Source organism: Orcinus orca, chromosome 2, assembly GCF_937001465.1.
Source record: "Orcinus orca chromosome 2, mOrcOrc1.1, whole genome shotgun sequence".
Lineage (NCBI taxonomy): Eukaryota > Metazoa > Chordata > Mammalia > Artiodactyla > Delphinidae > Orcinus > Orcinus orca.
In genome coordinates, this window is record NC_064560.1 from 12,042,425 (window position 1) to 12,186,603 (window position 144,179).

The following is a 144,179-nucleotide window of genomic DNA, read 5'->3' on the forward strand; positions in this document are numbered from 1 at the left end:
GGGGGTGGTATAGCTGCAGACCTCTGGATCAGGAGTGCCAGCCCTGATGGCTACACAGTCTGTGATTTGCCTGCATATTTGTATAACGAGGATGAAATTCAGTTTGTATTTAATTATTGTTTTCATAATCTGGTGGTTTTAAATCATTTGCCAATGGTATTTTAAAATTCCTTTTCCTTTGATTTTATCTTTCCTCTTAATGTGGCTATTAAATACCACTGATTAAGGCTCACAAATGGAAAAAATTAGCAATGCTCATAAAAAAAAAAAAATTGTAGGAAATGGTACAATGGACGTAACAGCTCCTTCTCTCGGAAGATGCCCAGCGATGAAGGAAACTTGAGAAAGCAAAAAAAGAGGAGCATTTAGGAATTTCACAAGCTGAACGTCAGGATGCAAGGGCCCCAAAGAGAAGCTGGAGGGTAGAACCAGAAGGGGAGGGACGCTTTATGCTTGAGACCCGGGGACATTAAGGATGAAGCGGGTAGAGAGCAGCGGGGGATGATATGGAGGCAGCAGTCTTGACAGCTGCCCCCCCGGGCCTCCATCATGCCCCAGTAAATGCTGTCAGGATCACAGGATCCAACAAGATCCATCAAAGTTCATAACAAAGATTGAAGGAGAGTCTGGCCATTAGACTATCTGGGAAAATGTTGGGAAGGTTCCTTCCAGAACAGGTGAAACTTTGAGTTCTAGTAGATTTTCAGTCTAAAGAGACTCCTTACGCAGGTCATGCAGGGCCAGGAAGGCTGCTGTGAACGGTCATCATGTTTCCTTGCAGAACAGAGATTAGTCAAGGATGGGATCCTTCCTTCTTTGGAGTTCTTCTGGGCAACTTCCTCTTCCATTTCTGCTTCTTTTTGACAAGAGTGTCCACAGTACACACATTTTGCCTACCCTGTGTTTTTCATTCATTTTTTTTTAGTAAACACTGAGTGCCTCGTATGTACCAGGCACTGTACCATCCCCTGTGGAGTGAAGATGAATGATCCGTCCACTCCTCCCTAGGCCCTCACAGCTCAGCAGAGAGGACAGCCAGTAAGGCCAGGCATTAAATGATATACAGGAGACACAGGGGAGGGTTTAACTCTGAATGTGGCAGGGAAGAAGGAACAGTGAGCAATGGACATAATTAATTGAGAATTTATAGTAGAGAATTTATAGATGAGGGCATTTTGAGCTGGGTCTTGCAGGTAAAAAAGTTTCTCAGGGAGACAAGGAGGGGTTAGATTAATTAAGCAGCAAAGGCGGAGTTGAAAGGGAAAGTCTGAAAGTTTTAAGATCTATGATTTCCCTCCTGTTCTAAAAAATAGATGTTTTAAAACTCAGATGGGGGCTTCCCTGGTGGCGTAGAGGTTAAGAACCTGCCTGCCAATGCAGGTACACGGTTTCGAGCCCTGGTCCGGGAAGATCCCACATGCCACGGAGCAACTAAGCCTGTGCACCACAACTACTGAGCCTGCACTCTAGAGCCCGCGAGCCACAACTACTGAGCCCGTGTGCCACAACTACTGAAGCCCGTGCACCTAGAACCCGTGCTCCACAACAAGAGAGGCCACTGCAGTGAGAAGCCCACGCACCACAACAAACAGTATCCCCCGCTCGCCACAACTAGAGAAAGCCCGTGCACAGCAACAAAGACCCAATGCAACCAAAAATAATAAATAAACTTAAAAAGTAAAAAAAACTCAGATGGGTTGGAACATCAAAAGCTCCTAATGATTTTTCATTGATTGACTGTTGAGATTAGTGTGGATCTGAGACGAATAGTATTTTCAATCATTAAAAAAGATTAATTGGTTTATTATGGAATAGACTCCCATTCTGTTCTGTTCTCCAACATTCTTCCAGAAACTGGAAGTCTAGATAATGCTTGCTTCAATCAGAAGATTCCTGTTTCCACATGTTTTCAGAATACATTACAGAGAGCTGGGTCAACTGAGCCACATGCAAGTTGCCAAGCTCCAATTCCAATTCCTAGCTTGCATCCTGAATTTTCTAAAATTATCATGGTTACTTCAATCAAGAAGTGGGTGACTATTTGACCTTTGATTATATTCACAAGCAAAATGTACAGATGAAGCAGGCATAACAGAAACAGCATCTTACAGTACAGAGCTCTCAAATTATTTCTATTAACAATTGTGAGCTTAGTGGTCATGCTTCTTGGGGTACAAATGGTCTCCTAACCCTTGTATTGAGGATGCTATCTTTCCATTCTATAAGGCTTCCAGGGTGTCCTCATGGACATTCCAACTCTAACCAGAGCCACTGGTGTTACCTAGTTTTTCCTCTATTATTGTTTGATATCTACTTCACTGGCTCCACTGTCTATCAAATCTAGAATCTTTTTCAACTAAGCACAAAATACTTTCTATGTAAAGACTGAAACCTCATAAAAAAAAATAAGAGGCATTAGATTGGACAATCGACGTGCAGAGCATCTATCTAATTTCAAAGATCTACAATCCCAAATCCACCAATTACTATTTATGAGGACCAGGGTTAGGTACTTAACTTTGTGCCTCAGCTTCCTTCTATGTGAAACTGTAAATACTAATACTTTGTAGGGCTCTTGTATAGTTTAATTCAATAACACATAGCTTAGTGCAGACCTGACCCAGAGAAGGCACTCAGTAAATGCCTATTTACTTTGGCTCATGGTAGAAATTTTTTAAGCCAACAATCTAAAGACATGGAATAAAATCTAACGGTAGGAGTTAATAAAAATATCTTTCCTTTATGCTTACATTCATTACTGACAAGTCATAACTAATGCTTTTGATACAAGAGAAAAAACATTTCAAAATAAACGTAATCAAACATAAAATACCTATGGGAAATAGAGAAAGTGCAAGATTGCATGAATAGTGGAAAATTATATTTATAACATACTTCTTAATTCTGAGTTAATGAAAATAAAAGTGAATGTCACATGTGGTTATTTTAATGGGCGCCTACATCAAAGTGGATAAAAATAGTCAAATTTTCAGAAACACTTCTTCTGCATTCAATTAACATTTGCATCAAAGTACAATTTTTTCCCATGCAATTCAAAGCAATAAAATCAACCTATCTTTGGAGCAAACAAATATTTTGTTCACTGACTTCCACTCTAAAAAAGGCTTGCTTAAGCCCACAGCTAAAGAGTAAATAAAATGTGAAGGTCTTAGGAACCCAAAGAAGGGGAGACAAAGTTAATACTATTTCAATTCATTAAATCACTCCTGACACATAACAATTCCAACTGCTAATTAACGACATTCTGAGATTCTAGGAATTGATGAAAATGTTCCCAGTGCAAATCAATCTGTTTCTTTATGAAAACTATTTTGGGCTTCACATGCACCACAGGATAACTGAACAAGTATAGAAACTGGCGTCCAACTGGTTCTACCATGGGCTCACAAACACCCACAAACTGCCTCTAGTCTTCCCTCTAACCTGAGGGTGGGTTTCGAGAAATGTGAGATACGGAATCCGCTGTCAGGAGCGAAACAAATAATAACACACCAGACCACTCTGCGCCTCTAAAAACAATTTTTCCAGAAAATTTATTTTAAAAGTAGACATCATGAAAGATGTTGGCTGATATGCCCTCACCCCAACATTTTTCAAAACCTGTACCTGACCTGTCTCTCTTCCAGGTTCAATTGCCCATAATTAGTCACAAATATTTTCAAGACACACAATCTAACAAGGAGCCCCTGGAGATGTCTCAGAATATAGAAAAGGAAGCCAGGAGGTTAAAACTTTCTCTTCACACTTTTCTTCCATCAGGTCGGCTATGAAAGGGAACTATTTTCATTTGCGAGACCATTAGCCACACAAACAAACTGATTTCATCCATCATGGTAAAATGGGGTGAAATTGAATATTTTTTCATACTGAAAGTAAATTCCAGGCCACCAGGGAAGAGATGGAGAAATGAGATCCTAACATCCAAAGGACATCTTAGCTCCTCTAAGGACATCGTGACTCATAATGCGGGGAAGTGAAAAGTAGGAGACCCATGTTCAGCATATATCTCAAAATGCTTCAGCACACGTAACTCTCATTGGTTTCGATTATTAAAATCGGCGAATGAATAAGCCTCCCAAACGCATCCATTCCTGTGCACAGGATGCCTCACACATTACTGGAGAGAGAGTTCAGCCTATTATGAGTAGGAATGACAAGATGCATACTTGCTGATGGACTATGAAACTTCACCTCTAAGTTAAGAAAAGACTTGGGGCTTCCCTGGTGGTCCAGTGGTTAAGACTCCATGCTTCCACTGCAGGGGGTGCAGGTTCAATCCCTGGTCAGGGAGGTTCCACGTGCCATGCAGTGTGGCCAAAAAACAAGAAAAAAGAAAGAAAGGACTTGAATACATCAATGATACCATAAGACAGGACCAACAACTTCATTCAGCCAAGATGCTGATACTGGAAGTCTCCTGCATTTATGCCAGCCTTAGTAACAGCCTCTCATTCAAGCTCTTAAATTATTCATTTATTAACTCAGCAAGTATACTGTGAGACCAGCACTGTCCTGGGCTGTGGGGAAGTGAACCGTAAACATGATTTGAGTGCCTGCAGTCAAGGAGCGTTCTGTCTAGTGACGGAAACAAAAGAAGTAAACAGGCAAATACGACACGCAGGCGCAATGCAGTGAAAGCAGAAGCAGCACCAGGGCCACCAAGAGGGGGAGAGCACGTAAGCAGAACCAAGAAGAGGTGGTTGGAAGAGCGGCAAAAGGAAGGCTGCTTTCAGGCAACTGAAACAGAGGGGAATGAAAGAACGGCCCATGCTCACATCCTCAGGGCTGCTAACCGTTCAGCAGGGCTGTAAGTTAGGGCTGAGTTGAGAGAGGAACGGCAAGAACCAAAGCAGAAGAGGTCAGCGTGGCTTAGGCTTCTGAAGGGTTGCATATGCCATGCCAAAAAGTTTAGACTTTTCTTAAGGGCAACGCAGAGAAATTGAAGGGTTTTAAGCAGGAGAATGACGTGAGCAGATTTTTATTTTAGAAAGATGACAGTTTGGATCTGAAATTGGATGGAGTTCGGAGTGGATAGCTGGAAAGAACGACTGCAATAACCCAGGCAATCAATGACAATGGCCAGAAGAAGGCTGTGGCAGTGGAGGTGGGGAGAATGAAACAGAGTCAAGATACATGAGGAAGGGTACAAAACAAAATAAAAGAAATACAGGGGACAAAGCAAATTTGGAGAGATGGTTAGGATACCGCATGTTCCATTCATAACAGGCTGGATTTGAGGTCAATATTAATCCCTCATGTACAATTAATCAGTGCACAGCAGTAAGGTACCTACCTGAACCCCAAAGCTGGTTTGAGGTGGGTCTAAAGTTGGAAGAATCTCTAAGGCAAATGATTATTCAAGGGGTGGCAGAGACAGCACTGGTAGAAAGCACAGAGTTAAGAGAAAAAGAGCAGAAGAAAAAAGACTAAGGAACAACAACAATTTAGAAATGGGCGTCAGTGGAGGAGCATAAAGAGGGATGGCTAAGAAGAGACAGGAAGAACCTAAGAGAGGATGAGGAAGCCAAGGACAAACATTTCAAGAAGGCAGGCTTCCCTGGTGGCACAGTGGTTGAGAGTCTGCCTGCCGATGCAGGGGACACGGGTTTGTGCCCCGGTCCGGGAAGATCCCACATGCCGCAGAGCGGCTGGGCCCGTGAGCCATGGCCGCTGAGCCTGCACGTCCGGAGCCTGTGCTCCGCAACGGGAGAGGCCACAGCAGTGAGAGGCCCGCGTACCGCAAAAAAAAAAGAAGGCAGTCATCGTCACAATCAGCAAATGCTGCCAAGCTATTAACTGAAATTAAGACGGGGAAATGCAGTGGGTTTAATAAAAAAGAGGTGGATGACAGACAAGGGGGGGCCTGGTTGTACAAATGCGTGGTTGGACTCAGTCAGGATGCATATCTAGGAAGTGAAGAATTGGAGATGAGAGTGTAAAGACCATTTTCATGAACTCTGAAGGTCCGCTTCTGGAAACTGAGGCCCATGGAAATAAAAATGTCGGACATGGCATCACTCCAAGTGGCGACGAGCTCCAGGATGAAGTCAGGAGGTTGGACGGTTGCAGAGAAGTGAAGGTGAGGGTCACTGGTATTGACAAGGTCAAGGAACCAAAAAGCTAGAATGCTGAGTGCATCATCTTAGCTGCCACTTAAGTTCCTCCAGATTCAGTGTAGCAGAGAGGATGGAGCCAGAGAGCAAAGCCGTTATGAAGAGGGGGATAGAAGTGAGGACAGCTGCTGAGGATGTTTCTTCCAATAATGCTAACGTTTAAATGGCTGGGCTGAGAGGGGACCTTCAAGATGGGGGAGGAGTAAGATGTGGAGATCACCTTCCTCCCCACAAATACATCAGAAATACACCTACACGTGGAACAACTCCTACAGAACACCTCCTGAACGCTGGCAGAAGACCTCAGACTTCCCAAAAGGCAAGAAACTCCCCACGTACCTGGAGAGGGCAAAAGAAAAAAGAATAAACAGAGACAAAAGGATAGGGACGGTACCTGCACATCGGGGAGGGAGGTGTGAAGGAGGAAAAGTTTCCACACACTAGGAAGCCCCTTCGCGGGCGGAGACTGTGGGTGGCGGAGGGGGTAAGCTTCGGAGCCACGGAGGAGAGCACAGCAACAGGGGTGCAGAGGGCAAAGCAGAGAGATTCCTGCACAGAGGATCGGTGCCGACCGGCACTCACCAGCCCGAGAGGCTTGTCTGCTCCCCCGCCGGGGTGGGCAGGGCTGGGAGCTAAGGCTCGGGCTTCGGTCGGAGCACCGGGAGAGGACTGGGGTTGGCGGCGTGAACACAGCCTGAAGGGGGCTAGTGCACCACAGCTAGCCGGGAGGGAGTCTGGGAAAAAGTATGGAGCTGCCGAAGAGGCAAGAGACCATTGTTTCAGGGTGCACGAGGAGACAGGTTTCCTTCCCCGTCTGCCCACACAAGGCAGAGCACCACCTAAGGGAGCTCCAGAGATGGGCATGAGACACTAAGGCTGCTGCTGCTGCCACAAAGAATCCTGTGTGCAAGCACAGGTTACTACCCACAGCCTGCAGCCCGCTACTGCCAGGGTCCCGAGATGTGGGCACAACATCCCTAGGAGAACGCACAGCGCACCTCAGGCTGATGCTGGCCTCTGCCACTGCAGGCTCGCCCCTCCCTCTCCCCAGCCTGAGAAAGCAAGAGAGCCCTAATCAGTCACTGCTTTAACCCCATCCTCTCTGGGTGGGGAACAGATGCCTGAGGGTGACCTACACGCAGAGGCAGGTCCAAATCCAATGCTGAACCCCAGGAGCTGTGCAAACAAGGAAGAGAAAGGGAAATCTCTCCCAGCAGCCTCAGGAGCAGCGGATTAAATCCCAACAGCCAACTTGATGAACCCTACATCTGTGGAATACCTGAATAGACAATGAATGTTTGCAAAATTCAGGCAGTGTGTAAAGCAATTATACTCCAATAAAGATGTAAAAAAAAAACAATGAGGCAGTGGACTTTGGGAGCAACTGTAGACTTGTGGTTTGCTGTCTGTAACTGATTTGTTTCTGACTTTTATGTTTCTCTTAGTATAGTTTTTAGCACTTGTTATCATTGGTGGATTGTTTAATGGTTTGGTTGTTCTCTTTTTAAATTTTTTATTTTTTTTTATTTTATTATTATATTTCTTATTTTATTTTCTTCTTCTTTTTTTTTCTTCCTTTTTTTCTGAGCTGTGTGGCTTGACAGTGTCTTGGTGCTCTGGCCGAGTGTCAGGCCTGAACCTCCGAGGTGGGAGAGCCGAGTCCAGGACATTGGATGACCAGAGACCTCCTGGCCGCATGTAATATCAATCGGCAAGAGCTCTCCCAGAGATCCCCGTCTGAACACTAAGATGCAGCCCCACCCAACAGCCAGCAAGCTCCCATGCTGAATGCCCCAGGCCAAACAACTAGCAAGACAGGAACACAACCCCAGCTATTAGCAGAGAGTCTCCCTAAAATCATACTAAGTTTGCAGACACCCCAAAACACACCACTGAACATGGTCCTCCCCAGCAGAAAGACAAGATCCTACACAGCAGAAACAGGCACCAGGCCCCTGCACCAGGAAGGCTACATAAGCCACTGAACCAACCTAATCCACTGGGGGCAGACACGAAAAAAAATGGGAACTATGAACCTGCAGCCTACGAAAAGGAGACCCCAAACACTAAGTTAAACAAAATGAGAAGACAGAGAAATACGCAGCAGTTGAAGGAGCAAGGTAAAAACCCACCAGACCAAACAAATGAAAAGGAAATAGGCAGTCTACCTGAAAAAGAATTCAGAGTGACAATAGTAAAGATGATCCAAAATCTTGGAAATAGAATGGAGAAAATACAAGAAACGTTTAACAAGGACCTAGAAGAACTAAAGAGCAAACAAACAATGATGATCAACACAATAAATGAAATTAAAAATTCTCTAGAAGGAATCAATAGCAGAATAACTGAGGCAGAAGAACGGACAAGTCACCTGGAAGATAAAATAATGGAAATAACTGCCTAAGAGTAGAATGAAGAAAAAAAAGAATGAAAAGAATTGAGGACAGTGTCAGAGACCTCTGGGACAACACTGAACGCACCAACATTCGAATTACAGGGGTCTCAGAAGAAGAAGAGTAAAAGAAAGGGTCTGAAAAATATTTGAAGGGATTATAGTTGAAAACTTCCCTAACATGGGAAAGGAAATAGTGAATCAAGCCAAGGAAGTGCAAAGAATCCCATACAGGATAAATCCAAGGAGAAACACACCAAGACACATATTAATCAAACTATCAAAATTTAAATACAATCAAAAAATATTAAAAGCAGCAATGGAAAAGCAGCAAATAACATACCGATAAGGTTAACAGCTAATCTTTCAGCAGAAACTCTGCAAGCCAGAAGACAGTGGCAGGACAAATTTAAAATGATGAAAGGGAAAACCCTACAACCAAGATTACTCTACCCAGCAAGGATCTCATTCAGATTTGACGGAGAAATGAAAACCATTACAGACAAGCAAAAGTTAAGAGAATCTAGCACCACCAAACCAGCTTTACAACAAATGTTAAAGGAACTTCTCTAAACAGGAAAAACAACAGAAGGAAAAGACGTACAAAAACAAACCTAAATCAATTAAGAAAATAGTAATAGAAACATACATATCGATAACTACCTTAAATGTAAAAGGATTAAATGCTCCACCCAAAAGACACAGGCTTGCTGAATGGATACAAAAACAAGACCCATATATATGCTGTCTACAAGCAATTCACTTCAGACCTAGGGACACACACAGACTGAAAGAGAGGGAATGGAAAAAGATATTCCATGCAAATGGAAATCAAAAGAAAGCTGGAGTACAATTCTCATATAAGACAAAATAGACTTTAAAATAAACACTATTACAAGAGACAAAGAAGGACACTACATAATGATCAAGATCAATCCAAGTAGAAGATATAACAATTGTAAATATTTATGCACCTAACATAGGAGCACCTCAATACATAAGGCAAATACTAACAGCCATAAAAGGGGAAATCGACAGTAACACAATCATGGTAGTGGACTTTAACACCCCACTTTCACCAATGGACAGATCATCCAAAATGAAAATAAATAAGGAAACACAAGCTTTAAAGGACACATCAGACCAGAAGGAATTAATTGATATTTATAGGACATTCCATCCAAAAACAACACAATACACTTTCTTCTCAAGTACTCATGGAACATTCTCCAGGATAGATCATATCTTGGGTTACAAATCAATCCTTGGTAAATTTAAGAAAATTGAAATCGTATCAAGTATCTTTTCCGACCACAATGCTGTGAGACTAGATATCAATTACAGGAAAAAATCTGTAAAAAATACAAATACATGGAGGCTAAACAATACACTACTAAATAAGCAAGAGATCACTGAAGAAATCAACGAGGAAATAAAAGAATATCTAGAAACAAATCACAATGAAAATACAATGACCCAAAACCTATGGGATGCAGCAAAAGCAGTGTTAAGAGGGAAGTTTATAGCAATACAATCCTACCTCAAGAAACAAGAAACATCTCAAATAAACAACCTAACTCTACACCTAAAGCAATTAGAGAAAGAAGAACAAAAAATCCCTAAAGTTAACAGAAGGAAAGAAATCACAAAGATCAGATCACAAATAAATGAAAAAGAAATGAAGAAAACAAGAGTAAAGATCAATAAAACTTAAATCTGGTTCTTTGAGAAAATAAACAAAATTGATAAACCATTAGCAACTCATCAAGAAAAAAAGGGAGAGGACTCAAATCAACAGAATTAGAAATGAAAAAGGAGAAGTAACAACTGACACTGCAGAAATACGAAGGATCATGAGAGATTACTACAAGCAACTATATGCCAATAAAATGGACAACCTAGAAGAAATGAACAAATTCTTACAAAAGCACAACCTTCTGAGACTGAACCAGGAAGAAGCAGAAAATATGAACAGACCAAACACAAGCACTGAAATTGAAACTGTGATTAAAAATCTTCCAACAAACAAAAGCCCAGGGCCAGATGGCTTCACAGACAAATTCTATCAAACACTTACAGAAGAGTTAACACCTATCCTCAAGCTCTTCCAAAATATAGCAGAGGGAGGAACACTCCTGAACTCATTCTACGAGCCCACCATCACCCTGATACCAAAACCAGACAAAGATGTCACAAAGAAAGAAAACTACAGGCCAATATCACTGATGAACATAGATGCAAAAATCCTCAACAAAATACTAGCAAACAGAACCCAACAGCACATTACAAGGATCATAGAGGAGGAGCTTCAAGATGGCAGAAGAGTAAGATGTGGAGATCACCTTCCTCCCCACAAACAAATCAGAAATTCATCTACATGTGGAACAACCCCTACAGAGCACCTACTGAACGTTGGCAGAAGACCTCAGAACTCCCAAAGGGTAAGAAACTCCCCACATACCTGGGTAGGGCAAAAGAAAAAACAGAGACAAAAGAATACGGACAGGACTTGCACCAGCGGGAGGGAGCCATGGAGGAGAAAAGGTTTCCACACACTAGGAGCCCTTTCGTGGGCAGAGACTGCGGGTGGCAGAGGAGGGAAGCTTCGGAGCCAGAGAGGAGAGCGCAGCAAGAGGGGTGCAGAGGGCAAAGCGGAGAGATTCCCGCACAGAGGATCGGTGCCGACCAGCACTCACCAGACCGACAGGCATGTCTGCTCCCCAGCCAGGGCGGGCAGGGGCTGGGAGCTGAGCTCGGGCTTCAGAGGTCAGATCCCAGGGAAAGGACCCTGGTTGGTTGCATGAATACAGCCTGAAGGGGGCTAGTGCACCACGGCTAGCCAGGGGGAAGTCCGGGAAAAAGTCTGGAGCTACCAAAGCGGTAAGAGACTTTTCTTGCCTCTTTGTTCCCTGGTGCGCGAGAAGAGGGCATTAAGAGCGCCGCTTAAAGGAGCTCCAGAGATGGGCGCAAGCCACGGCTATCAGAGCTGACCCCAGAGATGGGCATGAGACACTAAGGCTGCTGCTGCAGCCACCAAGAAACCTGTGTGCAAGCACACGTCACTAACCACACCCCCCCAACTGGGAGCCTGTGCAGCCCGCCACTGCCAGGGTCCCGTGATCCAGGGACAACTTCCCCGGGAGAACGCATGGTGCACCTCAGACTGGTGCAACATCACGCCGGCCTCTGCCGCCGCAGGCTCGCCCTGAACCCCGTACCCCTCCCTCCCCCCGGCCTGAGTGAGCCAGAGCCCCCAAATCAGCTGCTCCTTTAATCCAGTCCTATCTGAGCAAAGAACAGATGCCCTCAGGTGACCTACATGCAGAGGCGGGGCCAAATCCAAAGCTGAACCCCGGGCTGTGCGAACAAAGAATAGAAAGGGAAATATCTCCCAGCAGCCTCAGGAGCAGCGGATTAAACCTCCACAATCAACTTGATGTACCTGCATCTGTGGAATACCTGAATAGACAACGAATCATCCCAAATTGAGGAGGTGGACTTTGGGAGCAATGATATAAATATTTTTGTCCCTTTTTCTTTCTTTGTGAGTGTGTATGTGTATGCTTCTGTGTGTGATTTTGTCTGTATAGCTTTGCTTTTACCATTTGTCCTAGGGCTCTGTCTGTCCCGTTTTTTGAGGGGGAGTTTTTTGTTGCTTTTTTTTTAGTATAGTTTTTAGTGCTTGTTATCATTGGTGGATTTGGTTTTTGGTTTGCTTGCTCTCTTCTTTCTTTTTTTTTATTACTTTATAAATTTTTCTTTTTAATAATTAATTTTTATAACTTTAGTTTATTTTATCTTCTTTCTTTCCTTTTTTTTTCCTTTTATTCTGAGCCATGAGGATGACAGGCTCTTGGTACTCCATCCAGGTGTCAGGGCTGTGCCTCTGAGGTGGGAGAGCCACCTTCAGGACACTGGTCCACAAGAGACTTCCCAGCTCCACGTACTATCAAATGGTGAAAATCTCCCAGAGATCTCCATCTCAACGCCAAGACCAAGCTCCACTCAACGACCAACAAGCTCCACTGCTGGACACCCTGTCTCAAACAACTAGCAAGACAGGAACAAAACCCCACCCATTAGTAGAGAGGCTGCCTGAAATCATAATAAGGCCACAGACACCCCAAAACACACCACCAGATATGGAAATGCCCACCAGAAAGACAAGATCCAGCCTCATCCACCAGGAGACAGGCACTAGTCCCCTCCACCAGGAAGCCTACACAACCCACTGAACCAACCTTAGCCACTGGGGGCAGACACCAAAAAAAAACGGGAATTACGAAACTGCAGCCTGCAAAAAGGAAACCCCAAACACAGTAAGTTAAGCAAAATGAGAAGACAGAGAAACACACAGCAGATGAAGGAGCAAGGTAAAAACACACCACACCTAACAAATGAAGAGGAAGTAGGCAGTCTACCTAAAAAAGAATTCAGAATAATGATAGTAAAGATGATCCAAAATCTTGGAAACAGAATGGAGAAAATACAAGAAACGTTTAACAAGGACGTAGAAGAACTAAAGAGCAAACAAACAGTGATGAACAACTCAATAAAATGAAATTTTAAATTCTCTATATGGGATCAATAGCAGAATAACAGGCAGAAGAACAGATAAGTGACCTGGAAGATAATCTAGTGGAAATAACTACTGCAGAGCAGAATAAAGGAAAAAAATGAAATGAATTGAGGACAGAGACCTCTGGGACAACATTAAACACACCAACATTCGAATTACAGGGGTCCCAGAAGAAGAAGAGAAAAAGAAATGGACAGAGAAAATATCTGAAGAGATTATAATGGAAAACTTCCCTAATATGAGAAAGGAAATAGTTAATCAAGTCCAGGAAGCACAGAGAGTCCCATACAGGATAAATCCAAGGAGAAACATGCCAAAACACATATTAATCAAACTATCAGAAATTAAATATAAACAAAAAATATTAAAACCAGCAAGGGAAAAACAACAAATAACATACAAGGGAAACCCCATAAGGTTAACAGCTGATCTTTCAGCAGAAACTCTGCAAGCCAGAAGGGACTGGCAGGACATATTTAAAGTGATGAAGGGGAAAAACCTACAACAAAGATTACTCTACCCAGCAAGGATCTCATTCAGATTTGATGGAGAAATTAAAACCTTTACAGACAAGCAAAAGCTAAGAAAATTCAGCACCACCAAACCAGCTTTACAACAAATGCTAAAGGAACTTCTCTAGGCAAGAAACACAAGAAAAGGAAAAGACCTATAATAACAAACCCAAAATAATTAAGAAAATGGTAATAAGGACATACATATCGATAATTACCTTAAATCTAAACGGACTAAATGCTCCAACCAAAAGACACAGACTGGCTGAATGGATACAAAAACAAGACCCATATATATGCTGTCTACAAGAGACCCATTTCACACCTAGGGACACATACAGACTGAAAGGGAGGGGATGGAAAAAGATATTCCATGCAAATGGAAACCAAAAGAAAGCTGGAGTAGCAATTCTCATATCAGACAAAATAGACTTTAAAACAAAGACTATTACAAGAGACAAAGAAGGACACTACATAATGATCAAGGGATCAATCCAAGTAGAAGATATAACAATTGTAAATATTTATGCACCCAACACAGGAGCACCTCAATACATAAGGCAAATGCTAACAGCCATAAAAGGGAAATTGACATTAACACAATCATAGTAGGGGACTTTAACACCCCACTTTCACCAATGGACAGAGCACCCAAAATGAAAATAAATAAGGAAACATAAGTTTTAAATGATACATTAAACAAGACGGACTTAATTAATATTTATAGGACATTCCATCCAAAAACAACAGAATACACTTTCTTCTCAAGTGCTCATTGAACATTCTCCAGGAGAGATCATATCTTGGGTCACAAATCAACCCTTGGTAAATTTAAGAAAATTGAAATCATATCAAGTATCTTTTCCGACCACAATCCTGTAATTGATTTCCTAGATATCAATTACAGGAAAAATGTATAAAAAATACAAACACATGTAGGCTAAAAAATACACTACTTAATAACCAAGAGATCACTGAAGAAATCAAAGAGGAAATCAAAAAATACCTTAAAAAAATCACAATGAAAACATGACGACCCAAAATGTATGGGATGCAGCAAAAGCAGTGCTAAGAGGGAAGTTTATAGCAATACAATCCTACCTCAAGAAACAAGAAACATCTCAAATAAACTACCTAACCTTACACCTAAAGCAATTAGAGAAAAAAGAACAAAAAACCCCAAAGTTAGCAGAAGGAAAGAACTCATAAAAATCAGATCAGAAATAAATGAAAAAGAAATGAAGGAAACAACAGCAAAGATCAATAAAACTAAAAGCTGGTTCTTTGAGAAGATAAACTAAATTGATAAACCATTAGCCAGACTCATCAAGAAAAAAAGGGAGAGGACTCAAATCAATAGAATTAGAAATGAAAAAGGAGAAGTAACAACTGACACTGCAGAAATACAAAGGATCATGAGAGATTACTACAAGCAACTATGTGCCAATAAAATGGACAACCTGGAAGAAATGGACAAATTCTTAGAAATGCACAACCCTCTGAGACTGAACCAGGAAGAAATAGAAAATATGAACAGACCAATCACAAGCACTGAAATTGAAACTGTGATTAAAAATCTTCCAACAAACAAGCCCAGGACCAGATGGCTTCACAGGCAAATTCTATCAAATATTTAGAGAAGAGCTAACACCTATCCTTCTCAAACTCTTCCTAAATACAGCAGAGGGAGGAACACTCCTGAACTCATTCTACGAGCCCACCATCACCCTGATACCAAAACCAGACAAAGATGTCACAAAGAAAGAAAACTACAGAAAACTAAACATAGATGCAAAAATCCTCAATAAAATACTGGCAAACAGAATCCAACAGCACATTAAAAGCATCATACACCATGATCAAGTGGGGTTTATCCCAGGAATGCAAGGATTCTTCAATATACGCAAATCAATCAACGTGATACATCACATTAACAAATTGAAGAAGAAAAACCATATGATCATCTCAATAGATGCAAAGAAAGCTTTTGACAAAATTCATTACCCATTTATGATAAAAACTCTCCAGAAAGTGGGCATAGAGGGAACCTACCTCAACATAATAAAGGCCATATATGAAAAAACCCACAGCCAACATCGTCCTCAATGGTGAAAAACTGAAACCATTTCCACTAAGATCAGGAACAAGACAAGGTTGCCCACTCTCACCACTATTATTCAACAAAGTTTTGGAAGTTTTAGTCACAGCAGACAGAGAAGAAAAAGAAATAAAAGGAATCCAAATCAGAAAAGAAGAAGTAAAGCTGTCACTGTTTGCAGATGACATGACACTATACATAGAGAATCCTAAAGATGTTACCACAAAACTACTAGAGCTAATCAATGAATTTGGTGAAGTAGCAGGATACAAAATTAATGCACAGAAATCTCTTGCATTCCTATACACCAATGATGAAAAATCTGAAAGTGAAATTAAGAAAACACTCCTATTTACCATTGCAACAGAAAGAATAAAATATCTAGGAATAAACCTACCTAAGGAGACAAAAGACCTGTATGAGGAAAATTACAAGACACTGATGAAAAACATTAGAGATGATACAAATAGATGGAGAGATATACCATGTTCTTGGATTGGAAGAATCAACACTGTGAAAATGGCTCTACTACCCAAAGCAATCTACAGATTCAGTGCAATCCCTATCAAACTACCACTGGCATTTTTCACAGAACTAGAACAAAATATCTCACAATTTGTATGGAAACACAAAAGACCCCAAATAGCCAAAGCAATCTTGAGAAGGAAAAACGGAGCTGGAGGAATCAGGCTCCCTGACTTCAGACTATACTACAAAGCTACTGTAATCAACATAGTATGGTACTGTCACAAAAACAGAAATATAGATCAATGGAACAGGATAGAAAGACCAGAGATAAACCTACGAACATATGTTCACCTTATCTTTGATAAAGGAGGCAAGAATATACAGTGGAGAAAAGACAGCCTCTTCAATAAGTGGTGCTCGGAAAACTGGACAGCTACATGTAAAAGAATGAAATTAGAACACTCCCTGACACCATACACAAAAATAAACTCAAAATGGATTAAAGACCTAAATGTAAGGCCAGACACTATCAAACTTGAGAGGGAAACATAGGCAGAACACTCTATGACATAAATCCCAGCAAGATCCTTTTTGACACACCTCCTAAAGAAATGGAAATAAAAATAAACAAATGGGACCTAATGAAACTTAAAAGCTTTTGCACAGCAAAGGAAACCATGAACAAGATGAAAAGAAAACCCTCAGAATGGAAGAAAATATTTGCAAATGGAGCAACTGACAAAGGATTAATCTCCAAAATTTACAAGTAGCTCATGCAGCTCAATATCAAAAAAACAAACAACCCAATCCAAAAATGGGCAGAAGACCTAAAAGGACATTTCTCTAAAGAAGATATACAGATTGCCAACAAATACATGAAAAGATGCTGAACATCGCTAATCATTGGAGAAGTGCAAATCAAAACCACAATGAGGTATCGCCTCATACCTGTCAGAATGGCCATCATCAAAAAATCTACAAACAATAAATGCTGGAGAGGGTGTGGAGAAAAGGGAACCCTGTTGCACTGCTGGTGGGAATGTAAATTAATAAAGCCACTATGGAGAACAGTATGGTAGTCCCTTATGAAACTAAAAATAGAACTACCACATGACCCAGAAATACTACTACTGGGCATATACCCTGAGAAAACCGTAATTCAAAAAGAGACAGGCCCCACAATATTCATTGCAGCACTATTTACAATAGCCAGGACATGGAAGCAACCTAAGTGTCCTTCACCAGATGAATGGATAAAGAAGATGTGGCACATATATACAATGGAATATTACTCATCCATGAAAAGAAACTAAACTGAGTTATCTGTAGTGAGGTGGATATACCTACAGTCAGTCATACAGAGTGAAGTAAGTCAGAAAGAGAAAAACACATCCTGTATGCTAACACATATATATGGAATCTAAAAAAAAAAATGGTTCTGATGAACCTAGGGGCAGGACAGGAATAAAGATGCAGACGTAAAGAATGGACTTGAGGACATGGGGAGGGGGAAGGGTAAGCTGAGACAAAGTGAGAGAGCGTTGACATATATACACTACCAACTGTAAAATATGTAGCTAGTGGGAAGCAGCTGCATAGGACAGAGCGATCTGCTCAGTGCTTTGTGACCACCTAGAGGGGTGGGATAGGGAGGCGCAAGACGGAGGGCATATATGTATACATATAACTGATTCACTTTGTTATACAGCAGAAACTAACACAACACTGTAAAGCAATTTTACTCCAGTAAAAATATTTTTTTTAAAAAAAGCACAAAAAAAAAATTGCTTGGCTTTGAGGAAAGCAGATTACCCTCCATAATATGGGTGGGCCTTACCCAATCAATTGAACTTCTTAATAGAACAATGCCCCACCTCCCCTGGGCAAGAAGAAATTCTGCCTGTAGATAGCCTTTAGACTTGAACTGCACTATGGCTCTTCCCTAGGTCTCCAGCCTGATATCCCTCCTTGTATGTATGTACTATATATATAAACATATATATATATGTATATATACACACACACACAGAGAGAGAGAGAGAGAGAGTACCACATGATGGACTCAGGGTGTGGCCCCATGTGTGTTAACAGTATCAAGGAAAGCCTACTCTTTTGAAGTCCCACGTTTGGCACCCTCCCCTGGCATCCCCTCAACGTCACTCGTTCTGGTTTGTTCTCTGAGAAATCACCCAGTTCAGCTGGCTTTAGAGGTCACCTGTGAACCTCCCCAAGATCAAAAGTCAATCTTCAGATTGGAGCAACACCAGTTCGGATCTTCTGCTGGGGTCATGCTCATGTCAAAAGCAGCAAGAAAGTGCCACCGTAAGAAATGGCAGCCAACTGGTGGGAATGTAAACAGGTGCAGCCACTATGTAAAACAGCATGGTGACTCCTCAAAAAACTAAAAACAGAACTACCATATGGTCCAGCAATCCCACTCCTGGGCATATATCTGGACAAAACTTTAGTTTAAAAGGAGTCATGCACCCCTGTGTTCATAGCAGCACTATTCACAGTAGCCAAGACAAGGAAACAATCTAAATGTCCATCAACAGATGAATGGATAAAGAAAATGTGGTTTACATATACAATGGAATACTACTCAGCCATAAAAAGAATGAAATAATGCCATTTGCAGCAACACGGATGGACCTAGAGATTATCATATTGGTACTAAGTGAAGTAAGTCAGTAAGAGAAAGACAAATACCATATGATATCACTTATATGCGGAATCTAAAATATGACACAAATGAACTTATCTATGAAACAGACACAGACTCACAGACATAGAGAAAAGTCTTGTGGCTGCCAAGGGGGGAAGGGGTTGGGAGAGGGATAGACTGGGAGTTTGGGATTAGTAGATGAAAACTATAGTAATAGGCTGGATAAACAATAAGGTCCTACTGTATAGAACAGGGAACTATATTCAATATCCTGTGATAAACCATAATGGAAAAGAATATGAAAAAGAATGTGTGTGTGTATGTGTGTGTATATATATATTTAACTAAATCACTTTGCTGTATAGCAGAAATTAACACAACACTGTAAATCAAGTATACTTCAATAAAATAAATTTTTTAAAAAAGAAAGAAATGGAAGTCACACCGCCTCAGGGACAGCAGGCCACCTAGTTGCTCATGCACTTGCTAACTGGAAACTTCTGACACCAAAAAGTCCTGCTCCTGTTTTTAAAGTCCTGCTCCTTAATTCCAAGGCCATCCTCTTCCCATTGGACTCAGCCTGGACCCAAGCATGTCAGGCAATTCCGCTTGGTCTTGCCTTTGCTCATGCTTTCCCTCTACATGGAATGCTTTCTTCCCTTCTTCTACCAGAAAACTATTCATCCTTCCAACCTTGCCTCAAATGTTACATTTTTGTCCAGTCTTTCCTGACCCCAGCCAGAAAGAAATTAATTACTCCTTTAACTGTGTTCCCAGAAGCATCTGTATTTCTTCTGAAGATTAAAAAGGACACAAAAAACATGGTCATATTAGCCAAACATTCAAACGCCAGCCCAATGAAAGTTGTTCTGGAAAACTAGTATAAATATGAGAAGGTGCAAGTTTTACTGGTTCTATTCTATTCTGCTTTCAGTTCCAGTCTTTATACATGCAATTTGTAAACAGAGGTTCACAGCACTGAATAACTCCAAATGATACGATGCTTTTTAGAGATTAGTTAGCTCCTAAATCAGACATAACCCTTAAATACAAGAAATCCCAGTTAGAAAAACTTATGATGCAGTGTTGGTGTGGTGGGTACTGGTCATTTTTCTCAAAACAGCAGGGTGTGAACTCCATGATTATAATAGTTTATATTATAACCAACTTAATTACCTCTATGCTTTAGAGCCTTCATCCACGAAAGTGAGTGGAATTGTACTGTCTTGAAAATAGTTCAAGCAACTATCCATTTATTCCAGTGGAATGTCTGAATAAAATGTCCCCTCTTGCTGGGAATTTTCAAAACTAACACAGGTCAGATCCATTTAGATGTCAGAGAAGTTGTTCTCCCTCAGGCTGATTGTAGCACATATCACGTGCTCAACTTAAGAGGTGATCTGCACACGAAATCATAAAACTGAGCTCCTCATGGAAAGAGATGTCCGATGGGATTAACAACGGACTGTGGTAAGAACTACCATAAACACTGATTTTTGCCAAGTTCATCTCTCGCCTGGAGCCCCCAGGGGACAGTAATAACAATAACACAGATAACATCTGTGCAATAACACAGATGATTCATAGAAATATCACACTGCAGAAGAAGTAGCAAGTTATGTAGAGTAGGAAACAATTTAAATTATTTTAAAAAGCAAAATTGATCAAAATATTGCTCAGGAATACAAACATGAAAGCTTTTAAAATAACTTCAAAGAGAATGATAAATCCCAAAGTAAGACTAGTGCTTACCAAAGAAGGAAGGGCTAGGAGTTGCACACAAGTGGAGGGACTGTTTGGGGTTAGATTCTATTAGGTTAGGTGCACATATTCTGGTTAAGCTGGGTTCCAGTTAAGTTGCCTGGTTCCAGTTAAGGAGGTAATATAAGAATATAGGGCTTCCCTGGTGGCGCAGTGGTTGAGAGTCCGCCTGCCGATGCAGGGGACATGGGTTCATGCCCCGGTCCGGGAAGATCCCACATGCCGCGGAGCGGCTGGGCCCGTGAGCCATGGCCGCTGAGCCTGCGCGTCCGGAGCCTGTGCTCCGCAACGCGAGAGGCCACAACAGTGAGAGGCCCGCGTACCTCAAAAGAAAAAAGAATATACATTTATTTTTATAACTTACATGTCTGCTTCCATATTCTGTATGTATCAAATGCTACAAGATAAAAACATTTGAAAGAAAAATGTTATACTTCTTAGCATGATAAGGAGCAGTCCATTATATACAAATATACAAGGAAAATATTAGAAATGCAGCAGATAAATTGTCAGGTAACAAAGAACAATTTACAAAAGACAAAATGCAACTGGAAAATAAACATGGAAAAAGATTTGATCTTAACTAACAACCAAATAATTGCCAATTAAAGCCAATTAACACCTTTAAAAACATTCAGTATCAGCTATTGTATAGTTTAATTTGTATCACTTAAAATCCTGGAAGTACCTCATGCTGGGATACTTTTGAAAAGTGAATTATCAAAACATTTTAGCAGTCTAAAAACACACGGCTGAGTTTTGAATAATGCAGAGGTTAGGGGACCAACCATCCAGGCAGCTGAAAATCAGCATATAACCTATGGTCCTCCATATCCATGGTTCCTCCATATCTGGGGTTCCAGATCCACAGATTCAACCAACCTTGGATTGTGTAGCACTGTAGTATTTAACACTGAAAAAAAAATCCACATATAAGTGGACCCATGCAGCTCAAACCCATGTTGTTCAAGGGTCAACTGTATTTAATCTCAATATCCTACCCTGAATAATCCTTATTTTTGTAGTTTATTTACAATAGTGAAAAGTAATGTTCAATGATATAAAAAATATTGTAAATCATCATATGTCTCCTCAAAGGAATGTTTACAGGCATTAAAGCTGATAGTTTTGAAGATTATATAACAACAAAAACACAATGTTAATAAACATTAGGTGAAAAAGAATACTAAGATGTGTGTATATCATGATGACAGCTATATTTTTTAAAAAAAAAACAAGCCTGGGCTTCCCTGCTGGCGCAGTGGTTGAGAGTCCGCCTAACGATGCAGAGGACACGGGTTCGTGCCCCGGTCCGGGAAGATCCCACATGCCGCGGAGCGGCTGGGCCCGTGAGCCATGGCCACTGAGCCTGCGCGTCCGGAGCCTGCGCTCCGTAACCGGGGAGGCCACAACAGCGAGAGGCCCGCATACCGCAAAAAAAAAAAAAAAAGAAAAAAAAGAAACAAGCCTATAAAAAGGAATGGAATTAAATACAGCGGCCCTCCATAACCAACAACTGAATTTTACTGATCTAGTTGGTTGAATCCATGGAAGTGAAACCAAGGATACAGAGGACCAATGGTACCATGCACTTTAGGGATCTGAGCATCTGCAGAGTTTCATATGAGCATAGGAGAGCTGGGGCAGGGTGGGGTGGGGGTCCTGGAACTAATCCCACAGGGATACCGAGGGACAACTGTACTCCAAAATTATAATAGTAGCTTTGTTGTGTTGATAAGACTACAAGTAACTCTTTACTTTTCTCTATATGCCAACATTATCACATGTGAATTATATTTCTTTTATAACTTAAGGAAGTCAACAGGAAAATGAAAAACTAATGCTCAAATATTAAGCTTACCTTTTCCAAACAAATTAGTTTTCCCTTCCCCTCAAAGTCCTAGGAACATTACCCAGGTTAGTACTAAAGAAAAGCAAGCATCATGAAAAAATAAAGTGAATTTAAAACCCCGTAAGAATTTAAAAAGAGAGAAAGCTACATTTAGCTGAAACTGTGGATAAAATTTCTAGAGAAATATTTCCCTGAATTCAAATAAAAGGACAATATGAAGAAAAAAATTGCAAAACATTTTCTCCCCACACAGATTGGTTCATTTTTTTTTTTTTTTTGGAGAAAAGAACACCAAATCCTAAGGCACATTTTCCATACGAGAAATTACATCAATTTGAACTTGACTTTTGAGGTACAGACATTTTAAAACAACAGGACACAAAGGTAGGGAGTTGGTGTGCTTATCTATTAGCAGACAGCTGCTTATAATTTTGGCTTAGAGCTGGAACACTATTCTTGGAAAAACCAATTGCATTCAATTTATAACAGATGTAACCAAGTGTTTATTACAGTAAAATGCTAGTTTCCATAAGTCAAAAGTTCAATGAATAAACAAGCCCTGTATGTAAGCAGAATGACATTTATTGTTCCGAACCAAAGAATTCACTCTAATCAGTGGTGGACGTTAATTATTCCATTGACTACAGTGTTCTGCTTTTACTCTACTTGGAAGAAACCGGTGGTGGGGACAACTAGCTCCTTTGCTATGTTATATTTAATTATGTCTTATTCACATAGATCCCAAACATGATTGCAATCAAAAAGTTAAACGTGGGAAAATACGTAAACATGTCACTTCAATCAACATTTCACCCACGTAACAGTCTTTAAAGAGGCAAAAAGGTAGAATTCAAGACCTAGTTCATGGTTTCTGTAGTCTTTACCTTGAACATCAAATCGTGCCAGCCTTCCTGCCAAAATGGCTTTCTATGTGCCTTTAATGGATGTCCCTAGCTCTGCGGTTCTCCACCTAAACCCTTTTCACAGACCACTCTCAGAGCAAGTTTCCACAAAGACTAGACTATCAGCCACACTAGAGGCTCCTCAGAAAACTAAAACTAGAGTTGCCATATGATCCAGCAATCCCACTCCTGGGCATATACCCAGACAAAACCATAATTTGAAAAGATACATGCACCCCTGTGTTCACAGCAGCACTATTTACAATAGCCAAGACATGGAAATAACCTAAATGTCCATCGACAGATGAATGGATAAGGAAGATGTTGTTTATATATACAATGGAATACTACTCAACCGTAAAAAAGAATGAAATAATGTCATTTGCAGCAACATGGATGGACCTAGAGATTATCATTTTGGTGCTAAGTGAAGTAAGTCAGAAAGGGAAAGACAGATACCATATGATATCACTTATATGTGGAATCTAAAATGGACACAAATGAACTTATCTATGAAACAGAAACAGACTCACAGACATAGAGAACAGACTTGTGGTTGCCAAGCGGGAGGGGTCTGGGGGAGGGATGGAGTGGGAGTTTGGGATAAGCAGATACAAACTATTATATATATGTATAACTGGATCACTTTGCTGTACACCAGAAACTAACACAACATTGTAAATCAACAGTGCTTCAATAAAATAAATTTTAAAACACATCTTCAGTTTTCAGTCTCACTCCACGGAATACGATGAACCAGGGTGCTGATGGCAGGATAGCAAGAGTCCAAATTCAGTTTTGAAAGGAAGAAAAATGCCAGAAACATAGAAGCGGTATAGTTGAAGCCATAAGAGTGAAGGAAACCTGTGAGGTCAGCAGCACTGTGGAAGAAAGACTTTTGTAAAATACTGGGTGTATGGAGGCTCCCATGGTATAGCACTGAGGCAGACCCAATGGCTTCAAGTGCTGGAAGAATGAACTTGGAGAGCTTCACTTGCACAAGGTTATGGTCAGATATGCAAGTCCTGGGTGTGGAACAGACTGAAGGCAAAAGTCATCAGATAAACATGGCATATCTTCCTGGTGCATCAATTAACTCCATGACAAGCAATCAAAGCATAACTCATATTACAAATAATTACACACATTATGGTGGGGAATACAAAATTTACATAAAGTTTTAAATCGCAACACAAAAGCTTTGATGGGCTTTTTGGAACCATTTAGGGCTGATAACCACACAAGTTATGGCATTATGCCTTCATTCTCTTCAACCTTTAGGGATACTTAGGGATAAAATTTGAGACAATCTGCTAGGTTATCTAGTCTGGCAACAGAGATCTTCCACAATCAGCTCCTTGTTCACCTTCTGACCTCATCTTCCACTACTGATAAATCAAGTATCACCGTGAAAAATAGCTTGGATAGCATCTTAAGAACGCTAAAAATTCTAATTCTACTAATTTCATAATAGTTTTGAAAAACATAGAAGTATGATATAGTCTTCTGTATAACTTCAAATATTCACAACTAGAAGCCAGTCTCAACAACTGAGAAACCTGAGAAGGAGTAAATGTGCAAAAACAAATCTCAACAACAAAAAGTGATGATACAAGTTGCATGCATTAAAGCTCCTGCTTTTTTTTTCCCTTGGTGGACAGACCACCATGCCATTACTATTAGTCTCTCTTTAAATTTTTATATAAAAGCCTAATAAAGTAATATTGTTTCATTTCCCCAGGTCACAGCAGCTAGGAAGCAGATAATCAAATAATCCGAGGAGGAATGGGCATACTGCTGGGAGGAAACACACTAACAGAAACTGGAAGTAGCAGTTTACGGGGTCAGCTAGGGTTAGAAACTGTAATAGGCCAGATACAATCATGCAGGAAGCACAGAAGCACAGGGCCGTTCAGTGCAGAAGCAGATGGAAAACATTAAAAGCCCTAAGGAAGTGGCATGGGACATGAGAATCAGACAGGCTAAAACAGCCACTTGACCCCACATTATAATTTAAATTCATCATTTTCTGCTGGCGAGTCTAAGAATGGGCATGTGAACCAATCCAGGCCAACGAGGTGTGTGCTGAAGTCTACTGAAGGGCTGTCTGGTGACATTCAAGAATTCCTTTCACCACTTGCCACCAGTCTGAGAATGGGGCCAACACACTGTACAGGGCAGAATTAAGGGAGGAACAGAGGAACAGCTAGATCCAAGATTCAAGACCCAAAACCTGCCCATTAGGAACTGGAATATATGAACTATATTATGGAAGCCAATTTCCATTGGGATTTCTGTTACATGCAGTCAGTCCAAAGCTTCTTATTACACAGACTAAGCTCAATTCCCAGCTTTGGCATGGGGTGATCTGGAGTAAGGCACTTAATTTCTTTGAGCCTCGGTTTCCTCATTAATAATTGTGAGGATTTAACGAGAAAACAGAGCTAAAGCATACTGCATCACTTGCGGTCTGTGACTCCAAACGATGGCTCACCATGAAAACCAAGACTATAAATAGACTATATTTAAGAACCTAGATACATCTGGAAAATATTTTTATCCAGAATTATTTGAATTTTAAAATAATTAATTAAAAAATACTGGCAAAATGTTTTTCTTTAGCATGACAATGAGCATTTATTCTAATCCAAGAGCTAATGATTGGCTTCATGGAAAAGTGCTAACACCATTTACATATGCATATATATATATATATATATATATACACACACACACACATATATACAATTTTAATTGTAAAATACATATAAAATTTCCGATTTTAACCATTTTTAAGTGTACAGTTCCGTGGCATTAAGTACATTCACATTGTTATGCAACCACTACCAACAACCATCTCCAGAACTTTTCATCTTTCCCATCTGAAATTCTGTGCCCATTGAACACTAACTCCCCACTCCCCCTGCCCCCCAGCCCATGGCATCCACCATTCTACTTCTGTCCGTATGAATTTGACTACTTTAAGTACCTCACATAAGTGGAATCACACAGTATTCGCTTTTTTGTAACTGGCATCTTTCACCTTAGCACAGTGTCCTCAAGGTTCATGCATGTTGTAGTACGTATCAGAATTTCCTTCTTTTTAAACACTGAGTAATATTCCATTGCATATATATATGTATAGATGTGTGTGTGTGTACACACACACACACACCACATTTTATTTATCTATTCCTCTGTTCACTGGAATTTGGGTTGCAACAGCAAAATATTTTTAAGGCATAAAAGGTAAATCTGAATAGAAACAAGAATAATAAAAGAAGACAAAATATAGGAAACCTTCTGTGCCTGATTTCATGGAAAAGCAAAATTTCAAAATTTTATTAGAAGCACCCACTACATGTGCTAGGGTTGATTTCTTTTAAACTCCAACAGGTGGGTTTATGCTAATTTCTTGTATTGTCTCAGAAGGCAGGTAGTCTAATTTCTAAATGAGGGAAATTTTTCTGGAAAATTTGAACAACTTACTTATACTGAAGGTAAACATACTCAGAGAACATTTTTAATTACCTCCGTTAGTTCAAACTGGTTTAGGTAACCAAGAACATGGATTATTTATTTACTTATACTTTTATACACACTGAAAAGGAATAGCTTACACCAGCAGTGAAAGCAATAGCAGTAGTTCATCACATGTTTTTTTAAAAAGGAATAAAAGATGTTATTTATAACAGTAACCCTAACTCCTACAGATGATAACGCTTTACCTATTATTTTACCCACATGCTGTGCAATGCATGGGGTTTGTCACAGCCAGTCGGGTGAAAGGTGACAGCTCTAAGATATTAAATTAAAATAATCCTGGGGACAGGAAGCTCTAACCCACTTTCCAACTTGCCTAGTGCTTGCACTTTTTGGGCAGAGCGGTCAGAATGGGATGATGGCAATTTGGAATTCCCAGAGTCACTTTGGAAATTCCACCTGACTTTTCAAGGGTACTCTCTCAGGGAAACTGGCTAATTTCCCAGGTGTTTTACAAAGTTCTCACATATTTCATTCTAAAAATGATTTTTTAGGGGGCCTAGAAAAACAGTAAAGATGACAAATGCCTATACAAAATTGGGTGCACAGAAGCTATTAATGCCCTGAATCCAAAAATATTCTTAGGTTCTTCGATACATTAAAAAGGTGTCAGTAGGATTCATACCTTTCATTTTAATTTTCTAAGCAAAACCTAGACTCACAGATTTTTTTATCCCTTAGAGAACATGAGCCATTTCTTTTTTTTTTTTTTTTTTTTTTTTTCCGGTACGCGGGCCTCTCACTGCTGTGGCCTCTCCCATTGCGGAGCAGAGGCTCCGGACGCGCAGGCTCAGCGGCCATGGCTCACGGGCCCAGCCGCTCCGCGGAATGTGGGATCTTCGCCGACCGGGGAACGAACCCGCGTCCCCTGCATCGGCAGGCGGACTCTCAACCACTGCGCCACCAGGGAAGCCCTTGAGCCATTTCTATATGGATGTCCTATGCATGTTCGTGGAATAATTCTAGGCTTAAAGTAGTTAATATACTTACATTGAATTTTTATCTGTGAAATTTAGGAGGGATTTTCCTACCCCAGAACAGAATATTCTTACAGTAGTTCCAAGATGTAGCTGTGAGATTCCAATATCCTTTTTTTTATTTAACCAAACAGAAAATTGAAAGCAAAGGAAGTGTTTAGAGCAAGTGAAAAACAAAATAGAGAGGAAGTAACCAACTTCTGAATTCCTGGTACCTCCACATCCACCTCTGGGTAAGTTCTTTCTACGATGCTCCAGTACTTCAGCTCAGTCCCTCTGCATGTCTCACCTCGTTGTCCCCCGCCCACCCCCGCCAATTCATTTTATTAATCTAGTCACCTCAGCCTCAAAGTCCAGCTCAAAACTCATTTCCACAGAGATTTCTTTAAATAACCTTCAATATTCTAAAGGGGTTTTACTCAATATTTCTCCAGGATTTAAACTAACACAACACTGTAAATCAACTATATTTCAAAAAAAAAATTTTTTAACTTCTCCAGGATTTAGATATTTCATTATTATTTACTGTATATTATTATAAAATCTTGGTAAGCGAACACTTTTTAAAATTTTAAAATTAATTTCATCAAGTGACACACATAGTTTAGCAAGTTAAATGCTATTGCAAAGTTTAAAACAAAAATACTATGACACTGTCCAACCTCTCCACAAACCCCCATTCCTCTGTCCTGGAGGCAAACACTTCTGAATTTTTTGACTGTTTAATCTGGCATGTATGTATTTCTTTATTCCCACATAATATGTAAATATGGCTATTTCCTAATCTATTGAGGTGAAATTCACATAGCATTAAGTTAACCATTTTAAAGTGAATAATTTATTGGCATTCAGTACATTTACAATGGTGTGCAACCATCACCTCTAGTTGCAAAACATTTCCATCATCCCATCACGCCTACCCATTACACAGTTGCTCCCCCTTCATCCTTCCCCCTGGTCCCTAGCAAACACCAACCTGAATTTGGTCGCTGTGGATTTACCTATTCTGAATATTTCACTGAAACGGAAACACATAATATGTAACCTTTGGGGTCTGACTTGTTTCACACACCATAACGTGCTCTGCAGGTTCATCCATGTTGTAGCATGCATCACTACCGCACGCCTAATTATGGCTGAATAACATTCTACGGTATATATATACCACGATTGTGTAACCATGCATCCACTGATGGACATTTGGGTTGTTTCCACCTTTTGCCTATTGTAAATAATACTGCTGTGAATGTGTGTACATATATTTGTTTGAACCCCTGTTTTCAGTTCTTTTGGGTATATACCAAGGAGTGGAACTACAGGGTCATATGGTAATTCTATGTTCAATTTTTTGAGGAGCCATCAAACACAAACAACTATTTTGCATGCACATTCTAACTAAATAAGTTTCTTGAAGGGGAGGAAATCCTTGTCTTTAATTATGTTTGTATTTTGCTTTCTTTCTTTCCATCCTTCCCTCTCTCTCTTTCTGTATCTCTCTCCCCAAGTTATATGGCTCCTGGTTTTTTAAAAAAAAAAAAAAAGGTATAGATAGGAACTTTCCATCTCTGTAAATTTATTTCAAATCAGACCAGTCTTGATGTTTCTCCATCCACATACTCTTCTCCCCAGATAAAGGATTTATCAGTAAGTAAAAAATAATGCAATTTAAAAACTATTTTAAGCTTGTGATGAATAACAAAGCAAACAAAAAATTATTTAAACATGGAAAAAAACTTGCGACAAATCCTGAATCACAGAACATTTCCCTGTGATGCAAAACTTGCTTATAAACAAGTGACCCCTCAGAATATTTCTGCTATCCTGTAAACCACGTTTAAATAGTTTGAAAAAGAAAAATGAGAAATGAAACTATTCTTATAAGGACTAAGATATTTAATACATGAAAGGCCATGTCAAAGGCAGTCACTGATTTTAACTACTGGCACCACAATTTGTAGTGAGTATATAATAAGGTGGGAGGAAGTGAAAACTCACATTTATTCTGCCCCTACTGAATCATTCACTAGTAGGCTAAAACGGAAAGAAAGAGGATTTAGGATAACCAGTAGGGAAGCCCCATCATAATGGCTTTGGACACTAAAACACAGCTCCAGAAAGCCAGAAAACCCATATGAAAAACTTTTTGAAAAGATACACATATTTTAAGGGGATTTATATGTAATTCTCTGTGATCATTGCTATGAGGGTCTGGGTCTCATTATCAGGATAACTGCACTTTTCCTGTTTTCAGATTGTAGACGCAGTGAATGACATCACCGATGACATGTTCACCTTTGCATTGGCTGCAAGTGAGTTCAGGGCCCGATTTTCTGATCCACATCTCCAAGGGTAGAGGATTTCGTAGCATACATTTTGTATACTGATCTCATCATAAGTTCACTTTTTTTCTTATCCCTATTTCTACTCTCATTGTATGTATCTTCTTTGCTCTGACTTAGAATCTATTAGGAACAATGTAACAATAAAGAAATCAGCCTCTCTAGCCATTCCACTCCCAAGTGGACTTTGATTCTAGGACTCTAACCTTAATTGGCACATTTCCAGCAATCTGTAATTATTCAATAGGTTTGGGTGATCTTAGGGTAACCTGTATTATCATGCTTGAGAGCATGGGCACAACTTACTGTGCCTCATTTCGCTTAGTTATCAGTGGACAAAATTCTTACCTCCTCATGTGGTTGTGAAGCATAACTTACCATAATTCATGTGAAGAGCTTAGCACATGGCCTGGATGATAAAAAGTGCTCAATAAAAATCAGCTCTTATTGGCTATTGTGTCCTCCTGTGAGCTTAATTTAGAACAAACATTTGTATATACATAATTCAAACTACTTCATTTTAAAATGCACTAGCACAGGGGTAACCAAGTATTTCTTAATACCAAGAAGCATTTTAAGTTCACCAACCTAGAGGTAAAAATAAGGTGAAGAAGTAAAGATAATGAGTGCAGAGAACTCTTCCAAAAAGTCAGGTTGTGAAGAGAAGGGGCAAACTAGGTGGGAGGTTTTAGTATTGAAGGAGAATTTAACTGTATATATTGAATTAATTTATAATTTATAATCCAAAATTTTTACATATTGCATAGATTTAGCACAAGGGATGCTTATCACAAAAGGATGATGAGTTTACCTATTTAGAACTACTACAAAATGTGTGCATAAGAATCCAATACCAAAGGGATTCAATGATCCAAAACTAAGCCTTATATTGTAAATCAGAGTTTTGTTTCAGATGGATTTAAAGAAAGGTATTGCTCATTTATTTCATAAGAAGGTTTCCAAATGCCCTGAGCAAATTTTGTTTCATTTTGTGTGCACAGAGTCTATATTTCCTATATTTTAATGACATATCCTCATCTAATGGAAATGTGAGCGTAAGTTTCCTATATACAGCATTAGTCAGAATGCTTCCATAAAAGCTATTTAAGGCATAAAAAGAACAATAATGTCTTTCAAAATTGAAACATACATTTATATCATTTGTGTCACAGTTTCTGCTTTCTCATCACTTGCAAATTGGGGCAAAGTGTTCCCCTTTAAAACAAAACCCTTTCTTTTTTAAAGATCATGAATTTCAGAGGTCATTTTGGCAGACTGAGTAATGACATTTATCTTTTAAATGAAGTGTTGTAAAAGTTAAAGCTTTGCCTTTTTCTTTCACAGGCAGGTTTAATTGTTAAAATTTGGGTAATGTGACTACTTCCTTTAGAATCAGTTCTACCTTATTTTTAAGAAGATAATATTTATAGATGAGACAAAGTAAATATATATGTTTTGACACTGAAATTCCCAAAGTTACATGTTAGCCCTATGCTTAATGCTCATTTTAAATCTCTCTGGTATATATTTGAAACTTCACATTGTGAGCCACAAAATACTAAAGGTAAACTCTTAGAAGCTACACTGAAGAGACTCTAAAATTGATACAACTTTTACCATTCTGTCACATAATACTCAATAGTAAAGAGGAAGTAAGATAAAAAAGGAATCTCCTTGTTAAGAAATCATCAACGTTTTTTAAAAAATAAAATTTTAAAAGCTTCTGAGCCACAGAATTTAAAAAATGAACAAAATTAGAATCTAAGGCTTATATTTTTCAAATGAACATTTGGAAACAGTGGTTAATTATTCTGGAAATAGAGTCAATTTTAAAAAACAGATCCTTTAATAGTAATTATATCAAGAAATTTGGGGACCTATAGGAGGGGGATCAAGATAGCAGAGTAAGGGCTGCCCTGGTGGCGCAGTGGTTGAGAGTCCGCCTGCCGATGCAGGGGAGACGGGTTCGTGCCCCGGTCCGGGAAGATCCCACATGCCGCAGAGCGGCTGGGCCCGTGAGCCATGGCCCCTGAGCCTGCGCGTCCGGAGCCTGTGCTCCGCAACGGGAGAGGCCACAACTGTGAGAGGTCCGCGTACCACAAAAAAAAAAAATGATAGCAGAGTAAGACGACATGGAGCTCACCTCCCCGGACCAAAAAAAAGAGAAAATAAGAATAGCAGGCTTGGGCTTCCCTGGTGGCACAGTGGTTGAGAGTCCTCCTGCCGATGCAGGGGGCGCGGGTTCGTGCCCCAGTCTGGGAGGATCCCACATGCCGCGGAGCGGCTGGGCCCGTGAGCCATGGCCGCTGAGCCTGCGCGTCCGGAGCCTGTGCTCCGCAACGGGAGAGGCCACAACAGTGACAGGCTCGCGTACCGCAAAAAAAAAAAAAAAAGAATAGCTGGCTCAATAACATAAATTATTTAGGACATAATATGGACAAAATCTGGTCACAGTACTTTCATCCAATTTAGTTACTCTTTCACTCACTTCACTGACTTAACAAATTTAGGGCTAGCCACCAAAGGGATAAAATGAAGTCTCTCTCCTCTACCATCAAACGGGAGAGACAGTCATGCAGATAGAAGCTGTAATACAATAAAATAACTGTTATAATCGAAGTGGGAACCTAGTGCTAGGGGAGCATAGGGAAAAAAAGGTAGCTTGGGGTAAGAGGAACCACCCAAGCCTGAACTGACAGGTCTTTGCAACTAATTGCATATGGAGGTGAAGTTAAAGAAGAAATCGAAGAAAAGTTTAGGTAGCTGACTGGGACAATCTCTTAAGTAAGGATATATAGAAAGGGGAGCAGATCCGGAAGAGTGCAGATCTGGAGGGATGATGATTTCAGATTGGTACGGATTAAGCGTGAGGTGCCTATGAAACAGCTGGGTGGGGTACCTAACAATCAGCATAGATACAAGTCTGCATTTAGAAGGAAGTTCTGAGCTGAACAGATTTGAGAGTAGGTTTGAAGTCAAGGATATAAATAAAATTGCCTAGAGGTACCAAAAAATAGGAGATCATGAGGCATTAATTTTGCTGGGGAATAGAGTAAACTAAATGGACTAATTTTTAGAATGCCTTCAAGTCCAGAATCACATCACATATTCCAGTGCGAATTAAAGCTAAACTTTATTAGAGATACTAAAGAGTTTTAGTGGGTGTCTTGTGAAAGAATAACTACTACTGATAACAAGAATAATGATAATAACTGCAGCATGCAAATCAACACAGGTTCCTAGACAGAGAAATTAGGCAGAACCTTAAAAATGGAATTACATAGGGAATTCCCTGGCACTCCAGAGGTTAAGACTCAGCGCTTTCACTGCAATCCCTGGTCGGGGAACTAAGGTCCCAGCAAGCTGTGCCGTGCAGCCAAAAAAAAGAAAAAAAAGGGACTACATTAGAGCAAAACTTCCGTATTAACTGAAAACATGATTTGCACAATGGTTACTACTATTGACACCGTCATTCCTATGAGGCTGGTAAACATGCAAAGGACTTTTAAAATGTTTGCTGACTGATGCATGTTTAGAGAAGAACAGTACTTAGACCTACGTCTGTTCAATGATAGTCTGCCTGAGTAGGCGTCAGACTAATCTGTTGCAAGTACAAAAACAAAATCTCAAATGATAAAATAACACTGAAACCATCAGTGACTGTAAACGGAAACTAATAGCTCTTGATATGGGCCTTGAGGTCTTAGAAATGGAGAAATAATGCAAAGAGCCAAATGAACACAGGTTTACAGACCAGAACATGTGCTAGATGGGCTTGCAAGAGCCACCTGGGTACCTGAGCAGGTAAACGCAACCCAAAGTATGATAACTTCAAACTGTTCAAACATTCAGTGATGCTCTAGCAACTTGCTCCCTGCCCTAACTCCTGCTACCTCAGTTAATCCATGACACATCCCTCCCTTGCTATTTTCCAAACACTTAGTTCATGGTTAGAAACCTCTCCACTCAATTTACAGACATTCCTACTGACCCCCTGGTGTTAACTTCGGCTGTCCCCGACCTTCATCCTCTGAGAGCACATACAGAACCAAATATTCCGGCTACTACACTCCACCCTAACCACTGCATCCTCTTTGCTGCTTCTGGCAGAACATAAGCAATTCTATACTCTTAAGAGGCAATTAAAGATTGAACTAATAGGTGACATGCAAATCGTCTAAAAACACCTGACTGAGAGCAAAAGAAATAAGGCATGCTGGCTGAGTTGATTCCTGCATTATTTAGTTAAATGGTATTTACAACTATTAATAATTACATAACAGTTACCTGCGCAACTTCATCAAATTTTAAAAAGTAGAAATCATGGCATGATAACATTTTATCTCTCCCAGTAAACACAGAAGTTCAAAGGCCCTATGAAAATAAAATTCAACTGCTTCTGACATTTGCAATGAATATTAATTTCGCTTAAATTATTTGTCAAAAGCTTCAAAGACAAATGTCCTTGAAATAATGTAGGTTCAAAATAGATACCTGGTAAATTGTAGTTAAGTAGTAACACAATCATTTTAAATTTATCCATTAATATTCAATTCCACATCCATCTCCAATCTCTTGGGTACCAAGTTCACTGAACAACTGTGCAGTGACTTAAAGAGTTTGCCAGTATGTCCACTGACTGGGCCCATAATGGTGGCTACAGCCCCAAGGTCAAGAGAACAAAGGGACTGGGGGTTGTAGGGAGGAATGTTTATGTTCCTCTCCCCACGTTCCTCCCTCAAACTAGAGAGAAGCAAACTTCTGTCATCGTTTCCTCTTCACCCTCTGTGCCAGATACTGTTGGTACCCTGTATACTTTAGCCTGGAGCTTCGGAGGAGTCTAGAAACTACCTTTCTCCCTTGCCTGCAGGGTCCCTCTGAGAGTCTATCACTGAGAGGGCCTCCAATGAGATTTGGAAGGTGAAAGTTTTTGGGTTTCTTTTTGCCTTTTTTTTGGAGCAGAGGAAAGTTTATTGCAGGGCCATGCAAGGAGACGCGGTGGTTCATGCTCTAATAAAACCCCCGAGCTCCCCGAACTGTTTCCACAAAGCATTTTTAAAAGCCAGGTGAGGGAGGGGGGTCGCAAGGTATGTGATCGGCTCGCGCACAGTTCTCTGATTGGCTGATGGTGAGGAACAGGGCATTGTCACAGGAGCTAACGTTATCAGTCCTTAGGCTCCAGGAACCCTGGGGGGCTCGGTGCTCATGGCCATCAAGTACTTAACATCTGCCATTTGGCGGGGACAGGTTTCACATCTGTTAAACAACTCGGGAAATGGGCAGAAAGTTATTTTTTGTGTTGGCGGCTGCAGGCAGACAGCAGAAGGGAGGAATGCCCTATAGAACGGCACCCTTCTGAGAGTTCTGCTTCCAGATTTCCTAAGAGTGGTCACCGTGTGCTTGGCTCTCCCATCTTGCCATGGCTGTGTAAGTCTCGAATTCTCGGAGTTAAACTTCTTCCCACTGAAACACTTTAATTAGTTTCTGTTTTCCCTCACTCACTCTTTCCCAAAAGAGGGGAGTAGTTGGTTTGATCTGCTGAAGTTTGCCATTAACTGGACAATAGCTTACTAGCGGGCAGGGTTACTTCATCTTTCACTTTCTGGGATGGGACCCAGAGGGCTGTGCTTTGTTTCTTGTTCCCTTCTGGTAAACACATCTGAGCAGGTCCCCAAACCTTCTGTATTCGTTTCTTAGGGCTGCTGTAAAAAAATCACAGACGGAGTGGCTTAAAGCACCACAACTTTATTAAGAGTTCTGTTGGTCAGAAGTCTCACTGGGTCAAAATCAAACTGTCAGCAGGGCTGCAATCCTTCTGGAGGCTCTAGGGGAAAATCAATTTCCTTGCCTTTTCCAACTTCTGTAGACTGTCCACATTCCTTGGTGCGTGGCCCTACATCACTTCAACCTCTGCTTCTGTCATCACATCTCCTTCTGTGACCCTCCTGCCTCACTCATATGAAGACCATCATGATAATATTGTGTCCACCCGGAGAATAATACCCAAAATAATAATAAAACCCAAGATAATCTCCCCATCTCAAGATCCTTAACACAATCGAAGCCACAAAGTCCCTTTTGCCTTGTAAGTTAAAATATTCCCAGTTTGGGGGAATTAGGATGTAGACAGTTTCGGGGGTGAGGTGGCCATTATTCCACTTATGACACTTTCTTTCTGGAAGCAGCCTGCCAGCCTCATCCATATTCAAGCAAGTGGTCTTGGAGTCTGTCTGAAGAGCTGGTCCCTCTCTCCCTCTGCAAGCACACCTGAGCTTGTAGGGTCCAATTCTAAATAACGAGTAGAAGTAAAAAGTCCCACTTTGGATGAGCCTAAAGCATATATTCTAATACAGATTTCACAAACCTCTGCACTGAGGATTCTACAGACAAGCAAAATCACTGTTTATATTTTCCATCAGGCTCGCACTCTTGCTTGGCTGGTTTGCTTTATCGATCAGAACCTTTGAGAATGAAAAGGGTAGAGGGTGACCCGGTCCCCTAGACTCATTATACCCACTCCGTAGACATTTGATGAACTACCTGACGGTTTTTTTTTTTTTTTTTTTTTTTGCAGTACACGGGCCTCTCACTGTTGTGGCCTCTCCCGTTGCAGAGCACAGGCTCCGGACGCGCAGGCTCAGCGGCCATGGCTCACGGGCCCAGCCGCTCCGCGGCATGTGGGATCTTCCCGGACCGGGGCACGAACCCACGTCCCCTACATCGGCAGGCAGACTCTCAACCACTGCGCCACCAGGGAAGCCCCTGACGGTTCTTTTGTAACAGACTTTGCACTGTATATATTCCGCAATTCGAATTTTATACAACAAATTTTTCAAAACCAAGGCACACCTGCGTAAATCTACATTTGAGTAAAAGTTCAATGTAACTTGAATCATCTGCAAAATATAAAGAATTTTTCAGAAATACCCTCACCAACTGAGTTATTTGTAGTGGGGTGGACGGACCTAGAGACTGTCATGCAAAGTGAAGTAAGTCAGAAAGAGAAAAACAAATACCGTATACTAACACATATATATGGAATCTAAAAAAAAAAAAAAAAAAGTTGTTGTGAAGAACCTAAGGGCAGGACAGGAATAAAGACGCAGACATAGAGAATGGACTTGAGGACACGGGGAGGGGGAAGGGTAAGCTGGGACGAAGGGAGAGAGTGGCATGGAGATATACACACTACCAAATGTAAAACAGATAGCTAATGGGAAGCAGCCACATAGCACAGGGAGATCAGCTCAGTGCTTTGTGTCCACCTAGAGGGGTGGGATAGGGAGGGTGCGAGGGAGGGAGACGCAAGAGGGAGGAGATATGGGGATATATGTATATGTATAGCTGATTCACTTTGTTATAAAGCAGAAACTAACACACCATTGTAAAGCAATTATACTACAATAAAGATGTTAAAAAAAAATACCCTCACCACTGGACACTAAAATACCGTAAAATCATAGCACCCAGTAAGTTTCAACTTCATATCAGCACAGAATGAAAAGCCTGTGAAGGCTCATCAAGGAGGCTACTCTACTCTTTCACATTGGATTAACCAGCATACACCGTACTGTTCACACCGCTGATTTCCTCAGCCAATACAATCCTCCTTAGCTATAAATAAAGCCGTCTCCATCACATTCATAATTGAATATTTAAATCAATATCAGATGCAGAAATGTCCTTGGTGACAGCAGAGCAACTGTGTTTAAAGAGCATAATACCTGCCAGCGCAGGAGCTTCATCATCTTTTTAACTGAGAATAGCATTATTTGATTAGAACACATCGAAGGATTAATGGAAATTTTAAAATCGTACGATGGCAAAGCTAGAAATTACACTGGCCTGAATTATAATGCAGCTCAGGGAGTCTCTGGCCTAGAAAAATGCTGCCTGCATAAGGTGACAGAAAGCCTACCCCACTCCTGCCACTGCATTTTCTTAGTCCTTCAGCCATCCATTCGTTCACTCACGTTCATTCATACCTTCATTCACTCATTCTGCATCTATCACGTACCCAACACTGGGGATATGAAAATAAACAATACACAGACCCTGCCTTCAATTTGCTCACTCTCTACCAGAGGAGAAAAACATTCAATTCACTCTCTGCACAATATAAAAAGAGCTATAACAGAGGTCACGAGAAGCAAGAGGAGGGGTCAGGAATTCTGCCCAGAGAGTTCCCAGCAAGAGGCAGCACAGCCTCATATCGCCATGTGCCAAACAGAGATACGACAGCACTTGAGGCAGAATAAGGGCTATCTAGAAATAAGGGCTAGAGAGACATAATAAGTTTCACAGAAGAGGTAATATTTGACACCTGCTTTGAAGAATAGGTAAGCACATGTCCATCAGGAAAGAAGAAAGCGCATTTCAGGTGGAAGGAAGTTTCTTTTTCTCCATGAATTTTCACCCACTACTGGTGGGTGAGGCAGCATCTGGTCAAAACACCTGGAGAACAAGTCATGAACACCTTAACCTAAAACTTTGCACTTCTCAGTACATCTGTTTCCAGAATAACCCATCTCCCTTGGAGGGGATCCACATGACCCTCCTTCTCTAGTCTAAACACACCCAACTTCCTCTTGGAATTCCCACCAATGCCTTAAAGGTCACATCTGCAAGTCCTGTCGATTCTAACTCCAAACCAAATCTCTAGTCTGTCCGCCTTTCCTCACCCATCTCACCTCTGCAGAGTCACACCTGGATGCTCCACCTCGACCCCACTTAATCTCTCCAAAAGTAGCACGTCATCTTCGTAACACACAAATCTTTTTGAGTTGCTCCCCTCCTGAAAACTGTTCACACTGCACTTGGAATAAATCCACACTCCTTGCCAGCCCCCAGGACTCTGTGATGAAGCCCCACCCAACTCTTCCACCTCGGTTCTCACTGTCTTCTCACTCATTGCTCCAACCAGAGCTGCCATCTTTGAAGCCTCCAAACAAGCTCTCTCCTACCCCAAGGCCTCTGTATATCAGGCGTCCTCTACCTGAAACCTCCTTCCCCTCATTCTTTACTTGACCAGAAACTCCTTATCCTTTAGAGCTCAGCTTGAGGGATAGTGCTGACCAGTGGAAAGAGCACCCAAAAGGGAGGTGGGCAGGTCTGCCTTGTGTACTGGCCCTGACGTCTCAGGCTACGTGAGAAGGAAGTCGTCCCGTGTTTCTGGGCCTGTGTGTCCACTAGAAAATTAGGGGATGGGACCAAATGCGTGCTCATGTTTCTCCCATCCCCATTCTTCTTTTTCTACTGTTCAACTTAATCTTGTTGCCTTCTTACTCCCTTCTCCCCATCACCAGCCTAAAACCATTTTTCCTTCCCTCACTCTACTCCATTTCCCTCTCATCTCCACTTTGAGTTTCATAAAATGAAAGAGCTAAAATGGAAAGAGCAGAAATAATGAGTGATAGCACAACAGACACGGAAAAAGTGCTTCACAAAATCCAATACCATTTTATGATACAAACACTCAACAACCAGGAAGGGAAATGGAACTTCCTCAACCTGATCAAAGGCACCTTCAAAAAACTCACAGTTAACATTATACTTGATGGTGAAAGACTGAATACCTTCCCCCTAAGATCAAGGACAAGACAGGGATGCCTACTCTCATCCCTTCAATTTAAACTTGAACTACAGGTTCTAGACAGAGCAAAAAGGAAGGAAGCAAGCAAGCATCCAGATTGAAAAGGAAGAAACACTAAAGAATAATTTTTTAAAATATATGCAACACTTATACCCTTAAAATTACAAAACATTGTTCAAAATATTAAGGAAGACCTCAATAAATAGACAGCCATGTCATGTTCATGTATCAGAAGAATTAATATTGTTAAGATGGCATTACTCTCTAAATTGATCGACAGATTTAACACAATTCCTACCAAAATCCCAGCTGGATTTTTTTAGCAGAATTTGACAAACAAATCCTAAAATTAATATGGAAATTTAAGGGAGCCAGATAGCCAAAACAATCTCAAAAACTAAGAACCAAACTGGAGGACTCACACTTTCCAATTTAAAAACTTACTACAAAGCCACAGCAGTCAAGGCAATGCATAAGAACAGACACTTAGATAGATCAATGTAATAAAATTGAGAGTCAAGAAATAAATCCCACATTATAGTCAATTAATTTCAGCAAGGGTGCCAAGATAACTCAACCCTTTTCAACAAATGATGCCGGAACAATTGAATATCCACATACAAAAGAATAAAATTGGACACCTTCCTCACACTATGCACAAAAATTAACTCAAAATGGATTAGACCTAAATTAAGCAAGAGCTAAAATTACAAAACACTTAGAAGAAAACGTAAGAATAAATCTTAATGAATTTGAATTTGTTGCACAAGTGATGAAAGAAAAAACAGATAGATTATACCTCCTCAAAATGTCAAAACTTCTGTGCTGCAAACTAAACCATCAGAAAAGTGAAAAGACAACCCACGTAAAGGGAGAAAATATTTGCAAATCATATATCTGACAAGGGACTTGTATTTAGACAATTTACAAACCAATAATAAAACGACAAATGACTTTAAAAATTGACAGTATATTTGCATAGACTTTACTTCTCCAAAGAATATATACAAATGCTCGATAAGCATATGAAAAGATGCTCAACGTCATTAGTCAATAAGGAAATGTAAAATCAAAACCATGATGAGATACCACTTCACATCATTAGGATGGCTATAATCAAAAAAAGAGACAAGTGTTGGTGAGGATGTGGAGAAAATAGAACCGTCATATACTGCTGGTGGGAATGTAAAATGATGCAGGCCCTCTGAAAACCAGTTTGGCAGTTCTGCAAAATGCTAAACATAAGAGTTATCATATCACACAATAACTCCACTCCTAGATATTTACCCAAGTGAAATTAAAACACATATACATATAAAGACTTGTGTGTGACTTTTCTTAACAGTGTTACTCATGTTAGCCAAAAACGGGAAACAACCCAGATATCCATCAACTGATGGATGGACAAATAAAATGCGGTATATCCGTACAATGCACCAGGAGATGAAGTACTGATACGTGCTACAACATGGATGAGCCCTGAAAACAGTATGCTAAATGAAAGCAGCCATTCACAAAGGCTATACATTATATGACTCCATTTATATGAAATGTCCAGAATAAGTAAATCCATAGAGACAGAAAGTAGGTTAGTGGCTTCCAGGGGCTGGAAGGTAGAGGGGGAATGGTAATTGTCTGGTAAAGGTACGGGAATTTCTTTTAGGGGAGATGGAAATGTTCTAAAATTTGAATGTGACAACTGTTGCACAATCCTATGAATACACTAAAAAAAACTGAACTGTATACTTTAAATGGATGTATTTTAAAATACATTAAATTATATATCAACAAAACTGTTTTTTAAAAAAGGAAGGAAGAAAAAAGATGCCGAGACCATGCTTCTCCTTAGTCATCGCTGAGATCACCATTCGCGGTGTCCTCACCTCCTCCCACCCCAACCCCCAAAGCCCTCATTCTTCCAACAGAGACCCAAGCTTGGCTCCTATGCTGAAATGCTCAGGATAACCTCACTCAGTCTGGGCTTTTCCTTTGAAATGTATGTGTGTATATATATATATACATACATATATGTATGTGTATATCACACGATTTATGTTATATACAGAAATTCTAAATTATAAATTTATAAATTTCAAATTTCTAAAGTTCATATTTCCAAAGGCATACCCTGATCATCTATTCCAGGGGTCAGCAGACCCAGAGGCACAATCTAACCCTCAGCTTGTGTTTTGTTTTTTGTACTGCCCTTTAGTTAAGGATAGTTTTTACATTTTCAAATGGTTGTTTAAGAAAAAAAAAAGAATACGTGACAAAAACCAAGCATGGATTGCAAAGTCTAAAGTATTTATTTACTATCTGGGCCTCTGTAGAACAGATTTGCTGACTCCAGAATGTATACATTTTTTTTCTACTATTCACAGAGTTAAAAAGAAGAGGGATGTTTATAGTTTCCTTTGCTGTGCAAAAAGCTTTTAAGTTTAATTAGGTCCCATTCACTTATTTTTGTTTTTATTGTAATTACTCTAGGAGGTGGGTCATAAAAGATCTTGCTGTGATTTATGTCAAAGAGTGTTTTGCCTATGTTTTCCTCTAAGAGTTTATAGTGTCTGGTCTTACATTTAAGTCTTTAATCCATTTTGAGTTTATTTTTGTCTATGGTGTTAGGGAGTGTTCTAATTTCATTCTTTTACATGTAGTTGTCCAGTTTTCCCAGCACCATTTATTGAAGAGGATGTCTTATCTCCATTGTATACTCTTGCCTCTTTTGTCATAGATTAGGTGACCACAGGTGCATGGGTTTATCTCTGGGCTTTCTATCCTGTACCATTGATCTATATTTCTGGTTTTGTACCAGTACCATACTGTTTTGATTACTGTAGCTTTGTAGTATAGTCTGAAGTCAGAGAGCCTCATTCCTCCAGCTCCATTTTAATGAAATATTACTCAGCCACAAAAAGAAATGAAATTGTGTCATTTGTAGAGATGTGGATGGACCTAGAGTCTATCATATAGAGTGAAGTAAGTCAGAAAGAGAAAAACTAATATTGTATATTAATGCATATATGTGGAATCCAGAAAATTGGTACAGATGAACCTATTTGCAGGGCAGGAATAGAAATGCAGATGTAGAGAATGGATGTGTGGACATGGGGGGGAAGGGGAGGGTGGGATGAACTGGGAGATTAGATTTGACATAAATACTCTACCATGTGTAAAACAGATAGCTAGTGGGAACCTTCTGTATAGCACAGGGAGCTCAGCTCGGTGCTCTGTGAAGACCTAGATGGGTGGGATGGAGGGGGAGGGAGGTCCAAGAGGGAGGGGATATACGTATACATATAGCTGATTCACTTCACTGTACAGCAGAAACTAACACAACATTGTACAGCAATTATACTTCAATAAAAAATAAATAATTAAATAAAATTAAAAATTTTTAAAAAGGAGAGAGATGGGGGTGTGTAAGACAAAGGACAAGAGGAAAACTTGTATCTTTTCTTTTACATCATTGTTTGCAATAAGAAGAGTAGAATACAGATGACAGCTTGTACAGATTTCATTAGAGTCAATTGTTAAATTTTGAAGGGTTCTGAGAGCCAGTTGACGTCATGCTGAAATAAGCTATGGCAGAAATATTTACAACACAGGAGTCAACAAGTGCAACAACTCAGAGCTTTTTGCTTCTCCAGGAAGCCAGCACACCTCTAAATGAAAACCTTCTGTAAATGTTCTCACCTCTCTACTTTTCAGAAATCAAAGGGTAGGGAAGAAGCTTTGAATCTGCTTTTGGGTCTACAGGGAATGCGTTCATGCAACACCATGGAACAAAGCTAGAAATGGGTAAGGAAGTACTCAGAGCAAGGTACGAGGTCCTCCAAAGAAAAGAAACCTCAGAATCTCACAGTGACTGTCTCTCATCCCCCTTCTCCCTGTCCCTACTGTGCTGCGACCCCCATTCTCTGCATGAGTGACCAGGACAGTCTCCACTCCCAGGTCTCTGCAGACTGTTGTGAGGGGAAGGGCCAGCTAACTGCCCGGACTGTAGGTAAAACCAGCTCCTGGCATTAACCAAGGCAATGGGTTGCCAAGAGAGTAGAGCTTAAATGTTCTCACCACAGAAAAGAAATGGCAAATATGTGACACGATGGAGGCGTTAGCTAATTCTATGGTGATAATCATTTTTCAATATATGTGTATCAATGGACTGTCAGTAGAGTAGAGCTTAAATGTTCTCACCACCAAAAAAAAAAAAAAAGAAAGAAAAGAAAGAAAAAGGCAATTATGTGATGTGATGGAGGTGTTAACTAATGCTATGGTGGTAATCATTTGTCAATATATAAGTGTATCAAATCAACACACTGTATACCTTAAATGTACACAATGTTATATGTCAATTATCTCAATAAAGCTGGGGAAAAAGGCAACAGAGAAGATTTCCTGATCACCACTAGAGGCAGCACGGGTCACACTCTGTGTAAAGGCATTTGAGAGACCTGAACGCTGGGGTTTAACCATAGAATGAGGCCAAAAGGAAGGAGAGGCGATGAAGACTGTAGGAAGGAGAGAAGGAGGACGAAGTAGGAAGGAAAGGATCATTGTTTTGTTACTTCTACAAAGGGAGTGCCAGATGCCAGCATCCAATATTAGGGATCTGGTGAGCAAAGGACACAGGTATGTTTGAGAAAGGTGGGATCAGGACTCTCAGCAAGTTTCCAGCAAGCTAAGCACCCTTCTCCTCTGCAGAACAGGGCCACAGCAGAGGCCTCACGGTGGGAGACTAGGAGAGCACCTTATTCCTTCCAAAACCATGAGTGCCACTGATGGGTGGATATAGCAACACTGAGATTTGCCTTGTGTGCGTCTTAATTCTCAAGGATGTCTACATACTTAATGTTGATTATATACTTTTATTTATGCTTTATTAATTTAACATGAGTTTATAAATTGATCTGTAAAAGTTGGTAAACACAGGTGATCCAACATTATCTATTTAATAGAATAACTATATATATTTATTATATGTATATATAATATACAGTATGTATGATTTTAATATATAGTATAATTATATACTATAATACATATATTATAGCATATGTATTACATTATACTATGTATTTTACATATAATATATATACTACATATTATATGTATAATTAATATATATAATCTCTTGGTCTGTTGACTATACCAATGAAGAGTCAAGGAAGAGATTACTTGCAAATTGCCTGCCTAGATCTTTTGGCTGTAACACGATGGAAATTAGAATTTTATTAACTAGAAATTAATACTCATTTTCTCATATGAAGAAACAAACTATAGTATCATTTTTTAATGCTCAGCAATGAATTAAATAGGCTTTTCCCAAGGCAGCTGGGAACCTAAATTCCACATGTAACATTGTCTCTAGGAGAAAAAAATTTCCAAACAACCTACTTATTAAAAACATTTAGAACAAAGTGTGTTTGTAAAACAGGCACAAAAAAATTGTGTACACAGTTGTTTGGAAAGCTAAAAGTCACCCCCTCTTTCCTTTCAGTGTTACGATAGTTTGGGTTTCTATCCTAGAGTCCCCAACACACACTCACAGTCTCTTGAAAAGTTGCTCTGGCTGCATGTCTCACAGTTGTAAGAAAATGGATTTCTCACGGCTCTACTTCAAGGTTCTTGGCCCCATTTTTGCTTCTTTGGTAACTTTTCCTGGCTCCAGAAAAGCTACTCTAAAGTAATGCAAATTGGACAAGGTCACAGAGCATGCTAAGAACAGATCTGGTAACCCGCAAGTACTAAACCCAAGGTGTTCCTTCTATTTCTAGAGCAAAACATGGGCACAACATAACGTTATTTTTCTGTTAAGGCAAAACCATTATGAACACTCAGGATTACAAATACTATCTGTTGAGTAAACTCGTAAAGTGTGACTGCTCTGAGCTAGCAGGAATTATGAGCTATAGGGCCTAGTATGGTAATTTTACAGAAATATAATAGTGTACCCAACTTTAACACACAGGCACAATATCTGCTCACAATGTCCTGGTAGAACCGTAAAAAACATCCTATCAGCTCAGCCAACAGTGCATTTAAACAGGCACAGCCTATTCTTAAGCTGTGTTTTTATAATTGAGGAGTGGTATTTAGCACACAGGCAATTCTAAGCCCTGGGGATAGCTTTACTGGGGTCCATTTTAATTAATTATTATTTTTTCATGTAGTACCTCATTGGTTAATTGATATGGCCTCATAACTCGTCCTCAGCTAAAATTCGTTGGGCCAGGAGGCAACCAATGAGAACAGTCGTGTTAAGACAAGCAAGAAGCAAACCCAGCATTAAGAGACAAGAAAAGTAGTTAAAACTCAACCTCGGTGGCCAACTAGTGACCTACACAGTCTCTCTCTGTCCCTTCTCATGTTTCTGCTCTCGGTTCTGACTTCATCAGATGACTCCATTAAGAAAGAATGTTCCAGAAACAGCTGTGTTGTCCAGTTTGGCCCTGATCTCCACTTTTGGCCCCCAGAATACTACTCTTCCTATCCTCCCACTGCCACTGCCATTTAAGAACTACAATGTCGTCCCTTAGGGGAAGAAGATCCCCGCCCCACTCCAGAAGGGACCGCATGGAGTTCGGGATAGACTGTGATGCTCTCACCCTGAAGATGGAGCTTACAGCAGCCGCCTTCCAGAAGCCCCAGGACAGAGGGTATGTCACGGAAAGAATTATGCCATATCTTAGAGAGTTAACAGCATTTATTTCCTAATTATTTCCAGCAGCACATATAAACAACCCCTGGGGCTCCGTCAAGGTCATTTCTAAAAATAACAGCTAAAGATCCTGGGAGAGCAGGGCTTCTGACCACAGTCTGGGTTAAAGGAGGGACAAAAAGTCCAGGAGACCAGAAATGACAACATAACAATCACGTCTGATACTAATTAAGCATGTACCACGTGCCAGGCGCTGTGATTAGAACTCAACATGCATTTTTATTTAATCTTAACAAGACCCTACGCTACAGGAACTATTTTCTCCTCAATTTATTTACTTGACAAACATTTACTGAACACCTACTATGTGCCACACATTGTTCTAGGCACTAGGAATACAGAACTGAACAAAGCAGACAAAATCTTTACCTTCATGGAGCTTGCCTTCTAGCGGGGGAAACACAAGACAGAAGCAGGTAGAATTTATGGTCATAATAGTCACAAGAGCTAAAAGGAAATTAGTGTAGAAAAGGGGGATAAAACCTTATAGGGGTGTCATCTCAAATACGGTAGCCAGGAGAGGCCTCAGTGAGAAGGGGAATTTGAGAAAAGAGGGAGGGAAGGAGTGAGTCAAGCAGGTGACTGGGAAAGAACATTCCAGAAAAAGGGTACAGCAAGTTCAAAGTTGCTTAGAAGAGAGCATATGTGGTGCGTTGTAGGAACAGGAAGGTGGTCAGTGTGATGGAAGTACAGTTATGGGGGGGCGGGGAGTACAAGAAGCCAGAGAGTTAGAAGGGGCCAGACAGTGTAGAGCCTTACTCATTTAATGTACTGGAAGGACTTTTTCTTTTCCTCAGAGAAGAGATGGGAAGACATGGGAAAAGATAAGCAGAGGAGTAGTATGACGTGACTCATGTGCTCACAGTACAGCTCTGGCTGTGTGTGGAACCTAGACTTTGAGGCGGGGCCAAGATGGAAGCCAAGAGAGAAGCTAGGAGACCACCGCAGTAACCCAGCTGGGAAATGGTGGAGGCCCAGTCCAGGCTGGTGGCAAGGGAGACAGTAAGAACTGGTCAGATTTGGAATGTATCATGAAGGCACAGCTACAGGATTTGTAAATGAATTCGATGCTGACTGTAAAGAAGAGGCGTGAAGGACGACTCCAAGGCTTTTGGCCCAAGCAACCAGAAAAATGGAGCTGCCCCTTGCGGAAAGGAGTAAATGCGAGAAGCAGGTCTGGGGAAGGGGCACACCAGGGGCTCATCCATCCAGAAAGGGACACTGGCAAAGGGAGCAGTATTTTAGGTTTAGAATCTCTAAAAGGATACGGCTCTCATATTAAGAATTCCAATTCTACCTAAGTGACGCCTCCTTCACTCAATCATTATTATACTCACTTGCTCATTCATTCATTCCTTTATTCAACAAATGTTTATTGAGTGTCCACTCTGTACCCAACAGTGTGCTAAGTCTCAGACATGCAGTCAGCAAGAAATATTCCACTCTTTTTCTTACAAAACTTATAGTCTAAAGGGGAAACAATAAACAAATAATTATGCAAATACATCTATACCCATATGTAGGTAATTACCTATAAACAAAAGTCTAATAATAAATAAAAAGTAACTTGCCCAGGGGCTTCCCTGGTGGCGCAGTGGTTAAGAATCTGCCTGCCAGTGCAGGGGACACGGGTTCGAATCCTGGTTGAGGAAGACCCCACATGCCGCAGAGCAACTAAGCCCATGAGCCACAAGTACTGAGCCTGCGCTCTAGAGCCCGTGAGCCACAACTGCTGAGCCCGCATGCTGCAACTACTGAAGCCTGCGCGCCTAGAGCCAGTGCTCCACAAGAGAAGCCACCGCAATGAGAAGCCTGCCCACCGCAACAAAGAGTAGCCCCCGCTCGCCGCAACTAGAGAAAGCCCATGCACAGCAATGAAGACCCAGTGCAGCCAAAAATAAACAATTAATTAATTTTAAAAAAAAAGAAAGTAACTTGCCCATGTAGCTGGGGAGAGACAGGGTTGGAATATAAGCACAAGTTGTCTTCCGCCAGAGCCCACACGCAATAATCCAGCTGGGAAATAATGGAAGTTCAGTCCAGGCTGGTGGCAAGGGATCGACCTCCAGCCAGAGGCGCTCAGTGGAGACAGAACACAAGCAGCCAAGGAGAATCAAACTCAATTCCTGAAGTCCTTACCCTACAGTATCACTGTCACAGAGCCCTTTCTGGAGTGGAGTTCCCTCCTCTTTAAAATGATCTATACAGAGACCAGAAGATCTCTAAAGCCCCTTCCAGCTCCAAACTATGATTCTGGGACACGCATTTGTGTCAAAATGTAGGAAACGAGATATGGCGAGCACCCAGTGGAAACTTATTTCACAATTCTGCCGAGGCACAGACCCGTGTGTGGGGCTGGGAGGCACGGAACCCTGAGCAATTCCTTTGCTGCTCTGTCCTGTGAAAGACCTGGAAAGGCAGCAGGAACAGTGAGAGTTGGGGGCTGGCAGGTCGGATTCCTCTCAGAGATGGAGCCAGGAGGAGAGTGTGACCTGGAGAGAATAAGAGGAAAGAGGAAATCCAAGGATAGCAGCAGATCTATTAATTTGCCCCTGTGTTTAAGTGCCTTGAGGGCGTGCTTTCCTTTCAAGCCTGGAAGGGACGATATGTGGGACTCTTGTGCATCTGAATGGGATCCTGGGAAATTCAGAACCTTAACCGTTTTAGCTCCTCATTTTCTCATCTGCAGAAATGGGGCTAGATAATTTCCAAGCTCAGTAATCTATGACCCCACACTCCTAACTCTCAGCATTTCTGTACCCTGACTACATTTCTAAAATAAAGGTTCTGCCCTCTAGAATGTACTCCTTGTTCACCTGTAAGATTCCTTCAGTCATTCAAGCTAACAGTATGATTATGGTAATAATCCAAATTAAACAAGCACAACAGAAGAAACTGCAGTGTTCGGTTAAAGAATCCCAAACTTTAGCTACTTTTTTAGTATTTACTTACATTTACTTCTAAACATAATTTTAATCACCATGCATTGTCCACAATCACAATACTCTTTCTAGCACTCTGACAATGTCCTAAAACATCTACAAAATACCTAATAATGGAAAATACAGATTTTTTTCTATTCGTTAACTACAAATTGCTCGTTGGTGCACTAAATTAATGACATCAACTACAGAATACAATGCCCAAAATAAAATAGAACTCTACATTGACATATTCTGATTTTAAATGCCTAATTAAATCATTCAAGTAAAATAATCTTATTTTGTAAGTAGAAAAAGTGAGGTTTACAAAAATTTTAGAGTGGCTCCAAATCACATTTCACTGAGAAGGTTCTAAATCCGGGATTACTGCCTGTAAACTCATGACTCAAATCACTGAATTGTTATTACCATTAATAAATACTGATTTTTAAAAAGTAAGTAGTAGTTCTGTTGTACATGTAAAAGAATATATGACGCTGGTAAATATAATAAAATTAAATTAATGGGAAAAAAAGTCTTTATCACTCATCTTGGAATCTGAGTGCACCATGAGTTACTTTACAGTCTGTTACCACCTTCTACCTGAGTGCAATGGTAACCTCCGTTCAAATAATTAAACCAAGGACAGTCTTGCATATATATGCTTAATCTTCATTGGTAAAATCTATGTATAAATATTTTAATCAAGTTTAAATTAAATATGGTTAAAGCACAGGGGTAGAAATGTGCACATGAAGCAGCAAAATATTATGAGATGTTTGAAGGAATGATCTGGGTAATTCCGAAGTATTTTTTCACCAACCTGTCCCACTATCCTAGACATATCCAAATCACCATATTATCAACATATTCACATGAGCATGGCATTATGACCTCCATGGTAAATTAACAGAGACCCTGCTATAAAAAAGTTATAATCTAAATAAATATCCAAAGAAATGTGTGTATTTCATAGAAAGAGAAACTGAGTTGGGTGATGCTAATTTCCATTGTGTAAAAATGGGAAACAAAACCTGTTTGTTAAAGAATATATACTTTCAAATGTTTATGAACCCTAGCTTCTTTTCTTTCTTGCCCTCTCCAGCTCTATTTCTCCTCCTTCCAAGTCATTCTTTTTCTTCTTTACATGTTCCCCCAATTCTTTTTCTTCTTTACATGTTCCCCCAATAATACTTTTCACTATTTATAATTCATCCATTCATCCATCCATTTAATGGATCTTATTGATGACCTACTATGTGCCTGGCAAAGGGTTGTCCTCTGGCCATCAAAGATGAATAACAACGGCCCTGACTTCAGGGAAGTCGAAATCTAGCAGATGTTGGACCCCATGGTTAAGGAGCTGGAAGTGAGTCATTATGAAAATCAGATATCACCTGCCCTTACCTGTAGAACTTGTATTTTTTCCATCTTCTTTCGAGACCACATCTCTTACAGACTGTAAGCTCCCTGAGTACTGGGACCATACATCAATCACTTCTATTACCCCAGCATCTAACACAATGCCTGGCACATAGTGGGTCTCATAAATTATTTTGCATTATTAAACGAAAGAATCTGAGTAAATGAAAATGGATAAACACTATGCATCATGAATGACCTCAAAACACTGGAATTTAATTAACTACCTCCCTCTCCCCACAAAGTGCATCCTTGGTACCAGAAGCTGAGTGGGATTCTGGTTTCTTAAGCACAGACGGTCCTAGTCTGGAAAATGATGCCTTCGTTGCCTTCCCAGAATAATCGCATGCCATTAAATATAAAATTCCCTGAGAACCTTCCCCAGTTGAGAAGAGGGTGGGCAATGTGCCCGCACCGCCCTCCTCTGCCCTCCTCAGGGCTCTGCTCCAGGGAGGAGCGCAGCTTCCACGAACTTTTCTCCCCGTTCGAAGTTTAGTCAGTTAAAGAATAAAAGCTCCTTCAGGAGGCCGGTTAGAGAAGACAAGAGCTGAACGTACACCGAAAACAAGTGAACAGAACGCCGAGGGTGTCTTTTGAGTACACCGGGTCTCCCCGGCCCTCGCGGCTGCTGGGAACAGCCTGACGACTGCGGGGACGCGCGGCAGCGCGGGCGGGGGGCGCAGCTGGGAGGCCCGAGCGCTCTCGCCCTCGGAGAAGCCGCCTAATTACAATTAGCCACCGAGACTCCAAAAGCACCCAACAGCTGCTGTAGGGGCCCGGAGCGTCACACCCGCCTTCTCCCTGGACCGCTGTCTCCCCCGTCGAGGCTGGGGCATCTCAGAAGACCCCAACTTCCCACTCCGAGCCCCTGGATCCGGACTCCCTGGCGCCCCGGCGTCCCGACCCTTCAGCGTCGCTGCCTGGGGCCGGGTTCTGCCTCCTCCTGCCCTCGTCTTCCAGCATCCGGCAGCGATGCTCCTCGCGCAGCCCCGAGCGAGAAGCCACGCCATCTCCGAGGCGCACCCGTTTCCAACCTCTGAGAAGCCCCTGGCTCGCCACTCCAGGGGGGCACGCCACTCCAGGGGGGCATGCCAAGGTCACCAGCGTAGGTGTGACAACCAACCTCCACCTTCACTCTCTCCAAATCCCTCCCTTTCCGAGATCTCCAGGGCCAGGTTCCTTTCGCGTCCCTCCCCGCAGCTGGGGGTCTCCTCCTCTGACACCCCCTCGCCCCACAGGGATCCCACCCTGCCTTGGCCCTCCGGGTCCTCGCCCGTCCGGTGACGCTCACCTTCTCTCCCGGGCGAGGCTCCCCTGTAAGTCCGCTATCCTCAGCGAGCTAGGGTAGGAGATAAACCTCCCACTCGCTCCAGGGAGCGGCGGGGAAACCGACGCAAACTTCTGCTGCACTTACTTCGGGCCGAGGCTGCCGCCCCCTCGCCTCTCCTCGCTCTCCCACAGGCAGCTGCTCCACGGCGGTGACCTGGAGCTGACGCGCTCGCATTCCCCGTACCAGCGCCGCCGCGAAATGCTCAGGGCTGGGGGGGGGGGGGGTCTCTCCCGGGCGAGCGCGCCCGGAGCCGGAGTCCTGGTGCCAAGGTCCGGCCGCCGCGCCGGGCGGCGAGCTGAGCGGCTGCCGCCGCCAGCCGCTCAGGGAGGCTGCGCACGGCGCCGCGCGCACGGCTCCTCGGCTGGGTCGTTTCTGTCCGAGTTGCAGTTTCAGTGCCTGCCAGGACTGCAGCACCCTCTCCGTCCTCCCCCGGAAACGACTTTCAATTCACCTGGCGGCTCGCGAGGCTCCCCCGCGAGCTAGCAGCGCGACAGCGGGTGCAGAGGAGAGGGAGGTGCGCAGCAGTGGCGGCCGCCCCAGTGCGCCTCCAGCCTCCAGGGCGAGGAGCGCGCGGCCCTCTTTAGCCGCTCTCCTTGGGACTGCAGTCCTGACGTCACCCCACCCCCACCCCCCGCCCGGCGGAGAAGCGGCGCAGAGGGTGGGGTGCGCTGAGCGAGGACGCGGGAGTGTGAGTGCGTGTGTGCGCCCGCGCACGTGTGCCTCGCCAGCCCGGGGCCGGTCGGAACCGCGGCTGAATCCTATAACGAGCCAGAAACCGAGCTCCCTGCAAACAGGAGCCGAAGGGCGGCCGTGAGCAGCCGGGGGCGCTCGCTTCCAGGTTGGGGCGGGGATACTACGGACGCCGAGTTTGGATGCGACCGAAGGAACTGGATTAACGCGAAAGGGGCGTCGGGAGAGCGGGAGTTGGGCACTGTCTTTCCCCAAAGTTGGTGGATGCACGAGACGCATTTAAAAAGCTGCGCTAGAGGTTTGTGAGGAGGAGGGGAGTAGACCGGGAGGGAGAGCTGATTTTCACGCTCCAGTAGGAAGGAGGTGGGGTAGGGAGCTCTCAGAGTACTCCTGGCCCCCACTGCCGCCGCAGGGCCCTAGAAGGGAGCCCGCTTTGGTGCGCTCTCCTCTTCGGAGCACACCTCCAGCCCGCTGCCGCTGTGCACTGAGAAGTTGCTGCCCAGGGATCAAAGGGGCCGGGCCTTCTCCACTTAATTCCCCGCCCCGCGTGACCCTGGGGGAGTTTCCGCCAGAAGCTGGGCCAAAGCACCCGGAACCAGAGAAAGGGGTCAGGCCAAGGCCGGGCTCCGGATGCCCCACACCCTGCCCTTGGGTGTTGGGTCTGAAGCCACGGTGGCTAGAACACCGAGCCGAGTTCCTCGAGATCATCAGGGTGAGTCTTTGCCACCCTCCAGGAACTTACTCACGAACGGGGCCTGAGTAGCCACCTAACTTCGCTCGTTCTCTCACGGTATCCTGGGCCCAAAATGGAAGAGACTTTCTGCGGAGGCGCCAAATGAAGGGTCTTTAAGAGGTTCTAGGATAGCTAAAGATTGTCCCTGGAGAGTTTGTCCTCAGCAGCGACCCAGCCGTCTCATGGAGCAGAGTGCGCAGCTCTGTGCGCCCACGGCGCTCTGTACTCTGCGGCGGTGCCCAGCCTGGGGCCGCCTGTAGCCTCGGGGCAGGAGGAAAATGTGCAGGAGCTCCTGCCCGGGCCGGATCCGCTATCAGCAGCGAGGCGTCAGACACGCATTGCAGTGACCAAGAGAGCAGCCAGCAATTTTGCTCCGGTCTAGTGGCAGTGGTTTTTAACAGCAAGCGTCTTCCTTCCTGAATCCAGAACACTGATCGCCGAGATGCCTCGTTCATGAAAATACTTGTTTAAAATGGAAAAGGTGAGGGTAGGAAGCGGGAAGTAAACAGAATGGGTGAAAAAGATCCCCGGTCCACAAACACACTTTTAACTTCAACTTCTCAAAGTTACTAAAAGTAATATAAGACCTGGTTGAAGCAGCTGAAAGTTTCATTGCAATCTTGAATCTCAAAGGAAGTTGAACAAAATAGACGGAAGCGTGGGATCTTGGTCTACTGCCTTACGTTTAATAATCTTAGGAATTCCCACATTTGAAAATTAGAATTCTAGCTAATTAGGCAATGTTATGGATACCCTTAACTACAGGTTGGAGTCAACAAAGATACAGCATTGTTCCTAATTAGAACACAGAACAAGGGAATTTCAGAGAAGGACGTCGGGTACCAGCCTCCAAGTCCTCTTGCAACCGACCTATTTTTTAATATATAAATTTAAAAACACCCTGTCACCATGAAGGAATTACATAACCAAGTCCTAGTGATGGATGTTTCAGAAACAGCAATTCCTCAGTGGGAATCACTGTTCCTGAAAATGTTAATTCAGATTAATAGTGTGGGAATAAGCAAGTCATTGGCCAAAAAAAAAAAAAAAAAGGTTTGAAAACAAGATGGTGAACTGGCAGCTATGCTGGTACATATGAACTTTCTAATTTGGGCCGCAAGTTTGTTTCTAAGTGTTCAATGTCAACAGCTAATTAGTGATGCTGTATTAGCAGTTCCAGCAACCTGGCAGACATAGCCACAGTAAGTAATGGCTATTTGATGTGGCAGGCCTAAGTACTCCTTCCTCTGCAGGGTAAACTTTTTTCACATTCTAATGTGACTGGTTGTTTGCATATCTGTCTTGCTTCTAAATTTATAGTCTTCAGGGCAGTAATTTTGTCTTCCTTTCCATGGGACCCAGTGCAGTGCCTGGTAAATGACAGGCACTTAATAAATGCATGTTGATTTAATTAATTGTTTTTTAAAGAGTATAAAATAACTACATTTAAAAAATGTTTAAACTGACTCATACATATAATATACATATTTATATATGAAATAGAAAGGAGAGGAGCAAGAAGGGGAGGGGAGAAGAGGAAAAATAACTCTCAAAAGAATAACTGTCATAGCTGAGTGGGCGTTTAAATTATCCATAGAAATATCACCTGCTGCTCTTATTCTATGAGAATTCTTTCATGTTTGTCTATTGACATGTACATTTAAAAGTTTTGTGTCTGGAGAGTGAAGTAAGTCAGAAAGAGAAAGACAAATACCGTATGCTAACACATATATATGGAATTTAAGAAAAAAATGTCATGAAGAACCTAGGGGTAAGACAGGAATAAAGACACAGACCTACTAGAGCATGGACTTGAGGATGCGGGGAGGGGGAAGGGTGAGCTGTGACAAAGCGAGAGAGAGGCATGGACATATATACACTACCAAACGTGAGGTGGATAGCTAGTGGGAAGCAGCCGCATAGCACAGGGAGATCAGCTCGGTGCTTTGTGACCGCCTGGAGGGGTGGGATAGGGAGGGTGGGAGGGAGGGAGATGCAAGAGGGAAGAGATATGGGAACATATGTATATGTATAACTGATTCACTTTGTTATAAAGCAGAAACTAACACACCATTGTAAAGCAATTATACCCCAATAAAGATGTTAAAAAAAAAAAAAAAAAGTTTTGTGTTTGAAACTCAGAAGTGCTGTCCAAAGTGCATTACAAATATTATCCTATTCTTCAGAATGCAGCATATCCTTTATGTTGGGTGTATGCATTTCTGATAAGGTAAGAAACATTGTTAGCTCAACTCACCCTGGACTTTGCCTTAATCAATGTGGTAGTTCACAAAAGTTCATGCACTGCCAATATGGGCCAATAGGCTGCAGACCAAAGTTTGTATGACGTGCCCCCAAATAGAGGCACTATAGCTGACAAGGCAATTCAACTATCAGGCACATTTCAGAGACCAGGTGGAAAATTAGCCACACACACACACACGCATGCACGCACACACACCAATCCATAGCTACCATAGAGCCAGAACATCAAGTTTACAAAGAAGGAATAGCTCTATTGGGAGTAGGGGTGGTGGTGTTCCAGGGGAGGGACACTATTTTAATATAGCAGTGGCTTTTCATAACATACTCTGTAACGATTAATGTCTCTAAATCAAACCCTCTAGCAAATACATGTTGGCAAAGCTATGGAGACCCATAATTCTGGCCTTCCAGAAGCTATCTCCTGAGCAAAACAAGCTCAATACACCTTCTCACTTTCTGCCCCCCGCAAAAAGAAATGGCAAGAATAAGGATAAAAATTATTTCACATAAGACTTACCTAAAAACCAGTTAACACATATATCTTAAATATACTGTTATCTATATATCTCAGTTATAGATTATGGTCAAAATGATTTTAATAAATCTGTTCAATTATGTAATACATTTTCTAGAGAAACATTTAAAAAGAGCCTAAATAGCTCATGATAAAGAGAACATTATCAAAAATTTTAAACACTGTCTTTAGAACATAGCAAATTTGGTATTAAACACTGGAATTTTCCCACAACTTCTCTCAAGACTTGGATTTGCTCTCAATATTTCATGCTTCATGATATATTAATAGCTTTGTATTTGAACTTCTTGTGTAGTGCCCTCTAATCTTAATAGAGTTAACCCCAAAGACAAAATCTAAGTGGCTGATTTCTTTTAAGAAGTTGAAGTCCTAAACTGATAACTTCAAATTTCAAAACTGTCACAACCAAAACAGGTAGTTGTCATGTAATTACATTAATTTATAGCAAATACTCCTAAAGTATTATTACAGATTAGCAATAAGTTTGTGATGAAAGTTGGATTTTTGGCTGGTATTATTATATTAAAAAATAATGACATTTTCCTTATACATGTGTTCATATAGTGTAATTATACTTCACCATAGATTTCTAAATAGCACATAGAGCATTCCCTAGGGATGTTTTTTCATGAATTATGGAGTACTCATCCTAAATGGGCTGTATTGGCACCAAAGAACACTTTGGTCACATTATAAAGCCTAAAGAGCAATAGTAAAGAGACAATTTGTTGTTGTTTTCAGTTCACATTTGAAGGAGGGCTTTCACAGGGGTAGGTTTCTTATAGCGTAGATTTTTATAAGGGGCACTCCTGTATGTGGATTTGCTTATATGTGAAAACAGTGCTGCTAGTTACAAAGGCTTCATTTTTCCCATCACAGGTATCAAGGCAAGAAAAATCCTAGCCAAGAGAATGGATGTAGAAGGTCAAGTGCCTATTAGACTTCATTCCTGCCTTCAAACAGCCTGCAATCTGGTATCTTTCTATTTTTCTGCTTTCTTTGTGAAGCCCCTAGGAGCGGTGCTTTGGGATCTAGGAATCCATACAGCTAGACCTGGGCCAGTCGGGTACAGCTGAATTTACAGAAACCAATTGAATTTATTAACAGGTTTCAGGAAGTATCTCTAAGTGGATTTAGTTACAGTATTTGATTCTCCCTGGACTGTTAAGAGCAATTTCAGCCTAAGTCTAGAAGGACACGCACTTTTTATCCTTTGGTCCTTCAAGAACACTTATTTCGTTAACCCCATTTTCTGCCTGGCCCCCTTCCACTTTTGCACAGAGTAGCTTTTTTTCATTTACATTGTCTTAGTCAGGCAGTTAGAACTGAGGCACCTCTGGGCCGAGCCCTTGTCTGCCTGCATGTTTATCAAGCATTATATACACTTACTGCACTCTATAAATAATAATAACAGTAATCACCTTCTATGCAAAATTAGAATGTGAGCATATTCATCCAGTCTAGTATGCTGATTTGCTTTAGTGCATCATAATTACCTCATGAAACCAATGGTATAATGGGCACTACATTACACAACCTTCCAAAAATATGTTACTATATATTCTGGCAGGGAGATGCACCTGCGGGTTTTTCTCCACCCACCTCTAAGATACAGAAAAGACAGGGTGATACTTAAGTTGTATTCATGTTGCAAAGTATTCAAAGTAATCTCCTTTTCAGCCTTTTCCATCCAAAGAGCCAGCGAGTACTAAGTATGGTTAAGATGTATTTGTCCAGGAGGAGTAAGTTGAACAGGAAGATGGGAATGTATAATTTGTCCCACATAAAGGACATGAGAATTATAGATTGCCATGCACTTATTGCAGGAAACGTAGGGCCTGGGGGCATTTATATAAGTGTCAACCATTGATAACTGCCAATGGCCACCATTGTAAGCTGGTTGAACTTTCATTGTTCGATTAAACAGCAATCAGAAAATTAGCCTTGACTTCACTGTAAAAACAGGGAACTTCCTCCCATGTTCAAACTCAGAGGAAAGAGCAAAGAAATTGCTGGAAACATTGTCAAAAATACTTCCTGGTTTGTAATATGCAGAGCTGCCACCTCTTCCTGCAACAAACTTACCAGGCTGAGGCAATTAAGCTGGAACTGCAGCTTAAATCATTAAGCAGACAGGTCATACGCCCAAAATGCCTGTGACATTTGAAAATATATAGTGTTGAAAGAGCTGTACTGCATAAAATTGAAAAACACACACGATTTTACTACCTAAGAAGAGGAAGCTCCCTTGCTTTTTGCCCAGAGGTTTTCTTCTGATGCAATAATGTTATTTTAATGTGTCAGGATGGAAACCTTGGTCAGAGACTTCTGCAGTCACAGATTCCAGTGTCTCCGGCTGTATTTTTAGTCTTCTGAATTAATTGGATATAGCACCATATAGTAAGAAATCCCTTTGACACTGCTGCAGAAATATACATAAGGCGTAGTTCCCAGAAAGAGCCGCTGGCTGGCCATGGAGCAGAGAGACGGGCAAAGGCACCAAATCTGCACAAACCCGGCTCTTTCTCTCCAGCAGAGCAAAACCCATTGATTTTTACAGTACATGGAGCTGACTTGGGAGGATGTTATCATTTGAAACATTATCTAGTCCACCATAGTAATCATTAGGTTTGTATGTCTTCACTCAAAACTGCTTAAAAAAAAAAAAAAAAAAAAAGATGCTTGACCTAGTCTTCAGATTTGTGTGTAAAAGACCATGGCAAATGAGAAATGCAAGTCAAACTGTCTCCAGGACATTCCCATTATTTACAATAGCCCGGAGATGGAGGCAACCTAAGTGTCCATCATCGGATGAGTGGATAAAGAAGATGTGGCACATATATGCAATGGAATATTAGCCATAAAAAGAAACGGGGTTGAGCTGTTTGCAATGAAGTGGATAGACCTAGAGTCTGTCATACAGAGTGAAGTAAGTCGGAAAGAGAGGGACAGATACCGTATGCTATCACATATATATGGAATTTAAGAAAAAAAATATGTCACGAAGAACCTAGGGGTAAGACAGGAATAAAGACACAGACCTCCTAGAGAATGGACTTGAGGATATGGGGAGGGGGAAGGGTGAGCTGTGACAGAGCGAGAGAGAGGCATGGACATATATACACTGCCAAGCGTGAGGTAGATAGCTAGTGGGAAGCAGCCGCATAGCACAGGGAGATCAGCTTGGTGCTTTGTGACCGCCTGGAGGGGTGGGATAGGGAGGGTGGGAGGGAGGGAGATGTAAGAGGGAGGAGATATGGCAACATATGTATATGTATGACTGATTCACTTTGTTGTAAAGCAGAAGCTAACACACCATTGTAAAGCAATGATATAAGGAGAAATGTATAGTACCCGTTCTCTAGCAACTACTTATGAAGTTCGAAATTAGACATCTTAGTTAAGACACCATCAGAAGATATGTCCTTCTCAATGCTCCGCATCAAGGGGGAAATATTTATAGCCGGGGGGATGGGTGAGGTTAAGGTGAGAGAGGACATTTCGGGCTTGTGTGTAAGCTTATATCCCAGAGGTCTATTGGCAAGAGGGGTGTATCAGTCAAGGTTCAGGATAGGGAACAGAAATTACTCTGGGTATTTTAAGGAAGCCATGATTCAATGTCTAGAATTTGGTACCCAAAAAATCATTGGAAGATCCATTGGAAAAAGTTCTGATGGGAGGCTTGAGACTCCAGAAATGACATGCAAAAAAATACAAACTGAATTCCCAAGCCAGCCGTGATCTCTGAGACTGCCACTGGAGCTATGAGTTCAAAAATAAGTACTTCTGGGCTTCCCTGGTGGCGCAGTGGTTGACAGTCCCCCTGCCGATGCAGGGGACACGGGTTCGTGCCCCGGACTGGGAGGATCCCGCGTGCCGCAGAGCGGCTGGGCCCGTGAGCTATGGCCGCTGGGCCTGCGCGTCCGGAGCCTGTGCTCCGCAACGGGAGAGGCCACAACAGTGGGAGGCCCGCGTACCACAAATAAATAAATAAATAAAAATAAGTACTTCTGGGACTTCCCTGGTGGCGCAGTGGTTAAGAATCTGCCTGCCAATGCAGGGCACATGGGTTCGAGCCCTGGTCTGGGAAGATCCCACATGCTGCGGAGCAACTAAGCCCGTGCACCACAACTACCGAGCCTGCGCTCTAGATCCCAGAGCCACAACTACTGAAGCCCACCCGCCTAGAGCCGGTGCTTTACAACAAAGAGAAGCCACAGCAATGAGAAGCATGCGCACCGCAAGGAAGAGTAGCCCCCGCTCGCCACAGCTAGAGAAAGCCTGCGCGCAGTAACGAAGACCCAGTGCAGCCAAAAGTAAATAAATAAATTTATTTAAAAAACAAAAAGTACTTCTGCTGCGCTGCTGTGCAGCTGTTTCTGGACATTTGGAAAGAGGCCTCTGAATAGAGGTGCCTGGGCTATTGGAATGCAGATATGTGGGTGAGGGTGGCTGGCCTTGGGGGCCCTGAGTCCTTGACTGCAACTCCCTCTAGAAAACTGCAATGACGTGGTTGTGCACCAAGGCTGGTGTGATGAGGACAGATTGCCCCATGGGGCCGACCAGGCAAAGCCTTTGTAATTAGCTGGCCCTGAACAATCCCATGTAGGGTTTTGGTCTGGAGCTAGACTCCTCAGGGGCATGTAAAGAATGCTCTGTAGGTGGAGGATTAAAGCCCTATAACAGAGTTTGGGTCGGAGTGCAGGGGCGGGGGGGTTATATAAATACTACAGGTATATGTATGTGTTCCTTTGTTTGTGCGTGCACTTGTGTGTGTGTATATGTCATTAACTCCCTGCTCTTGTGGTGGCCTGGAGAAACAGATTACGTATTTTTAGACTACATCCACATAAAGCTATAGAAAAAGGTATTTTTAAAAAAAAAACTCCAAGATACCCACGAAGAAAGGGTATTCTTTCAAAGTTTACTTGCTGATTTGTTCTCCAAGACTCCAGGAATGCCTTAAAGCAGCAGTCCCCAACCTTTTTGGCACCAGGGACCAGTTTCGAGGAAGACAGTTTTTCCATGGACCGGGGCAGAGGGGTATGGTTTCCAGATGATTCAAGCGCGTTACATTTATTGTGCACTTTATTTCTATTATTATTACATTGTACTGTATAATGAAATAATTATACAAGTCACCATAATGCAGACAGGAGGCGGAGCTCAGGCAGTAATGTGAGCAATGCAGAGTGACTGTAAATACAGGTGAAGCTTCGCTAGTCCGCCGCTCACCTCCTGCTGTGCGGCCCGGTTCCTAACAGGCCACAGACCGGTACCAGTCCATGGTCCGGGGGTTGGGGACCCCCGCCTTAATGTATAACAGCAATGTTAACAATGACCCTGGTGTATGGATTTTTTTCTGGAACTTCTGAATCTTTTGAAAACAGCAAAAGGAAACCAGGTGAGGGAAAAGCCCCAAGACCCAAGCATTAACTCTTCTTGAAACACTTCAGAGGTGGTCCATGTCTGCTCATGTGCTAATCACATTTGGCCCCCTTTCTCCATTTTCTCTATGACTCTCTGGAAAAAGATGCAGTTTGGACAAAGGGAAATAGGTCATTTCTTCTCAAACTTTTGATGGAGACTTTCTGCATCCCTTAAGCTATTTTTTGTTTTTGTATCTTGTCTTCCTGAATGCCACCTACGTACACATTTTTGAAACTAAAGTGAATCAGAGGGACATGGAGATGGATGTATATCCTAGATTAAAACACAGGCCTTTCTTGTCTTGAGGACTAACAAAAGGATTCTTATACATCTAATTTAGGGAGTTTCTTTTAAAATATAGCTGAAGCCCAATTATTTTATGTTGAATATTTTTAGTATTTGGCCTATATATGGGACATGTTTCTGGCTGCCTAACACTTTTGAAAACCCTTCTAATTTTGGGAAATGTTCCATTTTGTAAGTTCCACCTTTTCAGGATTAAAAAAGTGGATGTCTCACTGCCTCAACCTCCTTTGCAGCTAGAACACAGGCAGTTAACTTGGCACCAGTAGTCCTTTACACCCACAGGAGACTTCAGTTCAGAAGTGAGCTGTGTGAGAAATAACCTCTGGCTGAAGTGTCCATATTACTGGAGAGAGTGATGGAGAAGACTTTCAGCTTTTAGCAGAAGCTGTGATTGCAAGGCAAAGTATAAGAGGAATCCCTTTTGGCAGCAGGAGCAGTTGAAGCCAAGAGGAGTTGCTGGCAGCCTTGCAAAGCCCAGTATACCTAATGCAGTGGCAACTGTGGCCATAATTTCTCCTAAAACCAATTCTATGGCGTGGTTTAGAAGTTTTAGTAGAACGTTAGCCCTGGGCTTACTTTTCTATATTAGAATTATGTTGAATCTGTTTGATCAATTTGGAAAGAATTGATATTTTAACAATTTTAAGTCTTCCACCCCATGAACACAATCTCAGCACGGACTGTAGTTTTCAGTGTGTAGTTTTGCACGTTGTTTGTCAGATTTATCCCAATATTTTATTATTTTGGTGCTACTGTAAATGATACTGTTTTTCAATTTCAGTTTCTGATAGCTCACTGCTAATATATAGAAACACACTGACTTTTGTATGTTGATGTTGTATCCAGTAACTTCTCTAAATTCAGCTTTTAATTCTAGCAACTTTTTTTGTCCCTTTCCATCAGATTTCTCCCATAGGTAATCATGTGAATAAAACTGGTTTTACTTCTTCCTTTCTGATCTTGATGCCTTTCATTTCTTTTCCTTGCCTGGCTGCAATGGCTAAAAAGTCCATATGATGATGAATAGAAGTGGTGACAGTGGACATCCTTGCCTTGTTTCTTATCTTAGGAGGAAAGTACTCAGTCTTTTACCATCTGTGTGATGTCAACCAAAGATATTTTTATATACTCCCTTTATCAAGTTGAGAAAAAAAATTTTTAATCAGGAATGGAATTTTGTCAAATACTTTTTCTGTGTATGTTGAGATATTCAGATGGTGTTTCTTTTTCACTTGTTTATATGATGAATTATTTTCATATATTTTCAGATGTTAAACCAATTCTGCATTCCTGGGATAAGCCTCACTTTGTCATAATATATTATCTTTTCTTCATATACGTTGTTAGATTTGATTTCTAGTTTGGTTAAGAATTTTACATCTATGTCTACCAGGGGTATTGCTCTGTAGTTTTCTTTTCTGTGATGTATTTGTCTGGTTTTGGTATACACGTAATGTTATTCACATAGAATGGTCTGGGAACTATGCCCTATGCTTCAGTATTCTGGAAGAATTCATATAGAATTGGTACTACTTACCCCTTAAGTATTTAGTAAAATTTACCAATGAAAATGGAATTTTCTTTTTAGGGAGAATTTTAACTATACATGCAATTACTTTGATACATATAGGGCTATTCAAGTTATCTACTTCTTCTTGGGTAAGCTTTAATAGTTCATGTCTTCCAAGAGATTTGTTCATTTCCTCAAAATTGTCAAATTTACTGGCATAAAGTTGTTCATAATATTTCCTTATTATCCACTTATTATCTGTAAAATCTGTAGTTATGTAACCTCTTGTATTCCTGATATTGGTCATTTGTGTCTCCTCTTTTTTGTTTCTGATAAATATGGCTTGGAGTTCAATTTATCTGTCTTTTCAAAGAACCAGCTTTTGGTTTCACTGATTTCTTTCTATTATTTTTCTGTCTTCCACTCTAATCTTCAATTATGTCCAATCTCCTGTTTACTTTGGGTTTAATTTGCTCTTCTTTTTCTGGTTTCTTAAGGTGGAAACTGAGGTCAATGATTTGAGACCTTTTTTATTATCTAATAATATTGACATTTAGTGCTATAAATCTCCCTCTAATTACTACTTTAATGGCATCCCACATATTTTGATACTTTGTTTGTACTCACATCCAGTATAAAATACTTTGTAATCTCTTTTTGATCTCTTGACTGACTCATGGATTATTTAGAAATGTGTTATTTCATTTCTAAATATTCAGATATTTTCCAGAGATCTTTCAGTTATACATTTCTAATTTAATTCCATTGTGATCAGAGAACTTGAGACTTTTTTATGACCCAAAACACAATCTATCTTAGCAAATACGTGCCTTTGAAAGGAATGTGTATTCTGTTGCTGTTGAATCAAGTGTTTTATAAATATAAATTAGGTCAAATTGATTTATAGTGTTATTCAAATCATCTACATCCTTACTGATATTCTATTTGTTCTATCAATTAGATTTAATTCTCTGATTATATTTGTGGATTTGTCTATTTCTCTGTGCAGTTCTATCAGTTTTTGCCTCGTGTATTTTGAAGTTCTTTTATTAGATATATAAACATTTAGGACTGTTACCTAGTCTTGATGAATTGAAGTCTCTATCATTATGAAATAATCCCATTTATCCAACATAGTATTCTTTGTCCCGAAGTCTGCTTTGATATTAATACAACCACTCAAGCATTCCTTAGATTAGTATTAGCATGGTATATTCTTTTCCATTCTTTTACTTTTAACCTGTTTGTGTTGGTTTCTTGTAGACAGCCAATAGTTGAGTCCCACTTTTTTAGCCAATCTGAAAGTTTCTGCCTTTTAATTACGGTATTTAAACCCTTTAGTTTTATGTGATTAATTATATGTTTAGACTTAAATTTACCATCTTGCTATTTGTCTCATCTGTTTATGTGCCTTTTCTTCATTTCCTGCATTCTTTTGAATTAATGAAAAATTGTAATAGTTCCATTTTATCTCCTTTGTTGGCTTATTAGACATAACTGTTTTGTTATTTAGCAGTTTTTTAGGGGCTTTACTATCATCTAAATATCTTTATCTTTAACTTCAAGTGATGTTATACCATGTCACATATGGTGAAAGAACCTTACAACTTCCATTTCTCCACCCTGTCTTTTGTGCTATTGTTGTCATTCATTTTATTTCTACATGTTTTAAATATATGTAAACATAATTGTTTTAACAATTCATTGTCACTGTTTTTGCTTTACATAGTCAATTTTCCTGTACAAGATTTAAGTAAACAGGAAAAAGGCCTTTTATTTTTAAGCACACAGTTACTATTTCCAGTGCTCTTCATTCCTTTGTATACATCCATATTTCCATCTGATATTTTCATTCTGTTTGAAGGACTTCCTTGAACATTTCTTGTAGTGTATCTCTGTTGGTAATGAATTCTTTCAGCATTTTTATGTCTGAAAAAGTCCTTATTTTATGTTTGTATTTAAAAGTTATCTTCACTGAGTATAGAATTCTCATTGATAATTTTTCTTCCACTACTTTTGAGATATTGCTCCACTGCCATCTCACTTGTACTGCTTCTATTGAAAAATCTGCTGTAATTCTTATCATCATTCCCTTCTACTTAATATCTTTTTTTCTCTGGCTCCTTTTGAGATTTTCTCCTCATTGTAGATCGTAGTTTGGAGAGTTTGATTATGATGTGCTTTGGTGTAGTTTTCTTCATAGATTTTTTGTTTTGGCTTGGTTTGCTTTGGTTTTTTGTTTTGCTTGCTTAGTTGATCATCTTGGATATACAGATTTCTAGATTTGAAAAAATTTCAATCATTATTTCTTTAAATATTTTTATCTCAACCTCTGTGTGCTTTCTTCTGTAGACTTCAAGTTCACACATGATAGGCCATTGCAGTGGTACTACATCCCAATAATTCTCCTGGTCTTCTTATTTGTTGTTGTCATTGTTTTCTCTTTTTTGTCTGTTTTTCATTTTGCATAGTTTCTTTTGGTATGCCACCAAGTTTCATAATCATTTCTTCTGCAATGTTTAATCTGCCAATAATCCTTTCAGTGAATTTTTTCCTCTCTGAGATTTTAGTTATCATCCTTAGAAATATGATTTGAGCTTTTTTATTTATAGAATATCTCTACTTGTTCAGTCTTTCCTCCAGCTTTTTGAACATCTGGAATACAGTTATAACTATCTTAATGTCCTTGTCTGCTAATTCTAGCATCTATTTCAATTCTGGGTCCACTTCGATTGACTTAAGTTTTATCCTCATTACGGATCATATTTTCTTGCCTCTTTGCATGCCTGGTAATTTTTGATTGAGTGGCGGGCATTAAGAATTTTACCTTGTTGTGTGCTGTTTTGTATTCCTATAAATCTACTTAAGCTTTGTACTTGGATACAGTTAAATTATTGTAAAACTGTTTGGTTTGTTTGGATCTGGCTTTTCTGACTTGTTAAGCAGAGTACTGTCTAGTCTAAGGCTAATTATTCCCCATTTCTTAGGCAGGATCTTCCTGAGTGTTCTACCCAGTGACCCCAGAATTATGAGTCTTTTCATTTTGGCTGATGGCAACAGAAACTATTTCAGGCCCCATATAAACACCAAGTATGTTCACTCCAATCTTTTTAAGTGTTCTTTCCCCTGCTTTGGGGAGTTTTCTCATATGCATGTGTTTATCAGTGTCCTGCAGAATATTCAAAAGGTACCATTTGGCGATCTCTGGAGTTCCCTCTCTGCACAGCCTTCTCCTCTCTGGTATTCTGTTCTGCAAACTTTAGCAGACATAACATCTCCAGATTCCCAACACCATCATGCATAATACTCACCTCATTTGTTTCCCATTTCTCAGGGAAAACGGTTCTTCATTAACTATTGTTCAATCTCTTGAAAACCATTGTTTAATACATCATTTTTAGGGTTTTGGGGTTTTTTTTTTTAGTTGTTTCTTCCAGGAAACAATGCCTGTTACTCCATCTTGACCAGGAGCAGAAGTTAAGGTCTGCTGGATAATGCATGCTGACTTAGAACACCTTTGCAAAGTTCTCTTGACTGTTTCTAGGAGGCTTCAAAAGGTGTCTTGTATGTGTCCTCCACAATTATCTGGGATGTTCCACCAGGGATCCAGTCTCATGTGTAACAATCCCAATCAAAATCCCAGAGGAATTTTTACAGATGTCAACAAGCTGACATAAAATGTATATGGAAAGGCAAAAGAAGTAGAAGAACCAAAACACTTTTGAAAAATAAAAACAAATTTGGAGGCCACATATTACCTGATTTGAAGGTTCACTCTAAAACTACAATAAGGCTGTGACATATTGGTGAAAGGATGGATGAATGGAATAGGATATAAAGTACAGAAATAGACTCACACAAATACGGACAATTTATTTCTGATAAAGGTGCAAGGAAATCCAACAGTGAGAGAATCATCTTTTCAACAAATGTTGCTGGGAAAATCAGACATACATACATGAAAAGAAATAAACCTTGACCTATACCTAACATCTTTACAAAAATTAATTTAAAATGGATTATAGATCTAAATGTAAGATGTAAATCTATAGAACTTTTATAAAAAAACATAGGAAATCTTTATGACCTTGATTAGGCAAAGGATTCTTAGATATGACACTGAAAGTACAATCTGTACAAGAATGAATTGATAAATTGTATCTCCTTAAAACTAAGAACTTCTGCTCTGTAAAAGCCAGTATTAAAGAAATGAAAAACCAAGCCACAGACTAGGAGAAAATATGTGCAAATCAGACATCTATAAATGCACTGATATGTCCAGAATAAATAAAGAAATCTTGAAATTCAACAATAAGAAAATAAACAGCCCTATAAAAATGCACAAAATATTTCAAAAGATACTCCACCAAATATGATATATAGATGGCAAATAAGTGTGTGAAAAGATATTTAGCATTATTAGTCATTAGGAAAATGCAAACTGAAATCACCATGTGATACCACTATTCACCTAGTAGAATGACTTCAGAAACAAACAAACAGGGACTTCACTGGTGGCACAGTGGTTAAGAATCCACCTGCCAATGCAGGGGACACAGGTTCAAGCCCTGGTCCAGGAAGATCCCACATGCCGCAGAGCAACTAAGCCTGTGCACCACAACTACTAAGCCTGCGCTCTACAGCCCGTGAGCCACAACTACTGAGCCTACATGCCGCAACTACTGAAGCCCACGCACCTAGAGCTTGTGCTCTGCAACAAGAGAAGCCACCGCAATGAGAAGCCCACGCACCGCAATGAAGAGTAGCCCCCACTCGTCGCAACTAGAGAAAGCCCACGCACAGCAACAAAGACCCAACGCAGCCAATAAATAAATTAATTAAATCTATTTTTTTAAAAAAAGAAACAAACAAATCCTAATAATATCCTGGTGAGGTTGTAAAGCAACTGGAGCTCTCACAATTGCTGATGAAAATGCAAAATGGTACAGCCACTTTGAAAGCAGTTTGTCAGTTTATTACAAAGTTAAATATACATTTACCATATGACCTAGCCATCTCACTCCTAGGGGGTAGGATTGAAATGAAAACCTATTTTCATAAAAAGGCCCATATGAAAATGTTTGTAGCAGCTTTATTCATAATCACCAAAAACTGGAAACAATCAAGATGTCCTTCAACAGAGGAATAGATGAACAATCTGTGGTACATCCATATAGTGGAATGTTAATCAGCAAACAAAGGAATGAACTGTTTGTTGATGTATGTAACAGGATGGATGATTCTCAAATGCATTATGCCAAATGAAAGTAACTGGACGTGAAAAAGTAAAGAAGAATGATTCCATTTATATGATATTCTAGAAAAGTAAAACCTTAGGAATGGTAAAGATATCAGTGGTTGCTAGTGGTTAGGGCTTGCAGGAGAGATTGACTACAAAGGACAAGCAGGAAGCTATTTTGGAGGATGAAGGAGCTGTTTTATTTCTCAGTTGCAGTGGTGGTTTGAAACTCTTTGCATTCATCAAAACTCATAGAATAAAACCCGAAAAGAGTGAATACTACCTTATGTAAATTAAAAAATAAAATTTAAAAGACTATATACTGAATATCGAGACACCCACCACTTTTCCATGACTCAACTCCAAGAATGCAGGCAACTAGGCATATTCCCCAAGGCTGGAGACTAGAGAATTCTTTTCTCTTGAGATATAAAAAGACTGAGTGGAGGATGAACGGAATATTTGCATATACTGACATTTGATAATACACACTGAAACAGCTGGGCCTCTGCTAGGAAACTCACATGGAGCCCTAGTCAATATGGCCTGCCTTTACACACACATATTCCAAACAGCTTCTTAATATAAAGAAGCCATGGGCAATCAAGGGAAATAACACAATCCGGAAAGTTGAAAAAAATTTTAAAACATGCATTTATTTAATCTCCTCAAAGAGCTAAGAGAAAATACTGACTCCATAAAAAATAATAAAAGACACAGATAACAATAAAGAATTCACGGAAATTAAAAACAGGATAGACAAAAAATAAATTAATAAAATAACAGAAGGGCTGGAAGATAAATTGAGGAATACCTCCCAGAAAGTAGAATTTAAGATAAAGAGACACAAAACAGGAAAGAAAAATTCTGGAAAGTTGTGTGATTAATTCACGCTTCCACATCCAAATAATCGCTAATACAGAAAAGGAAAACAAAGAAAACACAGGTGAGGAGATTTGGGTAATAACAAATACAAAATAATTTCCTGGGATTGAAATAATGAACCAAGCAAAATAAACAAGAAAGGACCCAAGCAAAACTTGTCATAATTTTTAAAACTCCAGAGATTTTTTTTTTTAATCCAGAAAGCTTCCAGGGAAAAAAAACTTGTTAATTCAAAGGATAAAGAATTAGAATAACATTAGACTTTGTATCAGAGACATTGGAAACTAGAAGACAATGGAGCAATACCTTCAGAATTGTGAAAAAAAAAAAATTAGGATCCATACCCAGGCAATCTACCAGAAGTACAAAGGTGATATAAACACATTTGCAGACATTCAAGGTCTCAGAAATGTTACTTGCCAATTCCCATGCACTCTTTCTCAGGAAGCTACTGGATGATACTGTGCAGCAAAATAAGCGAGTAAACAAGGAAACCAGAGAGCAAATGTAAGGAACAGGGGATCTAAGACAGTAGTGAGGCACAGGGGAGTCCCAGGATGCCATGTCTGCAATAAGCCAGATCATATCATCCAGAATAGGAGAGAGGGCTAGATGCATTGAAAAACTATGCCTCCAGGGGGAAACACACTAGAATTGGTAGGTTACCTGCTATGTTTCCCCTTGTAGAAAAGTAATTAAAATAGTATCATGGGTTTTATAGTTCTTGTGAAGAGTTTCAGAAAAATTTGTGATGGGAACATGAAAAAAAATTAAAAAGCAAGTAATAATGAATCAAATGTCAATTCCAAGGAACATAGAAAGTTTCATTAAAGAAAATACAGTCTTGGAACAAGATTTTCCTCAGGTGTGAATGATACTTTCATAGCCATGAAAATGTAACATTGGTTATTGATCTTATTGAAAAGTTATATAAATATATTGGGAAGATGGAGGAAGTTGAGGGTTCGGGTGGTCTTATCAGAGTTTCAAATGCTCATCTTTCATACCAAGAAGTCAGCAATCAGTGCCTAAAACTGAAAAATCGAACTGAGAGTAGCATTTTAAATTATATAGGCAGTTATCAGAAGAAATAGCTAAAAGAAATAAAGAGCGTGCTTCTGAGAAACCCAACTCAGATATTAGAGCAAGGGAGTACAGTTTTTTATTAGATGTGTTAATTTCTTTAAACTTCATGTGTGTTTTACTTTGCTGAAAATAGAATTTAAACATTTTTAACAGAAATTGCCTGTTGTGAGAATGTCAGAGTGGAAGTCTGCAAGTTAATATTTTTGGAGAAAAGAGAAAGCTGTTTTCTGTTTTGAAAATCTGCCTGGGCATAGAACTCTCTTAGTTATTCTAGAAAGACAGAAGCTCAGCATGAATCTTAACTTTCACACCTTCTTCTTATAGCATTGTTTTTTTCAAGGGTGCAAACTTTATATTTTAAACTTTGCTTTTTAACTATTTTCTTTTTTGTAATATTTTATTTTTTTAAACATCTTTATTGGAGTACAATTACTTTACAATGGTATGTTTCTGCTTTATAACAAAGTCAATCAGCTATACATATACATATATCCCCATATCTCCTCCCTCTTGTGTCTCCATCCCTCCCACCCTCCTTATCCCACCCCTCTAGGTAGTCACAAAGCACCAAGCTGATCTCCCTAAGCTATGTGGCTGCTTCCCACTAAATATTTATTTTACATTTGGTAGTATATATAAGTCCATGCCACTCTCTCTCTTTGTCCCAGCTTACCCTTCCCCCTCACCATGTCCTCAAGTCCATTCTCTAAGTCTGCATCTTTATTCCTGCCCTGCCTGTAGGTTCTTAGCATACGGTATTTTTCTCTTTCTGACTTACTTCACTCTGTATCACAGACTCTAGGTCCATCCATCTCACTACAAATAACTTGATTTCATTTCATTTTATGGCTGAGTAATATTCCATTGTATATATGTGCCAAATCTTCTTTATCCATTCATCCGATGACGGACACTTAGGTTGCTTCCATGTTCCAGTTATTGTAAATAGAGCTGCAATGAACATTGTGGTACATGACTCTCTTTTTTTTTTTTTGCAGTACGCGGGGATCTCACTGTTGTGGCCTCTCCCGTTGCAGAGCACAGGCTCCGGACACGCAGGCTCAGTGGCCACGGCTCACGGGCTCAGCCACTCCGTGGCATGTGGGATCTTCCCGGACCAGGGCACGAACCCGTGTCCCCTGCATCGGCAGGCAGACTCTCAACCACTGCACCACTAGGGAAGCCCCATGACTCTTTTTGAATTATGGTTTTCTCAGGGTATATGCCCAGTAGTGGGATTACTGGGTCGTATGGTAGTTCTATTTTTAGTTTTTTAAGGAATTTCCATACTGTTCTCCACAGTGGCTGTATCAATTTACATTTGCACCAGCAGTGCAAGAGGGTTCCCTTTTCTCCACACCCTCTCCAGCATTTATTCTTTGTAGATTTTTTGATGATGGCCGCTCTTACCTGTGTGAAGTGATACCTCATTGTAGTTTGGATTTGCATTTCTTTAATGATTAGTGATGTTGAGCAATCTTTCATCTGTTCGTTGGCAATCTGTATATCTTCTTTGGAGAAATGTCCTTTTAGGTCTTCTGCCCATTTTTGGATTGGGTTGTTTGTTTTTTTGGTACTGAGCTGCATGAGCTGCTTGTAAATTTTGGAGATTAATCCTTTGTCAGTTGCATCATTTGCAAATATCTTCTCCCATTCTTAGGGCTGTCTTTTGGTCTTGTTTATGGTTTCCTTTGCTGTGCGAGAGCTTTTAAGTTTCATTAGGTCCCATTTGTTTATTTTTGTTTTTATTTCCATTTCTCTAGGTGGTGGGTCAAAAAGGATCTTGCTGTGATTTATGTCATAGAGTGTTCTGCCTGTGTTTTCCTCTAAAAGTTTTATCCTATCTGGCCTTATTAGGTCGTTAATCCATTTTGAGTTTATTTTTGTGTATGGTGTTAGGGAGTGTTCTAATTTCATTTTTTACATGTAGCTGTCCAGTTTTCCCAGCACCACTTATTGAAGAGGCTGTCTTTTCTCCATTGTATATTCTCACCTCCTTTATCAAAAATAAGGTGACCATATGTGCGTGGGTTTATCTCTGGGCTTTCTATCCTTTGCATTGATCGATATTTCTGTTTTTGTGCCAGTACCATACTATCTTGATTACTGTAGCTTTGTAGTATAGTCTGAAGTCAGGGAGCCTGATTCCTCCAGCTCCATTTTTCTTTCTCAGTATTGCTTTGGCTATTTGGGGTGTTTTGTGTTTCCATACAAACGGTGAAATTTTTTGTTCTAGTTCTGTGAAAAATGCCAGTGGTAGTTTGACAGGGATTGCACTGAATCTGTAGACTGCTTTGGGTAGTATAGTCATTTTCACAATGTTGATTCTTCCAATTCAAAAACATGGTATACCTCTCCATCTGTTCGCATCATCTTTAATTTCTTTCCTCAGTATCTTATAGTTTTCTGCATACAGGTCTTTTGTCTCCTTAAGTAGGCTAATTCCTAGGTATTTTATTCTTTTGGTTGCAATGGTAAATGGGAGTGTTTCCTTAATTTCTCTTTCAGATTTTTCATCATTAGTGTATAAGAATGCAAGAGACTTCTGTGCATTAATTTTGTATCCTGCTACTTTACCAAATTCATTTATTAGCTCTAGTAGTCTCCTGGTAGCATCTTTAGGATTCTCTTCATCTGCAAACAGTGACAGCTTTACCTCTTCTTTTCTGATTTGGATTCCTTTTCTTTCTTTTTCTTCTCTGATTGCTGTGGCTAAAACTTCCAAAACTATGTTGAATAATACTGGTGAGAGCGGGCAACCCTATCTTTTTCCTGATCTTAGTGGAAATGGTTTCAGTTTTTCACCATTGAGAACGATGTTGGCTGTGGATTTGTCATATATGGCCTTTATTATGTTGAGGCAAGTTCCCTCTATGCCTACTCTCTGGGGAGTTTTTATTATAAGTGGGTGTTAAATTTTGTCAAAAGCTTTTTCTGCATCTATTGAGATGATCATATGGTTTTTCTCCTTCAATTTGTTAATACTGTGTATCACGTTGATTGATTTGCGTATATTGAAGAATCCTTGCATTCCTGGGATAAACCCCACTTGATCATGGTGTATGATCCTTTTAATGTGCTGTTGGATTCTGTTTGCTAGTATTTTGTTGAGGATTTTTGTATCTATGTTCATCAGTGATATTGGCCTGTAGTTTTCTTTCTTTGTGACATCTGTGTCTGGTTTTGGAATCAGGGTGATGGTGGCCTTGTAGAATGAGTTTGGGAGTGCTCCTCCCTCTGCTATATTTTGGAAGAGTTTGAGAAGGATAGGTGTTAGCTCTTCTCTAAATGTTTGATAGAATTTGCCTGTGAAGCCATCTGGTCCTGGGCTTTTGTTTGTTGGAAGATTTTTAATCACAGTCTCAATTTCAGTGCTTGTTATTGGTCTGTTTATATTTTCTGTTTCTTCCTGGTTCAGTCTTGGAAGGTTATGCTTTTCTAAGAATTTGTCCATTTTTTCCAGGTTGTCCATTTTATTGGCATATAGTTGCCTGTAGTAATCTCTCATTATCATTTGTATTTCTGCAGTGTCAGTTGTCACTTCTCCTTTTTCATTTTTAATTCTACTGATTTGAGTCTTCTCCCTGTTTTCTTGATGAGTCTGGCTAATGGTTTATCAATTTTGTTTACCTTCTCAAAGAATCAGCTTTTAGTTTTATTGATCTTTGCTATTGTTTCCTTCACTTCTTTGTCATTTATTTCTGATCTGATCTGTGTGATTTCTTTCCTTCTGCTAACTTTGTGTTTTGTTCTTCTTTCTCTAATTGCTTTATGTTTAAGGTTAGATTGTTTATTTGAGATGTTTCTTGTTTCTTGAGGTAGGATTGTATTGCTATAAACTTCCCTCTTAGAACTTCTTTTGCTGCATCCCGTAGGTTTTGGGTCATCGTATTTTCATTGTGATTTGTTCCTAGGTATCTTCAGTGATCTCTTGCTTATTTAGTAATGTATTGTTTAGCCTCCATGTATATGTACTTTTTACATATTTTTCCTGTAATTGATATCCAGTCTCATAGCGTTGTGATACTTGATACAATACTTGTGATACTTGATATAATTTCAATTTTCTTAAATTTACTGACGCTTCATTTGTGACCCATGATATGATCTATCCTGGAGAATGTTCCATGAGCACTTGAGAAGAAAGTGTATTCTGTTGTTTTTGGATGGAATGTCCTATAAATGTCAATTAAGTCCATCTGGTCTAATGTGTCCTTTAAAGCTTGTGTTTCCTTATTTATTTTCATTTTCGATGATCTGTCCATTGGTGAAAGTAGGATGTTAAAGTCCCCTAATATGATTGTTTTACTGTCGATTTCCCCTTTTCTGACTGTTAGCATTTGCCTTATGTATTGAGGTGCTCCTATGTTGGGTGCATAAATGTTTACAATTATTATATCTTCTTCTTGGATTGATCCCTTGATCATTATGTAGTGTCCTTCTTTGTCTCCTGTAATAGTCTTTGTTTTAAAGTCTATTTTGTCTGATATGAGAATTGCTACTGCAGCTTCCTTTGATTTCCATTTGCATGGAATATCTTTTTCCGTCCCCTCACTTTCAGTCTGTATCTGTCCCTAGGTCTGAAGTGGGTCTCTTGTAGACAACATATATATGGGTCTTGTTTTTGTATCCATTCAGCCAGTCTATGTCTTTTGGTTGGAGCACTTAATCCTTTTACATTTAAGGTAATTATCAATATGTATGTTCCTATTACCATTTTCTTAATTGTTTTGGGTTTGTTACTGTAGGTCTTTACCTTCTCTTGTGTTTCTTGCCTAGAGAAGTTCCTTTACCATTTGTTGTGACGCTCATTTGGTTGTGCTGAATTCTCTTAGCTTTTGCTTGTCTGTAAAGGTTTTAATTTCTCTGTCAAACCTGAATGAGATCCTTGCTGGGTAGAGTAATCTTGATTGTAGATTTTTCCCTTTCATCACTTTATATATGTCCTGCCACTCCCTTCTGGCTTGCAGAGTATCTGCTGAAAGATGAGCTGTTAACCTTATGGGGATTCCCTGGTATGTTATTTGTTGTTTTTCCCTTGCAGCTTTTAATATTTTTTCTTTGTATTTAATTTTTGATAGTTTGATTAATATGTGTCTTTGCGTGTTTCTCCTTGGAGTTATCCTGTATGGGACTCTCTGTGCTTCTTGGACTTGATTAACTATTTCCTTTCCCATATTAGGGAAGTTTTCAACTATAATCTCTTCAAATATTTTCTCAGTCCCTTTTTTTCTCTCTTCTTCTTCTTGGACCCCTATAATTTGAATGTTGGTGCATTTGTTATCCTAGAGGTCTCTGAGACTGTCCTCAATTCTTTTCATTCTTTTTTCTTTATTCTGCTCTGCAGCAGTTATTTCCACTATTTTATCTTCCAGGTCACTTATCCGTTCTTCTGCCTCAGTTATTCTGCGATTAATTCCTTCTAGAGAATTTTTAATTTCACTTATTCTGTTGTTCATCATTTTTTTGCTCTTTAGTTCTTTTAGGTCCTTGTTAAACGTTTCTTTTATTTTCTCCATTCTATTTCCAAGATTTTGGATCATCTTTCCTGTCGTTAATCTGAATTCTTTTTCAGGTAGACTGCCTATTTCCTCTTCAAATTTTTGGTCTGGTGGGTTTTTACCTTGCTCCTTCATCTGCTCTGTTTCTCTGTCTTCTCATTTTGCTTATCTTACTGTGTTTGGGGTCTCCTTTTCGCAGGCTGCAGGTTCCTAGTTCCTGTTGTTTTTGGTGTCTGCCCCCAGTGGCTAAGGTTGGTTCAGTGGGTTGTGTAGGCTTCCTGGTGGAGGGGACTAGTGGCTCTGTTCTGGTGGATGAGGCTGGATCTTGTCTTTCTGGCAGGCAGGTCTGCGTACGGTGGTGTGTTTTGAGGTGTTTGTGACCTTACTATGATTTTAGGCAGCCTCTCTGCTAATGGGTGGGGTTGTGTTCCTTTCTTGCTAGTTGTTTGGCTTGGCGTGTCCAGCACTGTAGGTTGCTCGTCATTGAGTGGATTTGGGTCTTAGCGTTGAGATGGAGATCTCTGGGATAGCTTTCACTGTTTGATATTACGTGGAGCTGGGAGGTCTCTGATGGACCAATGTCCTAAACCCGGCTCTCCCACCTCAGAGGCACATGCCTGACACCCTGCCGCAGCACCAAGACCCTGTCAGCCACACGGCTCAGAAGAAAAGGGAGAAAAAAAGAAAGAAAGAAAAAAAGAAAATAAAGTCATTAAAATAAAAAATAATCATTAAAAATAAAGAAAAATTTAAAAGTAATTTAAAAAGGAAAGGAAGAAAAAAGAGAGCCACCAAACCAAAAAACAAATCCACCAATGATAACAAGCACTAAAAAGTATACTAAAAAAAAGGACAGACAGAACCCTAGGACAAATGGTAAAAGCAAAGCTATACAGCCAAAATCACACAAAGAAGCATACACATACACACTCACAAAACGCGAAAAAGGAAAATATATATATATATGTAAAAGAAAAGAGAGCAACCAAACCAATACACAAATCTACCAATGATAATAAACTCTTAAATACTAAACTAAGATAAACATATAACCAAAAACAAATTAGATGCAGAAAGAAAACCCCAAGTCTACAGTTGCTACCAAAGTCCACCGCCTCAATTTTGGGATGATTTGTTGTCTATTTAGGTATTCCACAGATGCAGAGAACATCAAGTTGATTGTGGAGATTTAATCTGCTGCTCCTAAGGCTGCTGGGAGAAATTTCCCTCTCTCTTCTGTGTTCGCAGAACTCCTGGGGTTCAGCTTTGTATCTGGCCCCGCCTCTCCGTGTAGGTCGCCTGAGGGCGTCTGTTCCCCACCAAGACAGGATGGGCTTACAGTAGCAGCTGATTAGGGGGCTCTGGCTCACTCAGGCCGGAGAGAGGGAGGGGTACGGAATGTGGGGCAAGCCTACGGTGGCAGAGGCTGGCATGACATTGTAACAGCCTGAGGCGTGCCGTGTGTTCTCCCAGGGAAGTTGTCCCTGGATCATGGGACCCTAGCAGTGGCAGGCTGCACAGGCTCCCAGGAGGGGAGGTGTGGATAGTGACCTGTGCTTGTACACAGGCTTCTTGGTGGCTGCAGTAGCAGCCGTAGCGTCTCATACCCATCTCTGGTGTCTTCGCTGGTAGCCACAGCTCACGCCCATCTCTGGAGCTCGTTTAGGCGGTGCTCTGACTCCCCTCTCCTCACGCACCCCAAAACAATGGTCTCTTGCCTCTTAGGCAGTTCCAGACTTTTTCTCAGACTCCCCCCCACCCTGGCTAGCTGTGGCGCGCTAGCCCCCTTAAGGCTGTGTTCACACAGCCAACCCCAGTCCTCTCCCTGGCGTCTGACCTCCGAAGCCCAAGCCTCAGCTCCCAGCCCCCACCCGCCCTGGCGGGTGAGCAGACAAGCCTCTTGGGCTGGTGAGTGCTGGTCGGCACTGATCCTCTGTGCGGTAATCTCTCCACTTTGCCCTCTGCACCCCTGTTGCTGCACTCTCCTCCCTGGCTCCCAAGCTTCCCCACCACCACCCACCGTCTCCGCCAGTGAAGGGGCTTCCTAGTGTGTGGAAACCTTTCCTCCTTCACAGCTCCCTCCCACTGGTGCAGGTCTCGTCCGTATTCTTTTGTCTCTGTTTTTTTCTTTTTTGTTTTGCCCTACCCAGGTACGTGGGGAGTTTCTTGCCTTTTGGGAGGTCTGAGGTCTTCTGCCAGCATTCAGGAGGTGTTCTGTAGGAGCTGTTCCACATGTAGATGTATTTCTGATGTATCTATGGAGAGGAAGGTGATCTCCACATTTTACTCTTCTGCCATCTTGAAGGTCTCCTCTGTAGTCTTTCAAAATATAATTATTTTCTACTAATATAGTCACCAACTCTTTAATGCCAATATTTTGCTGCCCTAGACAGCTGACTACCAGCCTATATAATAAGATTGGACCTGACGCTATGAAATTAGCATAACTGAATGTCACAACAGGTAGGAAAATGTGGAATCAGATTTTAGTAAAGTCAGCCCTTAGGCTCTCCAAGAAAGAACTCAGCCCTCAGAAAAGGTCCCAGATTGACACCTCAAGGTTGAAGTCCTATGCCAAGGTCCATGATGCTCTAGTAGTGAAGAGCTTTGTACAAGCGTTTGTTTTAGTGGTCAATTTTATGGAAACCAGAGATACTGCTCAAGGAACTGCAGGGCTGTCCTAAAATACCTCACACCCTCAGGAAAGTGACTGATGAAATAAAGACATGCCTGTGCAGGTCTCCAAGAATCTTAGAGGCAAAGTAAATTTGACTTGTGTGACATTTGTTGGCTCAGATGTCTGTGAATTTCTACTGTATTAGGTACCTTACTACCCAGAGACAATGGACATAATTTGGTTAGTTTAGGACAGGTAAGCCAGGTGAAAATTTCCATCAACTTTTACTTGTAAACAATATATAAGTGGATTTTTTTAAACACCAGACTATCAGTCTGTGCATTTAACATTCATTGTTTCTTCCAGATTGTCAAAATGTACTGAAACATGTTATTGATAGTATTCTCCCATGTTCTCTATCTTTGATGCACCTCTAGTTGTGTTCTTTTTTCATTCATGGTATTATTCATTTGTATCTTCTCTATTTTTCTTTAACACTCTTACAGAGATTTATCTATTTTTAATTTTCAAGCAACCAACATTTGGCTTTTTTATGGTCTCTACTGTATCTTTCCTTTTATTTTTGTTGATTCCTGCTCTTATCTTTACTATTGTCATATGCTACTGAATTTTCTAACTTTCAAAACTGGCAGTTGCATTAGTTTTCAACCTTCTCCTTTCCTAATACACATTTTAGGCTAAAAATTGCCCTTGAAGCATCTCTTGGGTTACATTCTCCAAGTTTCAATATATGATGTTTTTCCTGTCATTTAGTTTTTGTATTTTTTTAATTTCCACTTTAATTCATCTTTAATCCATGAGTTATTTAGTTATTTTAAATTTCCAAATACATGGAGATTTTTAAACTCATGGCTTTATTTTTAACTTCTCATTTAATCAGGTATGGTTAAAGAATGTGATCTATATGATAACCATTTATTGAAATTTTTTGAGACTTTTTGTGTACCCTAATATGTGATCGATCAGTAAATGTCCATATTGTTGGAGAATATTCATATTCTCTAAGTGAATTTCCTGTTGTCCGTTGAATCAAGCTTGCTAATTACATTGCTCAAGTTTTCTATATTTCTGATATTATTCTTGATCTATAAATAATGAGAGGTAGGTTGAAAATTTTCACTCTGTGGTTAGTATACATCAATTTATTCTTGTAATTCTATTAATTTTTCCTTCATGTATTATTAGTCTATCATATCACATATTTAGAACTGTTGTGACTTTCTAATGGATATATTTTCCCACTCTCTAAATCATACGCAGAAGTCTACTGTTTTATTTTCAATCACTGCCAACCCATTCCCCAGCTTACATTCAATGTTTGTCCAGTCTTTTAGCTCCATATTATTTATTGTGACACCCCACAATTTAGACATTATTGTTTTATACTCTCAATAGTGAGCAGATTTAGTGATATATTTATGATTTTATTTATATGCCATTTTATTCCCCATAGCTCAGATCTTTTTTGCAGATTTCTTCCTTCCACTTGAAAAACACCCTTTGGAAATTCCGTAAGTGAAAATTTGTTGCTGGTAAATTCTTTCAGTTTTATTATACAGAAAATATTTTCCTCTTGCTTGTGAAAGATAATTTTGCAAGAACACAATTCTTGTTTTACAGTTGTTTTCTGTCGGTACTTTGAATATTTTAATATTCTACTTTCTTCAGTCTTCATTGTTGTCGATGACTCAGCATTCAATCTAATCATTATTCCTTCTTGGGTAAATTGCCTTTTTTTCCTCTGGCTGCCCTTAATGATTTCTCTTTATTTTTTGTGTTCTGTAGTTCCACTGGATGAGTCTAGGTGTAGATTTCTTTTTATTTATCTAGATAAAGATGTGTTGGTCTTCTGGATTGGAGGTGTGCATTTCAACAATCCTGCAAAATTCTCAGGCATTTGACTTTCCTTTTCTGTTTTCATCTTTTTCTCTAATCAGCATTCCTCATAATTCTCTCTTCAGCTATGTCTATATGGCTCTTTAGCCATCCCATTAAGTTCTTTTTCTAAATCATACTTTTTTTCATTTCTAGAATTGCAGTTTGTTTCTTTTTCAGATCTGTCTGGTCACTGCATAGCCTCTCTTTCCTTACTCTTTTAAAGCATTCTCTTTCTTTAAACATATTAAACCTCATTGTTTTACTGCCTCTGATAATTCTTTGTGGATCCAGCTTTGTGTTTGCTATTTCTGCTAAATTTCATTCATATTGGCATCTGTCTGTGTGTGTGTGTGTGTGTGTGTGTGTGTGTTTAACTAAGCGTTTTACAGTTGTGGGCACTGTCTTTTGTGGGAGGCCTAAGTAGAGGGTACACTACTCCAGGAAGAAGTTGTCTCTCCTTCTAAGGTCAATAAGTAATGTTTAACCAGAGTCCCCTTTATGTTAGGATTTTACACATCACACAAATAGTGCACATTCAGGGCTGAAACTTCACCCCTTGTCATGGCTGGTGACCTTGAAATCTTCAGAGAAGATTCTTTGTCACTCCCACTCAAAATTGAGACTGGTGGAAATTCCCTGGCAGTCCAGTGGTTGGGACTCTGTGCTTCCACTGCCGGGGGCCCAGGTTCAATCCCTGGTCAGAGAACTAAGATCCTGCAAGCCGTGCAGTGTGGCCAAAAAAGAAAAAACAATCGAGACTGAGACAGTTTTCCTTGCTGCCTGAGTGTTCTGGGCTTTTCTTCTTGATCACCATTTTTCTTTTATATTAACACTTCCTAAAACCCTTTCTGGGAAAGCTCTAAGTGTGAGGCTCTCTAGATGTCCTCAGAGATGACAGCAGTTTCAGTAATTCCTTCCCACCTTGGACTGACTTTCTCACTTTGTCTGACCTCAGTGATTTTCTTGACTTTCCATGGATATGACTTTTTAAGTATATTTCTCCCATGCCTAGAATTCTTTCTCATTTGCAGAAGGAATTTTCCTTGAATTACAGCACTGCATCCATTTTATCCAGAAGCCTTTGATGCTTGCGTCACATGGTGATTTTTTACCCTTGGGGTGGATGTAGAGCACAAGGAGACCAGAAGGAAGGGTGTACTAAGTCCATTTTAAGCAAGTAGCAGCTGCTTCAGTATCCTCTGTATGTACCTCATCAGATCCTTTTCCTCTAGAGCCAAACCCTCCAGGATTAGATCAAAGCTGCATCTGATTCAGCATTTGACAGGTGGTCATTGCCAACATATAAGCCTCAGATGGAGATTCAATGGAGAATGTCACAAGCATCACATTGTTGTGTGTTGCAAGGATGGAAGATGATTCTAATTCATTCACTCGGTAAATATTTATTGAGTCCTGGGCACCATGCTAAATTCTGGAACTGCAAATTGAAATAAAATTCAATCCCTGCCTTCATAGAGTTCACTAATAGGGAGAAGCAATGGACAGTAAATAATCAAAAGTAATGCAACTAAGCTATGCTACAAGGATTTACTAGGATTTTTGGAAGACTGGAGAACAGAGATGTCACTGTGGCAGCCCAAAGGGAAGGGATGTGTTTTCTAGTCAAAGGATAGAAAGCAAAAGGGATGGAAGAAAATCATGATGACAACCGGCGGTAGAAGGAGTTAACGAACTTTCTCCCACGCTGTTCTACATCCCTCTCGCTCCCCCCACCCCCATACAAACACAGAACATTAGAAAATTTGCCTAGTGACTTTATTGGAAATGGAAAGAGTAAGTTAGATAGGCAACAGGAACTAAACTTGGTGACTTTCTGTAAAACAAGAAGAACTATCAGGGCCCAACTGACCCAGGGAAACAGCACCATGAAGGGGAAAACCATCCAGGCGAGGCAGAACTAAAATGGAATTCCTGGCTGCTGTGATATTCAGAGCAGGAAGCAGAATTCCAAATTGCAGTTGGCGAAACTTGGCTATGAACTGTCAAAGAATTTGGACCAAACTTGGTAACAGAGACCCACTAGGAGGGGTAATTGATTTCAAATGTTATCAAGACAGGAGCATAGAGGACAAATTTGAGGTGAAGGATAAGAGAGATGAAGGCTAAACATCCACTTCCCATAAGCTCTTCAAACCCAGAGCAGCTGATTCTGGTTCCAGTTCTTCAGCAACAGAAAGATCCCCATGATCCAGTGAGCCTTCCTGACACCCCCTGGTAAAGATGGCAGCCTCAAACTCCTGAGGGAGTTCTTGGCTGGCTAACCTGAAAACCCTGCTTTCCATTCTTCCTTAAAGCAGCCTGCCCTACTCTATAGTCTGTGTTCCATCATCCTCCAAATCTGATGACAGAAGAGGCTGTTTCCCAAGCTTGAATGGACCATTCACTCTTAGAGGGCTTACCAGTGTCTCTGTGGGGAAAAGGAGATTTTTTAAAAGACTATAACTTGGGGCAATTATATGAGTTCAGGGAATCTTACAGTGTCTTCATGGCCAGGATCTCTGGGCTATCTCCTAATTCCCATTCTTAATGTCTGGGAACTTCAGAAAACTCCCAAGATTCCAAGAATAAGTATTTCAAGCATCCCTCTTCCTCAGATTCTGAACGTAATGGGAAGTCACTTTGTTCCCACGGCCCTACTCTCAGAAATCCCTAGTCTAGCTCTGGTCTTGCCTTCCTTTGCCCACTTTTTGCTCTAAAGGGGTTTCTCTCCTCTCATTCCCCTCTCACTCCTTTACTTTTCCTCTCCTCCAGTTCCATAACCCCAACTAAAGTTCTTTTCTCCAAAAGTGGTTTCTGTGGCATGGGCAGGTCCCAGCCATAGGTTGTAGGTGACTCCAGGCATGCCCCACCCACCCCTGGTAAGAAGAGGCTGGACTTGATCTCTTGACCAGAAGTCTTCACCTCATGAAATTTCAAACAAATATGGAGATTTTCTTGTTTGTTCTGTTTTGCTCTGTTTTAAGATTGTAGAACAAAGTAAATTCTAAGACTATTCTCTTACAAAATCAAACTGTCACAGAGGGGGCAAGAGACCTTGAGAAGCCTCCAGGGGTCTTTAGAAAGAATGAATGGGGAAGTAGCAACTTGAAATGATATTATTTCTGCTTTGAGTCAGCATACTACCAATAAGCCCTTAAAAGCATGTTTATTGCCTAGCTAGGTAACGCTCTTAAAATGTTCCAAAGTACAGGACCACATTGCAGCCAAAGGAATAGGATTAGCTGTGGCTAAATATGCTGAGAATTCTTTATCATTTACAGAAGAAGGAATTTTCCTTGCATTACAGCACTGAAAACAGAGCTAACTTGTTCTCATTGGCTTCCTCATTATTTCTTTTTCTTTCTTTCTTTCTTTCTTTCTTTCTTTATTTAGGGCTGCATTGGGTCTTCGTTGCTGCACTTGGGCTTTCTCTAGTTGCGGCGAGCAGGGGCTACTGTTCGTTGTGGTGCATAGGCTTCTCATTCCAGTGGCTTCTCTTGCTGCGAAGCACAGACTCTAGGCATGTGAGCTTCAGTAGTTGTGGCCTGCAGGCTCTAGAGCACACGCTCAGTAGTTGTGGTGCAGGGGCTTAGTTGCCCTGCAGCATGTGGGATCTTCCCTGACCAGGGATCAAACCTGTGTCCCCTGCATTGGCAGGCGGATTCTTAACCACTGTACCACCAGGGAAGTCTGGCTTCCTCATTTTAAGTGAGATAATGTGTTTCTGAGCAGTTGAGTAAAACAAGGAACCCGTATGAGGCATGCATACTTAGAAAAATGGGAGAAAAGCAAGACCAGAGTGCCTTAAAGTAGAGAAGAAAAGTCTAAATTACTCAATAAGAATTATGTCTCTCATTTCTCGGGTTTGGACTTCACTGGAAATTCACTGAGACATTCCGTGCCCTAGATCAGAATTTGTTAAACTATATCCAAAAAGGCATAGTTACTGAAATACCCACCTGATAAATTATTCTTACTTATAAGTATAGCAGTCATATATCTTAGACTTTTCTGGGACAATTCCAGTATAAATTTATTTTATTCTTTTCTATAAAGGCAGTGCCTTCAGTGTCTAACCAAGTGTAGTTTCCTATTATTCAGTTTAGAGATTAGAAAACATCTATTGCTGGACCACATGTTCTGATTTTAAGTTTAGAAAATTAGGTTACCATGAACCCTCAAAAAATGTTGAAGTGATATTCCACTATATTTATAATACTCAGAAATCAGAGCTAATTTAGCTTAGATTCACAAAACCATTGGAATGTAAAAGCACTGGTAAGGTAGCATAATTTATCCTTCTCTTTCAGATAGTCAGTCACACCTGAATCATCCCAGACTAATGAGAATTCATCCTGTCTCTAAAGACAGTCAGAAAAGCAGATCAACAAATCTCTTCCATTACACTCTTCCTCTGAATGCATAGCCGTGAACTGAATGAGAGAAAATGTAAAGTTCTAGACCTAATCTTCCCCCACCTGTGGTGAGGGCTGTTTGCCCCACATCTAACTGGTGATAGGGTCCAAATTCTGTTTTTTCCCTAAACCATTTCCAAAGTCAGCAAAAATTACTATATATTGTACTAGCAAATTTGTTACAATATAAAAGACCCTGCTTGTGTCCCTGTGCTATACTTTCTCTCACCTCTCACTGGTACCCTCAACTGCTCTGTAACCCATGGACCCTCTTGAACTCTCCATACCCAGTAAATAAGCTCCCCAATATCATTAACTTGGTCACTGAACACTTATTCCATGTCCTTCCTTAACTAAAATCTGTCTCTACTCTGGAGGACACTGCATTCCCACCAGCCACTGGAGATGCTCATCTCCCATCAGTGTTTTTCTAGGATCAGGGGTTAGAGTTGTCATTTTTCATCTACCTTCCTGTAAAAATACCTTCCTTTTAATGCTCATGCCACCTTACTCTACCACCTTCTTCTCCCTCCTCTGTAGGTTTATTGCTGAGGTCATGATAACTTCTGTCACTCATTAAAGACATCTGGTTCACATACTCACTTTCTAACCCAAGTCTTGCCATATTGTTCATTCTTAATGTGGATGACCCTCAACACCTCAACTCCAGTGGCTTTCACCTCTAAACCTTTCAGCCTACATTACCATCACCACAACACAGATCTTGTGGTCATCGATAAACATGCCTCTGAAGGCTTCAACTCCAATTTTCTACACATGACCTAACTTTTTCTTCTAGGTCTTTCATGACCTCAAGTTATTGATTACCTGAAGGACTCCCTCGCCAGCTTATTCAGTTTCCTTGCATCCCAGGCCTTTTGCAGCAGCTGCTTGGGGCTACGACCCTGGATTTCTGCTGCAATACACCTTCTCCAATTCCATACCCAGATAAATAAACCTTCTGGAATGGCAGCTTGAAGCCATTTCAAAGCCACGGTTTCCAACCTCAGCTCTGCCCCCAGTCTCACCATCTGGAAATCCTTTAACTATCATTGGTCAGTCCCCAAACAATCATTTCAGACCAACCCTACTCTCCTCTTCACATCTTCCAAGCACTACTCTTCATCTTTCATTCCCTCAATTTCAGTAGACAAACTGGTCTCTTGCTACTTGGAAAAGAAATGAACTACCTGATATGACTTTCCTTAAATTTTGCTTCCCTTCTCCATGCCTTTATAAATCCTAGCTTCTGTCACACCTGACCTTGCCTCATTTCCTCTGGTCCCAGGCAATGAGCTACAGTCCATGGCCAGTCTCTCTACCTGTGCCGTTGAGCTCACGCTTTTATGCCAACTTCAGGGCCTTTACCATCAGCCATCTTCAGTTTCTCTTTGTTACCTTCGGGACAGCAAAGTCCATACTTCCTATCATGTCTCTTACAATCTCATCTCTTTTCACTCTCATCTACTCTTCTGTGTTCTAGAACTGCATTGACCAACATGGTATCCACTAGCCACATGTGGCTATTTAAATTTAAATTAATTAAAATGAAATAAAATTAAAATTCAGTCACTCAGTTACACTAGCCATTTTTCAAGTGACCAATACCCACATATGGCAAGTGGCTACTGTATTGGACAGCACAGACATAAAACCTTTCCATCTTAAAGAAAGTTCTCTTGGATGGCACTGCTCGCCTTTACTGAAAATCTTGCATATGCCTGAAAGAACCAAGGTTTTTCATGTCTCTGAACCTTTGCACAGAGAGATGCAAGAACTATTTCTATGTCACACCATTCACTCTGGCATCCTACACGTATTATGATGTGGATATCCACTTCCGGAAGCAACTTCTGGTGTTGCAAAGAAGCACTGAAGTTCTTAACACCAGTCTTTATGTGGTAATTAGTGTACCTTTAAGGCACCCCGTGCCCTTAAGGCACTTTTACCCATCTCTCTGGGTAAAAGTAAAGACTAGGAACATGTACTAATGGAGAGATGGAACATTAATACTGCAAGGAGGGTTTTTAGATTCCATTGTGCCATTCTTTCCCAATTTCCATATAATCAAAATTTGAACTGTCATTGTCAATAGAGCAGCCATCTTACCTTCCAGCTTATTACAGCCTTCACCTGAAAAAACCTTTTTCAATTTTTTGAAGACAGAAGCTACAATAAACTACCTAATTACTTTTGTTGAAACTTTGTTTTTAGTGCATCCAAATTCTCATGCAGCAGAAAGAATATTTGGACATACAACCACAACACTATTTTAGAGAAGTTGCAATGAGAAAGAGTAGAAAAGTGAATTTTTTCAACTCTACATATTTCCCTAAATTAAGTCTTTGCTGTATGACTTGATTATTTCATTTAAAATGAATTCCTAAATTCACTAATAAGACCAGGAATTGCAACATTTCAATATAAATATAAAACAAATTCAAAAACCAAATATCAAGCTTGTGATAATTACTTAACATTTTGAGTATGCTTCCCAGATATCAGGACTGGGTAAGAGACAGGAGACTGGGTCTGCCATCAGCTGGGCAGTTAGCTTCAGCTCGTGGGCCTCAGTCTCATGAATTAAAGTAACAGAATCAGTGTAGATTGGAAGTTCCCTTTCCACTTGAAAAGCAATGGTATTGCTGGGTTGTGGGGAGGAAGGACATTCTTCAAAAGAATCAATGTGTTCTCAATTTTATGTAAAGAGCAATGTAAACCCACCTTCAAGCCGCTCTCCCTACGAGATTGGCACCACTTAGTTCTTTTGCATAGACATTCTGGAGTCTCCATCACCTAAAATGAGAGAAATAAATATGAGTGCAGTGCATCTGCAAGAGCAATTTAGGGAGACAGGAAGTGGAGGGGTATAGGAGGAGATTGTAAGACACGACAATTCACAGGCTGGTGTGGCCTCATTAAGACCAGTGGGCATGGGGAATTCCCTGGCGGTCCAGTGGTTAGAACTCCGCGCTTCCACCGCGGGGGCGCCTGGATTCCATCCCTGGTCGGAGAACTAAGGTACCGCAAGCTGAGTGGTGTGGCAAAAAAAAAAAAAAGACCAGTGGGCAACGCCTTCTGTCTTCAATTAAGATGCATTTGCCTTGGCAGTACCTAGCACTTGACTTTATTCACCTTGGTTTTTCATTTGTATAGAGGCACATTTCTAGCATGAAATACTCTTTTTAAAGTATTGCAAATACACAAACATTATTTGTAAATGTCATTTCAAAAACATTTAGTTGTTTCAACATCTTAGAGTTTGTATATACTAATAAGTTTCATCTTAAATATTTCAGGCAAGAAGGTTAGACATGAAATGCTGCTCTGGTTTACTGTTTTTCAGTATTATGGTGATACATGAGTCGAGAAAAGGACACACACCAAGGTGGAGGAAAGAGTATATTTTTCTTCTGTAATGTGAAACTTTTAATTATTTTAAATGTGTGACTTAGTCAACTTGGAACCAGTCCACTTCACAGTAAAATAAAAAGAAATGAAAATTGATGATACAATGGTTCAGTGACTAAAAAATGTAAAGTTATTATAAATGGAGTATAAACACCTGTCTAATCTAAGCAGTTGCTGCTTCTGGGGTGTGTGTGTGTGGTGTGTGTTTGTGTGTGTATTCAGTTAAAATACCATTATACAGATTATTTTTATTTTCTTTGAAGACAAAAATAAAAGTTATTTTTAATGTACCTTATAGATACATATATTCTTTAGAAAGCATCTTATGCCACACAATTATTTAAGGAACAATTATATACAAACGGCACTTAGCAGTACCACACGCTCCAATGCCCTCCTCTCCAAACAAAAATAAAGAGGCTTGTTTTGCTTTGAAATGATTCTGAATTAACACCCAAAGCAAGTCTAACTTTCCAAATTAATTGGTGAAACCATAAGATTAGGTGGCCTCTATATTTTGCTAGCTTTAGTGAAGATCTAAGGAGGAAAGGTGAAATTTCTACTTTTTAAAATTATCCACCATATGTGCATAGATATTATAAAAGCAAAACTTATAAACCACTAAATGTCTATTCATACTGCATTGACTAAATAAACTACTATGTAACCAGCCATGGAATACTATACCACTGTTCAAAGGAATAAGATGATCTGTCAATGATAAACGAATAAATATATTTTAAAATGTTTTAAGTGCAGAAGTGTATACTCACATTCCCTGAGTAAAAATACTAATTTAGTCATAAATTATAGTATAGCACATGTATATTTGTGTGTGTGTGTGTGTGTGTGTGTGTGTGTGTGTGTGTCTATAATACAAATGATGCCAATGGTTACCACTGGAAGACAGGAAAGAGAATAAAGGAGAGTCTCACTTTCTATATAGTTTTGAATGATATCATTTTTTAATGATCGAAAATTACTTTTATAATCAGAATAAATATTAAATGTCCTATAATATGGTGCTGATTCTCCTGCCAATAAAATAAGAGGGTCTGGGAGTTGAATGGGTAAAATGCGAGTGGTTCCTTTCACTATTACACCTAATTACTCACTTGTAATATTTTTGCTTCTCATGACCATGATTTTGGAATCTTTTTTTTGGGTCATGTGGCACGTGGGATTTTAGTTCCCCTACCAGGGATTGAACCCATGGCTCCTGCATTGGCAGCACGGAATCTTAGCCACTGGACCACCAGGGAATTCTCATTACCATGATTTTGAACTCTTCTGGCTTACATGTCTTATTTCCCAAAGAAAGGCTCCTTCCAAGCTCCTTCCTCCTATGACTCAATGATTTCACTGAACTTTGGGGTTCTCTTGCTGCTGAACTAATAGACAAAGAAGAGATTCACTGCTCTAATATGAGTGATTGACCTTGATTACCAAACAGAAATAGAGTTACTGACACATACCAAGGCATGAAGGAGTATTTATAACCCAGAGAATCCCCTAGGGTGTCTCCTAGTATTTTTATATCCAATACTAAAGATTATGGAAGACCACAGCAACCCAACAGAGGTAAAGCCAGGAAGAGCTCAGGCACTTAGGGATGGAAGGCTTGGGTCACCCCACCAGATATAGAACTCTGACCATGGAATTGCTGGCTGAGGGCAAATAGATACAGAAAATTGGTAGTGGGCAAAGGAAGGTATAAATACCAACTATATTCTTCTGACTTATTGCAGGACTGAGGAATATAATAGCTCTACATACTCTTCTTCCTTGCTTTGTTATGTATATATTTGTATGTAATTGACCAATTTTCTATTTCTTTCCTCCTCTTCACTTCTGTTTCTATGCGGTGATGGTTAACTGTAATTTGATTATGAGGTTATTGGATACAAAAATAGGTTTGTGGCTGAACTAGAAAAGGAATGAACATCTTCAGGGATGGATACAGCGTTTAATGGGGTTTGGGCCTTTTCTTTGTGAAGAGGGTGTGTTTTATTTGCATGGGGGATGGTTGCATAATGCGAGTACTTGCTGCTGTTAGGAAGACTCCATTGCATAAAAATTTGCTTATGGATATCGAGCAGGCAAAGGTTAAGCTGTGATAGAGTGGTTTGACTCTCAACTTTGACTTCATACATTTTTTTCTATTTGGAGATACTAGAAAGCTAAAAACTACATTCCTCAGACTCTTCTTGCTGCTTAGGATTCTGGATGTAAATTTGGTTCTGCCAATTAAACACATTCGTCAGAGCTTTTTTTGAACACAGAAGAAAGATATACCATCTTTCTGCAACATTGTGGACAGACAAGCAAGCTCTAAAGGGTGGGGGATTTGCAGTGGCCATATGTCATAACCCCACTGTCTAATCACCAGCTACATGGGTGGCAGTGGAGGTGATGGCAGCAGCTCTTGGAAAAGTGGCTGCAGCAATCACCAAATCCTGGGATCACACTAAGAGTGGTTGACATTGAAGTCAAAGTTTCAGTGAAATACCTTGACTTCCACACCTCCATCACTTACAGTTATTTAATCGACAACTTATTTCTATGTTAAATCCTTTTATGTGTGGAAAACCTAGAGTATCTTTCCTGAATTAAAGCCCAATTGATATAAAACCCTAGAGTTACACTTGTTTGTGCTCAAAAAGAGGCACGTAAAGAATGCTCACTTCAACACTGCAACAGCTCCAACACCATGACCTACATGTCTAATCACAGGAGAATGGGTGAATAAATTAGGGCACATATCTACTGTGGGATGCAACAGTTTAAAAGAATGAAGTGAGGGCTTCCCTGGTGGCGCAGTGGGTGAGAGTCCGCTTGCCAATGCGGGGGACACAGGTTCGTGCCCCGGTCCGGGAAGATCCCACATGCCGCAGAGCGGCTGGGCCCGTGAGCCATGGCCACTGAGCCTGCGCATCCGGAGCCTGTGCTCTGCAACGGGACAGGCCACAACAGTGAGAGGCCCATGTACCGCAAAAAAAAAAAAAAAAAAAAAAAAAAAAAGAATGAAGTGAATCTGTACATACTGACATGAAAAACGTTCTAAGACATACTGGCCAGCTAAGGAAAAAGGGAGTTACATAATAATTGTGCCATATTAAACATATTAAATGTACATATTATAAATATTGCACGTATAGCACATGGTTTGGTATATATGCCATGCATCACCATATACTTGAAAGAATATATACCAAATTCATAATAGCAATAACTTCTTTGGAAGGTATTGGCATTGACAGTGGTGATAAAGGAAGACTTTAATTTTATGTAGAATGATTGAATTTTTAGAATTAGAATATATCCCTGTATTACTTGATGATTAAAAAGAAATTTTAAAAAATAAGAACAATTAATTACACCTGTGAAGAGTAAAGCAATTATAAACATTTTTAATATAAAAATGTGTAACATTTTAAAATTACCTGGAGCTACTTGAACAACATCTAGGAGAGGACTGGAGAGAGAGGGATGTAAAACAAGCTAACTTTTGTCTTCTTTGGGAAGGAGAGGGCAACAGAGTGGGTGAGAATGCATAGATATTACTTTGTTCTTGAGAATGACAGGGAAATTTAAGTTCAAATATATTTTTAATGTAAGGGTAGTAACAGAATAAAAATTGGACATCTAACTTTTAAACACTTGAGAAAGAGATCAAAGGAAACTTGATCAATACAACAAAAGACAGCAAGGGAACAAAAGAAGCTAGAACACACAGTAAGGAGATGATTTTCTGCGAAAATGTAGAGCATCAAAATTGACTCAAGAGCATATCAAATTCGCATAGTGTACTAACTATGCAAACCAGGAAAGAAACTGAAAAGCTTAAAAATAATAATACTGTAATGAAGAAAAGAAAAGGCAATAGACCCATATGGTTTATGGACAATTCTCTCCATTCACTGAAGGTTTGATTAAGTCCCTATGTTATTTGAGCAATTACAGAAGATAGAAAAATCAGAATATTTCCCAGTCAATTTTATGAGGTTTACATTGCTTTAAAGTTAAAAATGAACAAGAATAGCATAATAGAAGTGAACAATAAAAGACCAATATCAGTTGTAAATACAGTTGTAAAAATCCTATATGGAACATTATAACATTAAATTGAATTATATTAATTCCAAACTTGAATTATTTCTAAGAATTTAGGAATGGGTCAACTTTAGGAAATCTGTTTGTGTAATTCATTACTCAAATGAGTTAACTGAGAAAAATATGAATATCTTCATAATTGCCACAAAGGTACTTGATAAAATTCAATATCCAATCCTTAGGGGAAAAAATTCTTTGCAAGCTAAGGAATAAAAATATATTCTCTTACTGTGACAAAGAGTATCTATTAAAAACAAATAGTAACTATCATAGCTAACATAAAACATTAGTGGCACTCCCACTGAAATTAGGATTAAAACAAGGATATAAGTTTTGGGGTGTTTTTTAACATCTTTATTGGAGTAAAATTGCTTTACAATGGTGTGTTAGTTTCTGCTTTATAACAAAGTGCATCAATTATACGTATACATATATCCCCATATCTCTTCCCTCTTGCATCTCCCTCCCTCCCACCTTCCCTATCCCACCCTCCCTATCCCACCCTCCCTATCCCACCCCTCTAGGTGGTCCCAAAGCACTGGGCTGATCTCCCTGTGCTATGTGACTGTTTCCCACTAGCTATCTATTTTACATTTGGTAGTGTATATACGTCTATGCCACTCTCTCACTTTGTCCCAGCTTACCCTTCCCCCTCCCCATATCCTCAAGTCCATTCTCTAGTAGGTCTGCGTCTTTATTCCCGTCTTGCCCCTAGGTTCTTCATAACCAGTTTTTTTTTTCTTAGATTCCATATATATGGAATATATACGGTATTCCATATGTTATATGGAATAACATACGGTATTTGTTTTTCTCTTTCTGACTTACTTCACTCTGTATCACAGACTCTAGGTCCATCCACCTCACTACAAATAACTCAATTTCGTTTCTTTTTATGGCTGAGTAATATTCCATTGTATATATGTGCCACATCTTCTTTATCCATTCATCTGTCGATGGACACTTAGGTTGCTTCCATGTCCTGGCTATTGTAAATAGTGCTCCAATGAATATTGTGGTACATGACTCTTTTTGAATTATGGTTTTCTCAGGGTATATGCCCAGGAGTGGGATTGCTGGGTCATATGATAGTTCTATTTGTAGTTTTTTAAGGAACCTCCATATTGTTCTCCATAGTGGCTGTATCAATTTACATTCCCACCAACAGTGCAAGAGGGTTCCCTTTTCTCCACACCCTCTCCAGCATTTATTGTTGGTAGACTTTTTGATGATGGCCATTCTGACTGGTGTGAGATGATATCTCATTGTAGTTTTGATTTGCATTTCTCTAATGATTAATGATGTTGAGCATTCTTTCATGTGTTTGTTGGCAGTCTGTATATCTTCTTTGGAGAAATGTCTGTTTCAGTCTTCTGCCCATTTTTGGATTGGGTTGTTTGTTTTTTTGATATTGAGCTGCATGAGCTGCTTGTAAATTTTGGAGATTAATCCTTTGTCAGTTGCTTCATTTGCAAATATTTTCTCCCATTCTGAGGGTTGTCTTCTCATCTTGTTTATGGTTTCCTTTGCTGTGCAAAAGCTTTGAAGTTTCATTAGGTCCCCTTTGTTTATCTTTGTTTTTATTTCCATTTCTCTAGGTGGTGGGTCAAAAAAGATCTTGCTGTGATTTATGTCCTAGAGTGTTCTGCCTATGTTTTCCTCTAAGAGTTTAATAGTGTCTGGCCTTACATTTAGGTCTTTAATCCATTTTAAGTTTATTTTTGTGTATGGTGTTAGGGAGTGTTCTAATTTCATTCTTTCACATGTAGCTGTCCAGTTTTCCCAGCACCACTTACTGAAGAGGCTGTCTTTTCTCCACTGTAAATTCTTGCTTCCTTTATCAAATATAAGGTGACCATATGTGCATGGGTTTATCTCTGGGCTTTCTATCCTGTTTCATTGATCTTAAAACAAGGATATAAGTTTTTAAGACTTTTTGCTACATCATTGTGGAATTATTAGCAAAAAGATCAGAAAAGAAATAAGGTACAGAGTCATAAGTTGAAGGGATAAAACTGAAATTATTTGCAGATATATGATTTAGTTCTAAGAAAATTAAGGGAAACAACTAAAAATATAATAAAACTAATAAAAGGTCAGAATGTCAGCTGAGTGCTGAAGATGCAAATGAAACACATAAATCTCAATAGAATCAGAAAAGAAGAAGGAGGAGAAGAGGAAGAAGAAGAACTGAAATGGAAAAAAAATTCCATTCACAATAGTAAAAAAATTATAAAATGCTTAAGAATGAAATATTCAAGATACAGAGAAGAAACAACACTTTCCTGGAGAGTATTAAAAAAAAAAAAAAAAAAACGGGCTTCCCTGGTGGCGCAGTGGTTAAGAGTCCGCCTGCCTATGCTGGGGACACGGGTTCGTGCCCCGGTCCAGGAGGATCCCACATGCCGCGGAGTGGCTAGGCCCGTGAGCCATGGCCGCTGAGCCTGCGCGTCCAGAGCCTGTGCTCCACAACGGGAGAGGCCATAACAGTGAGAGGCCCGCGTACCACAAAAACAACAACAACAACAACTTTGAGTTAATGGAGCTACATTAGATGTTCCTGAATGGAAAGATTCAATCCTGAAATCATTCAATTCTCTCTCAATTTGGTCTATACATTTATTTTCAGCACAAATTGGTTCCTGTTAAAAAAAAATACTTTTGAAGCCATCACATAGCTACAGAAAAGGTGAAATACAATAGAAAACCTGCTTTTTTCTGGAATATTTGAGAGTAAATTACTTTACCATTTTCCTATCATCTAAAAACTTTAGTGGGTTTTTCCTACAAACAACGTTCTACATAATGTCAATATAGCCATTAAAATCAGAAAATTATTATTGTTGTATTACTGTCTTCTAATCATTAAACTCCATAATCGTTTCAACAATTATCTCAATAATCTTTTACAGCAAAAATGCCCATTTCAGAATCATGCATGGCATTTAGTTATGCCTCCTTAGTCTCCTTCAATCTTTAATAGTTCATCCCTTGACTTTCATGACCTTGATACTTTAGACGACTGTAGGCCAGTTGTTTTGTAGAATGTCCTTCAATTTGGGCTTGTTTCATGTTTCCTCAAAATTGAGTTCAACTTATGCTCCTTTTCAGGGATACCATAGACATTGAACCACGTTCTGCCGATCCCCCGGCTAGGCTGTCCTCGCTTTATGGATGCCCTCCAGGTCCTACTCAGGCTTTGACACACAATACGAAGCAACAGCTCTGCATGTTTCCTTCTTCACTCTACCTGGGCTCTAACATCCCACTCCAGACTTCCTATATGAGCATCCTTCTTACCCTCCTCTGACTCTGACACCCCATGGCAGGACTGTATAAATTTAGTGCAATGCCAACCATAATTCCAAACAAAATCTGTTTAGAACTTTAAAAAATGATGCTAAAATTTTACTTGAAGAACAACTTGAGATGAGTCAAGATATATTTGAAAAAGAAGATTGAAAAGACTTACTTTACCATATGTTGTAACGTAAAACCACAAAAATTGAAATAGATTCTGAATCAGGGACATATTCATGAAAAAAATAGAGATTAGAGAAAACAGATTGAAGAATATTGTGGTATTTATAGTCAGAGTAGAAATAACAAGTTTCTTGAACAATGTTATTTGGAGAAGAGCATTAATTAGCATTCTGTATAAGGATTTACACAAAAGTTTAAGTGTAAAAACCTAAAATCATAAAGCAATGTTGATTCATAATATTATATTTCTGGGCTAGGAAATGCCTTGCTGGACATAGCAAAGGAGAAAGGAAAAGATTGAAAACTTAGACTATTTACAAATTAAAACATCCTATATAGTAACAAAACAATGGTGGCTCCATTTGTCTCCTGCAGTTGCCTTCATATGGAAAATGAGGGCTTTGGATAGATGATTCTGAAGATCTCTTCAAGCTCTGAAATGATAATTCTCAATATTTTATGCATATGATTGTACTTCCATTGTGTTCATGTCTGCCTTACATCTGTCACATAATGTAACCTCCTTGAATCATATTTTTTAAATCCATTCTTCCAATCTCTGCCTTTTGATTAGAATGTGTTATTTACATTCATTGTAATTATTGATAAAGTACGATTTATGTCTGTCATTTTACTGTTTTATCTTGTCTCTTGTCTTTTTTCTTCTTTTGTACTTGCAACAAAGAATACGGGCTTTGGGGCTTCCCTAGTGGCGCAGTGGTTGAGGGTCCGCCTGCCGATGCATGGGACGCGGGTTCGTGCCCCGGTCCGGGAGGATCCCACATGCCGCGGAGCAGCTGGGCCCGTGAGCCATGGCCACTGAGCCTGCACGTCCGGAGCCTGTGCTCCACAACGGGAGAGGCCACAGCAGTGAGTGGCCTCAAAAAGAATACAGGCTTTATAGAATTAGTCCAGGAAAGTTGATAAGCAAATAAAACAAAGGGCAGCAACTACAACCTACAGCAAGAACGACAATCCACTGGGGGTAAAGCGTGATCTGATTTGCAGAACTGCCACTGAAGTCTCTGCTGAGCTTGCTAATGATTGGACAGAGATTTTCTTAAATACCGGTAAGTCTCTCAACCTTTGCCAAAGGGTCCAGGTACATTACAGCATATCTTCAATGCTCCAGCAGTTTATAACTCTGCTTTAATCGTCACTTCCTACTTGCACAGTCTCAAAGTAAGGTGGAGATGAGAGATTAGGGTCTTCTCAGGTGTTTCCTGAACGTGAGCACAGCCCTGCATGTGTGTGGCCTTCCAGATTGTCAGAAATAAGTTTTCCTAGTGCTCTGTGCATATCTCTTTCCCATGCTTTTTCTTTTGAGTATTTTGGTCAGCCTCTTGCGTATCCCAACTTGTAACCCCATCTCAGGCAGTCGTGATGTTAAATGATTTCCACTGATCATTTTCAACAAATACCCTGACAATAGGCTCTCCACATAGAGCAAGTTCTGAGTCCAGTCAAATACAGACAAACCTTGAGAATGGGGCTGGAGCAGCCAGACAGATCAAATAGAAACAATTCTCTGGGGAGAGAGCTTTTGCGGCAGCTCCAAACTTGTCTGCTGCCTGCAGTGGCTGCTAGGATGTTGGCTTTCACAGTTACCATGGTTACAAGGCCATTAGTTTTCAAGGCTAGGGGAGAAGGGGAGAGAGCAATTTACAATGCCACCAAACTCGCTGAGTTTCCAAGATGCAGCGTTTTTTCTCGCATTGAGGTTCCTTGGATTGCTGTAAACTTTTGGTTACTTTCCAGAGTTCTGAAAAAGTTTATTTTTGACAATTTTTGTCAGTATTCTGACTGCTTTTATGGAGGAGTCGTTTTCTGAGATCCTTACTCCTATCATTTCTTGAGAAGCCAATGTGCTTTTGCCATTTTTGGTTTTTTTTTCAGATTCTTTTCTGTTATAGTTTATTACAAGATATTGAATATAGTTCCAAAGTCTTCTCTTTTAAAACTACTCTCCTCCATAGAATCACACATTTTTATGTCTTAGAAGGACGCTCCTAGAGTCCAGTTTTTTCAAAACTTCTAGAGTAACAGAACCCTTTCTCTGAATGATACCTAGAAGCCCCCAAATTACTACTATTACTACTACTATTGTTACTGCTGTTGCTGCTGCAGCTGAGTCTGATTTGGTTGAAGCGAGGGTAGACAGGAGGGTCACAGACTTCTATCTGTTTGGTCCATTTTTGTTGGCTTGTTGTCACCTTCAAAGATGCTTTATTTAATCCCAAGGGATCCTGGGAGTGGAGGAAACCAAGGTCCAGAGATAACTGTCTTGTCCAAAATCATTAAGCCAGTTAGTGCAGAGCTGGGACTAGAAGTTAAAGTTTAGTGCCCTTCAGGTCCATCACCTGTACCATCGTTATCACCACCTGAGACCCGGCTTATTGCAATACATTCTTAGCTGTCTCTGATCTCCCCTCTCCTACGTCCTCATTTACAAAACATATGGTATTTTGTGTTCTTTGTGTCTCTCCTCTGCACAACAGGCTTCTATGGCTCTCCATTTCCTATGAAATCAAGCCCCAGTCTTTACGGGTTCATTTCAGGTTCTTCATAATCCAAACTTTTTCTTACATTGTTCCCCAATCCAAAGCCACTGTGCCAGCCTGTCTGCTTTTTTCACTGATCCTTGAATCACCCCCAAGTCTTTCCTTATATTTTTCCCTCTACCTGGAATGCTGACTTTCCATTGAACCTGTCCTTCAAGACTCAGATCAAGATCCTTGAAGCCTATTCTAACTATGCAGGTTCACAGTTACCCCTTTTGTCTTTTTGAGGACCATATGCATTCTGTACCATTTTGTGGCTTTTAAATTTCACATGGGTAAGAATATGCATTGTCTCATGAGTAAAAACATAAGTTCTGCTAGGACATGGACCATGGCTTATTTTGTATGCAATACTGACGTGGTGCTGTGTGAAAACCAACTGTGTTTTGTGAGTGAATTAAGCATAGTCAAAGACCTTTAGTTCCTCTTCAAGGGCTATAGATAACATTCTGAGCCATATCCTTTGAGCTATCTTATAGATACTTAAACCCCTTCCACCAGGTGGAAGAAGTTAACTACATGATGACCAGACTATAACCATGACATAAGCTGCCACAGTTCTGAGCGCTGGCCTCAAAGAAATGGGAACAAACTGACCCTGGAACTGAAGATTAACTGTACTTAAAACAATCAAGAGGATGCTGATGAGACCACTGCATGACCAATTTCAAGATGATTGTCAGAGCTGACTGTGTTGTTTCTGCACATAGCCCCCTCCCTTCACCTAAAATAAGCTCTTGCCCACTCATTGTCAGTGGGGAGAAGTCAGGGTTTGAACAGGAGTCCACCTTCCCCCTCAGGTTGCTGGCCTCTGGAATAAAGGACACGGGTTCGAGCCCTGGTCCGGGAAGATCCCACATGCCGCGAAGCAACTAAGCCTGTGCGCCACAACTACTGAGCCTGCGCTCTAGAGCCCGCGAGCCACAACTACTGACCCTGTGCGCCTAGAGCCCGTGCTCCGCAACAAGAGAAGCCACCGCAATGAGAAGCCCCCGCTCACAGCAACTAGAGAGAAGCCCACGCGCAGCAACGAGGACCACCACAGCCAAAAATAAAAATAAATTTTTAAAAGAGAATACTGTTGTCATATATTGTTTAAAAAAAATTTTTCTTTAGTCATAATCTCATGGCTAAAATATTTCTAATGAATTGAACCTGAACTTCCCATTTTACAAAAGACAACAAAGATACCAATCACACAAATGGAATATACATTCACACACCATTAGACAGAACTGTCACAATCCTCCAAGACAATGACTGATAACAGAGTCCCAGACAAACACTTCCCCAACACAAATGGTCCTCGACATCAGAACCAACTGACAAAATGCCCAAATGACACTCAGTGCTCACAAACGGTCCTCAGTGTCAGATGCACGTCAGAATCAATTGGCAGAAATGCCCAAATAGCACTTCGTGCTCAAAAGAGAAGTTTGCCCGGCTGCACACCCGTGGACTTACTTGGTCATAGAGCTCGTCAGTTTGTCCAGCATGTTTCCGTTCCACCAAGGAAAATCGTACGCTGACAGCCAGTGCCGAGCAGGGGAGAAACAGGGAGGATCCCTCAAACACATGGTTTCGGCAGCTGCTAGGAGCGTCCCCCCAAACCCCCTTCCCGGGGCCAGCGAGCCTCGAGCAGCGGCTCCTCACAGCCATCCCGGCACGTCATCATGGCGGCTCAGCTCGGGAAAACCCCGGGAGCAGATATCGCGAGAGTGCAGCAGCCCCAGGTTGGGAGCTAGAAACTGTAACCAAAAATGGGGTCGGGCTGCTCGCCGCTCTAAAGCCAATAAAGAGGCCAGGGTGGTGGGAAGGAAAGTTTGCTTTATTTCAGAGGCCGGCAGCCTGGCGGGGGAGGGGGCAGAGGCCTGTCCAAAGGCCGACTCCCCCCACTGACAATCAGTGGGCAAGAGCTTTTATAGATGCGGGGAGGGGGCTACACGCAGAAACAGCGCAGTCAGCTCTGACAGTCATCTTGACGTTGGCCATCGGTGGTCTGATCAGCGTCATCTTGATTGTTTTAAGTGCAGTTAATGTTCAGTTCCAGGGTCAATTTGTTCCATTTCTTTAACGCCAGCTCTCAGAATTATGGCAGCTTATGTCATGGTTACAGTCTGGTCATCATGTAGTTAACTTCTTCCACCTGGTGGAAGGGGTTTAAGTATCTGTAAGACAGCTCAAAGGATATGGCTCAGAATGTTATCTATAGCCCTTGAGGAGGAACTAAAGGTCCTTGACTATACTTAATGACAAAAGTATTATTACTTAGTCTTGTTGGACTGTTTTCCTTTGTTTCTGCATTTTCTCACTTCTCTGATTAAACTTATCCTTTGGCTAAAGTTTTTCCACAGACAGAAGGCAGGCTGAGGACATAGGGGGCAAGCACCATAGGGTCCTGCTCTGTTTCACTATGCCTGTTCAATTTTTACATCAGGGTTATGCTAGCTATATAGAGTAAATAAGAGAGCTTCTCTTTTTCTTTCTTAATACTCTTCAACAGTTTAAAATAGTAATTATCTGTTACTTGAAGGTTTTGCAGAACTCATTCATAAATGGCCTATTGCCTTTTGGGAGGTGTTGATATTTATCTACTTTTCACTATCTACTATAGTTAATGATCTAAACAAATTTTCTCTTTTAGAGCCAATATTTTTTTTTTAGATTATCATTTATCTCACCTGGATTCTCTAAGTTTGAATGCTGCCAAGTAGAAAGTTAGACTAAAAAAACCACCATAACAAAACAAAATGTTTCAAATAAATGGACTAATGAACATTTCCTTGTTTGGATTAAAGATTACATTGCTTCTTTCTACTTGACAATGGAAAATAAATCCCAATTTAGATAATACTTGGAGGAACTACGATTCAAACCACATTTCTGCATTAAGCAATTTATAAAACAAAACAATCCGGTTTCAAGTGTGTCTTGCTCAATACTAAATTGTGTTCTAATTGTCATAAGACAAACCTACATATGCAGATTATGTAGTTTCTTACATTTTAGATGAAAAATTAAACCCTTCAATAATGAGAAACAATGAAAAGGTGCTTGAAAATAGGTGGAGACATTGAGATTCCTGACAAATGGTGAACACTGCTTTAGAGATGTGGACATCGCAGTGGGGTCACGAGCTCCAGGAGCACATGGTGGGTGATTCTGCAGTTGACATGGCACGCCCGAGACTGCCACAGAACAACCAGAGAGAGTGGGTGTTCATGTCATGGTTGTTTGCATAGTGGCCTCTATAGTGTCCATCCACCCTTTCCCAGCTGCGGGGCTGTCCATCCACTCCCTCCCAGCTGCAGGGGTGAGGCCCAACTAAACCACTCAGGCTAATCCCATCTCTGCTGTTAAGACTGGTTCTGGGGCTTGCCTGGTGGTGCAGTGGTTGAGAGTCCGCCTGCCAATGCAGGGGACACGGGTTTGTGCCCTGGTCCGGGAAGATCCCACATGCCGCGGAGCGGCTGGGCCCGTGAGCCATGGCCGCTGAGCCTGCGCGTCCGGAGCCTGTGCTCCACAACGGGAGAGGCCACAACAGTGAGAGGCCCGCGTACTGCAAAAAAAAAAAAAAAAAAAAAAAAAAAAAGATTGGTTCTGGTAACCAGACTGAAGCAAATCATCCCAGGACATTTGGACATAACATTTATGGGGTTGCATTGTTGGACCTCTGCTCTGGTTTTGAATTATATTCTTACGTCTGTACCTCTAGGGTTCTAAATAATTTTTGAACAGCTACACCAGCAGAGTTCAGCACCTGGCTTTACTAGTGGTATCTCCTGCTTCTTTGGGAGAGGACATGACAGTTTCCTAGTCCCCCTGGGCTCAGGCACAGGCTTCAGAGGTAACAACTCCAGATAAGAATAGGCACATCTGGTTTCAGGCATGATCTAGGTGAGATAGGGACTTTAATCAGGGTTTTTAGAGTTGGGATTCTGGGGTTCTAAAACATGCTTAAATTGCTTCCAAGATAAAGTGTGTTTTCTTGGGAGAAGGTTTATTGTTTTTATTGGATTCTCCAAGGAGTCAATGAATTGAAAAGTGTTAGTGTATTAGTGAGGGTTTTCCAGAGATACAGAACCAATAGGAGATCTGAGAGGAGGGGGGGAGGGAGATAAAAATGAGAACTTGGCTTATGCAATTATTAAGATTACTAAGTCCCACAAATCTGATGTCTGCAAGCTGGAGACCCAGGAAAGCCAGTGGTGTGATTCACTCCAAGTTCAAAGGTCTGAGAATCAGGGGAGCCAGTGATATAAATCCTAGTCCAAGGGCAGAAGAAGATGAAATGTGATGTCCCAGCTCAATCAGTAAGGCGGGGGAAAAAAAGGGGACAAATTCCTCATTCCTCTGCCTTTTGTTCTGTTCAGTTCCTCAACAGATTGGATGATCCCCAACCACTTGGGGAGGGCAATCCACTGATTCAAATGCTAATCTAATCCAGAAACACCCTCACAGACACATCCGGAAACAATGTCCAATCTGGGCACCCACGGTCCCGTCAAGTTGACAGATAAAATTAACCATCACAGTTAAGAGCCTTGGTAGAGGTATCGTAGACCATTTTCCTTGAGTTCAGGCAAAAGTGCAGAAGCAGTAATCCAAGGCTTGTGAGAATCAGCAGAGTAGAGTCAGGTTTGTACCACAGGTAAGAGACAGGATGTAACTCAGCCGTTCTGGCAGTGGTTCTCAATCTTGGCTGCAAGTCAGGACCGCTGGGGAACCTACAGGAATTCCTGACGTCCAGAGAAATGCCCTGTGGGTTGAATAAGACCGCATTGTATCCGGGTTGGAGGTGTTTGTGTTTCTGTGACTTAAGTATTCTCATCAAGGGAACCTTGAGCAGATTCACCCAGAGAGGTCAAGGTCCTGCCTTCAGCTCTGCAGCCCCTCAACAGATCAGACCATAGTTCTTCAAGAAAAAAGTCTCCTTCCCTCCAAGCAGGTAGAGTCAGACAATTTACACTTCTAAAGAAAATTACTTGGGAGAATAATTACTTGTGATGGAATTAAAATTCAGTGTTTATGCACAGATACCAAAGTCTTACCTGCTCAGGATCTAAGGGATAACATTAGAAGTGTGCTTCATAATACTCTTGAATGGCATCTAGAAAGCACTGGAATGTATCCTACTGAATAAATAGCCTCATGTTTGTGTTGAGGCTTAACTGATATAAATACTCAGGACTTGCACCTGTTCCCCCACGAAGACTTCCACAGAGTCTAAAAGTTTAAAACCTTGTATTTTCTTGATATTCATCGCAAATTTTCCAGTTTCTGGTCATCCCATTACTTCCAGTGGCAACCCCTTATATCACATTATCTCAACAAATCACTCATCAGAGTGATTATTTCAGAGAGAATTCTTTCTGAGCAAAAGCATTTATTTCTAAGATTTCCATTCTCTTTGCAGCCTATGAAGACTGATCATTGTAATTAGGCATAGTCACTATTTAATTTTGATTAGTGATCTACAAAGTAAACTGTAGAAACATGAAATATCCAAATCAGGACATAGTCTGAATATAAGGCATGTTAGCAATATACTTTGGTAAAATATTTAAAAGGGGTTTATTGCTTAGCTGTTTTTAGCATTTATCTTAATTATTTAAAACCCTATTTTTTAAGCATTTAAATAATGCTTCCAGCAAACCCCCCTTTGGTTTGAAGGTAAGTAGGCATTAACTTTTTTTGCAGATGCTAACAAAAGCTTGAAATTAACTGCCCCATTCCACACTCATTGCGGTTTTCCCCCGTCTCCCCAATATATTATATATCTTTGAGTTTCTGGCCTTTCTGATGTAATGCATCAACTAAATTCTGCATTTTTAAAAAATAAGAAATATCAAACCAGACAAGCCTATGGTGAAAAGTTCATCAAGCACTTGAATTCAGTGTAGCAATTTGTCTGCCTCTGAATTCTAATTGGATAAACACCAGTTTTTGATGACCAGTTTAGGAACTGAATGATGGTGGGGGGTTTAAGTGACACATCTAGGGAGCATGAGGACCCTACATCCCAGAGTGACTGACTTCATTCTCAAAGTTCTGGATGCTTGAGGCACTAGACAGGCAGCTCTTCCTCTGAGCTGTCCTCACCGCTGGGAAATAAACCAACAGAAAAGGCTCAGACTTCAGAGCCATCCATGTAGCCCGGGTTCACATGCCCTTTCGGTCACCCAATATGCCCTGTGACCCCTGTGAAGGTCACAAACTGTGAAGCTCAGTTTCCCATTGGCAAAATGTGATTACTAATACCTACCTCAGAGGATTTTATGGGGATTACATAAGATATCTGGCCGGGGGAGGGGGAGGCCGGCAATAAACAGAAATGATCCTTATTGCATATTCCCAGAGTCTATTGGCATCACTGCATTTTCTTTCAGCAAAGAAAAACTTATTAAAATCCATTTAAGAATACTCACTTGTAGGGCTTCCCTGGTGGCGCAGTGGTTGAGAGTCCGCCTGCCGATGCAGGGGACACGGATTCATGCCCCGGATCCCACATGCCGCGGAGCGGCTGGGCCCATGAGCCACGGCCGCTGAGCCTGCGCGTCCGGAGCCTGTGCTCCGCAACGGGAGAGGCCACAACAGTGAGAGGCCCGCGTACCTAAAAAAAAAAAAAATACTCACTTTTATATAACTGTATCTCCTAACATTTTCTAGACCAATAACTAATATTTATTGAATGTCTGCATTGTACAAGGGATGGGGCTTGGTACTAAGGATAGAGAAGTGAACAGGACAGACCCCAGCTTGCTGCTCCTGCACTTCACAGATAACAAAACCCATGCATTTACTTTGTTCATCTTCGGTGGTTTCAGCAAGGAGTCTAATAAGCCCTCCTAGTTTGAAAAAAAAACCAAAAACACACAGAAAGTATATTATTCCTTTTAGGAATTTACTGAATGATCACTGTAATAAGCATTTGTATCTCAATTCAGCTAATCCTCAAAATAATCCTATGAGGCAGGTTCTATTATTATTGCCATTTCACAGAGGAGAAAACCAAGGCACAAAGAGATAAGTGATGTGTTCACATCATAGCACGAATACATGGCTGACCTTGGACTGTGGACCCCGGCAGCCAGGCTGCAGACCCTGGCACTTAGCCCCTGCCTCCCCTGAGTCACACAGGTGGAGCCAGGCCCGGAAGCAGCCTCGTCTTCTCAGCCTTCAGGACACAGGGCACATGTAGGCATGTTGTGCCATGTGCCATGGATGCAGTTTGGACAAATGTCCATAGGCTCTGGGAAGAAAGAGGACCCGAACAAATTCTTGCTATCAGGTGGTTCTAGCTCTAAAATTCTCAACCAGGAGGGGAAGGTGGGCAAAGGCTCACCCTTAAAACTTCTGGGAAGGGTTCAAGGTGCAAAGAGAACTCACCCTGAGATGTGCTGGATTGTCCCGAAAACTCGTATTTCCTTCCAGGAGAGAGGGACTTTTATTAACAAAAAGTGGATTAAATGAGTGTTTCTTTACTGGGGACATGAGGAGACAGAAATAGTGGGGCCTTCCCATAAATTGTGGCTCTGCAGTTGATGCTTTGGGGGTTGTTTGAAGTGGAGGGCCATACACAAAAGGAGGAGTTACATCAGGATCTGTAGCCAAGAACCCTAACACTGACCCAAGAAGAATGGCTATGAGAAGAGCACCCCTGCCAAGTTCGGAGCCGTGCATGGTCCCTACAAGTGACTGGCTCACCCATGGCCCCCGTCACACCGAATGCGTGCGTTCTAAGAGGCAGCAGCGCTTGCCGGGGCTGTAGATGGCTGCACCAAGGCCAAACTCCCAGCTCCACAAAGCTGTCTAAGCTGGTCAGCAGTCCTCCTGGGGCCTGGCGAGAAAGCTCTGCCCAGAAGAGGGCTCCACACAGAGCAGTGACTGATGGGCCTCACTGGATCCATTTCTTACAGAGTTTGTATGTGACACATCCCGAGGGAATCAGCACTATAGGAGGCAAAGCACAAGTGGAGAGACACACAGACACATTAAGAAGAACCCACCTCCTAGAGAAATGGAAATAAAACCAAAAGTAAACAAATGGGACCTAATGAAACTTAAAAGCTTTTGCGCAGCAAAGGAAACCATAAAGAAGACCAAAAGACAACCCTCAGAATGGGAGAAAATATTTGCAAATGAAGCAACTGACAAAGGATTAATCTCCAAAATTTATAAGCAGCTCATGCAGCTTAATAACAAAAGAACAAACAACCCAATCCAAAAATGGGCAGAAGACCTAAATAGACATTTCTCCAAAGAAGATATACAGAGTGCCAACAAACACATGAAAGAATGCTCAACATCACTAATCATTAGAGAAATGCAAATCAAAACTACAATGAGATATCATCTCACACCAGTCAGAATGGCCATCATCAAAAAATCTAGAAACAATAAATGCTGGAGAGGGTGTGGAGAAAAGGGAACCCTCTTACACTGTTGGTGGGAATGTAAATTGATACAGCCACTGTGGAGAACAGTATGGAGGTTCCTTAAAAAGCTACAAATAGAACTACCATATGACCCAGCAATCCCACTACTGGGCATATACCCTGAGAAAACCATAATTCAAAAAGAGTCATGTACCAAAATGTTCATTGCAGCTCTATTTACAATAGCCCAGAGATGGAAACAACCTAAGTGTCCATCATCGGATGAATGGATAAAGAAGATGTGGCACATATATACAATGGAATATTACTCAGCCATAAAAAGAGACGAAATTGAGCTATTTGTAATGAGGTGGATAGACCTAGAGTCTGTCATACAGAGTGAAGTAAGTCAGAAAGAGAGAGACAAATACCGTATGCTAACACATATATATGGAATTTAAAAAAAAAATGTCATGAAAAACCTAGGGGTGAAACAGGAATAAAGACACAGACTTACTAGAGAATGGACTTGAGGCTATGGGGACGGGGAAGGGTAAACGGTGACAAAGCGGGAGAGAGGCATGGACATATATACACTACCAAACGTAAGGTAGATAGCTAGTGGGAAGCAGCCGCATAGCACAGGGAGATCAGCTCGGTGCTTTGTGACCGCCTGGAGGGGTGGGATAGGGAGGGTGGGAGGGAGGGAGACGCAAGCGGGAAGAGATATGGGAATATATGTGTATATATAACTGATTCATTTTGTTGTGAAGCTGAAACTAACATACCATTGTAAAGCAATTATACTCCAATAAAGATGTTAAAAAAAAAAAAAAAAAGAAAGAAGAACCATAACATGGAGAGACGTTAGCTATTAGCTCAGGAGCAGCAAAAGAGACAGATAGTGGCTGAGACACCCTTCGCCGTGGAGCAGTGGACCCACGCAGCGATGCCCAAGGTGAGGTTTGCAAGATGATCCTCTGTGACATTAGAAGAAAATATTAGAGCACCTATTTACATTTCTTTATCTCATTGCTTCTTCATTTTTATTTTTTGCATACATTAAGAATACATATATTGGGGGGAATCATCCTCAAATTTTTTCACTTTTGAAGGATCAAAAATGTTTGGAAGCCACTGCAAAAATGTATACAAAGCAGTAGATGCCCACATCTGCAGGGACAGCCACCAGAGTGATGTTACATCCAGAAAATGTTCCCATTTGCCATAAGACCCAGACCTAGGGCTGCTGTCTGCACCTATGTCTCTCCCTGTACTTCTGTACATTAAAGACCCACTAATGAGGTACTGCAAGTGAATCTCTGGAAATAGTCCGACCAACAGACAGGGGCCAATTTTGGTCTATGGTTTCATGAGGGCAACAGCCATATAAGAAGCTGAGGAGGGCTTCCCTGGTGGCTCAGCGGTTGGGAGTCCACCTGCCAATGCAGGGGACATGGGTTCGAGCCCTGGTCCAGGAGGATCCCACATGCCACAGAGCAGCTAGGCCCGGGCACCACAACAACTGAGCCTGCGCTCTAGAGCCCACAAGCCACAACTACTGAGGCCCACGGGCCTAGAGCCCGTGCTCCGCAGCAGGAGAAGCCACCACAGTGAGAAGCCCATGCACCACAACAAAGAGTAGCCCCCGCTCGCTGCAACTAGAGAAAGCCTGTGTGCAGCAATGAGGACCCAACGCAGCCGAAAATAAGTAAATTAAATAAATAAATTTTAAAAAAAAAAGAAGCCTAAGATAGGGGAGATCAGAGCTACAACCTCAAAAGGAGACTCAAATGGTCACAGGGAGAAGATGTGAGCTGTCCATGGATACCATCAGGGAAAGGATGAATTTGGAATTGAGGCTAGCATCCTGTTGACCTGCATTAAAAATTTCATCTTTTCTATCGTTCACCCCCTTTTGGATGTACACCTCTGAGGTGGTTAACTTGAATGTGTTACATTGAACTTCCAGGTAGCTACACAGTAGAGCTCCCTAGGGATCATTTAACATTAAATATTTAAAAAACAAAAAGAAATTTCAAGGCAAGGTCTCTAAAAGTCATCAAACTTTCATAGATTTTCATCAAATTTTCTACCTACTCTGTAGGTCTGGTAGCTGGAAAAGTTTTTCCCACAGAGAAAAACAAAGAAAAAGTTGTAATAAAGAAATGATGAGAAATCCACTGAAGAAACAAAAATAGAAGCAATTTCCAAACCAGAATTGAAAGGATTTTAGTGATTTTATTCCATATCCTTAAGCAAAAATGAAATAATTGCAAATATAATGTAACATGGTATTTTACGCATATTGTGTTCTAAATTCTGTAATTATTGCTGCTGATGGTTGAATTCATGAGCATGGTAACATAGATCAATGGTGATTAGCCATCCTTTCCATGTTCTATACATGTGAAAACTTGGCTGTTTCTTCATAAATGACCTTTCTTGCAAAAGGAGAAAATATTTTCATAAATAATTTCAATAACCTTTCATCTGTGGATACCCTCCCTCTTTGTCGATTCCATTTGTCCCAAGTAAAAATATCTTAAGATTTTAACATACTTTAAGTTGTTATTACAGTATTCATGATACCTCTGCTCCAGAAGACCCATCCAACCACCAAAAGTTCAGTCAGGTTGCTGCCAAAACACCTCTCAGCTCTATTTATGTGTCCATATCTATCCAGCAAGGCTGACAGACACAAAGAGAAATTAATCATGGTCTCTGGGCTAAAGGAGCTTGCACTCTAGCAGGGAAGATAAGACATGCACATAAATAATTATACTGCAAGATCAAATACGCTGTAGACTGTACTAATGGCAAACATAAAATGTGGAACGATGTCAGGAAGGGAGCATTCACTTCCAGGGGAGGGGGAGGGGTGTCATAAGATTTACAGAGAAAGGTGCATTTGATTCAGGCATTAAAGGACAAGTAGGACTTAAGAAGCCAGAAGAGGAGAAGGCAGAGGAGAGGAAGAAGGAGGGGAGGAGAGGTGGGGGGAGCTGGGGTGGGGGGCAGGAGGGTAGGGAGAAGGGGAACCCGAAAATCGCAACTTCTAAGACAAAGAATGGAAAAACTTGGAGTCTGGTTTAAAAAAAAAAGAAAGAAAAAACAACTTATGGGATAGAGTTAGCTCCAAAGTAATTAGAGACAAGTACAGGAGTAGGTAATAAAGAAGGATAAATTAGTTGGTTGGTTGGTTGGTTGGTTGGTTAAAAGGCTATGGTTAAAGCATCTTCTCTTACCTTTATCTCTTTCCTTCTTCCAGCCTTGTTTGTCCTCATTCCACTTTAGAAACCCATAAACTACTGGTTTTGTTTATTTGTTTACTTACCAGACTCTCTTCGTGGACCAGGAGCTCCCTGAGGGCAGGGCTGGTGTCATTTCCCTCTTTGTAGCCACAAAATCCAACATGGAACTTGGCACGCACCTGTCTGTGGGAAGAATGAATGCCATGCTGTAGGAACCATCTCTGTATAGTAGTCATCTGGTTAGGTTCAAGATTTTGTTATGAGTGACCAAGTCTAAATGTTAACAGAGGAGGAAAACAGGACAGCAGCTCAGCAAGGCACCTGGAAAGTCAAACCAACCTGGGTTGGAGTCCATCTCTGCCACTTACTCAATCTGAGCGAGACTTTACACAGACACTTCCCTGACAAACATACATTACCCTCATTTGTAAAATTTTCATAATAACACTTACCTCCTAGGGCTATTGTAAGGATTCAATAAGCTAATGTGTGCTAGACCTTTAGCACATTGCCTGGGACATAGCAAGCCCTTCATTTATATGTTATCTTATTATTCAACATTAAATACAGCTTGTCAGTGACGCTTGGAAGGCTGCTCAAGATATCAGCGTGACATTGGTTTTATGTTCAAAGCACAGAGGCTGGATAATAACTGTGCTTTTTTTGGAATCTAAAATAGTACCGACATGATTCTTTATCTGGTGGGTATATTTCTAAAATATTGTATTTATTTTTACGTATGACACACACACACAGAATTCAAAAACACACAAATATACAGTGTAATGTATAATTATGTAGTAGATATGCTTGTAACCAATGTCCAAGATATAAAATCGAATACTGGTCGCTCCTCTGAAGCCCCCCCCCCCATAACACTTCCTATTCAAAATCCTCTTTCTCTCTCTGGAGGTGACCACTGCCCTGATTCTTATGGTGGGAGGTCTTGTCCTAGCTCTCCTAGTGTTTCTTTATAGTTTTATTCCCTACAAAGTGTGATTTCTCTTATTTTTCAATTTTATGTCAATTAGAAATATACTGTATGCATTCTTATGTGCCTTGCTTCTTTTGATCAATATTGTGTTTGTAAGATTCTTTTTAAAGAAGCTGTATTTTTTCATTTTACATTGTTATAGAATTGCAATGTGCTAATGGATGTACCACGATTTATTCATCCATTTAATGTTTATGGCCATTATACCGCTAATGGACATTTGGTTCATTTACAGTTGAAGACTATTATCAAAATTCTGCTTAGAACACTCTTATACATCTCCGGAGACACCGTTGTGTGCATTTTTCTAGATATATACCCAGGAGTGGGATTGCTATGTTGTGAGGTATGTGTAGCTCCAATTTTGTTGGAAAATGCAAACTGTTTTCCAAAGTAATTGTAGTCATTTCTCCTCCTACCAACAGTGTATGAGAGTTCTGTAGTCCACATCCCAGCCAACACTTGTTATTATCAGATTTTTAATTTTGCCACTCTGGTGTGTGCACTGGGATCTCAGCTTGTACTTTCTGATAATTAATGAACTTGAGCTTCTTGGCATCTTCTTATTAGTTGTTTGGATTTCCTTTTTTGTGAAGTGCTTATTCAAGTCTTTTGCTCATTTTTTTCTTTGGGTTGTCTGTCTTTTTATAACTGATTTTTGGATACAAGTTCTTTGTCGATTATGTGTTGCAAATATCATCTCCTTCTGTGGCTTGTATTTTCACATTCTTTGTGGTGCCTTTTCATGAATTTGATTACTCAAGTTTAATGTCATTACAATCTTTTCTTTTTCTATCATATTTTAAAACCTTGTCCAATGGTACGAAGATATGTATAATCATATAAACACTTTTAAATGTTTCTTTTCACACTTAAGTTTATAACCCACATGAAGTTGATTTTTGTGTGTGGTGTTAGGAAGGGGTCCGGTTTCATTCTTTTCTCCTTTAGATACTTAGCTAACCCATCATCATTTAACAAGAACACCGTCATTTCCCCAACTGTTCTGGACTACCTCCTTTATCATAAGTCATATCAGTCTATGCGTGAGTCTGTTTTGGCTATCCTTATTCTTTTTCAGGAGTCTGTTTATCTGCGACAGATCCACACAGTCATGACTGATATCGCTTCACAAATCCTGATATTTGGCAGAACAAGTCCTCTCTCCTCGTTACTCTTCTTCAAGAGTGGCATGAATATTCTTGGGATTTTTTTTATTTCTTTGTAAAATTTAATATCAGCTGGCCGATATGAAAATCAGTCTCTGGGGATTTTTATTGGAATTCCATTGAATATGGAGATTGATTGGGGAAAAATTTAAATCCTTAATATATCGACTCTTTCAATCCATGTACATGACAATATCACTCCATCTATTTAGATCTTACTTAATTTCTCCCAATAATGTTTTGTAATTTTTCTTATAGAGTGCTTGTACATTTTTTGCTAGATCTTTCACTAATGTAAATGTCTGGGCTCTTTTTACTGTATATCAAATCATTTTTAATATCTTGCATTTACTGGACCCCTTCTGTTTTTCAGATATTATACCAGACACTTCAAATATACTATGTGTTATAATCCTCACGGCAACCTTATTATCTACTCCTACTATTATGCCCATTTTACTCATGAACATACTGATGCTCAAAAGGGTTAAATACATCGCTCAAGGTCTCACAGTTAATAAGTAGCCAAGTCAGAATTTGGACCCAGGCTTATCTGATTCCCAAATCATTCTATGCTACTATCTCAGAGGGAGACGTGCCCTGAGGGAGTTGAATGCATTTCAGGTAGCTCTGATGGGTAGGAAAGACCGAGGACCTGGGGCACTGACCAGGGAGGATGGAAGGAGGGGAGGGATCCCAAGCACTCAGAAAACTGAATTAAGGTGTTGAGATGAGCAATGATGGGGGATCACATAAAGTAGGGAGGTGCTGAAGACAAACATCGCTCAAGCCGCCATATTTCTTAATGCAAAGAGAAGTCAATCAATTAGCCTGGGTGCAGCTAATTGGCCTGGAGCTCCCGGGTGTCAGGTTTGCTTCAGTGGCATCACTTCTGGACACACAGAGGTCCTATCAGCAGTCTATGTTATCCACTTGCTATTTTTAAAGTGAATTTTATTACCCAATTTTCCAGTCTCTTTCAACTGGTACCTTTCATTTGGATTTTCATCTTGGCATGTGCATTTCCCCTAATGCTTACAGCTGTTTGCTCAAGCCAATTTTGAGACTAATTTTGGGAGAACTCATCTATACTGAATAGACAGGACATAGGAGAACATGCCTCTCATATAGAAGATTTTTATGGACAAAAATTCTTTGATATAGCTCTTAACCATCAATCTGCATTTTTAAAATGTAGTTAAGAGTGCAACTGGCCAGGAACTCTAAGAAGCAGGATGACAGGACAGATGGTCCGAGATTCTTAATGTCTGAGGCTAGACTTGAAAATGCTGCTCTTCCATAGTGTTGATCTGCCTGCCTCTTGAATTCCTCAGAAAATGCATGTTGCATTGTAGTTGATTTTGAAGAGAAATAGCTGTGTAACGTGAGCAGCCGTTAAATGCAGCTTTGGAATAACTGGCCTTCCTCCGTTGTTCCATTCATAATAGCTGCAATAGCTCAGACTGCTAAAATAGATCCAATTATGTAGAAAAATATTAAAGGAACAGCAAGTATTTCCTCAGCTATCATACCTTGCCTAGAAAGTAAGCAAGGATTTTTTTTTCTTAGTTTATGACTCTACAGAAATGTAAGGTCCAATAAAATACAGAAACCCAGAAATAAAAATATAGAAGAAAACCTCCCACTTAGCATAGGTTCAGACAATACTGAAAACTACAAAAGTAAAAGTACGATGGGGATGTGGCAAGATTATAAAAAGTAAGAGGCATGATTTGTTTAAGAACTTTGATGCATATTTAATACAGTATAAGTTTTTGTCAGGAAAAGAACTGTAGTACACATTTGCACATATATCTAATATAAATACATAAAATTTTAAAATAAAAATAAATTAGTAAATGAATAAAGAGATTCATATATTTGATGTGTATTTTATCTCATGGTAGATGTACGTTATCTGAGATAAATGCTAATAGACAATGTCAGAAATTTGAGCATTAGTGTATTCAGTAAATTACTTACTCATTTCAAAGTATGTTCAGCTTCTTTCCCCTTTTTGCCCTAATTTTAGCACCTCATTTTGTGAGCCATTTCTAATTTCACTTGTCAATTGTTGCATTCCTATTTCCCCTATTTGGGGAGATCTCTTAGATTCTTTTGATTGTCCTTTCCATAGCTCTTCAACTTTAAGCTAGCCCCACCTTATGATATTTTTTAAAATACTTTTTAAAATGTTAGAAAATTGGGAAGACACTTTCAAAAAAAATTATGTTGTTCGTGGTTGTTAGGTTCTCAGGCCAGTTCATCTAAACAAAACAAAACAAAACCATTTCTTGCAAATTGTTTCTGGAGTTTAACTCCAATAATACTTCAGAGTCTATATACCATTTCTTACAATTATATCGTGGGAAATAAATTCCTTTTCAAGCTGAGATGTCAGAGATGCATTTTAGGGACTTCCCTGGCAGTCCAGTGGTTAAGATTTCCACGCTTCCACTGCAACGGGCACAGATTCGATCCCTGGTGAGGGAACTAAAGATCCCACATGCCACGTGGCGCAGCCGAAAGAAGAAAAAAGAAATGCATTTTATTCCCTTACTGCAGTGGGACTTGGACCTCCCCTTCATCCGTCCCTTCTACCTTCTGAGGTCTGACAATGGTGAGACCTTGTCCAACCCAGGACACTTAGGGGGCCTTCTATAGGCTAGAGTAGGGGCTGCAGCCAACAGGACCAGTGGTGGGCTGGAAATGTGGAAAATGAGGCAGTGCCTTGGGTGGAAGTTTAGGGAAGAGGTACAGGTTCAAGGTCAAGTTTCTGGGTCAAGGCTTTCTTTTGATATTCTGATTTAGCCTAGGTTCTGCCTCCTCTGTCAATGTTCTGTTCCTGATACTGTTCACAAGTAGTGGTGCCCCAGACTCTCTTTTCCTTTCCACTACCTGTTGCCTCTACCCAAGACGGCATTCCTCCCTGACCAAACATGAACAAGATCAATCTGCCTGCTTCTCCCCTGTAGCCTTTGTGCAAGGACATGAGCCCCTTGAGAAGTTCTTAAGGGTTTTGACCACTGAAGGTGATTGGGAAATGCATGGGTGATAAGGTGATTCCTTCTTTCTGTCTGTCTTCTCTTTCCCCCCAAAACATGGAAAGGAATATCAGGTCTGCACATACATGTTAATAATGAGTCTTGCACATAAAGGCTCAAGTCAGAGTTCTCCCATCTCATGGTGTCTGAAACAAAAGCCTTCTGGGATCTTTTTTCACTGAAGAAGCTACTAACTGCCCCCCTTACAGAAATGTGTGGAGGATGAATTAGGGTAACGTGGGTCAAAGTACTCAGCACAGTGCTTAGCACACACAGAACATCTTAAATAAATGATCACTTCTTTTCCATTATGGGCCTTTCAAAGTTTGGTCAAATGAGGGAAGCAGGGCTTCCCTGGTGGCGCAGTGGTTGAGAATCTGCCTGCTAATGCAGGGGACACGGGTTGGAGCCCTGGTCTGGGAGGATCCTACATGCCGCGGAGCAACTAGGCCAGTGAGCCACAACTACTAAGCCTGCGTGTCTGGAGCCTGTGCTCCACAACAAGAGAGGCCGCGACAGTGAGAGGCCCGCGTACCGCGATGAAGAGTGGCCCCCACTCGCCGCAACTAGAGAAAACCCTCGCACAGAAACGAAGACCCAACACAGCAAAAATAACTTAATGAATTCCTACCCCCAACATCTTCTTTTAAAAAAAAATGAGGGAAGCTGCTATTTTTACAAAGCCAACAACCACTTGGCAGGTTTAATTTGAAAATTAACATAGCAGTATGTACTCTGCAAATCCCGTTAACAGAGGTTGTCAAATAGCGGGTCCACTGAACTCATTACACTTGACATTTTTAACAAGTAAGCAGAGATGGCAATTTCTAGTCAATGGTAATCTCAGATCAAACTATTTTAGCATCAAAATTTGACTTATTATGAATTAATCTTCTCAGTTTGGGGTTTTCTTTTGTGTAGAAATATTTGCTCATGAGCTCTCTGAATACAAAGAAACCCGAAAAACTAAAATGTAATTTTTGCAGTTAACAATAGAACACAAGTAAGCTAAATTCTGCCATAAAGGGTATTGTTTTCGGGATGAAGTTCATAATATGGGAAAAATTACAATATAAATGATGTTGTCAAGTTATATTTTTTCATGCCATTACTCTTTGTTTGATGTTGTAGCAGGAAAAAAAATGAAACTAATAGTTTCAGAGGGACTTATGGGAGGTAGGAATTCGGGTTTGGATGCCTCTGAGCACATCAGGTTTTCTTCACTGGAGAATGGAAAACCATTTCAAGGAGGTAACATAAAAAAAGGACTGGGGATGAGGCAAAAGGGAATAAAAATGGGACAAAGGCGTTAATGGCAGGTCGTCTTTGTTTGAATTCCAGTTCACCACTCAGTAGCTCCATAATGGTGAGCAATTTAAACTCTGTGGATCTTAATTTCTTCATCCATAAAGGGGGAGTAATATCTGAATTGTAGGCTATCATGAGGATTAAGTAAAGCAATCTATGTGCCTTTTGCTCAGTTTCTGACACACAGTAGGTGCTTAACAATGTTAATTCCAAATCCCCTCCCTTTCCAGACAAGGAAGTATAGAAAGCATGCCCAGAGTATTTTAATTTACTTTTTAATAAGAAAATATTTATGTAATGTTTACTATGTGCCAGGGTCTGTCCTAAACACTTTAAAAATATTAACTCATGGGCTTCCCTGGTGGTGCAGTGGTTGAGAGTCCGCCTGCCGATGCAGGGGACACGGGTTCGTGCCCCGGTCCGGGAAGATCCCACATGCCGCAGAGCGGCTGGGCCCGTGAGCCATGGCCGCTGAGCCTGCGCATCCGGAGCCTGTGCTCCGCAACGGGAGAGGCCACAACAGTGAGAGGCCCGCGTACAGCAAAAAAAAAAAAAAAAAAAATTAACTCATTTAATTCTCATCACAACCTGTGAAAAGTGCTATTATTCTCTCTCTTCTACAGATGAAGAAACTGAGGCACAGAGAATTAACAACTTGCCCAATGGACACAGCAGGTAAGCGGTGGGGTCACCTTCAAACCTTGGCCATCTGGTTTGCACTTAAATCCTACACATGCTATCTCTCATAGAAATGAAAGAAAACGTTCAATAGCATTCTTTGTTGTCAGAATTTCATTGTCAAGGGTGAAATATGATATAGAAGATGTCAAAGGGATGGCCATACAAAAAACATTATTAAAAATAAAATAATACTAAATATGCCCCCAAATATTGTACCTTAAGGACCCACCAGGCAAAGGGAGAAAGCGCAGTATGGGGATGAGAAAAGAGAGCATCATGGTGACAGAGGCAAGGGGTGGCAGGACAGTAGAGAAAGAATGTTAAGGCCAAGACTGGGACACCAAAGTCATCACAACTAACACGGTGCTTTCCCACTACCCAGGCGAGTGGAAATCATGGTTATGACAGAGCTTGTCCCCAACTTGTAGAAAACAGCACCATTGCCACTGGGTGCCAGCCATCACTGCTTTCCTTGAGGCACAAAGATTTCTTTAAAATAAACATCTGTCCTAATAGAATGCTGTTTCTCTAGGTCCATGGGATGAGTTTCCTCTGTGTTAGAAAAGAAAACGGAAGAGTTTTATAATGAATGCTGCACTGCATGTCTCGCTGTCCCTCCAGGACGAAGAATGCCCCAGCTGCTGAACGTTCCGCTGGTGGAAAACCCTCACCTGCCAGGCCCCTTCAGGAATCGTCTCAGCCTAAGAGCCACTTCACCCAAGGCCACACCTCCTCAGGGCAGACCAATCCAAAGTCAACACAGAGGTATAAGGGGACAACACTGGGTCCAACTGGGACAACACTGAAGGACCATCCCCGCATCGGTGCTTCCCAGGGGTTGGCTAAGGCCTTCGTTGAGACTTCATCCCAGCCTGGCTTCTCCATCTGCCTAATCCTGCTGCTTTCTTTCTCTCCCACAGGTGTGGATCCCACGGGCACCAGTAAGCATCCTACAAACTACTGTCCATCCAGAGTCTGTTCCCCAGGAAGCCCAACTTGCAACAATTTTTTTTCATGTACTATTGTATAGGTATGTATGTATCTATCTATCAATCTATCTATACTAGTGTGGTAATTCCAAGTTCCGATAATCTTAACTTTAGCAGATTTCTAGTCTCTCCCTTCTGCACAGGCTGGATGCCCTTGAGGTGGGTGATTAATACGGCATAGAGAAATGACATCAGAAGCATCTCAAACTTGGGGTCACACTTGGCAATCCTCACTGATAGAGGTATTTAATGGGTATCTCAGAAGACTGTTCACTTGAGGACACAGATGTGATACCATAGTCCTGGTCTGGAGATTTGCCTGAATGCTAAAAAATTCTTAGTAAAATGTTTTCACTGGAAAGAAAGCTAGTATCATTCCTGAACAATACTAGGAATTGTAGGAATGGGCTTATGAGGAAACACATTTTTTTTCTAGTTAATTGGTTTGTGTGTATGTGTGTTTGATTTGTTTTGTTTTAGGTGGTGAGGGGCTGCACAGACTTTATAAGCATATCTTTGAAACAAGGCTGACCAAATTTCAGGCCTGCACATTTTTGTGGGCTCAGTGATGAAACAGTGCTGCTATTTTAAGAAGTGATTAAGAGCAGCTTTTTTTAGACCAAAAATTTAATCGAGATTTTTCTTTCTTTGTCAATTGTTCTCTGACAAGTGAATTCATTTCCAAGTACGTTAGGCAGAATGAGATTCCAAGAGGCCCAGGGTATCCTTCCAGACTCCCTCTCAACAAGGGAGACAGTGTCCTCTTCCAGATTAAAAAGCCCTCTTCAGAGGGAGCGCATAACAAGCCTGCTGGTAAGACCAAAAGCTGAGCAGGATCCTGGGGGGGAGCTGGCAAGGGGCCATGGACCAAGAATTCAAGTTTATGAAATCCTGATCCATTTCGCTCCTCTAAAGACAGCTGAAAGACATGCAGCTTCTTTTAAAACTCAAGATGTTGATCTACTGACATACAGTAGAGCTTTCCTCAACTCTGCTCTGTCACCTTTTCCATTTGGAATCTTGTTATCTAAGCAAAAGTGCTAATAAAAATTGACACCAGCACATTTTTTTGGAGCTTGGCTTGGCCAGCGTTCAAGAGCCATGATCTAATTGGAATAGTTCCTACGAGTGATATAACCACAGGGTGTGGGAAAGCATAGGACATGAAATGCAATATTCACATTCAAAACAAATACAGTGCAATTGGTTGTGACATATATAAATTCCTCTCTTATTCAATAGGTCTAAAGAAATCGACACATAGAAACTGACCTTAAGACTGATTATAGGATACTCAAGAGTAGTATTTTCCCATTAACGAAAAAAAAAAGTATTAATATATATGTGATTTACTTTGGAAAATACTCCGATGTACCAAAATGCTTATAAATATAAATAAAAGGGTAGGTATCCAGTTTTCACAAGTCTCTTCCCCTCTTTTGCATTTGGTTAAGGAAGGGGAGTGAACGCAAGATCTTCTATCTGATTACAGAGAGTACCAGCAAGGGGGAGCTGGTCCAAATTACACGCCATGCTGTTGGATGGGTGCGTATAGTACAGACTTTCCCCTGCTGCTCTTTCACAATGCCCCCAACATTTCTCTCATAGGCTTGAACCTGCACTAATCCTGACGGCAGGGATTGCCATTCTCAAAATCTCTCTGGTAGAAGAATCCACATCTGAAAAGCTTAAGCTTGTCTCTTTCTTTCCATTTTCACTGTCCAGCATTTCCCAAAAGGTGGTCTGTGGGATGTTAAATGCATTACCCAATAAAATCTTCCATGGTCAAGTACATTTGAGAAAGAATGGGCTTAAATAAAATCCAGATTTCCTACTGCAGAGTGTTGCAGATTCTACTACATGCTAATGTGCAGTGCATCTCTCCAAGTAAGAAACAAAGTATGCACTGTCTCCCAAATTTATTGGACCATTTAACTTCTTTTTTTTTTTTTTCAGGGAACCACTTGTGGGGTTAGTGTCCCAAGGAATCTATTTTGGGAAATTTTATAATCATTTGGGGAAAATAAAAAAATCTTACAGTTGTTTCCTAAATTGCTCATTTTGTATCCATATTTAAAATATTTGGTTCCTGCATGTCATACATATATTTATTGGACAGCATGTTGGTAAATATTAAAGAAATCAAATGAACATACTGTGCATTCTGAGTCAACTCACCCAGCATTGAGAAAAAGTCTAATTTTGTGTGCTCAGCCTTTTTAGAGGTTCAGGAAATTTCAATACAAGATTTCAAATAGATAAAAGGCAGTATTAGCATAGATTTTTAAGGCCTTGAATCAAAGACATCCATTCAGACAGCAAATTAGTTAATTCTTACTACCGTTCCATCACTATGATGGAAGGAAATACCCATGTGCTCGCCCTTTCCGAGCCACAGAGCACTCAAGTTGATGAAGCATTATCTGATCTGCAGCCTCTGATAATACCTATCAGCCACCAGCAGCCGACTGTGATACACTGCTGAGGAGTGAGTTAAGCAACTCTAACTTGAAAAGGGTCAGAAACAATCACAAAATCTAATGAGGTGCTCCTGACACGGCAGGAAGAGGGCGTAAAGAAGTGAAATATCAGGATGTGCTTTCATCAACCAACAAAGCCAGCAAGACTCTCCCTGAACACATGCAAGAAAACCCAGAAACATAATAGCAAACAAGAAAACAGCTAGTGTGCAGAAATCACTTAGATAATCCCTGTGCTATAGTTGTGTAATCCTTAAAACGAGCTATAGCACCAACATTAAGTAGACTTGTTATAAAAATTACATAGTGCTTAACACATATGCAGGAGGCACTCAATAAATATTATTATTAGAACAAAAGGTGAGTGACAGAAATGCTGTCAAAATTCTAGTAATTTGCTAAAAGTGTCAACAATCTCAAGACTCCCTCAGGATGTTATTAAAAAGCCAACAGTAGGAACTAGTCAATGGAAACACAGATATCAAAGTAGAGGAACAGAGGAGGTAAATTACAGATGGAATTTTAATCCAAGAATCACTGAGATTATTTTTTTTCCCAGGGGGACTCGAAGTTTTGGCCGTCACTTGCAGTGTCCTCATGAGGGCTGCCAGTTGTTAAGTTTCCCAAGAGACTGATGATATGGCTTAAAGACATCCACCAAATAGTAAAAGAAAGCAAATTGGTGGATTTTCATCCCTGAATTGCCAATTTTTCTAATGCAAATTGCCTACGAAGGAATCAGCATGAAAATCTCAGCCCAGAGCAACAGGTAAGGAATCTTGGTTTCAGACACCCCAAGAGTGATGACATAGAAATACATTCAGAGGAGCTCTTCCTAGTTACCTTGTCTTCTATATTCTCTATACCCCTGCCCTTACTTGACCATCCTCACAAATAAGCCATTAGACTCTACCCCCACGTGGAGCACGTTCAGCTACTATAGAGAAAACCCTGCTTAGTTTCCACTGCCACAGAGCTTCTTAGGCATCCTTCACCCTTAAGGCAGATGGAATACTGAGTTGGGGGAAAAAAAGATTATTTGCTTCACACTAAATTCCCATTTTTATCCCCACGGTTTCTCTTTCTATACAAAAGCACAAGCTTTTGCTAGAATCAGGGGGAGGATCCTTTTCCTCCAGTGAAACATTTATACTAATCCTTGGCCATTCATGTATTTCAGGATCTATTTGCTGGACAGCACATTCCTCTGACTGTAAAATATTCTGTCCCCTTGGGACACCAGTTGTCTCCAAACCGGAAGACTTGACCTTCATTTCAGCAGAGACCGGAAAGGAATGTCATTTCCTTGTGGTCTGTTAAACAATGTGACCTCTTGTTCTGCGTCGGCCTCTGGCCCCAGCCCACACCGCTTCCCTCAAAATCACTCACTCTTGAAGATCTCGCCTTAGACCTTTTTCCTTTGCTTGCTAAAAACCAGCGGTGGATGATGATGCTGGAATGTGGTCAAATTCCTTATGAAAAGAATAGATTGATTTTTGACAATGGAAGGGGGCTCAGTCCTAAGCCAAAGGTCCCCGATGATGAAGAACACCCCTCTGCAAACTTAGCGCATCCCTGCAGGAAGACCATGCCTCTCGGGAGAGCAGCCACTCTGCTTTACTCAGGAACGAGCCTGATAATAGAAGAATCTAACTGAACTTGACGCATTCTCATTAGAGCAGCTGAAACAAAAGCACATATGGATCTTTCTGAATCATTGAACACACACTGCTTGATAAATTATATTCACATTTTCAGGGGCTCCATCTCAGAACATCTCAGCAGGTAAGAGCCAGCCTTCGCTCTGCATTGCTACTTTTCGCCACCCTAAAATGGATTCAGTGGATGGGTGGGAAGGAAACAGGAAAAGGTGACTGTCAGCTGCTGGCAGGTTTGTCTTCAACAAGGCTTAGCTAAGTGAACCCCAACATTGAACCTCAAGACACCAGTGCCTTTTCCAGAACTGCTGCTCTCCATAAAAGAATAGGAATTCAACTAATGTTGAAAGGGCTGGAAAGAGTGACATCAATCTTTTTCTTGAAACCGTGCTTCTTTGACTCTGTTCTCTGAACACTTGGTGATTACATCATTCTCCTTTGGGCTTTGATTTGGGCAAGAAAAGTGTCCTGAGTGAAATCAGGTAAAAAGGAACAGGTCAGACTTGAGCAAGGCCACCCGCACAGGTGACTGCTTCTGTGCCGTGTGACAGGAGCTCAGGGCCAAATCTCAAAAAGAGCCTGTGTCCATGAAGATTTTATGGCTAGCAACGGAAACCCGCTCCAAATGACGCAGCAGAAAAAGAACGTGCTGGAAGCACATTGAGTAGCTCCCAATATTGGCCAGCAAGACCGGGGAACAAGGACCAGAAATGTACGTGGGTTCCTTTGCTGCGGCCGCTCCCCCTCCCCTGGCTCTGGACACTGAGCTCGGCCACTGGCCTTGGGAACTGGAGCTGTCCTGCTTCTGCGTCACTCGCTCCTCATTCAAAGTTCCAGTGAGAGCATGTCATTGGTCAAGCTGAAGCATGTTCTCGCACTTCGCTGGTGAGAGCGAGGTGGGGACAAATACCTGGGCTTTTGCAACTTCTTTGGTGGGAAGCAAGTGAGTTTGGATGTTCAACAGAATCTCCCCCCCCACCCCCCCAAAAAAGGAAAGGAGGAAGGGAGGGAGGAACCTGGACAAATGTTCATTCATTTGAGAACCCCTCAACAATTCTGACAAAATGTAGCATTAACCAGTTTCCACAGGAAAGGCCACTGCCCTCTCTGTATCATCTTCAATCCCTTCAAATTCTGTCTTGCCCTTACTAAGCAAACACAATTTGAAAAAACCCATTGGTAATTCTGATATAAAATCTAACCCTAGTCCTCCAAATCCCCTGGGAATAACTGCCCTAAAACATTATTCAGATTCCTCTGCCTTACTGAAGTTTTACATTGCCTTTCTTCTAAACTGAAGGTTATTTTAAAAGGAAAATGTCTGAACTGTTTAAAAAGAAGAAAGAGAAAAAGGTAAAAGCGATTTGTTATTTTTGAAGATAATGAAAGCAATCTCAAATCCCCAATTTTTCTTGCACCTGAAAAAAAATTCCTAAGAAAAAAGATTCTTAATTTCTCAGAATAGCTTTTAATTTTGTTTTTCTTCTCATTGGCATACTTTAATGACAGCCCTACAGGAAAAGATAACAGAGCTAAAAAAAGTGTTTCAGAATCATGACACAGAAAATTTTACTGTTTTTTAAATAGTAGAATGAATACTATTCTGGTTATAGAATCTGCAGAAGGAGAAATAATCTTAGAGGGAACAAAAAACACAGAAAATATCTCTTTGGTCTTTTTTAAAAATATATGCCGTTGCCAAATTCCCCTGAGAAATGGATTCCCTGCTGGTTTTGCTTCCAGACAGGCAATAAATTACATAACCCCTGAAATTCCTTTTAGTGAGTCTTAGACACAAGTTGTTAACTAACCCAGCACATGGCCAGGCTCCCCCACCGAAGCAAACCGAAAACTTAGGCAAATTCCAGGGGATTCTTCCTCAACACTTCCCCTTCAATGGCTGCAAAAATAAAGCTCCTGATAGATAGCCTCATCCACCAGAGGGCAGAGAGCAGAAGCAAGAAGAACTACATCCTGCAGCCTGTGGAACAAAAACCATATTCACAGAAAGATAGACAAGATGAAAAGGCAGAGGGCTATGTACCAGATGAAGGAACAAGATAAAACCCCAGAAAAACAGCTAAATGAATTGGAGATAGGCAACCTTCCAGAAAAAGAATTCAGAATAATGATGGTAAAGATGATCCAGGACCTTGGAAAAACAATGGAGGCAAAGATCAAGAAGATGCAAGAAATGTTTAACAAAGACCTAGAAGAATTAAAGAAAAAATACAGATGAACAATACAATAACTGAAATGAAAACTACACTAGAAGGAATCAATAGCAGAATAACTGAGGCAGAAGAACGGATAAGTGACCTGAAAGACAGAATGGTGAATTCACTGCTGTGAAACAGAATAAAGAAAAGAAAATGAAAAGAAATGAAGACAGCCTAAGAGACTTCTGGGACATTAAATGCAACAACATTCACATTATAGGGGTCCCAGAAGGAGAAGAGAGAGAGAAAGGACCAGAGAAAATATTTGAAGAGGTTATAGTCGAAATAAATGCAACAACATTCACATTATAGGGGTCCCAGAAGGAGAAGAGAGAGAGAAAGGACCAGAGAAAATATTTGAAGAGGTTATAGTCGAAAACTTCCCTAACATGGGAAAGGAAATAGCCACCCAAGTCCAGGAAGCGCAGAGAGTCCCATACAGGATAAACCCAAGGAGAAACACTCTGAGACACACAGTAATCAAATTGGCAAAAATTAAAGACAAAGAAAAATTATTGAAAGCAGCAAGGGAAAAACGACAAATAACATACAAGGGAACTCCCATAAGGTTAACAGCTGATTTCTCAGCAGAAACTCTACAAGCCAGAAGGGAGTGGCACAATATACTTAAAGTGATGAAAGGGAAGAACCTACAACCAAGAACACTCTACCCGGCAAGGATCTCATTCAGTTTCGATAGAGAAATCAAAGCCTTTACAGACAAGCAAAGGCTAAGAGAATTCAGCACCACCAAACCAGCTCTACAACAAATGCTAAAGGAACTTCTCTAAGTGGGAAACACAAGAGAAGAAAATGATCTACAAAAACAAACCCAAAACAATTAAGAAAATGGTCATATGAACATACCTATCGATAATTACCTTAAACGTGAATGGATTAAATGCTCCAACCAAAACACACAGGCTTGCTGAATGGATACAAAAACAAGATCCATCTATATGCTGTCTACAAGAGACCCACTTCAGACCTAGGGACACATACAGACTGAAAGTGAGGGGATGGAAAAAGATATTCCATGCAAATGGAAATCAAAAGAAAACTGCAGTGGCTATACTCATATCAGATAAAATAGACTTTAAAATAAAGAATGTTACAAGAGACAAGGAAGGATACTATGTAATGATCAAGGGATCAATCCAAGAAGAAGATATAACAATTTTAAATATATATGCACCCAACATAGGAGCACCTCAAAACATAAGCAACTGCTAACAGCTATAAAAGAGGAAATCGACAGTAACAAAATAATAGTGGGGGACTTTAAAACCTCACTTACACTAATGGACAGATCATCCAAAATTAAAATAAATAAGGAAACAGAAGCTTTAAATGACACAAGAGACCAGATAGATTTAATTGATATTTATAGGACATTCCATCCAAAAACAGCAGATTACACTTCCTTCTCAAGTGCACATGGAACATTCTCCAGGATAGATCACATCTTAGGTCACAAATGAAACCTCAGTAAATTTAAGAAAATTGAAATCATATCAAGCAGCTTTTCTGACCACAATGCTATGAGATTAGAAATCAATTACAGAGAAAAAATGTAAAAAACACAAACACATGGAGGCTAAACAATACATTACTAAATAACCAAGAGATCACTGAAGAAATCAAGGAGGAAATCAAAAAATACCTAGATAGATATGACAATGAAAACACGATGATCCAAAACCTATGGGAGGCAGCAAAAGCAGTTCTAAGAGGGAAGTCTATAGCAATACAAGCCTACCTCAAGAAACAAGAAAAATCTCAAGTAAACAATCTAACCTTACACCTAAAGGAACTAGAGAAAGAAGAACAAACAAAACCCAAAATTAGCAGAAGGAAAGAAATCATCAAGATCAGAGCAGAAATAAATGAAATAGAAACAAAGAAAACAATAGCAAAGATCAATAAAACTAAAATCTGGTTCTTTGAGAAGATAAACAATATTGATATACCATTAGCCAGACTCATCAAGAAAAAGAGGGAGAGGACTCAAATCAATAAAATTAGAAATGAAAAAGGAGAAGTTACAACAGACACTGCAGAAATACAAAGCATCCTAAGAGACTACTACAGGCAACTCTATGCCAATAAAATGGACAACCTGGAAGAAATGGACAAATTCTTAGAAAGGTATAACCTTCCAAGACTGAACCAGGAAGAAACAGAAAATATGAACAGACCAATCACAAGTAATGAAATTGAAACTGTGATTAAAAATCTTCCAACAAACAGAAGTCCAGGACCAGATGGCTTCACAGGCGAATTCTGTCAAACATTTAGAGAAGAGCTAACACCCACCCTTCTCAAACTCTTCCAAAGAATAGCAGAAGAAGGAACACTCCCAAACTCATTTGATGAGGCCACCATCACCCTGATGCCAAAACCAGACAAAGATATTACAAAAAAAGAAAACTACAGACCAATATCACTGATGAACATAGATACAAAAATCCTCAAGAAAATACTAGCAAACAGAATCCAACAACACATTAAAAGGATCATACACCATGATCAAGTGGGATTTATCCCAGGGATGCAAGGATTCTTCAATATACGCAAGTCAATCAATGTGATACACCATATTAACAGATTGAAGAATAAAAACCATATGGTCATCTCAATAGATACAGAAAAAGCTTTTGACAAAATTCAACAGCGATTTATGATAAAAACTCTCCAGAAAGTGGGCATAGAGGGAACCTAACTCAACATAATAAAGGCCATATATGACAAACCCACAGCAAACATCATTCTCAATGGTGAAAAACTGAAAGCATTTTCTCTAAGATCAGGAGCGAGACAAGGATGTCCACTCTCACCACTATTATTCAACATAGTTTTGGAGGTCCTAGCCACGGCAATCAGAGAAGAAAAAGAAATAAAAGGAATCCAAATTGGATAAGAAGAAGTAAAACTGTCACTGTTTGCAGATGACATGATACTATACATAGAGAATCCTAAAAATGTCACCAGAAAACTACTAGAGCTAATCAATGAATTTGGTAAAGTTGCAGGATACAAAATTAATGCACAGAAATCTCTGGCATTCCTATACACTAATGATGAAAAATCTGAAAGAGAAATTATAGAAACACTCCCATTTACCATTGCAACAAAAAGAATAAAATACCTAGGAATAAACCTACCTAGGGAAACAAAAGACCTGTATGCAAAAAACTATGACACTGATCAAAGAAATTAAAGATGATACCAACAGATGGAGAGATATACCATGTTCTCGGATTCGAAGAATCAATATTGTGAAAATGACTATACTACCCAAAGCAATCTACACATTCAATGCAATCCCTATCTAATTACCAATGACATTTTTTACAGAACTAGAACAAATCATCTCAACATTTGTATGGAGACACAAAATACCCCGAATAGCCAAAGCAGTCTTGAGGGAAAAAAATGGAGCTGGAGGAATCAGACTCCCTGACTTCAGACTATACTACAAAGCTACAGTAATCAAGACAATATGGTACTGGCACAAAAACAGAAACATAGATCAATGGAACAAGATAGAAAGCCCAGAGACAAACCCATGCACCTATGGTCAACTAATCTATGACACAGGCAAAGATATACAATGGAGAAAAGACAGTCTCTTCAATAAGTGGTGCTGGCAAAACTGGACAGCTACATGTAAAAGAATGAAATTAGAACACTCCCTAACACCAAACACAAAAATAAACTCAAAATGGATTCGACACCTAAATATAAGACCAGACACTATAAAACTCCTAGAGGAAAACATAGGAAGAACACTCTTTGACATAATTCACAGCAATATCTTTTTTGATCCACCTCCTAGAGTAATGGAAATAAAAACAAAGATAAACAAATGGGACCTAATGAAACTTAAAAGCTTTTGCACAGCAAAGGAAACAAGGAAACAAGACGAAAAGACAACCCTCAGAATGGGAGAAAATATTCGCAAACAAATCAACAGACAAAGGATTAATCTCCAAAATATATAAACAGCTCATGCAGCTCAATATTAAAGAAACAAACAACCCAATCCAAAAATGGGCAGAAGACCTAAACAGACATTTCTCCAAAGAAGACATACAGATGGCCAAGAAGCACATGAAAAGCTGCTCAACATCACTAATTATTAGAGAAATGCAAATCAAAACTACAATGAGGTATCACCTCACACCATTTAGAATGGGCATCATCAAAAAAATCTACAAACAACAAATGCTGGAGAGGGTGTGGAGAAAAGGGAACCCTCTTGCACTGCTGGTGGGGATGTAAATTGATACAGCCACTACGGAGAACAGTATGGAGGTTCCTTAAAAAACGAAAAATAGAATTACCATATTATCCCGCAATCCCACTACTGGGCATACACCCAGAGAAAAACATAATTCAAAAAGACACATGCACCCCAATGTTCATTGCAGCACTGTTTACAATAGCCAGGTCATGGAAGCAACCTAAATGCCCATTGACAGACGAATGAATAAAGAAGATGTGGTACATATATACAATGGAATATTACTCAGCCATAAAAAGGAATGAAATTGAGTCATTTGTTGAGACGTGGTTGGATCTAGAGACTGTCATACAGGGTGAAGTAAGTCTGAAAGAGAAAAACAAATATCGTATATTAACGCATGTATGTGGAACCTAGAAAAATGGTACAGATGAACCAGTTTGCAGGGCAGAAGTTGAGACACAGATGTAGAGAAAAAACGTATGGACACCAAAGGGGGAAAACCGTGGTGGGGTGGGGATGGTGGTGTGACGAATTGGGCGATTGGGATTGACCTGTATACACTGATGTGTATAAAACTGATGACTAATAAGAACCTACAGTATAAACAAACAAACAAAACAAAACAAAACAACTAATATTAAACTTTCTTTGGGTTATTTGTATGGAAATATGTTAATATAAATGTTTCAAACATTACATGAAATTTCTAAAAATCTTATATGTTCTGGTATAATGTTATAAGTCATAATTCTAGTTATTACTTTAAAATGTATATCTCAGAAATAACTAAAAAAATAAAATCAATACCCTCAATACCAACACCAGTGGAACAACTTCAGAAACCAAGAGGTTTTTGTTGTCTCCCAATTAAGATGGGAAAATTAGCAACTTACACTTCTTCCCACCTCTGTCCCCATTTCTCATTTGCAAGTACCCTCTGAGCTATGTTTCTGCCTTAAAGGTAAATTATTTTTTACTTTAAAAATAAATTAATTAATTAATTTAAAAAAATAAAGCTCCTTTGAATTAATTACTTTCCTTTACTTGTGGAGATCTGTTCAGAAGGAATTACTTTATAACCCCAGAATAAATGTTGACTTTTTGCATTGTCAGTAGTGATTTCGTTTTTTGGAGAGAGAACATCTTCATGTATCAGGTAAAATTAAACCTTGATTTTAAAATGGAAGGAGTTATGTAGTTAGGATGATCTTTGCAGTAGTCAAGTAAGGAAGTTTCATAGGAACTGCACATTTTATGATGGTTATATTGGTTACTAATTACTGGTTATATTAATTAAGACTAAGCAATCTGATAAGTCTACGTGTGTTTTTCTAATGCAGGTGTAACAGCTGGGTCTTTCCAACATTATACCTATTTTGGAACTATTTTGTAAGAGTGATTCTCACTTGATCTACTTTATTACAGCACCCAGAGAATGACTACCCATATGGGTCCAGATGCTGCTCTATACAATAACTGAAGAGAGTCTTCCAATTTGAAAATGTATTTGATTGAGAATAATTAAACCTAATGATTTTATCACAGATATAGGCAGCAAGTTATAAATAACTGAAGTCCAAGTCCAGCCTGGGTGTGGGATTATCTACTCATCTGTTCTCTCTTGGTGAAGACCCTGGCTGAGAGCAGTACAGCCAGAGTCATGACCTCACTGCTTCTATTTCGTTTTCTATTCCTGCTTCTCCATCCTCAACTCACGTTCTTTAATCACGTGCTTCTCACTGGGGAGTGCTGGTTTGGTGGCTTTAACGTGTCATTGCAAAGTGTTCTGTCTCATTATCTTCAATTGCCCAAAGGTTAGCCCTGAGAGTACAATCTTTTGTCTTCAGAGTTCTTTCTATTACTAATGACTGCTGCACAAATCTCCACAATGTAGAAACTGCAGAAGTTGTGGCTTTTCTCAGGCCTTTCCAGCAAAAAAACAGTGTAGTGTCACGTTTAAGAAACCTCTGTTTATGAAAATTTTTGACAGTTACTCCCTGTGTGATTTTGCACGAGTTATATAATCTCTCAGAACCTCAGGAATGTGAAGTCTGTTCCTGTGATTGGCACTCAATAAAGCACTCACGGAATGGTAACTGTTCCTATTACTTCTTCAGAGTGTCCCCTCCTGGAGAGGTGGGAGCAGGTTCATGGAAATGTAACGGCTTAGTTGAAAAATAAATATTGCCCAGTTGAATTGTTGCCTAAAGAATCTTCCTTATTACCCCAAACCCTTTTTCTTAATGGTTTTCTGAATCCACTGTAAATATCTTCTGTACCCACTCTTCCCAGGCAAAGGAATTATTTGCTCCCAAGACTGGGACTCAGTAGGTTATATACAAATATATGTTATTTACTATTTATGTATCACATGAACAGTGGGAATTTGAAACTTCAAGTATAGTTAATTATAAGTTGTTTATTCAATAGCACTCACTACTTGAAAAGTTCTAGGTGGTTCTGTGTTGCAAGGTCACTGACAAATCACAGCAGTTCCTCCAAGTGGCCTACTTGAACCCACAGAACCTTACAGATGAAGGCCCAGCAGACCTATCATATGGACGATGCCATGGTTGCAATTGTGCAAGTTAAAGTGCATCCTCGGCCTTACTTACTAAGAGATCTGTTTCTAAAACACTGACAGCTAAGACATGGAAGCAACCTAAATGTCTATTGACAGATGAATGGATAAGGAAGATGTGGTACATATGTACAATGGAATACTATGCAGCCATAAAAAAGAATGAAATAATGCCATTTGCAGCCACATGGATGGACCTAGAGATTATCCTACTAAGTGAAGTCAGACAGAGAAAGACATATATCATATAATATCACATATGTGGAACCTAAAATACAATACAAATGAACTTATTTACAAAACAGAAACAGATTCACAGACTTAGAAAACAAATTTATGGTTGCCAAAGGTGAAAGGTGGGGGTGGAGGATAAATTAGGAGGTTGTGATTAACGTATATACAGTACTATATATAAAATAGATAATCAACAAGGACCTACTGTATAGCACAAGGAACTCTACTCAATACTCTGTAATAACCTAAATGGGAAAAGATTCTGAAAAAGGATACATACATGTATATGTATAACTGAATCACTTTGCTGTACACCTGAAATGAACACAGCATTGTAAATCAACTATACTTCAATATAAAATAAAAAATTTTAAAAACCACTGATGAATCTGTGTTTGGTTACAGAAAACGGCGGGGGTGGCAGGAGGATGAAGAAAAGTGCCTGACAATAAAAAAGAAAATTGTGTAAGCACTTTGAGGGAAATGAAGAGTAAAGAACTCTGTTAAAGAAAGTGCCTTTTTTGAAGCATAAAAGGAGCAGTGTAGGAACCAGAGATGCGTTTGAAGGGAGCATGGGTCAAAGAGTCTCAAGTACATAACTTAGTGACAGTGAATCCGTTGTCAGTGAACATGTAATTAAAAGGTGTTCATTTGGGGGAAGGTTGATGGCAAAACTTATAATGGAGACATTAACCTAATACCACCTGCCCACCCCACCCAGTCTCAGCGTGACTAAAATAACTGGGACGGTCATCACCTTGTGACGTGACACCCGAGGAAGCACCGTACACCGCCCGGGAAGGAGTTGCATCTAAAATATTCAACCTGAATCTTACCAGTTTTCTAGGCCTAAATTTCAGTTATAGAAAAATATGGAGGAGAGAAGAACAAATGTGTTGACGTGATGAGGTAGCACTGACCAAGTTCACAATGTGAGACATTCTTCAGGATAAATGACTGTTTCTCTAACAAACTAATGGCGTGAATAAATGGAGTGGATCAGGGTGTGTGGATTAAAAAGACCTAACGTTCATTAAATGTAGCATGGGAACCTTGTGTGGAACCTGCTAATAAATAAATCAACCATAAAAAGACAAGTTTGAGACAATCAAGGACATTTGAATATTGTCTTGGGTTTAAATGAAATTAAAGAAATTATTGTTGATTTTAGTATCTATGGTAATGGCATAGTAGTTACGTTTCTTTTTTTTTAAATAGGGGGAGAAAGATCTTGTTAGTTAGAAATGCATACGAAAGCTTTAGGTATGAAATAACATGATGTCTGGGATTTGTTTTAAAATACTGCAGCAAAAAAATGGGTGGCGGGACGGAGGCATAATTAGCTAAATGTTGATAACTGCTGAAGTTGGGTATATGTGGGTTTATTATACTATACTCTCGACCTTTGAGTATATGAAATTTTCCATAATAAAAACTGTAAAAAGTGTTTGCTTTCCTAATTATCTGTATATTATAAATGTGCTTAAAGCTTAAAAATTCTATTTATTTACAACATAGTAGGAACTATATTTAAGCTACATCTTAGTTTGGGCTGTAATAACGAAAATACTAAAAACTAGGTGGCTTATAAACAAATATTTATTTCTCACAGTTCTGGAGGGTGAGAAGTCCAAGATCACAGTACCAGCAGATTTGGTGTCTGATAAGAGCCCACTTCCTGGTTTATAGATGGTGCCTTTTTGCTGTGGCCTCACATGTGGAAGGGACATCTCTCTGGGATCTCTTTTATTGTTTTTCTTTTTTAATTTTTTTTTTTAATTTCTCTGGGATCTCTTTTATAAGGGCACTAATCCCACCCTCATGACCTAAGTACCTCCCAAAAGCCCCACGTCTTAACACCATCACCTTGGCGGTTAGATTTCAACATATGAATTAGTGGGGACCCAAATATTCAGTCCATAGCAAGCTAGAAGTGGAAATTTCCCCTAATTGGGGGAGCCAGCAGTCTAATTTTGGAGGTAGGAAAGTTGTCAAGAGCTGTAGTTTCTTGACATACTGACATACACATAGATTTTCAGCATCTCATGAAAAGAATACATATAATCAGTCTCCCTTGACATGTCAAAGTGAACCTTTATGATCCCCTCATGATAAATGTACTCTTTGTGTCCTGGAGATTTTACTAGAAAATGGAATGGCCCTGGCAAAAAATTGACTGGTTTTGTTACTAACATGCTATGATAAATTGGAAGCACTGATTTAATGAGACCGAATTGAAAAAAATATGTCTCTTTGACAAGGAGTTATTTCCAACCCTATCTGCCCCAGTATTATCCCTGATACCAGTGAAAGAGGAGGCTCGGCTGTAGCACTTGGTTTAATATGTTAAATATTTAAAAGATTCAAAAGTCTAAGGAGAAGAAGTTATCCCTGGCAAAAAAAATAAGAATACCTTTGTCAGCTGGGCAGGGCATATGAAGAGAAAAGGATCAAACAAGTTTCTGAATGACGCCTTTACAGTGAGGACATGGAATTTGTCATGTCCAGGATATTAGGGGACAAGGAGCCTTCCCTTTACGGGGCCAACAGAAGAGGGGTGTCCCAGCTTGACATATACAGATGGAGGCTACCTTGCACACAATAAATGGTGTTGACATTTCCAGAGTCAGTGGACGAAGGAATAAGATATAAGCCTTAACATACTTGACGGCTGCTTTAAACACACATGGGGTGTTGGTGTTAGGAATGACCTAACACTCCCAAGGTCATTTTTAGTATCCCTAGAGCTCCTATTGCCTAATTCTCAGTCCAATAGAAGAAGTTCTCCCAAAGTGCTCCACTTTAGGGACAGTTCTAACGACCTCATTTCAAGATCATTATAAACCAATACTGAGACCTTCTGTTAACTGGAGGCCCACAGTTGACAGTCCTTAAATTTCAAGACAGAGAAATGAGATGCCACCATTCTCGGCCCAAGCCACATCAGGAAATCTAAGTTATCCCACAGCGATTTTGTATCACTTAGAATTTCTACCTAATATTTTATACTTAGTAGGAACACAATATTTTTAGAAAGAATGAATTTTCGCGCTTTTTCATAAAAACTGTTGTCTGTTCTTGATGGTACATCCCAACCTGTTCCTACTGGTCATGACATATCCAGCCTCTCTAGTCTTTTCTTTCAATCAGTCAGACACCCCCGTCACCTCCATAAAAAGCACTGGGCCATAGTCACCATCTCTTTCATCATCAAGCATCTCCTCTTATGGAGATGCCCATTATGTCCAGCACTATCTTAGGTTTAGGAAGGTTTGGATGCAGAGAAGGATGAAGTATATGCTCTACCACATGAGGAGCTGGCAGTGACTGTCCTCCTGCATCTGAAAAGCTTTACATCTTGTCAAATCGTAACAGTATAGGCTTTGCATTTAAATAGTTACCAACAATGATACATTTCAAAGCGCTTCTTTGTTAAACTGATGTGGACATTCACTGGTGACATCTGTCACTTGGAATTTTTCCCTTAATAAAATTGATTGTGGGGACTTCCCTGGTGGTGCAGTGGTTGGGAATCCGTCTGCCAGTGCAGGGGACACGGGTTCAAGCCCTGGTCCGGGAAGATCCCACGTGCCGCAGAGCAACTAGGCCCATGCGCCACAAATGCTGAGCCTGAGCTCCAGAGCCTGCGAGCCACAACTACTGAGCCCGTGAGCCACAACTACTGAGCCCGCATGCCACAACTACTGAAGCCCATGCACTTAGAGCCTATGCTCTGCAACAAGAGAAGCCACTGAGATGAGAAGCCCACACACTTCAACACAGAGTAGCTCCTGCTCGCCGCAACTAGAGAAAGCCCACGTGCAGCAAAGAAGACCCAATGCAGCCAAAAATGCATAAGTAAATAAATAAATTTTAAAAAAAGAAAATTGATTGTGAACAAGTAACAAAGAGCGACTGCTTCAGGACATCTGGCATGTGAAAATGGGCCCTTTGCAAAGAACTGGATGTTAATGTGTTTTCATTAAAATGGTACCTTACCTGAGCTAACAGAGTAGAAGAATTTTTCTTCTGTCTAAACAAAGTCGCTATGTACAGTTCATGGGGCACAAATGCTTCATGGGAGAATGAACAAATTATGCCTCTGAAGAGTTGGTGAATATGTATTCTGACACAGCTTCCACAGGACAACCAGCAACCTCATTTGAAGTAAATTCCTTAGTCTGGTCCAATAAGAAAAATTGTGTTGGAACTGTGCTCCCTGCTCTAAAGAGGGCAAATCCATTCACTGCTGCAGAAAAGTCTCTGGGATGGATCTAACCTATTTGCTTTTGTGGGTTTTGATGCTGCTGAGTAAGCCAATGATATTTCAAGCGGGTGCCGGTTTGGACACAGTCGAGAGAGCTCTGTGGAGTGTTTTTTCTTCAACCACTCAACCATGACTGCAAAAACAAGATCAGTACCAGAGATGTGGAGTAACTTGTCTTGACAGCAGTGAACTAATGAACATCCATCATTAGATTGTTCGAACATCTTTCACAATTGAAGAGCTGACTTTAAAAGAAATTGCAGTAAAGTCTTCAGCATTTTCATAGCATTCATTTGGAGCAAACTGTGGTGTTTATCTGTAGTTTAAATGCAAAAAGAAAAGAAAAATCACACGAACGTTTCATGCAAGGCTGCTTCTGGAACAAAATTAATAATGGCTGCAATTTGCAAAATGGTTCTGTCGCATTGTGGAGGCTAAATCTGACTAATTTAATTCCCTTGCAGTGATGGCTTAAAATATTGCAGAAGAAACAGTCAAAACACTGTGAACATGGCACAACTACACAGTCCTCTGCTGACCGAGAGCCTTCAGAGAATGCCTGCCAAGATTATTCTTAGCTCAATGATGTGTTTTGCTTTTCCTCGTAAACCTAAGAGTGTTTTTCCAGATTCATCCATTTTCATTTTGGGGGAATTCTAATTGGCTCCCAGTGAGGCTGGACAGCCACCAAACTGATCATATGCCAGTTTAATTGACTCCAGAGATATTTAACAGATTGTTCACTATTTCACTGTGTACTGAAGGGTAGCTGTAACTATTCTTTTTTCCTGTCATAACCATTGTGGCCGTTATGACAGCCCTGCACATGATTTATTTTGTGGCATTTTCTACGCAGGGAAAATAATAATGCTTCACCACCTCCACCTCCTCCACCTCTGAAAATATGATTAAGATCAAAGGTGGACTCCTGCTTATACATGAAAAATAATGATTGCTAGCCTGTCAATTTGTAGAGCAAATTGTGACACAATTCCATATAACGCTGGACATCTACAAAGATGTATTGCAGTGAAATCACTGTGTGATTATTCATTCCATCCTTCCAAAACAAGCGTTTCATCGGCTTAAGAAAATGTAATAGACCTATTCATCAGATGTTTAATGAATGAGTTTTAAATAACAAGTGATCATAGAAAACATCTTTGAAACATTTGAATCCAAGCTTTTGTTTCTTTAAAAACAAATCCATTAGAGAAAAAAGAATTGCACTTCACCATATTGTTTATGGACTACAAAGATTTAACTTCCTGGTGATAATTTATAAAGCAGTGAAATGAAAATATGCAAATTTTCAGGAAGCATTCAACATAAGAGGCTTTTCTTGTTTAGAAAAGTTTAGTCTGTTTGATCCTTTCAATTCAGTGAGTTAACACTGAGCATCGCAGACATGTTACATTACAGGGAGAGCTGTGAGTTCTAGCTTGATTTTCGGCAAATGTGCAAACTGGAGGGACAGGTGGGGGAGAAGCAAGCAAAGATCAGGAAAGACCGCTCTTAAATGAGACTATGCTATATCAGAGGCAGGAAGATAATCCTTCTGCTGACCTATGGGGCACAAAGAGCACTGTGTCCATTATATTGTAAGTGAGCCCAAAAGCCAAATGGCAGAAGGTGCAGGAAGCTGTCATAAATTTTATAACCTGATCTGCTCTCCTCAAACGAGAGTTTAGCATTATGAAGCTACACTTTCGTGCAACGAGCACAAAAGGGCGCTTCACCGAACCTCCAGTAACCATTCATTCATTTCTTTACTTTTTCTTTTTTGCCAGCTCTTTTCCTTCATCAACTTCCCAAGCGTGTGCCACAATTCCACTGTTCCCTGTGTTTGCTCTGCTGGAGACCTGGTTGGACCAGGCATCTGATATGTTGCTGGAACCCAGCAGTCTGGGGCACCTGCTCATTGTGAAATGGTAGCAACGGTAGGAAGCATGGATCGAGTCCAGGTTCCTTAACACATCTAGTAAGATCTTTCATGGTCTGGTCCCCACTGAGCATCATTTTGCTCTGATTCTTTCTCTTCCTTTTTCCTCATCCTTGCTACACTGGGTTTGAACATACTATATAAAGCATGAACACCACTTTAACACCTGCCTTAGGATATTTTCCAGAGAAACCTGTGCTAAGAAAATCAGAAAAGGAAAATTGTTCTAAAGCAAACACACAGGACAGGATCTGAGGGTTGAATTGCTGTTCATCTAAACCACTTCCTTCTACCTCTCAGGCTGCTTTTATTCCAGCAGAAATTTACTGCTGAACTCTTCTTTTTCTTTTTTGTTTTTTTTGTTGTCGTTGTTTGATGGTTTGTTTTTTGACCACGCAACTTGTGGGATCTTAGTTCCCTGACCAGGGATTGAACCCAGGGCCTTCGGCAGTGAGAGCTCAGAGTCCTAACCACTGGAACGCCAGGGAATTCCTGCTGATCTCTTCTTATATTCTCCATATTTCCCATAAATGAGCTCATCTCTTCTCGTAGCTTCGAAGACTGTACTGATGATGATGATTCTAAGATCTTATCTCCAGCTCCGACAATTCTCCGGGGCTACAGATTTACGTATCCAGCTGCCTTCCAGACTCATGAATGCTTCAAACGCAATTAGTTCTGGCCTGAATTCATCATCTTCTCCCCACACCCGATCTTCCCCTACTATCCCTTATCTCAGCAAACCTGGAGTTGTTCTTGATTCCTCATCGCCTCCGCCTTTCAGATTCGTCTAGGCATCAAGTCTTATCTATTCTTCCCCATAAATACATCTGAAAACACTATTTTCTCCATTCTCACTGTGACTACCCTGACTCACCCTATCAACCCACCATCCATTCTTGCCTGCAGTAATGCCATGACCCTCTCATTGGCCTCACTTTTTCTAATCTTTCTGCCTGCAAATCCCTTCTCCATGCTACAGCCAGAGTGATCTTTCCGAACTGCAAACCTAATCATCATTCTGCTTAAAATGCCCCAAAGTTTCCCCCGCTGTTTTTAGGAAAGAGTCCAATCTACCTAACAGGTCTGCTAAGATCCTTCATGAGGCTCCCTGCTGAGGTCACCAGCCATTGTCATCTTCACCTTCTATCTTAGCCCTGATGACAGTATTTCAGTGCCTTACAGGTAGCTTGTACCCTCTCTCCTCAGAGCCTTCACATGGGAAGCTCCCTTTACCAGGACTACTCTTCTCATCTCTGCCATTCCCTACGCCACCCTTCAGGTGTCAAATCTGGCATCCCTTTCTCCCAGAAGCCCCCTAGACTAGATGTGATCTATGGCTCCTTGCTCTTTTCGTCCTGTAATATGTCACACATTACTGTGATTGCTTGTGTAATTGTTATTTCCCCCACCAGGCTGTATCACTTGTTTGCCTCACTTACAGGCCTAATGCAGGGCACAGGGCCTGGTGCACAGGAAACATTCCATAAATATTTGATGGATGAATGACCATCATTTTAAAGAGACAGAATGGCTCCCAGGCAGGGCTAATTTCACTATGATATGATTAAATATACTGACACGTCTAAATAAAGAATGTATCAATCATTAAAAGGAACTGGTCAGTTAGGAAATACAGAACAAGGTGAGTCACTGAGGTAGGTGTTAGAATGCCTATCCAAGCACATCTAGGGATGAAGGAGTATTAGCTAATGGACTTCAAATACTGTGGTCCCATTAGTAAGAACATCCCTTTTATGAAATGGATCAGCCTGATGCTATTAACTCCCCACTTTCTAATTCCATACTCATGTAGCAATTTTATAATTATTATTTGGCTTCCCATGTAAGTCTGTTTATAGGGAGAAAGACATGCAGATTCTGAGTATTTCAGGTCTCTGTGACAGTGATTTCTCACTGTGATTTAATGAATTCCCTTACGACTGTGGTGTGCACAGATCATGAGCAGACCAGGATGGGGTCCGATCCACTCTTTGCTCTGTGGACATTTCAACGGCTCTTACTTCACTTCTTAGTTTCAGTGGCCAATGGTTGCAGGAGCAAAAGTCCCTGGAAGCCCACAACAGAGGGTGGAAGGAGCTAGACCGGGGGCAGGGGTCATGCTCTATAACTGTCAGTTCTTTTCAGCCAGGATCCTTTGCCAAGAACCACAGCACACAAGCAGGCAGTTTTTGTAACATTTGGTTCTTTGGTACATAGAGTGAGTTATCTTAAAAATTTCCAACTACTGAAGGCCGCGCGCCTAGAGCCCGTGCTCTGCAACAAGAGAAGCCACTGCAATGAGAAGCCCATGCACGCTACGAAGAGTAGCCCCCTCTGGCCACAACGAGAGAAAGCCCACGCGCAGCAATGAAGACCCAATGCAGCCAATAATAAATAAAATAAATTTAAAAATTAAAAAAAAGGGGGGCTTCCCTGGTGGCACAGTGGTTGAGAGTCCGCCTGCCGATGCAGGGGACATGGGTTCATGCCCCGGTCCGGGAAGATCCCACATGCCGCGGAGCAGCTGGGCCCGTGAGCCATGGCCACTGAGCCTGCGCGTCCAGAGCCTGTGCTCTGCAACGGGAGAGGCCACAACAGTGAGAGGTCCGTGTACCGCAAAAAAAAAAAAAAAAAGAACTATATTATCCAACTTTCATTTTGAAGGTTAAAAAAAAAACAAAACAGGAGACCAGAGAGAGGATTCAGGGTACCCATTGGCACGCAGCTGCTTAGTGGCTGAGCTGGGGTGGAAACTCACAGGTCCTAAGTCCTACATCCCACATTCCCTCCAGCATACATGCTCCTCCAGTCCTAATGGAGTACAGGGAAATAACACTGACCAGCGACCCCGGGACTTGAGATCAGCCATAGGTGCTCATCAGATGTGTGACTGGAGGCAAATCCAGACAGCCTTGGAGGAACAGTTTCCCAACCTTTCAAACATGGGGTTGAACTCGATGTCTCTAGCTTCACTTCCACTTCTACGTTAATCTTAAACTGTAGCAATCCTCCAGTTGAGAATAATCTTCTATGTCATCTCTTTTTTTAAATCTGTTTTAATGCAAGTAAATTGTATTTATGTAATAAAGGAAGCTTCTGGTTGATAGAGTTATAGAACCATTTTTACTACTGCTCTTCACCAGTGACTCATTCTCCTTGTGTGGCCCCAGCCAAACCCAGAAGAAGACTTCATCTTCAGACTATGCATCTGAATCTGGTGAGATGCTGGGACACCACACTCTACCTCAGGAAGTCCTCCCTGGGAGGTCCACCTGGAATGTTTCATTCTGAGCTGTGAGTTAGGGACCGTGGACTAGACAGGAGTCCCAAGTTCACTCTGGAGCAGACTCAAAGTGCCCAGGAAAACCTTGAATGTTGCTGTTTTCCAGAGGTGATTTAGGACAACCAATCTAAGGTAACCTTCACCCAAACTGAAATCTCCACCGCTGCCCATGCTGGGGCCAATGAGCAGACTTTCCAAGAGAGATACATGTCTTTAGTCTTCCTCAAGGGACTCTGAAAAGGGGCTGAAAATATCCCACTGAAGGGAAAATGAATGGACACGTAGTTTACCATATGTCTCAGAAGAGTAACACTCAGACAAGAAATATTATCAAATGATTTCTGTTATGGGCTGAATTGTGTTTCCCCCCCATTCATTTGTTGAAGCCCTAACCTCCAGTACCTCAGAATGTGACCGAATTTGGAGACAGGATCTTTAAAATGTAATTAAGTTAAATGAGTTCACTAGAATGGGCTCTAATCCAATATGACTTGGTGTCCTTATAAGAAGAGGAAATTTAGACACAGTTACAGAGGGAAGACCCTATGAAGACACAGAGAGAAGACAGCCAACTGCATGCCAAAGAGAGAGACCTCAGAGTGAAACCAACCCTGAATGAAACCTTGATCTTGGACATCTAGCCTCTAGGACTGCGAGAAAATAAATTTCTGTTGTTTAAGTCACTCAATTTGTGGTACCTGGTTATGGTAAGTACCGATTCCTCTGTTGATGGACACTTAGGTTACTTCCATACCTTGGCAATTGTAAATAATGCTGCTATGAACATTGCAGGGGGAGGGGGGAGGCATGTATCTTTTTGAATTAGTGTTTTTGGACAAACTGTAATTTTTAACGATTCCCTTACTTTTAGACATTTTAATTGTTTCCATTTTTATCATTATAAAAAATACCATGAAGGATATCCTTGAAAATGTATCATTATGCCTTGTTTCCTAAGAACGAATTTCTAGAAGTGGAATGGCTAAGTCAAATGTATACACATCATTAAGGTTTTAACATATATGTCAAATATTCATTCTTAAAGGTTTTACCAGTTTATACTCCCCTTTCAGTGTATTAGGATTCTAGCTTCCGATAATAATTATTATTATTCTAATATTAATTGGGTATTTACTATGTGCCAGAAGATATATTCAACACTTTATTTCACTAATTCCCTCAAAAACCCTGTGAGGTGGTTACTAATATTAGCTACATTTTACAGATGACAAAACCAGTCTTCAAGAAAATAAATGAAATGCCCAAGTTCCCTTTGTTAGTAAGAGGAAGAGCCAGGAAACAAAACTAGCCTATCTGACTCTAGTAAATCCACTTTATCCTTTGCCGATCTTGGGTATTACAATTTCTTATACCTTTGCAAATGTGATAGGCAAAAAGTCTGCTTTTAATTTGGATTTCTAGGCTTATTAATTAGTTTCAACCTCCCTTTTTCTGTGTTTTGGCCATTTTGTTGCCTTGCTTTTTCAGAGTGAATTGCCTGTTTCTGTTGTCTTTTCTGCTATTAGTGTGCAACCTCTCAGCAACTAAATGTGGAAGTTGCCACATACCTGTGGTACTCAGGCAGACTCCCTGAAACCTCGTCTCACTAAGAATTGGAACAGACACTTCTGATGACTCACTGCAGCCAAAGTTTCAGGGTAGTCTCATCATCTTGCAAGTAAGATGTGTTTGGAGATAACCCACCCAGCTGCTCACTCCTTTGGTAGACTGTAAACTATTTTGATTGAGTGGTTTCCTAATTTTTCAATGAAATCCAACTTTATGGTTTTTAACAAATTTGACACCTTTCCCTCAAATTTTGAAAAGAAAGGAAAAAAGGGGGGAAGCACCACCAACCCTTCCTCGGGCTAGCTTTGCCTTTGTGTAATCACCAAAAATGTTACAGCACACCTGAAACTAACATAATATTGTAAATCAACTGTATGTCAATTTTTTAAAAATATTTATTTATTTAGGCCACCCCAGGTCTTAGTTGTAGCATGCATGAGGGATCTAGTTCCCTGAGCAGGGATTGAACCCAGGTCCCCTACACTGGAAGCGTGGAGTCTTACCCACTGGACCACCAGGTAAGTCCCTATATTTCAATTTTTTAAAAATGTTACAGCAGCCCAGCCCAACCACCGGAGCAAGGATGCACGACTTGCCTGATGGTGGTGACAGGGAGCCGGTGGGGAGAGGAGAACTCATTGTTTGTATCTGTTTTGTGCTACAATCAGTGGTTAGCCTTGCAGAAACATTTACCTTGGAGATAGGTTCAATGTGTGGGATGGATAATTACACGTCGAGGAGCTTAATTTTGGATGAGAGAAGCCACTAATTCATGGCAGTCACACAAGACTCCAGTGAGGCTCTGTGCTGTTGGGTCCAAGTGCTCCGTGGTGTGGGACGCAGTCAGGGTTCCATTAACCAAGTATAGATGAAGGCGGCAAAGAGACTCAAACAGCAGCTTGAGTCTGGATGGTAAGTAACAGCTGCTTCCCTGTTCAATATTTTAAATTCCAAATTTAGAATCAAAATACAGGGAAAACCCTTTAGCTC